The sequence below is a fragment of the Tamandua tetradactyla genome, chromosome 7 (assembly GCF_023851605.1).
Source record: "Tamandua tetradactyla isolate mTamTet1 chromosome 7, mTamTet1.pri, whole genome shotgun sequence".
NCBI classification, from domain to species: Eukaryota; Metazoa; Chordata; class Mammalia; order Pilosa; family Myrmecophagidae; genus Tamandua; species Tamandua tetradactyla.
This window is the reverse complement of record NC_135333.1, coordinates 25172944-25317122: the sequence shown is the minus strand read 5'-3', so window position 1 is coordinate 25317122 and position 144179 is coordinate 25172944. Positions and strand designations below refer to the sequence as shown.

Below are 144179 nucleotides of genomic sequence, written 5' to 3'. Positions count from 1 at the left end.
GAGAGAGTTAAAATTGTGTCGAGAGGCTACTCTGGAGGTCACTCTTACGCATGCTTCAGTTAAACATTGCTACTTATAACTTGCCAGACCCCAACCAAAACCATTCCAACCAACCCTAAAGAACATTTAAGGCAATATATAAAATTCTATAAAGGTTCCATGCACTCAGGTAACTTTCAAGAAACCTACAGCCTCCAGATAGGTCCCTGGACCAGATAAGTCCTGAAATGCAGAGGGGCCACCTCTCCCAGAACATCAACTCATTCCATCCCCCTATCCATATTATCAATAGCCTCTTCCAACCTGAGAAAGTCAGAATGGGCATAGCCCAAATATCCCTAAAGAGTGGGAGAAAGATCAGAGGTGATGGTGGAGTTATACAGAGAAGCTTGGGCTTAACAAATGAGTATGAGTGCTGAATCATTATACCAATATTTCTTTTATCCTCCAGTACCTTAGAGCAGCTGGAAATAAAAACCTAAAATTATGAAATTGTAACCCATACCAAGCTCTGAAATCTGTTTTACAACTAATTGTTGTGATGTACTTTGAAATTCATTGCTTTTATGTATTAGGTTATTTAAAGAGAAGATAGAATTTAACAAATGAGTGAGATTGCTGAATCATTATATTGATATTTCTGTTGGTCTCCAGTGTCTTGAAACAGCAAGAAGAAAAAATGAAAAATCATGGAACTGTAACCCATACCAAGCTTTAAAATCTGTTCTATATCTATGTGTTAAAAAAAATGTACTTGGAAATTTATTGCTTTTGTGTATATATGTTATATTTCACAATAAAAAAGTTAAAAAAAATTATAGCTTTTACAAACTGTCCAAATATAAGAATACAGCTCCATATGTTTTAGAAAAATATTTTGAAGAAAAGGACAATTAAAATAATTTATCAAAATTTGTGTAATGCAGCAGAAACTCTGTTTTAGGGAAATTTATAGCATTGAATGTGTGTATTAGAAAAATATAAAAATCTAAAATTGGTGATCAAAATTCCAGCTTAGGAGACTGGAAAGAGAAGAGCAAAGAAAATCCAAGTAGGATAAGAAAAGAAATGGTAAAAATTAAAGCAGAAAAAAATAAAATTGAAAACAGAAAAATTATAGAGAAAAATAATGAAACCTAAAGCTGGTCTATTTGAAAAGTTCAATAAAATGATAATATCTAGCCAGGCTAACCAAGAGAAAAAGATAGAAGATACAAATTACTAATATCAGAAATGAAAGCAGCACTATTACTACATATCCTATGATCATTAAAATGATAATAAAAGAATATAATGAATAACCCCATGCTCAAAAACTTGATAATTAGATGAAATGAAGAAATTCCTTGAAAAACACAATCTACCAAAACCTTCACAAGGATTGGGAGCAAAGTAAGGAAGTCATCTCTCACCAGCGTATTCAACATCAGAATGAGAGTCTTAGCTATCGCAATAAAAAAAAGGAAAAGGAAATAAAGGTATAAAGATTGGGAATAAATAAAACTGTTCACTGATGATATGACATGATTAACTATATAGAAAATTCCAAATAATTAACAATATCAACAACAAAAAATAACTCTCCTGGAACTCATAAGCGATTAAAACAAGTTTGTAGGATACAAGGTTAATATACAACAAAAGTTAACTTTTTTTCCTATATGCCAGCAGTGAACAATCGAAATTTGAAATTAAAGACATTTATACTAGCATCAAAAAAGATACTTCCCAAGATATAAATCTAACAAAATATATACAAGAGCTGTATATTATAAAACTGATAAAAGAAATCAAATAACATCCAAATAGGATATTCCATATACATAAGAAGACCTAATGTTATGAAGATGTCAGTTCTTCCAAAGTTGATCTATAGTTTTAATGCAGTTCCAACTCAAATCCCAGCAAGTTATTTTGTGAATCAATTAATAGGTTGATCCTATAGTTCATGTGGAAAAACAAAAGATCCAGAAAAGCCATCAAAATATTCAATGAGAATAAGGTTGGAGGACTGACAATACCCAACTAGAAAGCTACAGTGATCAAGACAGTATGTTACTGGCAAAATAATTGACAGTGAAGCAGAATAGAGAGTTCAGAATAAGACGTGCACAAATATAGTCAATTGATTTTGACATAGAAATAAAGGCATTTCAATGGATAAAGGGTCATCTTTTCAACAAGTGGTGCTGGCACGCTGAATTAAGAGCTAAAATCTTGTATCCCATTGCTCTAGTTTGCTAGCTGCTGGAATGTAATATACCAGAATGAGAATGACTTTTAAAAAGGAGAATTTAATAAGTTCTAGTTTACAGTTCTAAGGCTGAGAAAATGTCCCAATTAAAACAAGTCTATAGAAACGTCCAATCTAAGACATACAGGGAAAGATATCTTGGTTCAAAAAGGCTGATGAAGTTCAGGGTTTCTCTCTCAAGTGAAAAGGCACATGGTGAACACAGTTATAGTTTCTCTCTTGGCTGGAAGGGCACATGGCGAGCACGGCATCATCTGCTAGCTTTCTCTCCTGGCTTCCGGTTTCATGAAGCTCGCTGGGAAGCATTTTCCTTCTTCATCTCCAAAGGTCACTGGCTCGAGGACTCTCTGTTTTCATGATGCTGAGCATTCTCTGCTCTCTCTGAATCTCCTTCATTCTCCAAAATGTTTCCTCTTTTATAGGACTCCAGAAACTTATCAAGATCCACCCAAACAGGTGGAGACATGTCATCACCTAATCCAGCTTAACAGCCACTCTTGATTAAATCACATCTCCAGGGAGATGATCTGATTAGTTTCATATATACAGTATTGAATGGGGATTATTCTGCTTTAATGAAATGGGATTTAGATTAAAACTCGACTTTTCTAAGGGACATACATCCTTTCAAACCATCACACCCATGGAAGAAAATATAATGTAAAACATTCATATCATTTGATTTGGCAGTGATTTCTCAGTTATGAATCAAGAGTATGAGCTACAAAATAAAAAATAGATAAAATAAAAATTAAAAACCTTTTACTACAAAGGACATTATCAATAAAGTGAAAAGACAGCCTACTAAAAGGGAAAAAATATTTGCTATCCATATATCTGAAGAGGTTTTAATATCTAGAATATATAATGAAATCCTACACCTTGAAAACAAAAAGACAAACAACTCAATTAAAAAAGGGCAAAGCACTTTAAAAGAGATTTTTCCAAAGGAGATATACAAATGACCAATAAACATTAAAAGATGCTCAACATCATTGGTCATCATGGAAATGCAAACCAAAACTTCACATCTACTAGAATAGCTATTATTTAGAAAACAGAAAGTAATTTTTGGTGAGGAGAAATTAGAATGCTTATACATTGTTGGGAAGATTGTAAAATGGTGTAGCCAGTGCAGAAATCAGATTGGTGGTTCCTTGGAAAGTTGAACATAGAATTACCATATGACCTAGCAATCCCACATCTTGGCATATACCCAAAAGAATTGAAAGCAGGGACTTGGACAAATATTTGTACACCAATGTTCCTAGCAGCATTATTCATAATACCCTAAAGGGGAAAGCAACCCAAGTGCCCAGGAAATGAATGGATAAACAAAATGAGGTATATTCACACAATGGGATATTATTCAGCCATAAAATGGAATGAAGTTATGGAACATGTCACAAAATGTGTGAATTTTGAAGACATCATGTTGAGTTAAATAAGTCAGACATAACAAATATTGTATGATCTCCCAGAAATACCTAGATTATATGAAATACCTAGAATAAGCAAATTCATAGAGATAGAAAGTAGATTACAGGTTACCAGGAGTCAGGAGGTGAGAGGAATGGTGAGTGCTTAATGAGTACACTGTTCCTGTTTGAAGAGACAAAGTATATGAGTAATGGCTGTTGGCCATAGTAACATAATTCCATGAATGTAATTGATACCACTGAACTGTGTGCTTGAAAGGTTAAAGTGGAAAATCTTAAGTTGTATATATGCTACTGCAAAAAATAGTTTAAGAGGAGGGGAGGGAATATATGAACCAGTCGTTTTAAAGCGTTTACAGCAGACAGTGAAGGACAATGATCCCTGAGAGATGGTAACAATGAGCAAGTCCTAGGATTGCCCCAGGGTCTTGCCTAGAGAAAGGTTCCAGTCTGGAGCACAGGTAGAAGAAACCCAGACGGGGTTGAATGGACTCCTTAAGTGAGAAGAAGAAATGGAAGGGAACTTCCATAACATGATACAGAGTGTCCAGGAGAAACCTACAATTAACATCACACTGAATAATAAAAGATTGAATGCTTTCTCCCTATGATCAAGAACAAAACAAGGATGCGAGTTTGGCATCATTTCAGTTTACATGGTTAAGGCCAATATACAAAAATCAATTGTGTTATTACATACCAGATTTGAAAGTTAACACAAAACCAATTAAGATAGTACCAAACGATCATAGCTAAGAATAATTCTAACAAAATATTTGCAGAATTGGTAGACTGGTACTTCAAAACTTTGATGAAAGAAATTTTAAAATATCTAAATAAATGAAGAGGTGTACTATATTCATAAATTGATAGACTCAACATTGTTAAAATGTAAATTTCCATCAGTTTGTTCCATGGATTCAATGTGGTCTCAATCAAAAGCTCAGCAAAGGAGCCAGAATAACCAAAATAATTTAGAAAAAGGGCAAAATAGTAGAATCAAAATACCAGATTTCAGGACTTACTTTTTTTTATAACTTTTTTTATTGTATAGTATAATATATATACAAAGCAAAGAAATTGAAAAGTTATAGTTTTCAAAGCACTCTTCAACAAGTAGTTACAAGACAAACCCCAGAGTTTGTCATGGGCTACCATATGATGCTTTCAGATTTTTCCTTCTAGCTGCTCCAGAATACAGGAGGTTAGAAGAAATAAATATTTGTTTTATCACCATGATTGACTTTTTTCTTTCTTTTTTTTTTGGTGAAAAATAAAATATATACAAAAAACAATAACTTTCAAAGCACAGCACCACAATTAGTTGTAGAATATATTTCAGAGTTTGACATGGGTTACACTCTCACAATTTTAGGTTTTTATTTCTAGCTGCTCTAAGATACTGGAGACTAAAAGAGATATCAATTTGATGATTCAGCATTCATATTCATTTGTTAAATTGCATCTTCTCCATATAGCTCCACCATCACCTTTGATCTTTCCCTCCCTCTCTTTAAGGGTGTTTGGGCTATGACCATTCTAACTTTTTCATGTTGGAAGGGTCTGTCACTAATATGGGGTAGGGAGATGAAACTATCTGATGTTCTGGAGCGGCTGGGCCCTCTAGGTTTCAGGACTTATCTGGTCCAGGAACGCACCTGGAGGTTGTAGGTTTCTGGAAAGTTACTCTAGTGCATGAGATTTCAGGACTTACTTTTAAGCTAGAATAACCAAGGTAGCATCTAAAGGAGAGAAAAACATGATTAAAGGGAAAGAAAAGATGGTAAATATAGACCTACAGAAAGATAATCAATTAATTATTGGCAAATTTCCAAAGGCAATTCAATGGAGAAAGGGCAGACTTTCGAACAAATGGTGTTAGAAAAATTAGATGAGCATATGCAAAAACTAAAAATGAACCTAGACTCATCACTTACACATTGATTAGTGGTGGTTGATATATGACTGCCAAAAGCCATAGAATGATATACAACAAAGGATACATTTTACTGTATGATATACATATATTTTAAAAATTAACCAGGAAAGTTCTAGGGAGATTGGCAGAGTAAAGAGTTCCATGACTCAGTCCTTTCACCAAAATAGCTATTAAACAGATATAAACTGTCTGAAACAATTATTTTGAAGCTCCAGAGGGCAAAAGAAAACTGTGCAGCATCCAGGGAAGAACAGGAGGAAAAAGCAGATAACTGCGTTAAAGAACAGTAAATTGCTATCTCCAAGCAGCAGCTATTGGTGCATATACCAAATTCTTGCAGAAGGTGCTGGTGACAGAAAGGGACATAGTAATCCTCTTTCCCAAGAACAGGGGTGAGCATTGCCAATCACTGATCACAGATTTTGATAGGCAGATTCAGATTGCCTGGTCCCAGCTTTGAGGGCAGTTATTGCTTCAACCTGCTCTGGAAAAAGGCAACATGCAGCCATTGTTTCAACCTGGCCCTGGACAGAGGCTGAAACAATGGACATTTAAAGATGCAGCACTTCCTCAGAATTATAGGGGATGGCTAGTTGAAGTGCTGCATTTGCTGAACAGGCCAGGAAAGCATAACTTTGGAGAGCTGATGGAAAAGTTTTTGGCACACTTCTTGATCCCCTTCCCAGGGCACAGTGGAGCCAGTCTGTGCCCCCTTCTTTAGTTCCAGACTTGTTTTGGCTGGGAAAGACTGACTTGGGAAAATCCTCTCCAGGTAACACTCCTTCCAGAATTTGCCCTCCAGGTAAAAGCAGCATGAGACAATGAAAGGAGTTTTATAGTATGGGGAAAGGCCTGCTGCTTTCAAATACACAGGAGATGGAGGTCTGTCTCCTGAGAAACAGAGAGAACAATAAAACTCCTGTAAAGTGGGGAACCCCAAAACAGCTAAGAAGCAACAACTAAGAAAATACAGAGGCCCAGAAGGACAAGGAAACACTGCATACTGCATTTGGCTTGGGAAGACCTTCCTGATAGAAGGGCTGAAACACAAGAAAATATCTGTTTTATCACCTCTGGTTACAAAGTCAAAAAAGACATACATCCCAGTGCTAAATCCCAGACTTAACATTTAAAAATATTAAAAATGTACAGTGTGCAATACTGTACTTTTATTGTGCAATGAAAGAGTACAAGACAAAAAAAGAAACAAGAAAAAATGGCCCATGCAAAGGAAGAGGATAAAAATACAGAAAATAACCAACAAAGATGATGAGGATGTGGGCATACTGAACAAAGCCTTTAAAAAATTATTTTAAAAATGCTCAAGGAGATGAAGGAAAATACAGAGAAAGAACCAAAGGCTCTCAGAAAAACAATGAATAAATAATATGAGAGTCTAAGTGAAGAGAGAGAGAAAATTTAAAACAGAACGAAACAGAACTATTGGAGTTGGAGACCACAATGACTGAAATGAAAAATGCCTGGGAGGGTTTCAAGAGAAGACTGGAGTTGGAGGGAGCCAAAATCAGTAAACTTTGAAAGATAAGACACTTGAAATGAGTCAGGCTGAGGAGCAGAAAAAAAAAAAAGATATATGAAAAGTGGAAATAACCTTAGACAGCTATGGGACACCAACGAAGTCCACCAATATACATATTGTGGGAGTCCTAGAGAGGAATAAAGAGAGAAAGGGGCAGAGGGAATAGTAAAATAAATGACTGAAAACTTCCCGAACTTAGCAAAAGACATGACTATAAACAAACAAGAAGCTCACAGGACACTAAACAGGGTAAGCATGAAGAAAAAATATATAACCTACAATACACTGATTGCACTACAAAATTGCAAAGATCAAGGAGAGAGTTCTAAAGTCTGCAAGAGAAAAACAATGTATTATGTATGACACAGTCCCAATTAGATTGAGTGCTTATTTATCACAGAAACCAGGGAAACAAGAAGGCAGTGGGTAAAACACTTAAAGTGCTGAAGGAAAAAAGTTGTCAGCCAATTTTATATCTCGCTAGGTTCTATTTCGAAAACGAGGGAGACAGTGGTAGAATTCTCGCCTGCCATGCGGGAGACCCAGGTTTGATTCCCGTCCCATGCAGTCCTCCCAAACAAAACAAAACAAATAAACAAACACATAAACAAAAACAAACAAAAATTCAACATGTGGTATTGCAATAATGGGATACTCACATGGAAAAAAGAATGAAATGTGACCCCTCCATGCAGCATACAAAAAAAAAAAGAGGGAGAGATGAAGACATTCTTAGATAAACAAAAGTCAAGAAAGTTCACCACCACTAAATTTACCCTACAAGCAATGCAAAAGGAGTTCTTCAAACTGAAAGCAGAGGACACAAGACGATGATTTAAAGCAGCAAGAAGAGAACCGACCTGCAGAGAAGGCAACCATTTTGGTAATTATAAATTCCAGTACTATTGTAGTGTATTTTTTTTATGCACCTCCACTTCTTACTTCCTACAGGTGCTAAACTTCAAATGCATAAAAGTAATGATAGATTTATGTTTTGGGGCATACAATGTACAAAGATATAAATGGCAACAAGTACAAAAAATAGGGTGCAGGGCAGACAAAGAAAAGTATATGTGCATACTATAGAAGTTAAGTTGGTACCAAATCAAATATGATTGTTATATATTTGTGATGTTAAATTTTAACCCCATGATAATCACAAGGAAAATAAACAAACAAAAAAATCTAGATAGAAATGAGAAGCACTCAATATGGAACATTCCAAAAAAGGAAATAAATATAAAAGTAGGCTTTAATGGAAGTGAGGGACAAAAAGAACGTTTAATATTTACAAAGTCTAAATAGCAAAATGGCAGAAGAAATCCCTATATTAGCAATAATAACTGCAAATGTAAAGGGATAAAATCTCTAGACAAAAAGCAGAATTCGCAGAATGGGTAAAAAGCATGGTCCAACTATATGCGGTCCACAAGGGACTCGTATCAAAGTCAAATATACAAGTAGGTTGAGAGTGAAAGGATAGAAAAAAATATACCATGCAACCTGAAACCAAAAGAGTGCTGGGGTAGCTATACCAATATTGGATAAAAGAGACTGAGTAAAAAAAGTTATGAGGAACAAAGATGGTCATTATATACTGATAAAGAGGACAATTCAACAGGAAGATATAACAACACAAATATATGTGCACCTAACAGCTTAGACCCAAAATATATGAAGAAAATTTGAAGACAGAAATTGACCTTTCTACATTAATAGTAAGAGACTTTAACACACCAGTCTCAATAATGGGTAGACTATTTAGTCAGAAGATCAATAAGGAAACACAGAACTTGAATGATACACTAATCCAACTAGACATTTATAAAACATATATAGACATATAATAGACATATATAGAACATTGCACCCAATGAAAACAAAACACACATTCTTCTCGAGTGCACATGAATTATTCTCCAGGATAGACCATATATTGCATCACAAAACACATCTGAAATTTTCCAAAATCTTGAAATTATACAATGTATCTTCTTTGACCACAACAGAATGGAGCTAGAAGTCAATAAAGAGGGAGGAGTGGAAAATTCACAAATATGTGGAAATTAAATAACATACTCTTAAACAATCACTGGGTTAAAGAGTAAATCAGAAGCAAAATTAGAAAATATCTTGAGATGAATGAAAAATGAAAATATACCCAAATTTATGAGATGCAGTGAAGGCAGCACTGAGAGGGAAAATTATAGCTGTAAATGTTTACAATTAAAAAAGAAGAAAGAATTCAAATCAGAGACCTAATCTCAAAACTGGAAGAACTAGAAGAAGAAAAGCAAATTAAACCCAAAATGAGTAGAAGAAAGAAAATAACAAAGAATAAAGTAAAGATAAATGAAAGAGAGAACACAAAATTCAACAGAGAGAATGAATACAACCCAAAGTTGGCTTTTTAAAAAAATCACTAAAATCAGCAAACATTTTGCTAGCCTTTCAAAGATAAAAAGAGACAGGATACAAATAACAAAAATCAGAAATGAAAAGAGCAACATTACTACCAAATTCACTAAAATAAAAAGGACTATAAGAGGATACTCTGAGCAATTAGATGGCAATAAATTAGATAACCTGATAACCTAGTAAGTTAAAATAGATGTAATGGACATATACCTAGAAACACATAAATTAGTCATTGACTCAGGAAGAAATAGAAGATCTCAAAACCAATTACTAGTAAAGAGATAGAATCAGTAATCAAATTCCTTCCTACAAAGGTAAGTCCAGGATAGATGGCTTCACAGGGGAATTCTGCCAACACTCTGAGAAAAATTAACTCCAGTTCTGCTCAAACTCTACCAAAAAAATTGAAGAGGAGGGAAAACTACCTAATTCGTTCTATGAGGCTAGTATCACCCCCCATACCAAAGCCAAATAAAGATATCACAAGAAACAAACTACAGACCAATATTTCTTATGAATATAGTTGGAACCCCCCCAATGAAGCACTAACAAACCGAGTCCAAAAGCATATTAAAAGAATTATACATGATCAAGTGAATATGACTGTCAAAAGTGATAGAATGATATTCTAAATCTTTAAATAAAATTTTAAAATAAATTTTAAAAATTATCCAGGGAAGTTGGCAGAGTAGAGAGCTCCAGGACTCAGTCCTTGGCTCAAGACTCAGCAAGTCTTGTTCAACATAATATCGACATAATACATTACATTAAGGGAATGAAGGGAAAAAACACACCATCATTTCAATTGATGGAGAAAAGACTTTTGACAAAATGCAATACCCCCCTTGATAAAAACATTTAGAACACTAAGAATAGAAGGAAACTTTCTCAACATGAAAAGGGCATATGTGAAAAGTCCACAGCTAACATCTTACTTAATGGTGAAACACTGAAACCTTTCCCATTGAGAGCAGGAACAAGTCAAATATGCTCAGTGTCACCACTGTTACTCTACACTGTATTGGAAGTTCTTTTCAGAGAAATTAGGAAAGAAAAGGAAATAAAAGGCAATGAAATTGGAAAGGAAGAAGTAAAACTTTCCGTATGTGTAGATGCTATGATCCTGTATATGGAACATCCTGAGAAATACTCACCATAGCATTTAGTGCAAATAAATGAAGAATCAAATATATAGGGATAAATCTAATCAAGGATGGAAGGGACTTGAACACAGAAATCTACATATATTGCTAAAAGAAATTAAAGAAGACCTAAATACATGGAAGAACATTCTGTGTTTATGAATTGGAAGACTAAATATCATTAAGATGTCAATCTCAATAAAAATTCGAACAACTTTCTTTGCAGAAATGGAAAAGCCAATAATAAAATTTATGTGGAAGTCTAAAGGGTATAAATAACTAAACCCATCTTGAAAAAGAAGAATGAAGTTGGAGGACTCACACTTCCCAATCTTAAAACTTATTCAAAGCTGTAATAATCAAATCAGCATAGTCCTGCACAAGGATGGATATACAGACCAATAAAATAGAACTGAGAGCTCAGAAATCCACCCTCACATTTATAGCCAACTGATTTTTGACAAGGTGGTAAAGAACATTCAACTGGGAAAGAACAGTCTCTTCAACAAATGGTTCTGGGAAAACTGGATCTCTATTTGCAAAAAAGCAGGAGGACCCCTACCTCACAACACATGCAAAAATCAACTCAGAATGGATACAACACCCAAACATACGAGCTATAACCATCACACTATTGGAAGAGCAAAGGGGACATCTTCAGGACATTGTGTTAGGCAATGGTTTCTTAGATTCCACCCCCCCCCCAAACTCAAACCACTGAAGGAAAAATAGATAGATGAGACCGCATCAAAACTAAGAACTTTTGCACATCAAAGGACTCTATTATGAATGTGAAAAGACAACTTATATAATGGGAGAAAATATTTGGAAAGCACATATCCAGCAAAGGTTTAATATTAAGAATATGTAAAGAAATCATTCAACTCAGTAACAAAAGACAAACAACCCAATTAAAAAAGGGGCAAAAGACTTGAATAGGCTCCCTCCAAAGATAAACAAATGGCCAGAAAGCACATGAAAAGATGCTCACCATGCAAATCAAAACCACGACAAGATATAATCTCACATCCACTAGAGTGGCTGTTATTAAAAAAAAAGAAGAAGTATTGGAGAGGACACAGAGAAACAAGACCACTTATTCATTGCTGGCAGCTATGTAAGATGGTACGGCCACTGTGGATGACAGTTTGCAGCTCCTCAGAATGCTAAGAATAGAACTACCATGTGACCCAGCAATCCAACTACTAGTTATATGTCCCAAAGAATTGAAAGCATGGACTCAAACAGATAATTGCACAATGATATTTATAGTGGCATTATTCACAATTGCCCAAAGAGGGAGCCAACCCCAAGGGTCCATTAACTAATGAACGGATAAAGAACACAGGGTATATATATTTATACAATGGAATAAGATTCAACCACAAAAAGAATGATGTCTTGATACATGCAATAACATGGATGAATCTTGAAGGTATCATTATGAGTGGAATAAGCCAGACATAAGAGGACAAATATTGTATGACCTCACCGATTTGAAACAGTTAGAATAAGCAAACACATGGAGTCAGAATCTAGAATATAGGTTACCAGGGGATGAGGTAGGGATAGAGAATGGGAAGTTGAAGCTTGAAATATACAGGGTTCCTGTTTGGAATGATGGAAAAGTTTTGGTAATGGATATTGCTGATGGTAGCACAACAATGTGAATGCAATTAACAGCACTGAAATATGTATCTGAATATGATTGGAAGGGGGAAATGTTAGATAATAATAAGGTAAAAGAATAAAAATTAAAATAAAAAATCCAAGGGACTATACTACACAAATGGTGAACTCTAAGTTAAACCATGGACTTAAATAGTACAATTATAAAATGTGCTATCATCAATTGTAATAAATGTTCCACACCAATGCAAGGTGTTAGTAATGGGGTAGTATATGGCAATCCTGTATTTTATGCATGATTTTTCTGTAACCCCACCACTTCTCTAATAAAGAAAAAAAAACAAAAAAACAAATGCAAAATATTAATGTGTGTTGCGGGTTACCAGAATGAAATTCATACAGTGATCAATAAATATTCAATTGTATTGCAAATAATTAACAGCACTGAAAGGAGTGGGTATACAAAAAAAAAAGAACTGAAAAATAGTATTTGACAGTATACTGTAAGCATAATTACAAGAATAACTATACATAAACAGTGAACCCTATTTGGCAAACTTGTTACTCAAGGGCTATAGCTTAGCAATTTGGAAACTACAGGGTTGAACAAATACACAAATAGTTATCAATAACAGGAAACACATTTCTCATGAGTTGGTAGTTAAACCCTGTGATGCTGGACTAAGTCAGAGACATCAGTATGAATTCATGTTTATTTTAATATAGAGAGAATGGTTGATAGATACAGGAATATTTATAAATATGTGTGTATACACTGATTAGTATACAAACATACATTTCCTAGCTCTATTCACTTAAGGATCCTAAAGCAATGCTGCTCCAGTAGCTATTAGCACATCCAGTGTCCAGATTTTGGTTTCTAGAAACCAATCACTAGTTAAAGGGACAAAGAGTCCTTTAAGAAATGGGTGATTGTAAGTCTGACATAAGGAAAATATAAAATAAAAAAGAATGAACATTTTAGAAAACAGGTATTAGAGAAAACCTTCATGAACTAGGGATAGACAAAGTGTTCTTAGACACAACACCGTAAAGCATGACTTGTAAATGAGAACATTGATAAATTGGACTTCATTACAGTTTAAAACTCTGTTCTATATGACAGTGTTAAGAGAATGAAACAAGTAGCCACAGACTGTGAGAAAATATTTTAAATTTCATATTCAACCAACGACCTTTGTCAGGAATAGAGATAGAACCCTCAAAACTCAATAGTAAGAAACCCAAAAAATCCAATTAGAAAACGAACAAAGACTTGAACAGATACTACACTATAAAGGATATATAGATGGTAAATAAAATTTTCAACATCATTAGACATTAGGGAATGCAATTAAAGCCATGATGAGGCTTTATTAAAAGAGGTAAAATAAAATACATTGACAGTATCAAGTGTGGCTGTGGATGTAAAACAATTGGAGTTCTCATATATTGCTAGTGAGGAAGTAGAATGGTATCCTCACTCTGGAAAACAGTTTGACAGTTTCTAAGAACAGGCTTATGTTCACAAAAAACTGTGAATGGATGTTCATAGCAGCTTTATTTGTAATAGCCCCAAATCCAGAAATAACACAAATGTACTTCAACTGATGAACATATAAACACACTTTGGAACATTCAAACAAGGGGATATTACTCAGTAATAAAAGTCATAAGCTACCAGATAAATGTATCGGCTTAGAAGGAGATTAAGGACTTGGTGAAAAAAAGCCAATCTCAAGTGGTTACATACTGCATGATTCCATTTATATATTATTCTTTATATGAATGATAAAATTATAGTGATAGATAGCAGATCAATGGTTGATGGGTATTAGAGATGGGGAAGGTGTGAGTTCAAAAAATAATACAACGGAGTTTCTTTAGGAGGATGAAATATCTTCACCTTAATTGTGGATGTTATTATATGCATCTATACTTGTGAGGCATTTTCATAGAATTCTAAGACAACAAACAAAAATCAAAATTACAAGTGCATATAAAAGCATATGAAATCTGAATAAAGTCTGTAAATCATGTCAATGTCAATTTCCTAAGTTTGATGACTATAGTATGCTAAATGAAGATGTTATCATGGGAAGTTGAATAAAAGGTACTTGGAAATTCTATTTACTACTTTTACAACTTTGATGTTGTTCAAAAATTTCAAAATTAAAAGTATGAAAAAATTCCAAAGTTCATTAGCTAAGAGAATAAGTCATGGTCATCAGGGTAAATAGACAAAAACATTTTAGATTCAGTGTAAACTGACACAATTTTCCTACTGATTAAATACTAAGTATACCAGTAGCCCCAAGTCAGGTGAAATCAGAAAAGTTAATATTCAGCGGAAATGTCAATTTGACAATACCTTTGAAATCACCAAAAGAAACAGAAACAGGACAGGTAAGGAGTCAGCCATCAGAAAATACTTTTCATCCATAAGTTATGATACCTTGGGAAATTATGAAATTTGCAAGTAAGTGTACTGTTAAATGTCTAGGAGAATTAAACCCGTTTTTGTATTAGAAGAATGGCATTCCATCTTATCGCTGTTATTATAACCCAAACAAAGGAACAGTGTAGAACCTATTGAGCCCCTTTACTTTTGTCTATAGCCATCTCTGTCTCTGACTCTGATCATCTTTCCAGTGTGTGCCACTGTGACTCTTTGTTTGACTGCTTTTCCTTTAAAAGCACTTTTTCTGTATTCCTTTGTCTTTATCCCCTTATTCACTCTCATTGTCCTCTGTTAATTTTCTCCATAACCTCCTTAATTATTTTATGGTTTGTAATATTGGATTAAAAGTTTTTCTATTTTGTGCTTGATTTAATTTGGAAGGTCAAGTTTTATAACCTCTGTCTCACACAGCACTCAAATTAAAATTCATTCCAATGAGTCTGGTTCTCAGATACTTTCTAAAGTTTTTACTGGTCCTTCTATGATGTGTTTAAGTCTCCTATAGCAGCATATTCTTTACTCCTCATATCCCTCTAATTCTCACCACATCATGTCCAGATTGCCCTGGGAAATTCTTCAACCTCTATTATGTATGTGTCAGGTAATCCTTTTAAGATAATTTATTGTTCTCCCTTTTATAATATCTCTACTGTGTTCTGTTTTTTTTGTATTTTGGGGTGTTTAAGGCAATGTGGAAATCAGAAGCTGCTTCCAAGACACTTCCTCCTAAAAGAATGTATAGAGAATGTGCATTGGGTTAAAGATGTCCAGAAATTCTTTGACACAGCTACCAAAGAAAATTTGGGTCTTGAATCTGGACAGGCTCTATGACTGCTTTGACCAATAGAATATAGCAGAAATGACATACCCGTTTCCAGCCTCTGGCTTCATGAGGCCCTAGCTTCTATTTCCTGCTTCTTGTCACTTGGAACACTTATATTTGCAACTCAGAGCTGCAAATAATACCACTCCTTTGAGCTCACTATGTTGAGAAGAAACCTAAACTTACCGTGTGGAAAAGCTCGATGGAGAGAAGAAGGGAGGGAGTGAAGGAGAATGGAATTCAGAAATGAAGTATAATACTTTAAAAGTTGAGTTCACAGGATTTAATAAATTCTCCCTAGGGTGAACCCACATAGGGCACCAATGCTTAGGCTTAGTTTCTAGATTGTACAGGTGCTCGTCAATCAAGATCACTGCACCCCAAAAAGAAACAAATGTTCTACATGAGAATGACCAGGTGGGAGCCTAACAGAGGATGAGAAGGAATAGTTTCTTCATCCAAGGACCTGCAAACAGATATAGCAGGTAGAGAGTCCCTAATAAAGGATTGAAGACTCCAGGGCTTTCATCCCTGGGGATTTATGTTTCAGAGGGAAAGGAGAAACACTAGAGTGAATGGTACATAACCCTGGCCTCTCCCTTTCTGTGAGCTCCCATACTACTATTTGGTTAAGGGGAAAAAGGAAAAGCCAAGCGTGAGAGTTTAAGGAGGTGAGAAGGCAGGGACTCAGGATATCTACTCTTTCACTCATTCGAGAATAGTACAATATTACAGCACTCCACTAAAGCTGTTCTAGGAAAGCATTTTCCTGCTTTGCTACATTCAAAGGTCCAGGTCTTGACCACTTTCCCCTGACAGCCCAATCAATTAATGAAAGTCGTGCCTTCTATCCTACTGTTTCTTTTTCTTATCTATATCGCATTTCTTCCATATTTCCTAACTCTTGGCCACAGACAAAATGCATTCAAATCATATCTCTGCCTCTTACTTTCCATAAGTCAGATCACCACTCTGCATATGAAATTTCTCATCTGTAAAAGACTGCTGAGACCTTCTTCCTTGGATGGCTATGAGTATTTCATGAACCAATATGTTCATCATAGTACCAAACTCACTTGAAACTTCAAAATGTTATTTTCCTATGATTATAAATAATTTAATCATTCAATAAACATGCATAAATTACCACATTTTGAAAGATAAATGAATACAAGTATTCACAGCACAGAATGGAGAAACTCTTTTTAAAAAGTATATGCTACACTATGATGAGTGGAATGACAAATAAAATCAAAGAAAGTACGGAAGTTCAAAAAATTAACTTGCTAAATAAATCAGCAAACTGCCACTTAAAATTTGATGTGGGTATTTTTAAAGTCAATGAATGATCTTTTTCCAGGACAATTCTACTGACAACACAGTTTCTACTCCCAAATAACTCCTTTTTATTTTTACATTCCAGTTCTCTGGATATTGGCCATATCTGTATTTACTATGGTAATTGAGCAAGTAGAATGTGTTGGGCCTCCACGACCTATGGAGCCCCCAGGAGAGATGGGACCTTCTGGTAGACCAGGTAAAAAAATCAGTTTCTTCTGGCTTGAATTGTTCTTTTTCTTTTTTTTCTTTGGTTGGGCATACCACTATCATCATGGTCTCAGAATCTGGAGAAAATGCTCATCTGAAAAGTAATCATTAGCCTAAATCATTAATCCAGTTGAGAAGATAAAAGTCAATTTCTTTCTGGGCTCACAATTTTATATATGAAGAGTCTGGTTTATAGACAGAAGAGATGTTAAGAAGGGCTCTGAAGCAGAGTTAATACTTAGAACAGCAGAATTCTGGATCTGGGTTACCTTTGCATGGTAGAAAGCCCCAACAGAGAAACAGAATTTGCCACATCAACTGGCCAATACCAGGTTATCTGTGGGCTCACTCTCAGTGAGCACATGGGTATAGCAGAAAAATTCATCCTATACCCCTATCTCACTGGTGGTGAAGACCTAAAGGTATCCTACTCCCCTTTTAAGGTTGACTCAGAAGTGAATTTACCTGCCTGCATTTGAGTGAGGCTGGGCCAGACAAGCTTCTCAGAGAAGCTTATATGTTTGTGAGGGTTCTCTTGTTTCTAAAGTTATAGTTACTGGATATCAAAGAGGTGTTCTGCCTATGGTTCAAGAGGCTAAATTTTTGGCAAACTGTTTTCTCACTTATCTCCAGATAAAAGACTGAGACTCAAAAAAAAAAAAATAGCTAGATTAAAAATCTTTCGAAAGTCCCATAACAGGAAATGCGTTCATCCAAGTCAGGGGACAATGAACAAAATTATATGCCTTTGCTGTTACATTTTTCTGAATTTTCAGAGGGAGCAGAAAGCCTAATCTCAGTTAGAAACCAACAGAAATAAAGCAAAAGTTTATATTCATTTAGGATTGGTGTTGTTCAGATACTGTGGTAAGTAAAATTACCTGGATTATTTCCTCACTACCTCACTGAGGTCTCGTAATAATTTTATGAGAAGGTATGGTTTTTTCACTTTTGAGTTTTATGAAACAGAGACTTAGAAAGTTTAAGTAACTGGACAAGATCACACAGCTAGAATATGATATGTGACTCACACCCACTTTTTTTTTTAATATACAAGACTCTTTATTGCAAACTTCTTAGGACCCTTGAATCTCCCAGAATGCTTTCATTGATTTTTTTAACTTAATTCTTCTATCTCTAGACAATGTAAGTTTGCAACTGACAAGTGTAATTCCTACCTGAATGTCAGTTGATTTTTGTTTTGCATTAATGAGTAAAACAAAAGTGAAAAAATGAAGAAACTTCATTCATTTGTCAATGACATGAGAAACTTCTTTGTTAAATTGGATAATTGCTCTCAGATACTGTGTATTGGTTTGCTAAAGCCACTGGAATGTGATACACCAGAAATGGAATGGTTTTCAAAAAGGGAATTTATTAAGTTGCAAGTTTACAATTCTAAGGCCATAATAGTATCCAAGCTGAGGCATTCAAAGAAAGATACCTTAACTCAAGAAAGGCTGATGATGTTCAGGGTTTCTCTGTCAGCTGGGAAGGCACATGGCAACATCAGCTAGCTTTCTCTCCTGGCTTATCGTTCCAAAATAGCTCCCCCAGGAGCATCTCCAAAGGTCTCTTGTCTGTGTCAAGTCTAAAGCATTTTCCAAAATGCTCCCTCTTAAAGGACTTCAGTAAGTGACCCCACCTTGAATGGGTGGAGACACATCTCCACAGAAACCATCTAACAATAGGTCCCACCCACAATTAGGTGAGTCACATCTCCATGGAAACAACTTAATCAAAAAGATCCCACTAACAATATTGAATGAAAGTTAAATAGCATAGCTCTTCTGGGGTACACAACAGTTTTAAACCAGCACATACTAGAACTATTCCTCATTTTTGTGCTATTTACAATGTGATGGCTACAAATACAAAACATTTTTTTTTTTAGATGCAATCGATTTTTAAGTTTAGTCTTTATTGAACATGTTTTCCATTATTTTTTTAAGTCTAGACAATCAACAAAACAATAAATTACATCCCAACTGGGCAGCATTTGTCAATTTCGGTAGTACAAATACCCTGCCACAGCCTATTTCAAGCTACTGACATGACATCATTGAGCACAGATTTGGGAGGTGATGTGCAGTAACAAATATACATATATGTGTTGTATAAGTTCCAGGTAACAGGAAAAGGTAATAAATAATCAGCAAGTTTTAAGTACCATTATTTTTAATCATTATTTGATAGTAGGTTTATATAATTTAATTTTTTATACTTTTTTATTAATTTTTAAATTAAAAAATATGACAATAAAGAAACACAAACAATCCTAACATGATCATTCCATTCTACAAATATAATCAGTAATTCACAATAACATCACATAGTTGCATATTCATCATCATGGTCATTTCTTGGAACATTTGCATCAATTCAGAAAAAGAAATAAAAAGACAACAGAAAAAGATTTATACATACCAAACCCCTTACCCTTCCCTTTCATTGATCACTAGCATTTCAATCTAAGTGTTTGAAATGCTAGTGTTTGAAAACTCCATATGTTTGTTCCCCCTATTATTTATTTTTATTCCATATGTTTTACTCATCTGTTGATAAGGTAAAAAGGAGAATCAGACACAAGGTTTTCACCATCACACAGTCACATTGTGAAAGCTATATCATTATACAATTATCTTCAAGAAACATGGCTACTGGAACACAGCTCTACATTCTCAGGCAGTTCCCTCCATCCTCTCCATTACATCTTGACTAACAAGGTGGTATCTATTTAATGCATAAGAATAACCTCCAGGATAACCTCTCGACTCTGTTTGGAATCTCTCAGCCATTGACACTTTGTCTCATTTCACTCTTCCCCCTTTTGGTCGAGAAGGTTTTCTCAACTCACACTCACTTTTAAAACTCATGTTTTAAAAATGATGCTATAGTAACAAAACAATGTTTCTTACAATTAATTTACAACAGGGAGATAGTGTTGAACTGATACCCTGGTCACTGCTTGCTATATTTATTGGGCAACAAAAAGAACTGGCAGGAGTAGTGGATTTAGTGAGAAATCAGAGAAACTTGGGGAAAACCTCCAAAGCCTTAAAGCTCAGAGAAGGAGCCAATAATTATAACCATATAGGTACAGAAATGGTCATGGTCAAGCCAAGCATATGTGATATACTTGGAATATGTGATCTTTGGAAAGGTAAATATATGGACCAAGATGTAGTAGTAAAAAGATGCAGTAGTAAAAAGGTATATTGTTCTCTGAGGTCTCCATTAGAAGCAGAGGGAACTGAAGCTGATATAACTCCAGATAGCAAGATCCATAAAGAATAAAATGGAAAATCAGTATGTCTCAAAACTATCTTGTATGATTTCAAAGCCCTGAAATCAAATGAATTCTGAGTGGCTAAAAGGATTCACTGAGATGCTAGCTTCTCATTAATTGTTCTCCATTCTTCCTAGGGTCACCTGGGGCCACGATGTACAAGGGATTTATGGGACTGCTAGTCAGACCAACACAATGCCCTGCTCCCAGAGAGAAAGGTCAGCCTTCACTGGGAAGCCGGGCAGGCTGTTGTCTTCACAGGGGTTCTGTCCAATGCCCAGAGGGACTTGAAGGAAGCCATGAGAGTCTTTACCTGCAGGATGTCTGGATGTTACTATTTCAGCTTCGATGTTGAGCTTCATCCCTGCAAAGCGAAGGTTTGGCTGATAAAAAATCAAACCCAAATCTCAGAGAAGCATCAGGTTTCCCAAAAGGAACATAAATCAATCTTATCTGCCCATATCCTGCCACTGAACATGGGGGAGAAGTTATGGCTAGAAGCAAAAGTTGAAACTGAGGAGCCAACCCAAGTAGAAATTACCATTTATTTCTTGGGTTTTTTTTTTTTTTTGACAGACTCGCTGAAATTCTGAGCCTTTGTAGAAGAGGGACCAGCCACAGTGGTTGTGCAGCCTGGAAAGGAATAAAGACATATTACATTTCTTAATGTACTAGTCTTGATTCTTTCAGACTTCTGAGGTGAAAATTCCTCTAAACAATATATTTATGTTCATGCTGGAACTAGACCTTAGAAAACTGCATCAGATGTCAGAAAATTGACATCTGTGAATAGGCCTATAGTCCCAGAAACCAAGACCATTCTTTCTTCAAAGAAGAGTAACTTTCTTCAACACTGAAGGAAAGTTACAGTCCATTGATCACAGAGAAACATATTCTGAACTCCCCTTTTCACCAGCCCTCTCTCCATCTCTACTTTCTTGTGATTCCCCCTATGCCTCGAAACCATTCCTAACACATTCCTCCAAACCAGGAGCTATCAATAAAGGTTTGATGGATATCTGTTCTATCTATGATAAGGATCTGAATTCCTTGAACCTCTCCAATCAAAAGACAGAAATTGGAAGAAGACAAAAAAATATGAACTAAGCACATGCTATTTAGAAGACTCACCTTAAATTTGAAGACATAAGTAGATTAAAAGTGAAAGAAGTAGTTATACATAATATCAGAAACAATAGACTTTAAGTAAAAAACTGTTATAAGGGACAAGGAAAGTTAAGATATACTGATAAAGGGGTAAATTCATCAAGAATACCAAACAGTTATAAATATATGTACATCTAACAGCAGAGTCCCTTAATATATGAAGCAAATATTGATGAAGGGAGAACTAGATGTTCTATATTGATAGTGGGAGATTTCAATATGCCACTTTCAATAACGAATAGAACATCCAGACAGAAAACCAATAAACAAATAGAAGCCCTGAATGATACTCTAAACCAGTTAGACCAGCTATATATAAGAAATATAGAACATTTCTTAGAATAGCAACAGAATAAGCATTCTTCTCTAGTGCATACGGAACATTCTCCAGTGATAGACCATATGTTTGGTCACAAAACAAGACTCAATAAATTCCAAAATTTTGGCACCACACAATGTATTTTTTTCTGTCCACAATGGACTAACGATAGCGTTTGATAACAAAGGGAGACCTGGAAAACTCACAAATATGTGGAAAATAAACAAGATGCTCTTAAACAACCTATAGGCCAAAGAAGAAATCACTTGGGAAGTCAGGAACTATCTTGAGGCAATGGAAATACTAACAAACTGAATCCAACAGCACATCAAAAGACTTACATTTTGATCAAGTGAGATTCATCCCAGGTGTGCACAGGTGGCTCAGCAAAAGAAAATCTATTAATGTCATATACCACATTAACAGAATGAAGAAAAATAACCAATATAACCATTTCAATTGTTGCAGAAAAGGCATTTAACAAAATCCAGTACCTTCTTTATTAGAAACACTTAGAAAACTAGGAATAATAGGAACCTTTCTCAAACATAACAAAAGTCACATATGAAAAATCCACCACTGACATGACATTATACTCAATGGTGAAGGACTGAAAGGTCGGCCTCTAAGATCAGGAATAAGATAAGGGTGCATTCACTGTTATTTAACATCGTTCTGGAACTTCTAGGCAGAGCAAGTAAGCAATAGAAAGAAATAAAAGGATCCAAATGGGAAAGGAAGAAATAAAACTTTTCCTGTTTGAAGACGATATGATCCTATATACAGAAACTGAAAAATTATCAACAAAGCCACTGAAACTAACAGAAGAATTTAGCAAACTGGTGGATACAAGATCAGCATGCAACAATCAGTAGAGTTTCTATATATTAGTAATGAACAATCTGAAGAAGAAATCAAGAAAAAATGTGCAATAACAACTAAAAGAATCAAATATTTAGGAATAAATCAAACCAGGTTGTAATGGACTCATGTTCAGAAATCTATTAAAACCTGCTAGGAGATATCGAAGAAGACCTAAATAAGTGGATGGGATGCCATGTTCATGAATTGGAAGACTAATATGTCAATTGACATATGATTTTAATTCCACCCAAAGCAATTTAGATTCAATGAATCAAAATCGAAAATCCATCAACCTTTTTTCACAGAAATGGAAAATCCAATCATCAAATTTATACAGAAGCATAAGGGACCAAGAATAGCTAAATCCATCTTCAAAAAAAGAATGAAGCTGGAGGACTCACACTTTCCAATGATCTTGAAACTTATCAGATCAGTATAGGACTAGCATAAAGATAGAGATACAGACCAATGAAATAGAATGGAGAGCTCAGAAATCTACCATCACATTTATAGCCAACTGATTTTTGACAAGGTGGCAAAGACCACTCCACTGGGAAAGAAATAGTCTCTTCAAAAAATGGTCCCGGGAAAACCGGATCTCCATTTGCAAAAAAAAGCAGGAGGACCCCTACATCCCACTTTATACAAAAATAAACTCAAAATGGATCCAAGACCTAAATATAAGAGGTGTAACTATCAAACTACTGGAAAAAAGCATAGGGAAGCATAATCAGGACTTTGTGTTAGGTGATGGTTTCTTAGACTTTATACACAAATCACAAGCAACAAAAGAAATAAAAAGGGACCTTATTAAAATGAAAAACATTTGCACATCAAAGGACTTCATCATGAAAACGAAAAGGTAATCTACACAACAGAAGAAAATATTTGGAAGCCACATATCCAATAAAAGTTTAATATCCAGAATGTATAAAGAAATTCTACAACTCAACAGCAAAAAGATAAACAATCCAATTCAAAAATGGGCAAAAAAAAGAGAGACTTTAATAGACATTTCCCCAATAAAGATATACAAATGGCTAAAAAGCAGATGAAAATATGCTCAACGTCACTAGCTAATAGAAAATGCAAATCAAAGCCACCATGAGATACTAATTCACACCCGCTAGAATGGCTACTAATAAAAAATAAATAAACCTGGAAATTACAAGTGTTAGGATGTGGAGGAAAAGAAACACTCCTTACAAACAATGAACAGCAGTTGCTGTGGAAGAGAGTCTGGTAAATTCCTCAGGAACAAAAGTATAGAATTACTTAATGACCCAGCAATCCCAATTCAAGGCATATCTGCAAAGAATTGAAAGCAGGAACTGGAACTGATATTTGCACACTGATATTCATAAGACACACTGATATTCATAGTGGTATCATTCACAATTGCCAAAAGGTGGACAGTATTTGGATAAATATATATATATTATATTACGTATAATATACACAATGGAATATTATTCAGCTGTAAAAATGAATGAAATTCTAATACATGCAAAACATGGATGAACATTGAAAACATCATGTGTAGTGAAATAAGCCAAATAAAAAGGACCAATATTGTATTATTTCACTCAATTCAAATGAATGGAATAAGCAAGCTCATAGACTCTAAAACTAGAATATATGTTACCACCAGATGCACAACTATAAAAATGTCTTTTCATGAATTGCATAACAAGAGTGCCACACTAATGGCAAGGGTGGTATATAGAACTCTGTATTTTGTGCATGGTTTTCCTATAAAACTACAACTTCTCTAGTTAAAAAAAACTGAAGGGGAAAATGCAAAATAAAAATAACACTGACAATTTAAACCAAATTATATCAGCAAATGAAATGTAAATTGATTCAACTATAACTGATTCAAATAATAATGATTAAAATAATAACATTTTATACCCAGGGAAAGAAAAATCAATGCTAGTCTGCTTCTAAAGACAATCTTTATATATAAAGGCATAGATGATTGAAATTGAGGGATGGAAAAATGTATAAAATGTAAAAGTAGGCATAATAATGCTGGTATGTCTACAGTAATATCAGAAAAAAAGTATCAAAATAGATGCAAGGAGACAATTCATATTTCAGGACTTCAGTGTCACATATCATATACTAGCCCTCTTGAAGTGATCCTACAGCTCAGTGAAGCTCTATTTTTTTTTAATTCTTATTTTTGTCTCTGTTTAAAGTTCATCAATCTTTTTTTCTGCAATATTTAAGTGCTATTAATTCCTTACAATGCAGTTTTCACTTCTGAAAGTTCAGTTTAGGTCTTTTTAAAGTGTCTTGTATGTCTCTTAACTTTTTCAGCATATAGAATTTAGTTATGTAACTGTTTAAATATCTTTATCTCTTAACTCTATCATTTATGTGTATTCTGGATTACTCTTGGTTGGTTGATTTTTCTCGTCAGTACATGCCATATTTTCCTGCATCATAATTTTCGATTGGCTGGTAGCCATGAAGTTTGCTTGTTAGGTGTTCAATATTTTTATATTCTTATAAATATTTTTGAGGTTGTTCTAGGATACAGTCAAGTTTGATGTAGAAACAGTTTGATCCTTTCAGGTCTCATATTTATATATTTTTATCAGTGTGAAAGCGTGTTTACTCTGGGGTTAATTATATCCCACTCCAGAGACAAGATCCTTCTGAATACTGTACCTTAAGCCCTTTGAAATATAAAGGTTTTCAGTCTGACTGGTGGGAACAAGCACCATCCCAGCTTTTACACGTACCTGGCACTGGTCTATCTAATTCTGCCGGGTGGTTCTTTTCCTGACCTTGGGAAGCCGCATCAGATGCACGTGTGGATTAACACTCCTATGTTGCTTCCTATGAAATGGAGATCGAAGGATATTAAGGAATGACAAAAAAGAAAGAAAGATACAGACGGGTTCAGGGGGTCTGAAGCTTAACTTTAACAAATAACAGACATCAGACAATTTTATTCCTAACCAGATCCTGCTTATATACTGCAGGATGACAAAAGGCATGCGTGCATTTCCTGAGGGAACAAAGTTCTTATCTTTCAGTGCTGTTCCTTCAACTTAAAATAACCATTTGGAGTAAACAAACATTCTCTTCCTCACAGATTGTTCTACATAAGTCAGATAACATAAACCAATTTACTGCCACCACCACCCTAATGCCATCTACTCCCAACTAGTTCCTCAGGTCTTATGTTAATTCTATCTCCTACATTCCTAAACACTCAAGGTTTACCTTCTGTGTCCAGAGCTTTATTTCTGCCTCTCTGTCCTCTCTGATACCGTCCTGCAAACTGTAATCACTTTTCCTACAAACTTTTCGAACTCTCGAATTCTCTTTCCCAAGCAATTACAATGGCTGACCATCTTTCTAAACATTTCTATATGTTTTGTTTGACATCTAGCCTTAGAATTCTCTAAAATATCTAATCCCCACATATCTTCATGGTTTTACTAAGACTGCTCGAAATTAACTTCCAGTACTGATATTTTTCTAGAGCCTCAAAGAAACACAAATGACACAAGAGAGAAGAAAGCAAAATGAAACTAAAATAATAAGCTATGATCCTAATATTTTCTCAAAAATGTATGCAAAACCATAAAATGATTCATTTAACTCCACCCAGGATATTTATCTTCAGTAATACTATCAATTACATCCAGACAATAGTTATAGCAGCTATCATAAGCACTTTTGTGTTTCATCAATATGTAACTCATGAGAATAAACTTTTTGTTTAATCAGCTATTCCTCTTAGGCTTTTTTTTCAAGACATGCTCATCCAGCCTATCCAATCATTGAAAATAAATCTCTCAATTACTCATTATGTTATTTAGAGGCCAAACATGGGAACTTTCCAGTCATGAGTTCAAACTGCTGCCTTTTTAAAAACCCACAAAATGCTGATTTAGTTCAAAAGTAATGCAAATGTTTCAAAACTGGATTTCTGGTATTTGTAAATAGTTTTCTTTTTTTATTTTTAATTTTTGTAAATAGTTTTCTTAATTAGATAAGAACGTATGACCACTGAAGTAATTAGTATTTCTTTAAAAAAAGAAAAGGTAGATAGAACAATATCCAGTAAATTTTGCTGTGTTGGAAAAACCTATAAAATTATCTGGAATTGGTGGGAAGCTGCAGCTGGAAAAGTACTTCAGAAAATATACAATCAAGACATCTCATGGTGTATTAAAAGAAAACTCTTAAAAGCAGTGTTGGCTTTTATTTGGATTCTTTTCATCTCAGTTTTTCTTTTCGGCGGAGGAGGGCATTCATGGTCCAGGAATTGAATCAGTTTTTCTTTTGAATCTCCTTCTTTGGCACTGTTATTTGATTATAAAGAAGGAGCTGATGCATAGTTCAATTTTTCAAATGTATTTTGCCTAAATATAAGCAACACTATTTAAAGAAATTATGTTTTCTCCCCGAACCAACCGATACCGAGTAAGAAGTTGGATTTGTAAATTTCTCCCAGCATATTCTCTTGTCATATACTTAGCACAATTTGGTGATGATTTTTAAGCTTTTACAACATGCACTCGTAAACTGTCCCTTATGAAAATAAATGAAAACATAATTTCTCCCCATCCCCCCAAAAGGAGGCAATTTACCATGACACTATATTTTGCCAATATACTCAAACATTTCTAGACCGATTAAGATGTTTTGATCTTATGATTTCTAAGTTGTCTCTGAACATGGCTTTAATAACAAATGAAACACCTCAAGTTTTTGAGGACCAACAAATTAGCATAAGCTTGTTGGCTATGAGAGTCCTAGATATTAAAATTATCCTCAATTATTTATTTTCCAGCTATCTTGAAGTCTATTCAATATTTAATAAACTTGTTTCTTTTTCACATTTATACTTGCTTCATGCAAAACCAAGGTGATATTCTCTGTATGATTTTGGGACTGGAAGAAGTTAAAAGTTTTAGTTCTGGCTCTTCTTTATCATGGTATAGCCATGGAGGACTCAGTCCTTGGAGGGTTTTTCATAAGACTCACATCTTGAATAGATCCTGGGTCTTGACTTCTGTCCCCATTACTGCATGAAGTAGCCAAACAATTACCCATATATGAGCATTTTGGAAAATGCTCTCTGGGGGTAAAAAGAAACTTCTGTGTCTCAATTTCCTTTTAACCTCTCTGGGTTCAGGATTATCTCTCTAAATTTGGTGTGGTGTTTTTCTTACTATATATTATATACTGTTAGCTTTGGATTGCCATAATTGCTACAATGTGATATATATATAGATATATATCAAAGTCTGGCTAGCTTTACACTGAAACTGGTTCTTATTCATCTTGATCTTTTATGTAAACTCCCTTCATCTTGTTTTTAGGAAGGTCCATAGTGTGTAGGCACTGGTAAATGAGCTACTTACAATACATGTCCATCGATTTTTCCCATGTTTCTCTCTATATTCTTTTCTCCTCTTCTACTTTGAACAAGTCAACCTTGGGAGCAATGTTGAATAAGACTTCCATTCATAAGTAAGAAAGATCTGGGTTCTTGTTTGGGTCCAGACTGCGTTTATGCAGAGCATGGGCTGGTTGGTGCTGCTGCAAGATGGAAAAACACACCAGACAGAGAAGTACTCATAGATTTATTGGGATTTACAAACAGGAGAGGCTCTGGTGGTGGCTGATATAGGGGTTAAGTGCTCCATGAGGAACAGGAGTTCAGTGGCAGGGGGAGGGGAGTGGATAATATGTGTTTTTAGAACAAAGACATCCTATATAGCATGATAACATTGGTTCTCTAGTATAATCCTTAAAGGCACCATTGGAAAAGGCTATTGTTTTGTAGCTTAATGGTAAAATTACACATGTCTGAGGGTAACCTCTCTATATCTTTGCTCCCATTAAGACATTCCAAGAAGAAAAGGACAATATGGTCTAAAGTTACTGCTTCCACTGCCAGCCACCCTAATATAGGCTGGAGCTTAACTACTTGTTCCCTCACAAGGGCAATGATATAAACCTGACTCTTATTATAAGACGAAAATTGGATTTCAGTTTTAGAAGAGAAAATCTCACTCCAGATTTCCAAATATGCTGAATTCTGCCACATCAACAGGGAATTACACACAGTTCAGTCAGCAAGAGCTGTGGTCCAGGAAAAGCCCATTAGCACCCAAAGATGGCAAATCTATGCAAACCCAACATTGGGTTCAATTGTGGGCATGAGTTATGACTGAATCTCACTGTAGAAAAGTGTTTGCTAGAGTGCTAAGGGCAAAGAGAAAGATTTTTATGGGGAACAATAAGGTGTAAATCTTGTTGATTTACTAATATACATGCAATAGTTTCATTGGTAGTTAGCAAGGTATCAGGCAGAGGAACATTGTGCTGAGGTTTTAAATACCAGATATTGTCCCCCTGTAAATCTTCACAGCCCTCCGTCATGACATTGATCATTAGTCTAGATATAAGAAGTGTCCACATAGATATTCATAAGGTTCCCATGGGAATAGGAGGTCCCAGATTGCTGATAAAAATTTTAACAGTCGTTTTTTGGTATAAATTGTGGGCATATTACAATATTTTAGGAGACTCCTATACTCCATGGTCTTAAGATTCCCAGCCAGCATGGCTGCATGGGTCAGCACCAAGGCCAAAGGACCTCATTTTCCTTGTTTGCGTGGTCTGAGGCATAGGCAGCAATAAACTATTATTTCCCCTTTTAGACTGTAAAGAGCCCTTTAATTTGTATCCTTAGTGCTTACCTCCAACCTGTCATTAGCATTTCAATAGGAGCTGGGGTTGCAGCTCCTGGTGTAGAATTTAAGCAGGTTAGGGCTTGATAAAGCCTTCTAATCCATTGTTGTAGGGTTTTTTTTTTAAATCATATTTCAACTATTCCTTTAAGAAGCCATTCATTCTTTCTATAAGATCTGCACTTGTGTGTTACAGGGTAGATGAAAATTCTATACTACATCATAGTGCAAAGCTTATGTTTGGGTCATTTGTCCAGTGAAAGGGGTTCCCTGAACACTGTCTATATGTATAGGTATTCTGTAAAAGGTACCTACTCTTTCTAGAGAGCATATGGTGGCTTGATGATTAGCATTCCCCACTGGAAAAGCTAACAGAAGTCCTGTGGTAGTATCTACTGTGGTGAACACATATCTTGCTCCTTCCAAGAGTGATAGGGGACTGATCCTGTAATTGGCTGATGTTCTAGATTGCTAGCTGCCTGAATGCAATATACCAGAAATGGAATGGCTTTGAAAAAGGAGAATTTAATAAGTTGTTAGTTTACAGTTCTAAGGCTGAGTTAATGTCCCAATTACAAGTGTATAGAAATGTCCAATCAAAGGTATCCAGGAAAAGATACCTTGGTTCAAGAAGGCCGATGAAGTTCAGGGTCTCTCTCTCTCTCATCCAAGAAGGCACATGGTGAACACAGTCATGGTTTCTCTCTCAGCTGGAAAGGCACATGGCAACAAGGCACCATCTGCTAGGTTTCTTTCCTGGCTTCCTCTTTCATGAAGCTTTCTGGGCGGTGTTTTCCTTCTTCATCTCCAAAGGTCTCTGGCTTGTGGGATCTCGTGGCTATGTCATTCTTCTCTGGCTCTCTCTGAATCTCTGTCATTCTCCAAAATGTTTCCTTTTCTATAGGGCTCCAGAAACTTATTAAGACCCACCCAAATGGGTGGAGACATGTCGTCACCTAATCCAGCATAACAACCACTCTTGATTAAATCACATCTCCAGGGAAATGATCTGATTACAGTTTCAAATATACAAGATTGAATGGGGATTATTCTGCTTTAATGAAATGGGATTTAGATTAAAACATGACTTTTCTAGGGGACATGCATCCTTTCAAACCAGCACACCCATGGAAGAAAATATAATGTAAATCATTCATATCATTTGATTTGGCAGTGATTTCTCAGTTATGAATCAAGAGTATGAGCTACAAAATAAAAAATAGATAAAATAAAAATTAAAAACCTTTTACTACAAAGGACATTATCAATAAAGTGAAAAGACACCCTACTAAAAGGGAAAAAATATTTGCTATCCATATATCCTTCAGCTCCTGTGTCCCATAATCATAAAAACCAACCTTGCAATTCCTCCTTGGCTTTCTCCTGACCCAGATTTAATGGACACAGAGGTTCCTTGCTTTATCACATATTTTTCTCAGAATATTGAAGGAAATCATTTCAAGATTTTAGAAACTGGGATCTGTTTATCCCTTTTCAGAATCACATGAGGTTCAAAGTTCTATGTATCCAGTCAGAAAACCAATTACTCCAAGGTCACCTAATTCAGCAGTAGTTTAATCTCTCATGGTAATATGGAGTTTCTGCTCAGGGGGTTGTAAATTTTGAGGGTCCATCCAAGCAGGTCACTTCTGTGCTATTTTTATTTTTTGCTGTAGCACCTACTTGATCCTTTTCCTCTGCTTACCATACCTTCTTCATTTTCCTCCTTTTCATCATGAGATGAAGAATCTATTGGATCCCAAGCTTTTGGATCCCACCACAGATTAGTTAGTATTCTCTGGACTTGGACTCAAGATAATTTTTGACCACAGGCTCAATCATTTCTGCAGACTAAAATTTCTAATTGATCATCCACATGACACAAGCACTTGGTTAAGGCATCCTTCATGTCCTCTTGAGTGGGCCATGTATACCTTTCTGATTTTAATTCCTCCTCTAGATGGTGGGTTGTTGCTTTTGCTGCCTGTTCTGCCTCTGTGGCCACATGTAAGCCTCCTAAAATGGGCCAGGCTATGGCTGCTAAAACTTGGTGTTTTCTTTCCCTTTTGCTAAGATTTAATTGTCCTGCCATCTATTGCAAAATAGTTAGCAACCAGGCAGGTCATTGTGGCTCAGCAGGCAGAGTTCTCTCCTGTCATGCCAGAGACCCAGGTTCGATTCCCAGTGCCTGCCCGTGCAAAAAAAAAATAGCAACCCCACCAGAGTTTTTAGGGCATCCCCATACTCTCACGGTGATCCCCATTTGTCCAGGAGGGCAGCCACCTATCCTCACATGGATGATACAGGCTGACCTCAGATCTCCCCTGCTAAGTCTCCCTTCCCAGACTCAGGCCTACTGCTGCCAGTGGTGCCTCCGTCTCTTAGCTGGCCTGCCAACTGTTCAGACCCAGACTGAGTTTGTGCAGAGCATGGGTTGGTGCTTCTAAGAGTTCAGAAAACATGCCAGGCACAGAAATGGACAGATTTATTGGAACTCATGAATAGGAGAAGTTCTTCATGGTGACTAAACTTGAGGTTTAATGGTCCATGAGGAATAGTAGTGCAGAGAGAGTAATATATGATTTTAGAACAAAGATATTCCATATAGTATGAGGACATCAGGTCTCTAGTATAATCATTAAAGGGGTCTAAAACCTGATGTTTTACTAGGATTAGTGTTTAAGACTGCAACACCATCAATACCATTTTTGCATCTGTGGTTTTATACTTTCCCCTCTGGGAAGACTGTTTATTTTCTTGATCTTTGTCCTTGGCTAAAGTAGGCTTATAGAGAGCTGTTTAGGAAGAGACCTGCCATAGTTCTCTTATCACTTAGAGAAGATTCACCTTTTAATCAGAAATACCCATTGTGGACTTTGTATGAGACAAAGTCTAGCGTTATGCTACTGGGATCCAGCAGAAAACCCTGAGATCTGTTATAGCAGCTATTGTTATCTTTTCTAATATTTTAAAATTTCTCATGTTTTTAAAAGAGGCATGGTCAAAATCAGCTTGAAAAGAAAGGATTACAGTTTTGCACCAACCTCCTTTAGCAGTCCAACTATGCTTGGCAGAGTCAACAGGGTGAATAACAGAAAATATTATTTTCAAGATCCAGATTTAATGGGCACAGAGGTTCCTTGCTTTATCACATATTTTTCACAGACTATTGAAGGAAATCATTTCAAGATTTTAGAAACTGTGATCTGTTTATCCCTTTTCAGAATCACATGAGGTTCAAAGTTCTGTGTATCCAGTCAGAAAGCTAGTGAAATAGATTATGACTTCTGCTTGTTTAGTTTTGACTTCTGCTTCTAGCTACACCTTCTCCCCCTTTTTCAGTGACATGAACACAGCACCTGAAATATGATCATACTCTTTTCTGGAGACTTGGTGCTTTTCTAAGACTTGTATTTGGTTCCTCAACAGTGAAACCTTCACTTTGAAGTCCTGGAGCTCTACATCAAAGTGGAAATGGGAATTGCCAGGGAACCTGCAGGTGAAATCCCAGTGTCTTCCTTTAAATCCCTCTGGTCATTGTACAGGATATTTGTAGAGATCGCAGTCTTGAAAGGTAGAGGAAGCCTTCCACTTAGCTTCATAGTGAAAGCTGTTTTATCCCTGCAGGGACATTTTATATTTTCACCTGGTTGTCCTGAGATCCCTGGGAGACCTGTAAATCCAGGAGGTCCAAAGAGGAACACAGAACAGCCCATGTGAAACTGATGCCTTAGAGGGAATACACATCGTCTCAGAACACATCTGTGGTATTGTGATTTTACACGTTGAATTTGAGATACACCGCTCTCCAGACCACAGTATATCAGCATTCTAATCCCTCTTCCTATTTACCCTCTGCTCTCAGAGTCCACATAATGTACCATGGACGACTAGAGTTCCTTCATTTTTACTTGTATTCCTGGATCTATTTAATAATTCTTCCTTAGAGCAGAAGTCCAAAGGACTGCTACCTTCTTTTTTTATTAATTTCTAATTTTTTTAATAAAAATGACAACAAATGCAAACATTCTTAACTTATGGTCATTATGTTCTACATATATAATCAGTAATTCACAATATCATCACATAGTTGCACATTCATCATCATGATAATTTCTTAGAACATTTGCATTTACTCAGAAAAAGAAATAAAAAGACAACAGAAAAAAAATTCATGCATACCATACCCCTTACCACTCCCTTTCATTGATCACTAGCATTTCAATCTAAATTTATTTTAACATTTGTTCCCCCTTTTATTTCTTTTTGTTCCATATGTTTTACTCATCTGTTGATAAGGTAGATAAAAGGAGCATCAGACACAAGGTTTTCACAATCACACAGTCACATTGTGAAAGCTATATCATTATACAATCATCATCAAGAAACATGGCTACTGGAGCACAGCTCCACATTTTCAGGCAGTTCCCTTCAACCTCTCCACTACATCTTGGATAACAAGGTGATATCTGCTTTATGTGTAAGAATAACGTCCAGGATAATCTCTTAACTCTGTTTGGAATCTCTTAGCCATTGACACTTTATTTTGTCTCATTTTGCTCTTCCCCCTTTTGGTTGAGAAGTTTTCTCAATCCCATTCTAGGATTTCTGTCCCATGTTGCCAGGAAGGTCCACATCCCTGGGAGTCATGTCCCACATAGACAATGGAAGGGCAGTGAGTTCGCTTGTTGTGCTGGCTGGAGAGAGAGGCTATATCTGAGCAACAAAAGAGGTTCTCTTGAGGGTGACTCTCAGGCCTAATTTTAAGTAGGATTGACATATCCTTGTGGGTTAAGTTTCATATGAACAAACCCCAAGATTGGGGGCTCAGCCTATTGCTTTGGTTGTCCCCACTGCTTGTGAGAATATCAAGAATTCAACTTGGGAAAGTTGAGTTTTCCCCTGTTCTCATCATTCCCCACAGAGGACTTTGCAAATACTTTTTTATTCACTGTTCAAATCACTCTGGGATTTATTGGAGCATCACTCTGGGCAGACCAATAAAATCTCATGCCCTACTCAAGGTTCCATGTACTTATGGTGTTCAGTTAAGCTGTCTACATAAGTTATATTAGGAAATACACTAGTCAAAATATAAATTTTGTACCAAATAAACATTTTTTTTGCTTTAGTCTCACACATAAGTTAAAATTTTAAAATATTAATTACTATCAGTTTTCAACACCCTGTAGTAATGAAATTCCTTAGTTCTTCCTCGTGCAAAAATGTTTTTTAAATTTGTAAATTTAGTCACTATCATTAGACACTCTAGGCAGTTCTAGATTATACCATCTCAGTCTTTATCATCTATCTTTCTTTCTGATTTCATTTGTGCCCGCAGCCCTCCTCCCTCTATCGTTCTCACATTCAGCTTCATTTTGTGTTTTAACATAATTGTATTACAGTTAGGTAATATTGTGCTGTCCATTTCTGAGTTTTTACAATCAGTCCTGCTGCACAATCTGTATCCCTTCAGCTCCAATTACCCAATATCTTACCCTATTTCTATCTCCTGATGGTCTTTGTTACCAATGAAATTCTTCAAGTTTATTCACTAATGTCAGTTCATATCAGTGAGACCATACAGTATTTGTCCTTTTGTTTTTGGCTAATCTCACTCAGCATAATGTCCTTAAGGTCCATTCATGTTGTTACATACTTTATAACTTTATTCTGTCTTGCAGCTGCCTAATATTCCATCATATGCATATACCACAGTTTGTTTAGCCACTCGTCTGTTGATGGATATTTTGGATGTTTCCATATCTTTGCAATTGTAAATAATGTTGCTATAAACATTGGTGCACAAATGTCTGCTTGTATCCTTGCCCTCATGTCCTCTGAGTAGATACCTAGCAATGGTATTGCTGGGTCATATGGCAATTCTATATTTAGCTTCCTGAGGAACCACCAAACTGCCTTCCACAGTGGTTGTACCATTTGATATTCCCACCAACAGTGGGTAAGTGTGCCTCTTTCTCCACATCCTCTCCAGCATTTGTCATTTTCTGTTTTATTGATAATGGCCATTCTGGTGGGTGTGAGATAATATTTCACTGTGGTTTTCATTTGCATTTCCCTAATAGTCAGGGAAGTTGAGCATCTTTTCATGTGCCTTTTGGCCATTTGTATTTCCTCTTCTGGGAAGTGTCTGTTCAAGACTTTAGCCCATTTTGTAATTGGGTTGTCTGTCTTTTTGTTGTTGAGTTGAACAATCTCTTTATGTATTCTGGATACTCGACCTGTGTCTGATATATTTTTTCCAAATATTGTCTCCCATTGTGTAGGCTGTCTTTTTACTTTCTTGATGAAGTTCTCTGATGCACAAAACTGCTTAGTTTTGAGGAATTCCCATTTATTTATTTATTTCTTCAATGCTCCTGCTTTGGGTGTAAGATCTAGGAAACTGCCTCCTATTATAAGATTAATAAGATATTTCCCTACATTTTGTTCTAACAGTTGTATGGTCTTAGATTTAATGTTTAAGTCTTTCATCCATTTTTAGTCAATTTTTGTATAGAGTGTGAGATATAGATCCTCTTTCATTCCTTTGCATTTGTGTATCCAGTTCTCTAGGCACCATTTATTGAAGAAACTGTTCTATCTCAGGTGAGTTGGCTTGACTGTCTTATCAAAGATCAATTGCCCATAGATGAGAGGGTCTATATCTGAACACTCTATTCTATTCCATTGGTCAGTATATCTATCTTTATGCCAGTACCATGTTGTTTTGACCACTGCAGCTTCATAATACCTCTTAAAGTCAGGTAGCATGAGACTTCTGACTTCATTTTTTTCTCAGGATACTTTTAGCTATTCGGGGCACCCTGCCCTTCCAGATAAATTTGGTTATTGATTTTTCTATTTCTGACAGTAAGTTTTTCAGATTTTAATTGGGATTGCATTGAATCTGAAAATCAATTTAGGTAGAATTGACATCTTAACTATATTTAGTCTTCCAATCCATGAGCATGGTATGCCTTTCCATTTATCTAGGTCTTCTATGATTTCTTTAAACAATTTCTTGTAGTTTTCTTTGTATAGGTCTTTTGCGTCTTTAGTTAAATTTATTCCTAAATATTTTATTCTTTTGGTTGCAATTGTAAATGGAATGTTTTCTTGATTTCCTGCTCAGATTGTTCATTACTAGTGTATAGAAACACAAGACTTTTTTGAATGTTGGTCTTGTAACTGCCACTTTGCTGTACTCATTTATTAGCTCTAGTAGTTTTGCTGTAAATTTTTTTTGGGTTTTCAACATATAGTATCAAATAAACCGCAAACAGTGAAAGTTTTACTTCTTTTCCAACTTTGATGTCTTGTATTTCTTTTTTTGTCCAATTGCTCTGGCTAGAACTTCCAACACAATGTTGAATAACAGTGGTGATAGTGGACATCCTTGTCTTGTTCCTGATCTTAGGGGGAAAGTTTTCAGATTTTCCCCATTGAGGATGATGTTAGCTGTGGGTTTTTCATATATTCCCTTTATCATTTTGAGGAAGTTCCCTTCTATTCCTATCCTTTGAAGTGTTTTCAACAGGAAAGGATGTTGAATTTTGTCAAATGCCTTTTCTTCATCAATCGAGATGATCATGTGGCTTTTCTGCTTTGATTTCTTGATATGGTGTATTACATTAATTGATTTTCTTGTGTTGAACCATCCTTGCATACATGGGATGAATTTTACATGGTCATACTGCATAATTATTTTAATGTGCTGCTGGATTCTATTTGCAAGAATTTTATTTACGATTTCTGCATCTGTATTCATTAGAGAGATTGGTCTGTAGTTTCTCTTTTTTTGTAATATCTTTGGCTTTGGTATGAGGGTGATGTTGGCTTCATAGAATGAGTTAGGTAGCTTTCCATCCTCTTCAATTTTTTTTGAAGAGTTTGAGCAGGACTGGTATTAATTCTTTCTGAAATGTTTAGGTAGAATTCACATGTGAAGCCATCTGTTCCTGGACTTTTCTTTTTTGGGAGCTTTTTAATGACTGATTCATTTTCTTTGCTTGTGATTGGTCTGCTGAGGTCATATATTTCTTCATGAGTCAATGCTGGTTGTTCATGCCTTTCTAGAAAGCTATCCATTTCATCTACATTGTCGAGTTTATTAGCATAAAGTTGTTCATAGTATCCTGTCATAACCTCCTTTATTTCTGTGGGGTCGGTGATTATGTTTCCTCTTCCATTTCTGATCTTATTTATTTGCATCCTCTCTCATCTTTTTTTTGTCAACTTCACTAAGGATCCATCAACCTTACTGAATTTCTCATAGAATCAACTCCTGGTTTTGTTGATTTTCTCAATTGATTTCATGTTCTCAATTTCATTTATTTCTACTCTAATCTTCATTATTTCTTTCCTTTTGCTTGCTGTGGGGTTAGTTTCTGTTCTTTCTCTGGTTCTTCCAAGTGGACAGTTAATTCCTCAATTTTTGCCCTTTCTTCTTTTTTTGATATTGGCATTTAAGGCAATAAATTTCCCTCTTAGCACTGCCTTTACTGCATCCCAAAAATTTTGATATGTTGTGTGCTCATTTTAATTTCCCTTGAGATATTAACTGATTTCCCTTGCAATTTCTTCCTTGACCCACTGGTTGTTTAAGAGTGTGTTGTTGAGCCTCCACATATTTGTGAATTTTCTAGCACTCTGCTATTATTGATTTCCAACTTCATTCCTTTATGATCTGAGAAAGTGTTTTGCATGATTTCAATTTTTTAAATTTATTGAGACTTGCTTTGTGGCCCATCATATGGTCTATCCTTGAGAATGATCCATGAGCACTTGCGTAAAAGTTGTATCCTGCTGTTGTGGGGTATAATGTTCTATAAATGTCTGTTAAATCTAGCTCATTTATTGTATTATTCAAATTATTTGTTTTTTTCTTGATCCTCTGTCTAGATGTTCTGTCCATTGATAAGAGTGGGGAATTGATGTCTCCAACTATTATGATAGATGTGCCTATTTCTCTTTTCAGTGTTGCTGCATGTATTTTGGAGCATTCTGGCTTGGTGCATAAATATTTATGATTGTTATGTCTCCTTGCTGAATTGTTCCTTTTATTAATACATGGTATCCTTCTTTGTCTCTTTTAACTATTTTACATTTGAAGTCTAATTTGTTGAATATTAGTATAGCTACTCCTGCTCTTTTCTGATTGTTATTCACATGGAATATCTTTTCCCAACCTTGCACTTTCAACCTATGTTTATCCTTGGGTCTAAGATGTGTTTCCTGTAGACAGCATATAGATGGGTTCTGTTTTTTAATCCATTCTGCCAGTCTATGTCTTTTGATTGGGGAGTTTAATCCATTAACATTTAGTGTTATTACTTAATGGGTAGTACTTTCTTCTATCATTTTGCCTTTTGGATTTTATACATTATATCTAATTTTCTTTTTTACCTTTACTCATAGTCTTCATTTCTACACTCTACTCCACACCTCTCTCTTCTGTCTTTTCATATCTGTCTCTAGTGCTTCCTTTAGTATTTCTTGCAGAGCTGGTCTCTTGGTCACAAATGCACTCAGTGATTTTTTGTTTGAAAATGTTTTAATTTCTCTCTCATTTTTGGAGGACAATTTTGCTAAGTATAGAATTCTTGGCTGGCAGTTTTTCTCTTTTAATAATTTAAATATATCATCCCACTGTCCTCTTGCCTCCATGGTTTCTGCTGAGAAATATACACATAGTCTTATTGGGCTTCCCTTGTATGTGATGGATTGCTTTTCTTTTGCTGCTTTCAAGATTCTCTCTTTCTATTTGTTCTCTGACATTCTGATTAGTAAGTGCCTTGGAGTATGTCTATTTGGATCTATTCTCTTTGGGGTATGCTGCACTTCTTGGATCTGTAATTTTAAGGCTTTCATAAGAATTGGGAAATTTTCAGTGATAATTTCCTCCATTAGTTTTTTCCCTCCTTTTCCCTTCTCTTCTCCTTCTGGGACACCCACAACACGTATAATCGTGTGCTTCATGTTGTCATTCAGTTCCCTGAGTCCTTGCTCATATTTTTCCACTCTTTTCCCTATGTTTTCTTTTGCTTGTTGGATTTCAGATGTTCCATCCTCCAGTTCACTAATCCTGTCTCTGCCTCTTGAAATCTGACATTGTAAGTTTTCATTGTTTTTTCATCTCTTCTACTGTGCCTTTCATTCCCATAAGTTCTGTGATTTGTTTTTTAAGACTTTCAATTTCTTCTTTTTGTTCATTCCTTGCCTTCTTTATATCCTCCATCAATTCACTGATTTGAATTTTGATGAGGTTTTCCAATTTTGTTTGAACATTCTGAATTAATTGTTTCAACTTCTGTATGTCATTTGAATTGTTGGTTTGGTCCTTTGACTGAGCCTTATCTTCAATTTTCCTAGTATGATTCATTATTTTTTGCTGGTACCTAGGCATTTAGTTACCTTAATTAGTTTATTCTGGGATTGTTTGAGCTTTTTTTCCCTAGGATTTTCTTGCTGGATGACTTTGTTGTCTATCTGTTCTTTGACATTCAGTTCAGCTTATTCTGGACCACTGGCTTAGGTTTTGTTTAACAGAGCAGAATTTTTTCAGTTCTTGTTTCTTGCCCTGACTGTATGGTGCCTTTCCCCCACCTCCACCCTTAGGAGGGTCTACTTAGGTATTATAGACCCCAGACAGATTTTCCCAAACCAGACTTGCCTCCTGTCAGATGGAAAGAGTCACCTGCATCAGTTTTCCCTGAGGGTGAGACACAGCAGGTTGAAAGACTTTCCTGTGAAGTCTCTGGACTCTATGCTTTTTTATCCTGCCCAGTATGTGGTGTGCTTGTCTGCCTGTGGGTCCCACCAGCATAAGGTGATGCAGTTCCTTTACCTTTGGCAGACTACCTGCAGGGGGCATGGTGGAGACAGAAGAGAAGTTGTAGGCTGGCTTTAGTCACTTCAAATTTCCAAACCCTGGGGTCTGAATTCCTTGAGGGAGGGATTCCACCTGAATTGGGCTTCACCCCTCCCCTGGGAAAGGCACAGGCTCCAGACAAGCCATCAAACACGCTTGTTTCTGCCTATGCCTGGGGCAGTTGCAATCTGAGAATACCTGCCATTGTATCCAAAGGCAGTTCAGCCTTTGTAGAAACACAACCACAAAATAGAAAGAGAAAAATCCTTCTCAGAGCAGCACCCCCATTCCTCAGGTTTACCAATCAAGAACATAAGTTGGTATGTTGCTATGTGTATCTTCAGATCCTATGTGCCCCCTCCTTTCCTTCTGGGCCAAGACCCTTTCAAGTATTATATGCTATCCTATCCAACATACTTCTGTTTCTTTTTTCTTTTTCCATCAGCCCTGGCCCCTTGGCACCAGGGCAAAAATCAACAGCCTCAGCTTTGACCAGGTTCAGCTGAGCTGTGGGCCTATTTTTAGTAGTCAGAATTTGTACATTAATTCCACAATTGAAACTTAGTTGCACTCAGCTCCTGCTGCTGGTAAAGTCCCTTTCCTTTCCCCTCTGGGAAGCAGCCTGTGGGGGAGGGGCGCCAGCTGCTGCAGCTTGGGGAACTCATGATTCTGATGGGCTCACAACCAGTCCAGCTGGTCCAGACTGGTGTACATGGTGTGTCTGGTCACTGAAGTGGCCCCAGTAGTTGTTCTGTACTGTTCCTGGCTATTTAGTAGCTCTTCTGGAGGATGAACTAAATCCCCCACCTTGCTAAGCTGCCATCTTGGCACTCTCTCTCTGTAGAATCAGTACTGCTATCTTATACTACTGTATCCAGGACTAGCTCCCCCTGGACTGTTTGGGTTTTGCACTTTGGGACTGTTCAGAACTACGAAGCTCTGGCTTGTTACCCAATAGCCACCCTTTCCTTGTCCACCAGGAGTTTGTTTCACTTTGATCTTAACAAGCTTTGCATCACTTAGGATGTCACATTTACTCTAGCCTCCTATAGAATAAAGATACTGCTTTGGAAAGCACATGAGATTTTGACTTATATAGGAAATATACACCGGTAATATCCTCAAAAGCAAGACCTTAATAGTATGCTCTCATTTACCTGTTCTCAGCTATGTTTACCATTAACATTATGTTTGCTGTTATGATTATTACTACTGGCTTCTAAGTGTGAAACTATGATTTATGCTTCTTGGAGAATTTTAGAAAAATGTAATGCTAAAGTCAGAGTGAAAAATCTGTAAACCCATCATATTACTAAACTTTGTTTTTTACCCTCTTACCTGTGAGTCTATAATTTAGTTAATGACATTAGTCTTGAATCCAAGAACCTGTGTCTCTCATTTTGACCTACATGAACTATTGATTCACTAAACCTTTGACCATTTGGTCCTAGAGTAAGAATACACAGGTATTCAGTGATGACACTATATTTGATGATAACATATGAATAATTCCAAAATATGTGAGATTCTCTGAGTGAGTTCTTTTGATGCTGTCTCACTCAGCTGCAAGTAGTAGTGCATAAAGTCTACCCAGTCTGGCACAATGATTCTTAAACTTTAGTGGACATCAGAATCATATAGATAGTTTAAGACACAAATTGCTCTTCCCCAGAGTTTCTCATAGAGTAGATCTGGAGTGGAGACTGAGAATTTTATTTTCTAATAATATCTGAGGTGATGCCAATGCTGCTTATCTGCGGACAGCACTTGAAGAAACTTGACTTTAGCCCACCCACTTCTGAGTCTCCCTGATAAAGGCAGACATTAAATCAGGAACCCTGTATTACCAGTGAGAAAGATTCAGGATGTATCAGCACAAACACAACCATATGCTTACTAAGCACCAACTTTTTCCCCCACAATTTCTGAAGTTGGTCCAATCTTTATGATCAATGCACTTCTTGGTTTCACTGCCCCCTTTATCCCCTCTGAACTAGAAAGATCATCCTGATTCATGATTCTATCTCTGCAACTATAAGTCTTCTTGCATCTTCCCTATATTGACTTACTCCTATGGAGCAGCATTCCCTTAGATAACACTCCGGAGCTAAAACTAATCCAGATTTCTGGACTGTCACTTGGGCTGGTGAGTGCTCCTCTAAAAGTAGTCCTACATGCAGCTTATGTGTTTGCCCAGATTATTTCCATTCTTACTTGATAATAATCCCATGAAGATTAAAATTCCAAGTCCATAGGGTAAGGGGGAAAGGAAATGAAGAGATGGAAGAAAGGGCTTTCTCACCTTTAGGACTTTGCTCTCCCTCTGGACCTGGGGCACCAGGTGATCCTGGATGTCCAACACATACTACTTGCTCAATGACAGTATTTGCCAGTAAAACAGACATGGCTAATATCCACACACCTTCAGAACAAGAAAGCACAAAGGAGTATTTTCTTATGCAATCTGGGTGGGTAGAAATACAGCATGGCCTGTCAAAAACACATAGTCTCTGTTAGTAAACACACTTGGATTGAAATGACAGTAGTTCTGTGTATCAGCTAACTGATAACCTTAACCTCTCTGCACTTATACTAGCTCCTTAAATTCCTCTGTCATGAACTAGCATACTGGAGTCATTATTCTTTTATGAATGATACCTGCTTGAGACTGCTAGTCTTTATTCTTATGTATCTCTTTATTAACTGCACATAATGAGAATTTAATCAATAATGTTGAACTACAAAATGAATTATTATTAATAGAAGCTACTAGTTATCACCTGTTATGCACAAAGCATGCTACTAAAAACATGAAATCCCAATTAACAGTTTGCAAAGGGGAAATTCTGAGCCCACAATTATAGATAAGGAAATTGAGATCCAGAATAGTGATTAACCCAAGACCAAACAGCTAAAAAGAGAAACAGGTAGGGTGTGAATGCTTATCTGAGCCCCCAGACAATAATTTCAATAAGTTAATAAATGAATGAATGCCTATACATGTTCTTGTCCCTTCATACCCTTGGTACTCAGTGTCAGGGATATTTTTAAAAATTGTGTTCATGACTAAATGACAAAATCAATTCAGAAGTTAGAGCAAAAGGTCCAGCTGTTGGAAGTGCCTTTCCTTGCAGACTGGTACTTCTTTCCAAGAATGACAAAACTGCTCTCTCAGTCTCAGCTGTTGTATCACCATAATTTCCAAGCCAGCTAGATCAGTGATTCACCACAGTGTTCTCAGTCTTAGGGGATTTCTTATTTGCTTTGTTTTGTTTTGCTTTGCATTTTTTCCAAACAAGTCCTTAAATAATCTGTTATTTAAACAGATAACAAAATTAAGCTTGGGCTATTTGTAATTTATCCACATTTTTTTTCTTATCTCCTAGAGCAAGATCTCTTAGAAATAACATGTATAAAATTCTATTATCATGGCTATGGGTTTTTCAGGCCCCTATTTAAACTGGTTATTCCTAATCTACCATCTCCCAAAGCATCAGGCACATTGGACCATACCCTCCCACAGTGAGAGCATCAGGTTCCTACCAGTCATTGTCAAATAGAAAGATTTGGTCCTTCTTGAAGTGACTTCTACAAGTGTGAAGGATTTCTGTGTTGCTCAGCTCTTGAACCTGAGGTTTGGGTCCTTTTCAGTCCTTTCATGCAGAAAGAACCTCTTAAATGGTGTGAAATCACTTCTCCAATATTCAAATATTTCATATGGTCCAACCTGGGTCTGCAAGATCAATGTTCAACCACAAGCAGTATTTGAGGTCACCTACCCAGACTGGTCCTAGACTTTGTGCTGGAAAAATTGTAGCATGCTGCTCAGCTCCAGACATTCCATCAGGAACATCTGTTATGACAGTAGCTGCTGCTACAAGGAAAATCACACCTCAGAAGTGAGGTTTGTATCTTGTTCTCTTATTACTTACTGAATGCTTATTTGCTGAAGCTTAGCTCAGATCAGGAGGTAATAAAAGCATTTAAATGGATGGGAAATCTGTAAATCAAAGAACTTTTGTCTGCAGACTGTGAGAACCTTGTCATTGAGAAGACAAAAACAATAACCAATATCTGAGGTACAATATGTGGCACACAGAAATTAGTATTGTTAATATATGAACATCACATAGAATAAATGCCTGCCTAGCTATTTGATAACTCTTTCAACATCTCTTTAAATCTTCATTACAATATTTATGAGGAAAATATTACTATGACTATTTTTAACTGGTTTTGTTTGATTGCATATCACTGTGCAATTCAAAATGTTCCTCTGTTCTCTGTGTATTTCTTGCACAATAGCAGATGAATCCACAAACTTCATCAGACTTAGGTTCAATCCTTTAGACAGGACTATAGATGGTATTACATTCTCTCTTCTTGTGAAGTTAGTAGATACTACTGCTAGATGCCTACCTCCATTAATTCATCGGAGTGTCAAAATAGTACCCTTTTAATTTTTCCATTCCTTTTTCATTTATTGGTTGGAATACTTTGATAAAGACTCTACCCCTCATCTACTATTTGATTTCAAAGAAAAACAGTTGATACATGAAAGACAGAATAAATATTTGAGTTTTTTTCTTTTATTTACCAGTTTCAAGATATTGAATTACTTTCCCATCATCTCCGGAGGGTGGCAAATTCACGTTCTTTCTTTAAAATTTTACACCATTATTAACTAAAGCCCATATCTATTCAAATTTTCTTGTTTATTCCCCCCCCTCCCGAAGTCCTTTCTCTATTACACGATTCCATTCAATATACCACATTACATATAGTTCTCTGTCTCCTTAGGCTCCCCTTGGCTGTGACAGTATCTCAGACTTTTTGATGACCTTGACAATGTTGAGGCACACTGATCCAGTATTTTGAAAAAAATCTCTCACTACATGAGTTAATCTGATGTTTTCTACATGATTAGACAGGTGTATGAATTTTGGGGAGGAAGACCACAGAGGTAAAGTACTATTTTCATCATATCATATCAAGGTTACATGCTTTCAACATGACATCATTTGTAATACAGAGTTTGCTACATTTTTGGATGTTTACTGAGAGTTTTTAAGCCTCATCCCTTCATCATTCCCTTCTACCCCACATCTGCGCAAGCTTTTGAGAAAGCCTAGATGCTCCCTTTTTGGTACTGGTAAGAGGTTTGAACCACAGGAACCCTCACCCTAATCCCACCCTCTAATCACAATAAAAACCCTAAGCCAGTCTCCTTTCCCTGCCTGGGAACCACCATTTTTGTCTCCCCCATGAACTTTCATGATATGAACAACAAAGCTTCTAATACCCTCTTGCTGTGTGTGTGGCATCATCATCTTTGACGCGGAACTAAATTTGGGGTGGGGGTCCATCCTGACTCCACAAGATGTCTATAGAGCACTGTTACTGATATTGACCTTGATCACCTGACTTTTTGTCAGCTTTTTCCACTGCAATTTTACTCTTATTTTTCCCTTTCCTACTGTACCCCTTGGAAGAAAGTCACTGAGTAAAACCACACTTATGGAGTTTCAAGCTACCTTCTTATGGGGAGAGTATCTTCATAAATATTGGGAATTCTTCTGCATGAAGATTGTCTCTTCTCTGCTTATCTATTTAATCATTTATTTATTTTATACTTTGGGGTTATAATTCAGTACCACTTTATTATGTTGCTCAAATTGTTCTATCTTTAACCTTTCGGAGCTCTATCAGTTGACACGCCCCTTGTATTAGTTTGTTAAATCCTGCCAGAATGCAATATACCAGAAATGGAATGGCCTTTAAAAAGGGAATTTACTAAATTACAAGTTTACAGTTCTAAGGCATCCAAAGAAAGATACCTTGTCTCAAGAAAGGCCTTTGAGTCCAGAACACCTCTGTCAGCTGGGAAGGCACATGACTGGCATCTGCAGGTCCTTGTTCACAGTTCCCTTGCTTCCAGCTTCAGATGTCAGTGGTTTCCTTTTTAAGCATCTGTGGGCCTTCAATTAGCTGTTCTGGGACACAGCTCTGGGTGCTTGCTTGCTTAGCATCTCATGGGAAGGCACATGGCAGCATCTGCTGGGCTCTGCATCTCCAAACATCCGTGTCTAGGCATCTGCTCTCTCTATTGACACCTCAAGCATATCCAAATGTCTGTATATCTGTTGGCTCTCTAAGCAACTGAGCTTCCTTCAAAATGTTTCCACTTTTAAGGGACTCCAGTAAACTAATCAAGACCCACCTTGAATGGGTGGAATCACATCTTCAATCAAAAGGTCCCACCCACAACTAGGTGGTCACATCTCCATGGAAACAATTCAGTCATACTTTCTACCCTAAACAGTATGTTGGACCCACAAGATTAGATTAGGAAAGAAAACATGGTTTTTCTGGGGTACATAACAATTTCAAACCAGCACACTGATCAAAGTTTTTTTTTATCACCTCTTTATTTTTTAGCACTAAACAATGCTCTGGCTCATTTTCTATATTTTCTGCCCCAGTTCTAGAAGTGACCATTACTCAGGTACACCTTATACCTTTTATTGGGGAATGGTATGGTGTTCATTGCTACTAGGGTGTCAATGTGTTAAGCCTTCTCAGCTAACAGAGCAAGGAAATACATGCATATATAACCTATGTATATATACAGAGCTATAAATATTTCCATATGTAACCATCTGTGTGTATATTAGCTAAACACAAGTTTATACTATTGTCTCCAACTCTAATCTATTACCACTTGGATCATTCTAGCCTCCTCTCCTTGCGTTTCTGTAAATTCTCAGTCTAACAGTGATAGACCTGGCACCTGATGACTACCATCCATCTACTTAATTGTTCAATTCCAGTATGTATATATAGGAGTTAAAGAATTTTAAGCTGTATCCCTGCAGGGAACAATTTTATGAAGTGTTTATGTACAGTATCTTTTGCCTTTAGTCTTTCAGACTTCTCAAAGTTACTTGGGTCAGCACTTTTCTTTGTCCCAACCCATTTAGTGGCATTGTTTCAAACTTATGTTATCCAGTTGAGTCATTCTGAGACATTCTGCATGATATCCTGACTTCCTAATTGGTTATTTTAAATTTGCATGCATTAAAATCACTTCTTATGCTGTAAAGTACTATGGGTTTTGACAAAGGCATAGTGTAATGTATCCGCTATTATATTATACAGAATAGTTTCACTGCCCTAAAATAAATCCCAAATTCAACTATTAACTCTCTCATCTTCCTTCCAAACTGCTGGAAATCACTGATCTTTTTACTATTGCTATGCTTTTGTCTTTTCCAGAAACAACCTAAGATTTTCCAATTTAATCACTTTCAAATACACATTTTAGTGGTGTTAGTTGCATTCATAATGGTGTATTACCATCACCATCCATTTATGAAATATTTCCATTAACTCAAGCAGAAATTCTGTACCAATTAAGCATTAATTACCCATTCCCCACCCCACCCTGAACCCTGATAATCTGGACTCTAGTATCTATGAATTTCCATGTTCTAATTATTCCGTGTAAGTGAGATCATATTTTTGGGGGACTGGCTTATTTCACAAAGCATGATGTCTTCTGCCATGTCACATATATCAGGACTTCATTCCTTTTTACAGCTGTATAATATTCCACTGTATACTGCAATTTATTTATCCATTCACCTATTGATGGACACTTGGGTTGCTTCCATCTTTTAGCAAACAAGAATAATGCCACAATTGAAAATCAGTGTGTAAATATCTTTTCACATACCTTTCTTTTCATTTCTTTTGGATATATACTGTTAGTTAGGCTCATGTGTCATCTTGGCCAGGTGATAGTATCCAGTTTTCTGGTTAAGCAAGCACTGGCCTGATTGTTACTGTGAGGACATTTCATGGATTTAAATCATCAGTCAACTGATTGCATCTATGGCAGATTATTTACAATCAACTCAGGAGACTGCTTTCAACGATAAGAGAGATCTCATCCAATCAGTTGAAGTCTTTAAAAGAAGAAGTGATTAAGGATTTTGGTAATTATTTCAGCAGTCACAAGAGATAATTTCCCTCTATTCTTGAGCCAGCCATCCTCCTGGAGAATTCACCAAGGACCTCCACTACAGTTCCCAACTTGCTGCCTGCCCTATGGGATTTGAACTTGTGCCATCTCCAGAGTTGCATATAACAATTTTTATAAAACTCTAATTATATGTAGAGATATCTCCCATTGGTTCTGTTTCCCTCAAGAACTCTGATTAATACATGTACCTAGAGCTGGAATTCATTGATCATATGGTAATTATATCTTTAACATTCTGAAGAACCACAAAAACTATTTTCCATGAAGACTGCACTGGTTTATATTCCCACCAACAATGAAGGAGTGTTTCAATTTCTTCCCATCTCTCCAACAATGAAGTTGTTGGAGTTATTTTATTATTTTATTATTATGAAGTTATTTTATTATTTTTATAATAACAACCATTCTGGTGGGTGTGAAATATTATCTTGTGCTTTTTATTGGATTCCCTAATGGTTAATGATATTGATAATCTTTTCATGTGCTATTTTGAAAATTGTTTATCTTCTTTGGAGAAATGTATACTCAAGTCTTTCTCTTTTTTTGTATGGACGGGCACCAGAATCAAACCTGGGTCTTGGCATGGCAGGTGAGAACTCTGGCTGCTGAGCCACCATGGCCTGCCCTTTTGCCTATTTTTAAGTGGGATTGTTTCAATTTTTGCTGTTGTACTATAGGATGTCTTTATGTTTGCTAGATATTAAACATTTACCATATATGTGGTCTCCAAATATTTTCTTCCTTCTGCCGGTTATCTTTTTACTTTTATGTTAAAGTCCTTTGATGCACAAGCATTTTTTATTTTGATAAGTCCCCATTTACCTATTTTTTCTTATGTTGCTCATTATTTTGATGTAAAGTCTAAAAAACATTGTCTAACAGAAGGTCCTGAAGATGCTTTCCTGTTTTCTTCTAGGACTCTTATAGTTTTGGTTCTTATATTTAGGTCTTTGATCAATTTTGAGTTCATTTTGGTATGTGGTATGATTTAGGGGTCCACATTCATTCTTTGCATGTGAATACCTATTTTCCTTGCACTGTTTGTTGAGAAGACTTCTTTCCCCATTTAATGGACTTGGCACCCTTGTAGAAAAGGAATCGATCTTAAATGTGAGGGTTTATTTCTGAACTCTCAAATCAATTCCTTTTGGTCTTTGTGTCTGTCCTTGTGCTAGGGCCATTTTAATTTGATTACTATAGCCTTGTAATAAGTTTTAAAATTGCCAAGTATGAGTTCCCAATATTTGCTCTTCTTTTTCAAGATGGTTTGCTATATATGACTCATATCCTTCCATATAAATTAAATGATTGACTTTTCCATTTCTGCTGGAATTTTCATCAGAATTACACTGAACCTGTGAATAATTTTGGAACAATATCTATCTTAACAGCATTTGGTCTTCCAGTTTGTGAACAGGGATGTCCTTCCATTTTTTAGTTCTTTGATTTTCAAGCAATATTTAGCAGATTTCTATGTACAATCCCTTTACATGTTTGGTTAAATTTATTCATGCATATTTGATTCTTTAGTTGCTATTTGTCAATGGAATTTTTTCTTGGTATATATGATGGTTAGATTCATATGTCAACTTGGCCAGGTGGTGTTGCCCAGTTTTCCGGTCAGGAAAGTATTGGCCTAACCATTAGTTCAAGGACATTTCATGGACTTAAATCATCAGTCAGTCAATGGCATCTATGGCTGACTATATCTATGATCAACTAAAGGAAGCATCTTCCACAATGAGAGAATCAAATATATAGGTTTAATGCAATTAATTAGATTCAATACAATCCCTTGGATTTGATCCAATCAGTTGGATGTAATTCAGTCAGCTGAAGACTTCAAGGGACAGATGACAATTTCAGCAGTCAGAAGAGAGAACTTTCTGCTCTACTTCAGCCAGCCAGACTCTCCTGGGGAATTCATAAAAAACCTTTATCATTGTTGCCACCTCATTGCCTGCTCTCTGGAATTTGGACTCGTGCTTCCTCTGAGTTGTGCGAGACATTTGTATAAAATCTCATAGTTACAGATATCTCCTGTTAGTTCTGTTTCCCTAGAGAACCCTGATTAATACAATATTCTGTTCAGATTGTCCATTATTAGTGTATAAGAACACTATCTATTTTTGTGTATTGCTCTTCCAGGCTGCAATTTTGTAGCCAATTTGGTGAATTCATAGCTCTATTAGCTTTGTTGCAGATTTTAGGATTTTCTTACATATACAATAATGTCATTGGCAATATGGGAAAGTTTCATATCTTCCTTTCCAATTTGGATGCCTTCAATTCTTTTTTCACCTAATTGCACAAGATAGAATTTCTGGTACAATGTTGAATAATTTTGGTAACTATGGACATCCTTGTCTTATTCCAGATAGTAGGGAAACAGTCATCAGTCTTTCACCATTGAGTATGATGTTAGCTGTGTTTTTTTTCATACATGTCCTTTATCATGCTGGGAAAGTTTACTTCTATTCCTAGTTTTCTGAGTTCTTTTGTCAATAAGAGGTGCTGGATTCTGTTGAATACTTTTCTCCATCAATTGAAATGATCATGTAATTTCTTTCCTTCATTCTATTAATGTAGTATATTATATTAATATTTTTATTTTATTGAATAGCCCTTGCATTCCTGTGAAAAATTACTCAGGCTGTATAATTCTTTTAATGTGCTATTGGATATAGTTTGCTAGTGTTTTGATGAGAATTTTCACATCTATATTCATAATTGATATTGCTCGGTAATTTTCTTTTCACATGGTATCATTTTTTTTCCAAATACATATTTTTTCCTTATTAGAAAGGTTGTGGATTTACAGAACACAATCATACATAAAATACAGAATTCCCAAATAATACCTTATTACTAACACCTTGCATTAGTATGGAACATTTGTTGCAATTGATGATAACACATTTCTATAATTCTACTAATAACTGCAATCCATGGTTTAAATAAGGGTTCTCTGTGTACTGTAGGTACATAGATTTTTTTTAAATTTTGCTTTATTACCATATTTAACAATCTAATATTTCCCCTTTTAATCACACTCATATATATATATATATATATTTTACTACTGTTAATTATGTTCACAATATTGTGCTACCATCACCACCATCCATTACCAAAACTTTTCCATCATTCCAAATAATTGTATATATTTAATTTCCATTCCATATCCCCTCATAATCTACATTCTCCATTCTGACTATTACTTTGCTTATTCTAATTATTTCAATTTAGTGAGATCCCATAATATTCTCCTTTAGTGTCTGTCTTATTTCACTCAACATGATGTCTTTAAGGTTCATCCATGTTTTTGCATGTATCAGGACTTCATTCATTTTTATAGCTAAACAATATCTCATTGTATGTATAGACCAATTTCACTTAAACATTAATTAGTTGGTAGATACTTGAATTGCATCCAACTTTTGGTAATTGTGAAGAATGCTACTATAAACATCATTATTTGCATCATGTGCAAATATCTGTTCAAGTACCTCCTTTCAATTCTTTTGGACATATACTTAGTAGTGGGATTGCCAGATTATATGGTGGTACTATACTTTAGCTTTCTGAGGAACTGTCAAAACTGTCTTCCACAATGGCTGCAAAATTTTACATTGCCACCAGAAATTAGTGCATGTTTATTTCTCCGCATCCTTTCTAACACTTATTTTCTATTTTTTTCCATTATTGACATATTCTTATGAGTGTGAAATTGTATCTCATTGTGGTTTTGATTTGCATTTCCTTATTAGGTAATGATGTTGGGCATTTTTTCATGTGCTTTCTGACCATTTGTAGATCTTCTTTGGAGAGATGTCTATTCTGTCTTTTGAACATTTTTAAATTGGATTGTTTTTCTTTTTTTATTAAGTTGAAGGATTTCTTTTTATATTCTGGATATTAAACTTTATTGGATATGTGGTTTCCAAATATTTTTCTCCTATTGTTTAGAATGCCATTTTAATTTCATGATAAAGTCTTTTGAAGCATAAAAGTTTTGTCATTTTGATGAGATCTATTTATTTTTACTTTGGTTGCTTGTACTTTCATGTAAAGTCTAAGAAACCATTGCCTAACACAATATCCCGAAGGAGCTTCCCTACATTTTATTCTAGAAGTTTGATAGTTCAAAGCTTTTATATTTATATCTTCATTCCATATTGAGTTTTTTCTTACATATAGTGTGAGGTAGGGATTACCTTCATTATTTTGTACAAAGACATCCAGTTTTTCCAGCCCCATTTGTTGAAGAAACTGTTATTTCTCAATTGGGTAGTCCTTACCCTCTTCCCAAAATTCAATTGGGTAAATTTTGTGATGGTTGATTTCTGAGCTCTCAGTTCTATTCCATTGGTCTATATGTCTGTGTGCTGGGTTTTTTTTATCCTTTATCCCCCAATTATTTATTTATTTTTTCCTTATTTTTTTTTTTTTTACTCATCTGTCCATACCCTGGATAAAAGAAGCATCAGACACAAGGTTTTCAAAATCACATGGTCACATTTTATAAGTTATATAGTTATACAGTCATCTTCAAGAATCAAGGCTACTGGAACACAGTTCAACCATGTCAGGTACTACCCTCTAGCCCCTCTAATACACTGTAAAGTAAAACTTAATATCTATACAATGCAATAATTTCAGGATAACCCTTCTACTCTGTTTAAAATCTCTCAGCCCCTGAATCTTTATTTTGTCTCATTTCTCTCTTTCCCCTTTTGGTCAAGAAGGATTTCTCAGTTCCATGAGGCCGAGTCCCAGCTCATCTCCAAGAGACAGGTCTCATGTTGCCAGGGAAATTTATACCCGTGGGGGTCATGTCCCATGTAGGGAGAAGGGAAGTGAGTTCACCTGCTGAGCTGACTTAGAAAGAGAGGCCACATCTGGAACAAAAGAGGTTCTCTGGGGGTAACTCTTAAGCATAATTATAAGTAGGCTTAGCTTATCTTTTTCAAGAATAAATTTCATAGGGGTGGAACCCAAGATTGAGGGTGGAGCCCCTTGAATTGGTTGTTCCCACTGCTTGTGAAAATATCAGGAATTCCCCAGATGCGGAACTTGAAATGTTTCCTCCTTTCTTCCCAATCACCCAAGTGGACTTTGCAAATACTTCTTTATTCTCTGCCCAAATTACTCTGGTATGTATTGTGGCATCACATTAACCTGTAAAACCAACAAGAACTCACACCTTATTCAAGATTCCATATAAATAAGTACCATGCTATTTCGATCACTATAGCTTTGTAACAAGTTTTATTATTAGTAAGTGAGTCCTCCAACTTCATTCTTCATTTTCAAGATGGCTTTAGCTATTCTGGGGTCTTACTACTTCATATAAATTTAATAACTTGGCTTCCCCATTTCTGCAAAAAGGTTGTTGGACTTTTGATTAAGATAGCAATGAATGTATAAATTTCTTTGGGTATGATTGACATCTTAATAAATTAAGTCTTCCTATTCATGGACATGGAATACCTTTCCATTTCTTTAGGTATTCTTTATTTCTTTTAGCAATGTTTTACAGTTTTCTGTATACCAGTCATTTACACCCTTGATTAGATTTACCTAGATATTTGATTGTTTTTGTTGCTATTGTGAATGGAATTTTTCTTTATTCCTTCATCTGATTGTTCATTGCTTGTGTATAGAAACACCACTGATTTTTTTTTACCCTGTACACAGTCACTTTGCTGAATTCATTTATTAGCCCTAGGAGCTTTGGTGTGTATTCTTCAGGATTTCCTATATATTGGGTACATATCATCTACAAATAGGGAAAGTTTAGCTTATTTCTTATGGTGTGAATGCTTTATTCTTTTTCTTACCTAATTGCTTGAACTAGAACTTCAAGTACAGTGTTGAATATGAGTGACTACAGTGGACATCCTTATCTTGTTTGAGTCTTTCACCATTGAATATAATGTTAACTGTGGGTTTTTCATATATGCCCTCTATCATGTTGAAGATGTTTCCTTATATCCCTTTCTTTTGAAATGCTTTCATCAAGAAAGGATGCTGGGTTTTATCAAATGCCTTTCCTGTACCAATGCAAAGGATCCTTTGCTCCCCACCCTGCATTTATTTCCCCATTTATTTTCAATGTGGTGTATTATATTAGTTGATTTTCTTGTGTTAGGCCACACTTGCATACCTGGGATAAAACTCCCTTGTTCATGGTGTATAATCCCTTAATGATCTGTTGGATTTGATTTGAAAGTATTTTGCTGAGTATTTTTGTATTTATATTTATTAGATAAATTGGCATGTGTGCCGGTTTGGAAGGGTTGATGTACCCTTGAAAAGCCATGCTTTAGTCCTAATCAATCTTGTGGGACCAAAGTTTTTTTTCTAATCCCTATTCAGTACCATAGGCTTGAAACTTGATTAAGTTATCTCCATGGAGATGTGACTCAATCAGTTGTTGGTATAAAACTTGATTTCATGGAGATGAGACTCCACCCATTTTGGTGGGTCTTGATTAGTTTACTGGAATCCTACAAAAGAGGAAACATTTTGGAGAAAGCTGGAGATTCTGAGAGAGCAGAGAACACCAAAGAACCATGAAGCAAAGAGTCCACCAGCCAGCAACCCTTTGAGAATGAAGAGAGAGCTGCAGAACCATGACAGAAGAATGAGAGAACCACAGAGTCCATGAGCCAGTGTCCTTTGGAGATGAAGAAGGAAACACCATCCAGGGAGCTTCATGAAACAAAAGGCCTGGAGAGAAAGCTAGCAGATGCTGCCATGTTCCCCATGTTCCCTTTCAGCTGAGTGAGAAATGCTGAACATCATTGGCCTTCTTGAACCAAGATATTTTTCCTTGGATGCCTTAGATTGGACATTTCTATAAACTTGTTTTAATTTGGACAATTTCACAATTACTTGTAACTTTTTTCTCATAGTATCTTTATCTGGCTTTAGTATTAGGGTTATTTTGGCTTCATAGTATGCATTAGTAGTGTTTCCTCCTCTACAAATATTTTGTAAGTATTTCAGCAGGATTGGAATTCTGGGAATGATTGGTGAAATTCACCTGTGAAGCCATCTGTTCTTCAGCTTTACTTTGTTGATAGGTTTTTGATGACTGATTCAATCTCTTTACTTGTAATAGTTCTGTTGAGGTTTCCTATTGCTTATAGAGTCAGTGTACATCATCAAGAATTTCTCCATTGCAGTTAAGTAGTCTAATTTGTTGGCATATAGCTTTTCATATTATGTTTTTATCACCCTTTTTATTTCTGTGATGTCAATAGTACTGTCCCCCTTCTCATTTCTAATTTTATGTATTTGTGTCCTCTCTCTTTTTTTCTGTGACAGTCTAAGAGTTTGTCAATTTTATTGCTCTTCTTGAAGAACTAAGTTTTGGTTTTGTCACTTCTCTCTGTTTTTCTTTTTTTTAATTCTCAATTCCATTATTTTCTGCTCTTTCTTTGTTATTTCCTAACTTGATGTGGGATTAATTTGAAATTCCTTTTAGAGTTCCTCCAGGAGTGCAGTTAATGCTTTGATTTTAGCTCTTTCTTCTATTTTAACATAAACCTTTAAGGCTATAAATTTCTCTGTTAGTCCTGCCTTTACTGCATCCCACAAGTTTTCATATGTTATGCTTTCATTTTCATTCATCTTTGATATTTACTGATTTCCTTTCCAATTTGTTCTTTGACCCACTGATTGCTTAAGAGTGCTTTGCTTAACTTTCATATATTTTTAAATTTTACAGTTCTTCACCTGTTATTGACTTCAAGTTTCATTCCATTATGGTCAGGAAACTGCTTTGTATAATTTCAATCTTTTTAAATTTTTTTTGTTATGTGACCTAACACATAGTCCGTCTTGGACAATGCTCCAGATGCACTTGAGAAAAATTTATATCCTGCTGTTTTCAGTTGCCTTGTTCTGTACATAACTATTAGGTCTAGTTCATTTATCATAATATTCAAGTACTCTGTTTCCTTATTGAAAGCATCCTCTGTTTAAATTGTCTATGAATTGATGAGTGTGGTATAATGAAGTTTCCAACCATTATTTTAGAGACATCTATTTCTCCCTTCAATTTTGCCAGTATTTGTGTCATGTATTTTGGAGTCCCATGGTTAGGTGCATAAATATTTATGATTGTTATTTCTTCTTGATGTATTGCCCTTTTTATTATTGCATAGGTATGATGGTTAAGTGCATGTGTCAACTTGACCAGGTGATGGTGCCCAGTTATCTGGTCAAGCAAGCACTGGCCTAACCATTACTGCAAGGTATTTCATGGCTGGTTAATAAGCAAAAGGGCTGGTTTGTTAAATCATCAGTCACTTGATTGCATCTGTGGTTGATTACAACTATGATCAACTAAGGGAGCATCTTCCACAATGAGAGAATCCAATCAGCTGGATTTAATCCAATCAATTGAAAACTTTTAAGGGAGAAGAGAGAATTTTCACTTTTTTCTTCAGGTAGCCAGCCTATCCTGGAGAGTTCAATCATGACCTTTATTGGAATTGCCAGCTACCGGCTTGTCCTATAGAATTTGAATTCATACATCCCCACAGTTGCCAGAAACACTTCCATAAATCTCAGATTTACAAATATCTCCTTCTGGTCATGTTTCTCTAGAGAACCTTGACTAATACACATAGTGTCCCAGAGGACATGAGGTAAACACTGGGAAGACTTATGGGAGAAATAGATGTCTATAAAATAATGTTTGAAAATTTATTACACCATGCTCATCAATACATAGAACATGCAGACAGAGGATGTTTTCAATAAGGAAAGAGTGTTTCCTGTCTCTTTGTTTTGAACTTAAAGTCTATTTTGCTTGATATTAGTATGGAAACTCAGCACTGTTTTGGTCACTGTTTGTATGGAATCATTTCCCAACCTTTCACTTTCAATCTATTTGTGTCTTTGACTCTAAGTTAAGTCTCTTGTAAACAGCATATTTTTGGATTACTTTTTTTTTTATCCATTTACTGAATCTATGCCTTTTGATTGGTAAGTTGAATCAATTAACATTCCAAGTTAATAATGTAAAGGCATACTACAACCATTTTATCCTTTGATTTTTTTATGCATTATATTCTTTTTGTCTCTCTTATTACCCTTTTACTTACTCTTACTGATGATCTACATTTCTAAACTCTTCTCAATTCTCTCTCCTACCATTTCCTATCAGCCTGCATACCTCCCTTTAGTATTTCTTCTAGAGCAGGTCTCTTGTTGGCAAACTCTCTTCTTCTGTTTTTCTGTGAATATTTTAAATTCTAACTCATTTTGAAGGATAATTTTGTCAGATAAAGAATTATTGGCTGGCAGTTTTTCTCTTTCAGTACCTGAAGTAAATCACACTACTGCCTTTACACCTCCATGCTTTCTGTTAAGAAATAAGGGCCTATTCTTGTTGTGGAGCTGTTGTATGTGATGAGTTGCTTTTCTCTTGGTGCTTTTAGAATTCTCTATGTTTGGCATTTGACATTCTGATTAGTATGTGTCTTGGAGTATATCTCTGAGGATTTAATCTATTTGGAGTACATTGCCCTTCTTGGACATGTATATTTATGTTTTTTGTAAGAATTTAGAAATTTTCAGCCATTAATTCCTAAAATATTCTTTCAACACTTTTACCTTCTCTTCTCCTTCTAGGACACCCATGAAACATATATTTATGTGCTTTGTGCTGTAATAAAATTCCATGAGATCCTGCTCAATTTTTTTCCATTCTTTCTTCTATTATAGTCTTCTGTCTGTAAGATTTTGGTTGTCCTGCTTTCTAGTTTTCTGATTCTTTCTTCTGCCTCTTAATAAATCTGCCTTTGTATGCTTCTAGTGCATTTTTATTTCTCTTATTCTGCCTTTCAATCCCCAAATTTCTGTTATTTTTTATGTTTTCAAATTCTTCTTTATTCTCACATAGAGCCTTCTCAATATTTTTTCTCTTTTTAGCCATATTTTCCTTCATCTCTTTGAATTGATTTAAGAGATTTTCTTGAACTTCTTTGATTAGTTTTTCCAAATTCTAACTCATTTGGAGTTTTGCTTCTTTTGAGTGGGCCATGTCTTCCTGTTTTTTAGTATGGCTTGTAATTTTTTTGTGGATATCTAGCAATCTAATTATTTTGATAAGTCTATTCTGAAGATCAGTTTCTTTCTCTGCCTAGAGTTTTATCATTAACTGATTTTATTTTAAAGCTCTTATTGATGCTTGGTTCACTTCATCCTAGACATTAAGAATAACCCATGTTCAACTGACCAATTTTTTCAGCTTTTCTTCATATTCTTCTTTTCATGAATATGTGTACAATTTTTATGACTGTACATTTTGTGACATTGTTTCATTTTCTTTTGTTCTTTCTTCAGGAATGTTTATCTGTTCTGTCTGTTTTTACTTAGCTATTGTAGCTTTTTACAGTTCTTTCTTTGTCTTTATTTTGTTTTACTTGGAGGGCAAATTCTGGGAGGAATAGCGTGCTGGAGAGGACTTTCACAAGTCAGTCTTTTCTAGCCAAATCAGGGCCAGGGACGCATCAAGCAACTGCACAGACCAGTCCTAAAATGCCCTGGGGAAGGAATCAGGAAGGTCATCAAAAGCCTCTAACATGACTCCCCAAAACTTATCTTTCTTGACCGGCCCAGCAACTGCAGTATTTCAACTAACCGTCCTTGCAGCCTTGAGGAAGTATAGCATCTTTAAGTTTCTTCCTCCATGGCCTTTGTCTGGGGCAGAGTGAAACCATGGCTGCCTTGAGAGCCAGGCCTTCAGTTATCAGAAGTTACTTATCAAAATCCATGAGCACTGATTTGCTCTGCTCACTCCTGGTCTCAGGGAAGAGGACTTTTATGTCCCTTCCTATCAGCAGCATGATAGCTAGGAACCAAACCCATGGTGGTCTTTTGTGATAGCAGTTGAAGTGCACCAGTACCCGTTGCATGGAGGGAGAAATTTGCTGTTCAGGGCCATAATTTATCAGCCTCTTCTTCAAGTCTTCTGTGGATGCTCTACAGTGTGTTTTGGCTTCCAAATTTTCAGTGTAGCTGTTCTGGAGAGTTCCTGCCTGTTTAATAGTTATTCTGGTGAAGGGCTGAGTTCTGGAGCTCCCTACTCTGCCATCTTCCCACCATCCTCCCTTCCTACTGTCTTCTTGACTCCGCTTTCAGAATAGAAATCAGCATTTAGTCTTATTATGGTTCTCTTGCTTCATAATAGATTGCTTTTCTCTTGTGGCTTTCAGAACTCTATATTCTTAACACCTGACAGTTTGACTGCTATGTGTCAATGCATAATTTTCTTTGACTTCATATTTGAAATTTGTTGGGCTTCTTAATAGGCATAGTCATGTCTTTTGTTAAATTTGTGAATTTTTGTGCCATTATTTATTTGAATATTCCTTCTGTCCCTTTCCAATAGGCCCCAGTCTGATAACCCATGCTCTCATCTTCAATTCACCAAGTTCGTATATTATAGCTAGCCCATATGAGTGAAGCATGATAATATGATAATACTGGGTTCTTTTCTGTGGTTTTCTCTGTCTGTTTGAGTAAAGATCAATTTATTTTTTTCAAAAAGTCCCATTTTTTTCCCGTGGGACTTCCATAATGTGTACATTGATATGTTTGACAGTGTCCTACAAAGTGTCCTATATTCACTTTTTCAGAATTTTTTTCATTCTGCTTCTGAGACTGAATTTCAATTGTCCTGTCTTCAAGTTCACTGGTTCTTTCTTCTTCCAGTTCTAATGTGCTGTCAAACCCTATAGAATTTTTAATTTCAGTCATTATAGTCTACTACTCTTTTACAATTTTATGTTTGTTGAGGTATAATAAATATTTCAATATTGTTTATCTTACAATTTTATGTTTATTGAGATTCACATATAGCTTGCTTAATAATTTTCCTGATGAAAATTCCTTATAATCTAGGACCCTTTCCAATAGGCCCCAATCTGATAATCCATGCTCTCAACTTCAATTCACCCAGTTCATATATTATAGCTAGTCCATATGAGTGAGGCATGATAATATGATAATACTGGGTTCTTTTCTGTGGTTTTCTCTGTCTATTTGAGTAATTTGAAGATCAATTTTTTTTCAAACATTTTTTATTGAAAAATCTTCACACACATACAGTCCATACATCGTGTACAATCAATGGCTTTCAATATCATCACATAGTTATGTATCCATCACCATGATCAGTTTCTAGAACCTATGAATCACCCTAGAAAAAGAAATAAAAATAAGAAAAAAACTCATACATCCATACCCCTTACCCCTCCCTCTCATTGATGACTAATATTTCAATCTACTCAATTTATTTTACCCCTTAACCTTTCTATTATTTATTTATTTTTTGTCCTTTTTTTTTTTTTTACTCATCTGCCCATACCCTGCATAAAAAGGGCATCAGACATAAGGTCTTCACAGTCATACAGTCACACTGTACAAGCTACATAGTTATAAGTGTCAAGGCTACTGAAACATAGCTGAACAGTTTCAGATGCTTCCCTCTAGCCACTTCAATACACCATAAACCAAAAAGGAATATCTATATAGTGCATAAGAATAACCTCCAGGATAACCTCTTGACTCTGTTTGAAATTTCTCAGCCACTGAGACTTTATTTTACCTCATTTTGCTCTTCCCCCTTTTGGTCAAATGTTTTTCTCAATCCCATGATGTTGTGTCCTGGCCAATCCTGGGAGTCATGTCCCACATTACCAGGGAAATTTACACCTCTGGGAGTTATGTCTTGCATAGGGAGATAGGCAATGGGTTCACCTGCTGAATTTGTTAGAGAGAGAGGCCACATCTGTACAACAAAAGAGGTTCTCTGGGGATGACTCTTAAGTGTAATTATCAGTAGGCTTAGCCTCTCTCTTACAGGATTAAATCTCATAGGAGTGAACCCCAAGATTGAGGGCTCAGCCTATTGATTTGGTTGTTCCTACTGCTTGTGAGAATATCAGGAATTTCCCAAATTAGAAAGTTTGATTTTTCCTCCTTTCTCCCCAGTTTCCAAAGGGAACTTTTCAAGTACTTTTTTATTCACTGCCCAAATTACTCTCGGATATATCAGGACATCACACTAACCTCGACAAACCAACAGCACTCATGCCCCAGTCAAGATTCTCTGTACTTATGATGTTCAACTAAACTGACACATAAGTTAAATTAGGTAATGAGCTACCTAAAATATAAATTTTGCACCAAACATCTCTTCTTTTGGTCTCTCATAGAAGTTGAAGTTTTAAAATATGGACCATATCATCATTTTCCCTGTATTCTAATTTACTTTAGTCCTGTTCAGATCAGCTTAACTCATATCTTTAATTGAAATCTGGTCACTTGTTCAATTTTTTAAACAGTTCCAGTGTGGTAATGCTGACTTTCACAGCCTCAGAGCTCTACTGTGAATCTCAGGTATCAAATAAATACCCAAAGTTTCTGGGACTCACCGGGTTATATACAAAGAGCTTAGTATCTCAGAATTTAGAAATAGCAGCTACAATTCCTTAATACATAAGAGCTTACAATCTAGAACCATTTACAATAGACCCCAATCTGATAACCCATGCTCTCAACTTCAATTCACCAAATTTGTTTATTATAGTTAGTCCATGTAAATGAGCATGATAATTTTTGCAATTTTGTTTCTGATATTTCTTTCAACATACAGTCTCTAAGATTTATTCACTTAGTTGCAGGCCTCACATCATTTCTTCTTGCAGTCACTCAGTAGTCCATCGTATGACTACAGCACAGTTCTCCCTTTCTTCCCTCAGTCACTGTCCCCTTAGCCCACCTTCATCCATTGTGAATCAAGAACACTGCCATCATAAACACCACTGTGTAAGTCTATTCAAGTCCCCACACATAATATCTCTAGGTATATACTGAGCAACGAGGTTGCAGGATGACATGGCAACCCCATACCTAGCCTCCAGTGGAACCAACACACTGTCCTCCAGTGGGGCTGCATCTCTGTTTCCCTACCAACAGTCAATAGGTACATCTCTTTCTCTGCATTTTCTCTAGCACTTGTTTCTCTCTGTTCATTTTTAAACAGTTTTATTCAAACATTATACAATCCAACCTAAGTAAATAGACAGGTCTTCATCACCATAATCTATATAAAGACATTTCCTTTTTGAAGAGCTATTTCTTAAAGTCCCTGTCTCACATGTTCTAAGTCTTGTAGTTCTAAGTCTTAATAGATTTTGAAGTTTTACCTTGTTCGTTGGTCCATCATTTCCCATTTCTTTGTTTGTTTGTAATCTTTTGTCTCTCACTGTATATTTTAATATTTTAAGGCGTTATCTCTGGGATTTAGCCCCTGAACTGTCTATTCCTGAAGTCTGTATAGAGCCTATGATATGAGAGGTATTTTCTTGAGTGCCAGGAACTAAGAAAAAAACAAATAAATGCAAAAACTACCTTTTAAATTCTTTTCAAATTTCTTTGTTTAGCCTGGAACTCTTATTCAGAGTTTATAGCTTCTATCAAGAAGGTCATCCCAAGTCAAAAGTGAAGTGTGGAGTCCTCTCTTCTTTTCTAAGCTTGTATATTGTTCTGGGTTTTTGCTCAGGGCCTTAGGAATTCTCATGTTTGTAGGAATCCAAATACCTCCTCTATTCCTTGTGAAGTAGACTTCCCTCCTCCTTCATGCTTTATTGTATGTCTTTAATCCAGCAAACTTTTGCCCCAGGACATTTTGATTTGTTTCTTACACTGGTTTACCCACAACCTGCTTCTTCTTATAGGGAAAATTCTGGGAGGGCTAGCCTAAAACGAGTGTCCTGATTCGGCCTCTTAGGCTGCCACCCGATAGATTTGCACCAACATACAAGTGCCCAATGTAGGCAGAAGAGTCAAACTGCTCCCTCCATAACAAGACCAGGGACCCACAATGGAAGCACAGGCCAGCTCCACACCCGTCTGAGGGGTGAGGGAGGGGTCAGCAATGGCACTATGAGCAATTTCCTACCATTTTTGAGTTGTGTTTTTTGATTTGGTACTGTCTAGTTAATGCAACCATTTAAACATTTTCCAGAGTATTGAAGATGTTTCTGCTAGTTTTTGCTAGCTGTCCAATGATTGCGAGGAAGTACAAAGCTCTGGAGAACCTTGGTTGGCAAGAAGTCCCACTCTTCACTTGCTGGGACTTTGATTAGGACTGTATTGAATCCATGAATCAAATCTTGAGGAACTGACATCTTAACTGATGGGAATTGAGTCTTCCTATCTATGAAGATGGAGTATCTCTCCATGATTTAGACATTCTTTGATTACTTTCTTCAGAGTTTTGTTTGTTTCTTTATATAGATCTTGTACATATTTTGTTGCGCTTATATACCCATCTCATTATTTTGACTAGTATGAATGATATTATGTTTTAATTTCAAATTCCAATTGTTCATTGCTGATAAAGAGGGAGGCAATTGACTTTTGTATATTAACCTTGTATCTAGCAACTTGCTGTGATTGCATATTGGTTCCAGGAGGGTTTTTCTCAATTTTTTGGAATTTCTACATAGACAATCATGTCACCTGAGTACAGAGAGGGTTTTATTTCTTTCTTCCAAGTCTATACCTTTTGTTTTTTTTTTTTTAATTGTAATTGCTAGCTTTCATTTTGATGTTGAATAGGTGTGGTGCTTTGTTCCTGATAATAGGGAATCATGATTTCTTGCCATTATTTATGTTAGCTGTGTAGTTTTTGTAAATGTTGTTTACCAAATTTTGGAAGGTCCCTTCTGTCCTTAGTTTGATAAGCATTTTTATCACGAATGGGTGTTAGATTTCATCAGTTTCTTTTTCTATAATTTTTCTTCTTTATCCTTTTCATGTGATTGATTATATTAATTGAGTTTTGAATGTTAAGTCAGCCTTAAATGCTTGGAATAAATCCAACTTCTGCTACAGAATTATTTTTATACCTTGTTAGATTCTTTTTGCTTATATTTTGTTGTGGATTTTGCATTTTTATTCAGTATAGATATTAGTCTGGAAGGTTCCTTTCTTAAAATGTTTTTCTCTGGTTTTTGGTATTAGGGTAGTGTTAGGCTCACAAAACGAGTACTCTCTCTGCTGCTATTTTTTCTGGAAGCTATTGTAGACTATTGATATCATTTCTATTTTGAATTTATTAGAATTCACCAGCATATAGTTGTTCATTATTTCCTTTATTATCATTTTAATATCCATGGGCTCAGCAGTGATAACCTCTCCTTCACTTCTGATATTGCTAATTTGTGTCTTCTCTCTTTTCTTCTTGGTTAGACTAGTTAAGAATTTATCTTTCTTCTTTCCTAATAAATACATTCAATGCTATAAGTTTTCCTCTACACACTACAGTCACTGCTTCTTACAAATTGTGATAAGTTGTATTTTCATTTTCATTTATTTTGAGGATATTTCTCTTGAGACTTCTTTGAACCATGTATTACTTTTTAACATTTTTATTGATATATAATATGTATTCACATACCATGTAATTATCCCAAGTGTACAGTGGTTCACAATATCATCACATAGCTGTGCACTTATCATCAAATTGATTTTTTTATCTTTCTATTGAAATATAACATATATACAAAAAAGCAATAATATAAAAGCACACCACAACGATTAGTTGTAAACAGATTTCAGAGTTTGGTATGACCCAGGTGTTATTTAAAGATACATTGTTAAATCATCGGCAGATTTTTCCAGCTGTCCTTCTGTTATTTATTTCTAGTTTAGTTATATTTTAGTCTGATATAATTTGTATGATTTCTATTCTTTTAAACTAGTTAAGTTGTGTTATTTGGTTTAAGACTGTGTTGCAGGATTAATACATGGCTTTTCTGGGCATATATAACAGATTCAAACTGGCCCAGTAAGAGATCCCCTTTCTCCCGCTTTCACCCCTCTCCCATTCTGGCTTTTTTCAAGATTTTCCTTTTGTCTTTGTTTTTCTGCAGTTTGGGTATTATATACACAGATGTGGATTTTTAGGAATTATCCTTCTTGGTGTTCTCTGAACTTCCTGGATCTGTGGTTTAGTTTCTGTCATTAATGTTGGAAAATTCTCATCTATTATAACTTCAAATATTTCTTCTGCTCTGTTCTCTCTTTTCTTCCATTCTGGTATTTGAATTATGCATGTTACACCTTTTGAAATGACCCCATAGGTCTTGGATATTATGTTCTTTTTTCTTATTCTCTTTTCATCATTTTATATTTCAGTATGGAGGGCTTCTATTAACATATCTTCAATCTTCAAGCCCAGTGACTCTCCTTGTCCATAGTAGTCTATTGCTGAGCCCATCAAAGGAATACCTCATTTATTTAAGAGTTTCTGTTTCTAATATTTAATTTTTTTAAATGTCCTTATTTCAATTAATATTCTTGCATGTTGCCAAATTTTTATATTGAAGTCCTTAACATATTAATCATAGTTATTTTAAATTCCATGTCTGATGTCTCCACATTTTATGTCATGTATGAGTCTTCTTCTAATGCTTGTTTTACATCTCCACGGTTTGTTTTCCCTTACCTTTTAACATGCCTCACAATTTTTTGTTGAAAGCCAACCGTAAAGTATTGGATAATAGACTTAGTTTGAGGCTTTTTGTTAATATGGCTATGAGTTAGATTGTGTAATGTTTCCTGTGGTTATAGGTTCCAGAGTCTTCAAGTTCCTCTAGCATTCTTGTTTTTCTGTCCTCTGTTGACTTCGAGCTTTCCTAAACCTCTTTCTCAGATAGAATCTGCATCTTGCAGTGATTTCTGCTTTCTTCCACTGATATCATACTGGTGTTATGTTGGTGGTGGTCAGGTGTGGAGGAGAAGAAGAATTCTATGATCGGTTTAAATTAAATTAAAATGATTAAATCTGTTTTTATTGAGCCTGTATGTTTGGACTGAGAACTTCATAAGTGTGTGTTCTAGTTTGCTGACTGCCAGAATGCAATATACCAGAAACAGAATGGCTTTCAGAAAGGGGAATTTAATGAGTTGCTGGTTTACAGTTCTAAGGCCAGGAAAATGTCCTAATTAAAACAAGTCTATAGAAATGTCCAATCAAAGGCATCAGGGAAAGATACTTTGGTTCAAGAAGGCCAGTGTAGTTCAGGGTTTCTCTCCCAAGTGAGAAGGCACACGGTAAACACAGTCACAATTTCTCTCTTGGCTGGGAGGGCACAGGGTGAGCATGGTGTCATCTGCTAGCTTTCTCTCCTGCCTTCCTATTTCATGAAGCTCCCCAGGAAGCGTTTTCCTTCTTCATCTCCAAAGCGCTGGCTAGTGAACTCTTTGCTTCATCGTACTGCAGCATTCTCTGCTCTCTCTGAATCTCTTTCATTCTCCAAAATATTTCTTCTTTTATAGGGCTTCAGAAACTAATCAAGATTTACCCGAATGGGTGGGGATATGCCTCTACCTAATCCAGCTTAACAACCACTCTTGATTAAATCACATCTCCCCAGGGAGATGATCTAATTACACTTTCAAACATACAATACTGAATAGGGATTAGAAGAAACAGCTGCCTTTACAAAATGGGATTAAGATTAAAACATGGCTTTTCTAGAGTACATACATCTTTTAAAACTGGCACAGTGTGTCTTTATTTTTGCCTTAGGTAAGATAAGAATGAGATAGGGCCCTGGAGTTGGGTAAATGCCTTTCTTCCTGTTAAAAATAAGGCTCTAGTAAAGTATTTTTCACTGGTGAGTAGACCTTTATATGGAGGATACTCTGGCTATATTTCAAAATGGTTACTTTTCTCCTCCCCTTGACAGAGACTTGAGATGCTTTTTTTTCTTGGCTTTTCATGGTGATAACCTGATAGAATTCATGGAGCTAAAACCCATGAAAGTGTACAGATCTCCCTAAGAAGCCTCCAGGAGCCCCTCACTCTCATACTAGGCCTCACTCAGCCTCCAGAAATTTTTTAAAATTGCTATTTAAGTGTTCCTACTAAAGTAAACTTTGTGATCCAAGATTGCAGTAATAACACATCCCAGTGACATATTTGCATCACTCCACTTTACAAACTCATGTCCAAAGATGATAGGTAAACCAGTTTATTAATTTGATAGATAATATTGGCCTTCTTGAGAAACAGAGAATGCCTGAATGTTACAGGAGATTATGAAAGGAAACATATTTTCAGAGCAACCAATAAATGAGGACTATTTGGAGCAAAAGGGTCAGGTATATAGAAAAGTTCCCGAGCTGAGTCAGTCAAGAAGCCTCCAATCTTTTAAACTCACTTATTCAAAAATGTCATTTCCCCTCTCTGGGGTTTTCTCACTCTACCTGCAATATTATGGAGTTGAAATGGATGGACACTGAAGAGTTGGGAGCTGAGTCCACTAGATGAGTTGGGAAAGTGAGTGTATAATGGAAACATAAGTAACAAAGTCCATTTGTTCAAAATCTGGGACCTGAGTCCAGGTAAAGTCAGTCAGATGAATGCGGACGGTATTGCTTTTATGTGAATGCCAAAAATGTGGCAACCTCTTTCCAGTTAAAATCTAACTGGGACACTGGTCTTGGGAGAGACCAAAATTCTAAATATTTAGAGAAATCAATTCAACAATTCATCCAACCTCAAGCTTGAAAATCAAACCAGTGAGAAAAGAATAAGATGTCTGAGGAGTCCGTTTTGATTAAGTTTCTTTCCATAATATCAGGATGCATGGGAAAAGAGGAAGAGCTCTCTCCATGAGGATTGTTGGTAAGTACACTCATTTTTTTTTTTTTTTTAACATGGGTAGGCACCGGGAATCGAACCCGGGTCCTCGGGCATGGCAGGCAAGCACTCTTACCTGCTGAGCCACTGTGGCCTGCCCCACTCATTTTTAATGACAGTAATGAATTAAATCTCTGGTATTACTCTCTATAGCACTTTTTCTTGCCTTCACATGTAAAATAGTCTATCATAATGTCAACTCTGGGAGACCAGATCCTCATATCTTAGTCAAAAGCACAGATTTCATTTCTGCCTTGCCACTGGCAAAAGCAGGTAGGGATGGAAGTTAAATTGAGACAACAAATCATGTCATCATTATTTAATGAAATCTCAGTTATGCAAAATAGGAAAGAGGAATGATGACAGAAAGATGGACGATGAAACATCCCATATATGTGGCTTTAGAATATGTATTCAACTTTAATACTCTGATACCCATAGTGAACTAAGCCAGCACACAGCATCTATAAATACCTGACAAGAATCTTTGCCTGCCTCTTATTCTGTTGCTTATTTTCAATCTTTGCCTAGCTGAGTGTCACTCTACCCTCATGGATTTGTTGTGTGTTTATTTTTACCTTCAATTCAATTTTCTGTCTCACTTCCATTTATCTCTCATGCATATTTTTCTCATTATCACCTGCCCATTCTTTCCCTTACCTCACTCACTGTTTTTCTGATATTAAATTGATTTATTGTTGATTTTATTTCTTATAGCCAGCTTAAAAACTAAAGCCAATGTATAGTTTTCATTTCACTACCTACAGCCCCCTCTCCCTCTCTCTCATATTAGACCACAAAATATTTGAGGTATCTTACATGAATTAAAAATTAAACATATAAGCAGATTTTCTGGAAGGACTTTCAATTTGAGAGGAACGAAATGGTTCCCATGGATCTTATATAGGAGCATTGACTAAGATAAATGAACTAATTCTTCAATAACTCCTTATAATAAATTTAGCGATGTTTTCATTTTCTACTCAATTGTAGTATCCTTACAATATATGCTGAGAATGATGCTATTATATCTAAGACATGTCAATTGCAATTGTCCTTTGTTGTTACTAGGCAACCTGTATTCAATTATTTTTGTATGTGAGACCTTAGTGTTTGGGTGGCAAATGGATTTGTCTTGCACATGTGTGTATATGTGTGTGGTTGATTAGGGGTATGGATGTGAGGCATATTTTAAACTCTGAACATATAAGATGAGATATCCAACTCCCTAATTAAATGAGCACACAAATCACCTAAGAATAAGAGAATATTCCAGAACAAGTTCCTTTTTAGAATAATCTCAAAGAAGTCCAACTACATTCCTATTCCAGACCTCAATTTTTCCTTCTCTCCAATGAGGAATGTAATATTAAATCCTATACAATGACACAGAGAGGTTTAGAAAATTACAAAAATGAGATGAGAAATATGTAAGTGCCTGAATATTTAGGATTTTCTCACAATCATATTGAAATTTTTTTGAGGTGCGCCAAGACTTCCATGTCAGAAACCAGCAATAGCTTTTTGTCAATAAGAACCTTGTACTCAAATCTGTATAGTGTTCTCATTAGGAGTTAGGGAATAGGAGAAAAGGGTCCAGAATACTGTAATGATTGTCATTGCAGGCACTTTTATTACAGCATACTCTGACTTGTAAGCAGTTCTGTAATTTAATTTGGAGTTTATAGCACCACTGTGCAGTTGAGACTGAGAGAGAGGTTAGGTGACTTTTTCACCGTTAGGAATTGTGAAAGATGGGATGTATGAGACCATATTTATCTGGGGTTGGCTCAAATTCTCAGATTATTCAATATTTCCTTTCTACTCTTCCTTTTACCATTTTTCAAGACATCGATGGGATCAGAAAATAAAGCCAATTTTGTTGGCAAGAATATGATGGGTGGCTTGCTTGCCTTTTCAGAAAAAAATTAAGATGATACAGAAATAAAGTTTTTAAGCTGGCATTTAGGACTGGGCTGCTTCAAAAGTTAATTCATCAGGACAAATATAGCTTTCAGTCTTCGGGGTGAATTTCTTTTAGAATTTATAGTTGTTGGTAGCCTTTTTTTTTTAATTTTAAATTCATGGTCATGCTTGGATCACATGCTTTATTAATGTGAATGAAAGGATACTGATCAATGAGAATTCCTACAGTCTAGATATATTCACGATATGAGCAGTGGTTGGAGCAATGTAATAGTGGAAGTAAGACTTGTGCTTTCACTATGTTAGATGTTTGTGTTGAATTATCCCTAAATCCCATGCTAGTCTCCTACATAGACATAATTATCCTCCATTTTATAGGTAGGAAAATAAGAGAAAGGAAACCAACAGTTTACCTACAGACATAACTTTCTTACTCAGTTCTACCCAAGGGTTACATTTGATTTAATAAGATTTTGTCATTTGGAAATAGAATATTTTCTTAATATATGTGAAAACACCAACATGTAACATTGAAGTGTGGCAGGATTTTTCAATGATAGGAAAACATTTCATTTCCAATGACTATCTTAGTTTTTGAATACTTGAGGACAAAATGAAGGCCAATGAATCCAAATAAAAATCCCTAGGATTTAGTTCATTAATTTAAGCAAATTCAGTACATTCCATTTTCCAAACACTTATACTTACTGTAATAGGACATAACATTGGAAAATACATGGATATGGTAGTAGTTTAATAAGTGTTTCAGGCATTCCACATTCTGTTAGTCCTCAAGAAGCTTGTAGCAGTTACTTATTTCTGCATAAAAAATTTTTGATGGCATACAGTCAGAGATTCAAATTCACATATCTGAAGGTAGTGTGGGACCATACCATGTCAGGCTGCATCTTCTGGTTGGTTTAGGAAGCTGTGCTTCAAGTTTAATAATGGCAAGGCTCAGACTGAAGAGACAGCAGCTATCTAGGAGTAGCTAGATATTTCTCATGATGTATCATCTTCTCATGATGATTAAAAAGGCACATGCCAGGTGGGCCACAGTGGCTCAGTGGTAGAGTTCTTGCCTGCCATGCCAGAGACCAAGGTTTGGTTCCTGGTGATTGCCCATATGAAAAAACAACAACAACAACAAAAAATGCACATGACATTTGTCATACAGTAACTCACATAGCCGAAGCAATTCACATGCCTAAACCTAAGTTTAAGGGGCAGAGAAGTACTCTGCCTGCGATGAAGTCATGGCAAGGGTGTAAATGTAGGGAGGTATAAAGAATTGGGACTAATAATTCAATTCAAACAGTATGACCTAAATAGGACACACATATGCCCAAATACACCCTCAAATGTTTCAATGCAACAATAGAACAATGCTGAGTTAATTCAGAAGTGGTGCACACAAAATTATTTTAAGGACATCAGGAAAACTTTCCTAGAATGAACGGTACCTAAAATGAGGTTTGAAGCATAATAAAAATTATAAGGCATATGTTTTAGTTTGCGAATGCTGCTGGAAAGCAATACAGCAGAAATGGACTGGGTTTTATAAATGGAATGTATTTAGTTACAAATTTACAATTCTTTGGAGGAAAGGCAGCTGTTTTTCCCTGGATGTTTCCTTTCTGCATCTCCAAACATCTGGTCTGAGCAGTTGTTTGCACCTTGAAAGTTCTCTAAGAAAGGGCCTCCTTCTGCATCCCTCTGTTTATGGTAATATAATAGATTTCATTTGAAATTGTTATTTTGTAGCTCAAAATTGATCAGGTATCAGCAATTGCAAATATTTACAGGAAGATCTGGAGAGGTACAGAAGTGTCTCCTGGCTGGTGATTGAGGTTGTTAGATTGGAGCTTAACAACTTTGCAGCTTTCAACTAGAGACTTGGTGTTATCACGTTAGTTAACGCCTCATCTAGGATTGGCAAAACAAAGCAATTTCAAAATTGAGATAAATTTGATATTTGTGATATCAAAGATCATTCAATTATACTCAAACACATTCACACACACATGCAAGCACAACATGAAAATTAACTTACTTGTAAAACACTCGATGAAAATTCTATCTTGCTAGATTACAGGGAATGGATGAACCTGGTGACCTTTGGGATGACACCATGCATAACATGCATGTATCACTTTGACCTTTAAATTTAAAGTTCTGTCATGTATTTTGGGGAATAAGTTAACTTTACACTCTAAAGAAGACTATTGATTGCGCTCCATACTTAAGTTTGTAAAGCAGGATATGTTAGTTGGTTTGTACTTAAATAGATGTACGCTCACAAACATCATTGTTATTTCTGCGCTCACTGTGATGTCACATATTTTACATGGAAGCAGTGGTAATTCCTGCAAAATCAGGGCAGGGCAGTGGCATGGAAAGATATCAAGAGGTTGGGAATCAGGAGATTAATATTAGGCTAAAAATATCTGCTCTGCCACTTGTATACCCTTAAAAACTGCTCAATAAATTGATTCCTCAGGCTCTGATTTCCATCAAATTTATCTGTGTACATCATTAATAGGAAGGTTCCTATTAATGTTTTAATTCACTTCCAGGAATTCAGATTCTGAAGAAACAGGATAGTCAGAGCATCAATAATTTTTTGAGCTCCAGAGGTGACTGTAATGCGTAAATGAGTTTCAGAACCACTGCTCTGGGGTCTTTACTGGAATTTTGAGTCAATTCCTTCAGAAGGTGGTCCTTAGTTATAAGGTTTATAGTACGGAAAACATATGGTTCTGCCTGTGAAATGTTAGAAAAAAATTGATGCGCTTAGGTATTCAGAAAATATAATTTAAATACTAACTACTAGTTGAACACCTTAATAAGACACAGGTATCCAGAATAGTCAAGGGAAAAGTACTTACAGATGATGAGATTACAGTGGTAAGTGCCATGATCAAAGTAAGCAAAGGATGTTACTTTTCCCAAAACATATAGGAGGAAACTTTTCCAAGTCTAGTATAGGCAGGAAAAAATTTCTGGAAACTGTTTAATTTTAACCTTGAAGGTTGAACAGAACAAAACTAAAATGAGTGAATGGAAAGTGGAAACAGAGAAATACATTGATCATAAAATGGTTGATTTCAGAATCATTTCCTTCTTCTGTCTGTGTATCTTGGAATGTAGGAACTATGGGTTTTCCAGGAGTACAGGGACCAAGAGGGGTGCCTGGAGTGATTGTGAAGTGCCCGACCCCACCAAAGTCTGCCCTTGCTGTGATTTTGAGTGAACCCCTCCCAAAACCCTTCCAGCCCATTGCCTTCAAGGAAGCTCTGTACAACCATCAAGACCACTTTAATCTGACCACTGGAATGTTTGGCTGCACCAACCCTGGTGTGTACAGCTTTGGCTTTGGTATTGGGCTGTTTCAGTGATCGGTGAAGATAGCACCCATGAGGGATGGCATCCAGATCAGAGAGAAGCAAACCCAGGTCAAAGACAACTACAAACATGTGTCAGGGATGGGCATTATGCAGCTGGAAAATGGCGACCAAGTCTGGCTGGAATCCAAGTTGAATGAAGCAGAATCTGAAAAAGGAACCATTCAAATTATGTTCTTTGGTAGTTGGTCTGCGGCAATTAAGATGGCATGGGGCTAATACCATTCTTCCCTTTCTCCTGTAAGTCTGAACTAATAAGCAAACTTTCCCCTCTCACACATTCCCTACAGCATCGTGGAAAGATGGAAATTCTATGAAACTGAGAGTGCCCAACTGACAAAAAGTCCCTTTAATACTGATCAAAGAAATATGGAAACAATAAAGTCAATTTTCAATGAGCCAAATCCCACTTCTCTAGCAAACCTTTGTGGGAAGGAATTGTGTCAAGAAATGAGAAGAGGATAAAGTGGCCTGGAAAATTTGTTATTGGCTAGAAAATTTGTTACGAGGGCATCAAGCAAGCCTCCATTCAATGTATCTTTATTTATGAAATCTTTTCTCCAAGATTTACTAAGGACATGTCTAGTGAGATGTATTTTCTCAATAGATATAGAAAAGTCCCTTAAAAACGAACTGAGAAGGGCAGGCCATGGTGGCTCAGCAGGCAGAGTTATCACGTGCCATGCTGGAGACCTGGGTTTGATTCCTGGTGCCTGCCCACACACAAAAAAAACTAACTGAGAAGACCTACCATCATATTTTCTCTCAGGAAGGTATTTTTATGGTTATATCAGAAGATGACTAGCAGTATGATAAAGAGGGATAGTCTTCAAAACCTACTATTTATCTAATATCAATTAAGCCTTTATTTCTTATTTTTAATACAGTTTTACTGAGATATATTCACATACCATATAATCATCCGAAGTGCACAAACAATGGCTTTAGTATCACCATAAAGTTGTGCATTCATCACCACAATCAATTTTTGAACATTTTCATTACATATATATATATATAAGAATAAGAATAAAAATAAAAATGAAAACCCAAAACATCTCATACCCCTTCCCCCCATTATTCATTTTTTGTCTTTATTTTTTACTCATCTGTCCATACACTGATAAAAGGAGTGTCAACCACAAGGGTTTCACAGTCACACTGCAAAAGCTATGTAGTTGTAGTTGTCTTCAAGAATCAGGGCTATTGGAATATAGTTCAACAGTTTCAGGCATTTTCCTCTAGCTATTCTAATACACCAAAGCCAAAAAAAAAGAATATCTATACAATGAATAAAAATAGCCTCCCGAATGATCTCTTGGCCCTATTTAAAATCTCTCAGCCACAGAAACTTTATTTTTGTTTCATTTCTATTCCCCATTTTGGTAAGAAGTCTTTCTCAATCCCACAGTGCCTATCCTGGGAGTCATGAATCACACCGCCTGGTAGATTTACACCCCTGGGAATCATGTCCCATATGGTGGGGCAGGCAGTATGTTTACCTGCAGAGTTGGCTTAGAGACAAAGGCCATATCTGAGCAACAAAAGAATTTATGTGGGGTGCCTCATAGGCATAATTATAAGTAGGCTTAGCTTTTCCTTTGCAGGGGTAAGTTTCGGATTGAGGGCTCAGTCTATTAAATTGGTAGTCCCCAATGCTTGTGAGATTATCAGGAGTTTCCCAAGTGGGAAAGTTTAATATTTCCACCTTTTCCCCCAGTTCCTCAAGAGGGCTTTGCAAATACTTTTTTATTCTCTTCCCAAATTATCTTGAGTTATATCAGGGCATCACACCAACTGGTACAAACCAACAAGACCTTACTCCCTAGTCAAGTTTCCATGTAATTATGTTTTTCAAAAAGCTGCCCATATAAGCTAAATTTGGTAGTGTAATACCAAAAGTATAAATTTTGCACCAAATAAACTTCTTTCTTATTTTTTTTAAAATATTTTTTTCTTTTTTAAAAAAAGAATTCTAATTTGTTTGTGGTGGCAAAGAGTCCAACCTCTTTAAATGTCAGGGGCAGTCATGTAGCATTATCCTGGCCAATGATAAGTTAGTGCATAGTCTGGGAAGTCTGTTCCAATGTAGAAAAATTTAACCAGAGTTTCTCTTTGACCCTTGGTGTTTGTACTTTTGTCTTTCCCATTTCTTCTTCCTTGGTATACATGTAACAGCAGGAGCTGCAGCAGCTATGTTTTGTTTGTGAGAACTAGAACCCAAAGCTAAAAATTTGTCTTTTAAAAAATGTGAAACATATCATAAATGAAAATTGCACATAAAATGTTAGTATAAGATAAATAATAATAAAGTGAATATCCATGTACCCACCACTCAAGGCAATTAGTAGAATTTTCATATACTAGAAATACTTTATATCCTCCACCTATTTGGTGGATGAAGCACGAATATAAAGCTAATTTGAGTCCTTAATGACTTTCCTAAGCAGCAGAACCTACCTTGGAAAATAACTCCTTCTTTTTTTTCAGTTATCACTGTGGAGTTTCTGCCATTTGAGGTTAAATGTAGTTCTAACCATCTGTGGGTTTGCTTTCACGTGGGTGGTTATTTTCTCCCTCCTTCTCTTCTTTCCTTTCCTTCTGTTTCTCTTCATGAGCCAAGGAATGTTTATGGCTCTGGGCATATAGAAATGGACACAATTCAGTTTCTGCCACTGAAGGACTTAAACTAAAGGATAGACAAATTGTAATAATTACTGATATCTAATGAGAGCTCTAGTCTGTAAGAAAATAAATATCCTAGAATGGAAATTTCAAACTCAACAAGGAGTTCCTGTGGGTGGGAGCTCAATGCATGTCATTCCACCTCTACCATCTTATTTTTTTCCATTGCTTCATTTTACAGTGATTGCCATGACTCCCCACCCAGACATATCAAAGCTTTTTTTTGCCCTCACCTCCTTTTTTTGAATCCAAATCTATCAATTACACATTCTAAGGTTCATATTGAATCAATTTTCATTTTTCCATGTTTACAGATAATATCATCTTCTAATAGAGCCTCCTATCTCACGGACAGCTGTCACCCAGGACTTCTGCCAATGAAGTCTCAACCTGGCAGTAAGAGCAATCTTTTTAAATCTTAAAACTTGCTTTAAGATTTTTGCTTTTCAGGTTTAGGGTGATGTTAGATGACTCCTTTTCTCTGAGCTTCAGCTCTAGAAGTGCATGTGTGTGCCTCATAAAGGTCCCTTTCCATTTCCAAGCCTCTGGTTCTAGAGCTTGAAGCCCAGTGCTAGTGGTCCTTTGGCTTCAGTTCACACTGAGTTGGGTGTCACCCTTCCAGCGCCACCCCAGTTGACCAGGTCCATGCTGGAATTATCTGCCGAGCACATATAATAGGGTGGCACATTTTTATCCAAAATTTCTTAGTTACACATCAGTGTTTAAAGAGAAAAGAGTGACTTTTCTTTTTTTTTTTTCTTGAAACTTCAAGAGGAAAAAGAATACATACTGTGATTTTTTTCCAAGATGCAAACTAAATGCATGACTGCAGAGCAGAAGAGTTGTATATTTTTTGTAATGTGGGGAGAAGTAGTTGCACTACTTTCTGGGAATGGGTTGGTCTGCGCTTTATTTTCTGTAGAATGTGCCCAAGGTGAGAAACAGAAACAATGCTGTCTCCTACCCCAGGCTCTGTTGGGAACTGGAAGCTCCTTAGATCATGCCCACTTCTACGTTCTATTGAAACACTTTGATTTGGTGAGGAAAAGAAATAGAACTTTTTGATTGTGTGATAAAAACATTGATTTGAAGTATTTTAGTAAACAGAGTAAAATGATTTTGATAGTGTATACTTTGCACTAGATAAATAAAAGCCTGTTTGGAAACCTCTGTAAAAAAAAAGTAAAAGACCCACAATGAAATACCATTTCATACCCACAAAGATGGGCACTTTCAAAAAAATGGAAATGACAAGTGTTGGTGGAGATATGGAAGTAATGGAACCCTCGTGAGTTGCTGGTGGGAATGTAAAATGTTGCATTGCAAAAATAGTTTGGTGGCCCCTCAGAAAATTAAGTATAGAAGTACTATATGACCCAGCAATTCCATGCCTAAGTATATACTTGAATATATGGAAAGAAGGTACTGAAATGTATACTTGTATACAGTGTCCATAGCAGTATTGTTTCCAATAGTCAAAAGGTGGAAACAACTCAAATGTCCATCAAGAGATAAATGGATAAACAAAATGTGGTATATAACATACAATCAAATATTATTCTCTTATGGAAAGCATTGCAATTGTGATACATGATCTGACATGGATGACATTGAAGACATTGTGCTAAATGAAATTAGCCAGACACAGGAGGAAAAATATTGTTTGATTCTACTTATATGAGGTATTTAGGTAGACAAATTCATAAAGATGGAAAGTAGAAAAGGCATAGGGAATGGGAAGTTACTGTTTAATAGGTACAGAGTTTCTGGCTGGGATGATGAAAATATTCTGGAAATAGATAGTTCTGATAGTTATACAACTTTCTGAGTGTACTTAATTCCCCTGATGTGTACACTTGAAAATGGTTAAAACAGTAACTTTTAGGTTTCTTATTTTACCACAAAAAATTAAAAATTTTAAATAAAAGCTAATATCATACTCAGGAGCCATTGAAGGCAATATTTAGAGAGAAAAATGAATACAGCAGGCAAAACAGAGAGCATATATTCTGTGCTCATTGTTTCAAGATTTGTTTTAAGCGCTAACAACTCTGTTAACTATATGTAACTTTTGCAAAGAACTTTTAAAGTTTGCAAAACACACTGTAAATTTTCCTTCCGAATGAGTGTTTGAAGAGCCATTATTATTATTTTTTATTAATTAACGGAAAAAAGAAATTAACCCAACATTTAGAAATCATACCGTTCTACATATGCAATCAGTAATTCTTAACATCATCACATAGATGCATGATCATCGTTTCTTAGTACATTTGCATCGGTTTAGAAGAACTAACAACACAACCGAAAAAGATATAGAATGTTAATATAGAGAAAAAAAATAAAAGTAATAATAGTAAGAACAAAACAAACAAAACAAAAACCTATAGCTCGGATGCAGCTTCATTCAGTGTTTTAACATGATTACTTTACAATTAGGTATTATTGTGCTGCCCATTTTTGAGTTTTTGTATCTAGTCCTGTTGCACAGTCTGTATCCCATCAGCTCCAATTACCCATTATCTTACCCTGTTTCTAACTCCTGCTGAACTCTGTTACCAGTGACATATTCGAAGTTTATTCTCGAATGTCGATTCACATCATTGGGACCATACAGTATTTGTCTTTTAGTTTTTGGCTAGACTCACTCAGCATAATGTTCTCTAGGTCCATCCATGTTATTACATGCTTCATAATTTTATCCTGTCTTAAAGCTGCATAATATTCCATCGTATGTATATACCACAGTTTGTTTAGCCACTCGTCTGTTGATGGACATTTTGGCTGTTTCCATCTCTTTGCAATTGTAAATAACGCTGCTATAAACATTGGTGTGCAAATGTCCGTTTGAGTTTTTGCCCTTAATTCCTTTGAGTAGATTCCCAGCAATGGTATTGCTGGGTCGTATGGCAATTCTATATTCAGCTTTTTGAGGAACCACCAAACTGCCTTCCACAGTGGTTGCACCATTTGACATTCCCACCAACAGTGGATAAGTGTGCCTCTTTCACCGCATCCTCTCCAGCACTTGTCATTTTCTGTTTTGTTGATAATGGCCATTCTGGTGGGTGTGAGATGATATCTCATTGTGGTTTTGATTTGCATTTCTCTAATGGCCAGGGACATTGAGCATCTCTTCATGTGCCTTTTGGCCATTTGTATTTCCTCCTCTGAGAGGTGTCTATACAAGTCTTTTTCCCATTTTGTAATTGGGTTGGCTGTCTTTTTGTTGTTGAGATGAACAATCTCTATAAATTCTGGATACTAGACCTTTATCTGATATGTCATTTCCAAATATTGTTTCCCTTTGTGTAGGCTGTCTTTCTACTTTCTTGATGAAGTTCTTTGATGCACAAAAGTTTTTAATTTTGAGGAGTTCCCATTTATTTATTTCCTTCTTCAGTGCTCTTGCTTTAGGTTTAAGGTCCATAAAACTGCCTCCAATTGTAAGATTTATAAGATATCTCCCTACATTTTCCTCTAACTGTTTTATAGTCTTAGACCTAATGTTTAGATCTTTGATCCATTTTGAGTTAACTTTTGTGTAGGGTGTGAGATATGGGTCGTCTTTCATTCTTTTGCATATGGATATCCAGTTCTCTAGGCACCATTTATTGAAGAGACTGTTCTCTCCCAGGTGAGTTGGCTAGACTGCCTTATCAAAGATCAAATGTCCATAGATGAGAGGGTCTATATCTGAGCACTCTATTCGATTCCATTGGTCAATATATCTATCTTTATGCCAATACCATGCTGTTTTGACCACTGTGGCTTCATAATATGCCTTAAAGTCAGGCAGCGCAAGTCTTCCAGTTTCGTTTTTTTTCCTCAAGATGTTTTTAGCAATTCGGGGCACCCTGCCCTTCCAGATAAATTTGCTTATTGGTTTTTCTATTTCTGAAAAATAAGTTGTTGGGATTTTGATTGGTATTGCATTGAATCTGTAAATCAATTTAGGTAGGATTGACATCTTAACTATATTTAGTCTTCCAATCCATGAACACGGTATGCCCTTCCATCTATTTAGGTCTTCTGTGATTTCTTTTAGCAGTTTTTTGTAGTTTTCTTTATATAGGTTTTTTGTCTCTTTAGTTAAATTTATTCCTAGGTATTTTATTCTTTTAGTTGCAATTGTAAATGGGATTCATTTCTTGATTTCCCCCTCAGCTTGTTCATTACTAGTGTATAGAAATGCTACAGATTTTTGAATGTTGATCTTGTAACCTGCTACTTTGCTGTACTCATTTATTAGCTCTAGTAGTTTTGTTGTGGATTCTTCCGGGTTTTCGACGTATAGTATCATATCGTCTGCAAACAGTGATAGTTTTACTTCTTCCTTTCCAATTTTGATGCCTTGTATTTCTTTTTCTTGTCTAATCGCTCTGGCTAGAACCTCCAACACAATGTTGAATAATACTGGTAATAGTGGACATCCTTGTCTTGTTCCTGATCTTAGGGGGAAAGTTTTCAATTTTTCCCCATTGAGGATGATATTAGCTGTGGGTTTTTCATATATTCCCTCTATCATTTTAAGGAAGTTCCCTTGTATTCCTCTCCTTTGAAGTGTTTTCAACAGGAAAGGATGTTGAATCTTGTCAAATGCCTTCTCTGCATCAATTGAGATGATCATGTGATTTTTCTGCTTTGATTTGTTGATATGGTGTATTACATTAATTGATTTTCTTATGTTGAACCATCCTTGCAGACCTGGGATGAATCCTACTTGGTCATGATGTATAATTCTTTTAATGTGTTGTTGGATACGATTTGCTAGAATTTTATTGAGGATTTTTGCATCTATATTCATTAGAGAGATTGGCCTCCTGTAGTTTTCTTTTTTTGTAATATCTTTGCCTGGTTTTGGTATGAGGGTGATGTTGGCTTCATAGAATGAATTAGGTAGTTTTCCCTCCACTTTGATTTTTTTGAAGAGTTTGAGGAGACTTGGTACTAATTCTTTCTGGAATGTTTGATAGAATTCACATGTGAAGCCATCTGGTCATGAACTTTTCTTTTTAGGAAGCTTTTGAATGACTAATTCAATTTCTTTACTTGTGATTGGTTTGTTGAGGTCATCTATGTCTTCTTGAGTCAAAGTTGGTTGTTCATGTCTTTCCAGGAACCCGTCCATTTCCTCTAAATTGTTGTATTTATTAGCGTAAAGTTGTTCATAGTATCCTGTTATTACCTCCTTTATTTCTGTGAGGTCAGTAGTTATGTCTCCTCTTCCATTTCTGATCTTATTTATTTGCATCCTCTCTCTTCTTCTTTTTGTCAATCTTGCGAAGGGCCCATCAATCTTATTGATTTTCTCATAGAACCAACTTCTGGCCTTATTGATTTTCTCTATTGTTTTCATGTTTTCAATTTCATTTATTTCTGCTCTAATCTTTGTTATTTCTTTCCTTTTGCTTGCTTTGGGATTAGTTTGCTGTTCTTTCTCCAGTTCTTCCAAGTGGACAGTTAATTCCTGAATTTTTGCCTTTTCTTCTTTTCTGATATAGGCATTTAGAGCAATAAATTTCCCTCTTAGCACTGCCTTTGCTGCATCCCATAAGTTTTGATATGTTGTGTTTTCATTTTCATTCGCCTCGAGGTATTTGCTAATTTCTCTAGCAATTTCTTCTTTGACCCACTCGTTGTTTAGGAGTGTGTTGTTGAGCCTCCACGTATTTGTGAATTTTCTGGCACTCCACCTATTATTGATTTTCAACTTCATTCCTTTATGATCCGAGAAAGTGTTGTGTATGATTTCAATCTTTTTAAATTTGTTGGGACTTGCTTTGTGACCCAGAATATGGTCTATCTTTGAGAATGCTCCATGAGCATTTGAGAAAAAGGTGTATCCTGCTGTTGTGGGATGTAATGTCCTATAAATGTCTGTTAAGTCTAGCTCATTTATAGTAATATTCAGATTCTCTGTTTCTTTATTGATCCTCTGTCTAGATGTTCTGTCCATTGATGAGAGTGGTGAATTGAAGTCCCCAACTATTATGTTATATGAGTCTATTTCCCTTTTCAGTGTTTGCAGTGTATTTCTCACGTATTTTGGGGCATTCTGGTTCGGTGCGTAAATATTTATGATTGTTATGTCTTCTTGTTTAGTTGTTCCTTTTATTAGTAGATAGTGTCCTTTGTCTCTTTTAACTGTTTTACATTTGAAGTCTAATTTGTTGGGTATTAGTATAGCCACTCCTGCTCTTTTCTGGTTGTTATTTGCATGAAATATCTTTTCCCAACCTTTCACTTTCAACCTATGTTTATCTTTGGGTCTAAGATGTGTTTCCTGTAGACAACATATAGAAGGATCCTGTTTTTTAATCCATTCTGCCAATCTATGTCTTTTGATTGGGGAATTCAGTCCATTAACATTTAGTGTTATTACTGTTTGGATAATATTTTCCTCTAACATTTTGCCTTTTGTATTATATATATCATATCTGATTTTCCTTCTTTCTACACTCTTCTCCATACCTCTCTATTCTGTCTTTTCGTATCTGACTCTAGTGCTCCCTTTAGTATTTCTTGCAGAGCTGGTCTCTTGGTCACAAATTCTCTCAGTGACTTTTTGTCTGAGAATGTTTTAATTTCTTCCTCATTTTTGAAGAATAATTTTGCTGGATATAGGAGTCTTGGTTGGCAGTTTTTCTCTTTTAGTAATTTAAATATATCATCCCACTATCTTCTAGCCCCCATGGTTTCTGCTGAGAAATCTACACATAGTCTTATTGGGTTTCCCTTGTATGTGATGGATTGTTTTTCTCTTGCTGCTTTCAAGATCCTCTCTTTCTCTTTGACCTCTGACATTCTAACTAGTAAGTGTCTTGGAGAACGCCCATTTGGGTCTAATCTCTTTGGGGTGCGCTGCACTTCTTGGATCTGTAATTTTAGGTCTTTCATAAGAGTTGGGAAATTTTCAGTGATAATTTCTTCCATTAGTTTTTCTCCTCCTTTTCCCTTCTCTTCTCCTTCTGGGACACCCACAACACATATATTTGTGCGGTTCATATTGTCCTTGAGTTCCCTGATACCCTGTTCAAATTTTTCCATTCTTTTCCCGATAGTTTCTGTTTCTTTTTGGAATTCACATGTTCCATCCTCCAAATCACTAATTCTATCTTCTGTCTCTTTAAATCTATCATTGTAGGTATCCATTGTTTTTTCCATGTTTTCTACTTTATCCTTCACTTCCATAAGTTCTGTGATTTGTTTTTTCAGTTTTTCTATTTCTTGTTTATGTTCAGCCCATGTCTTCTTCATGTCCTCCCTCAACTTATCAATTTCATTTTTGAAGAGGTTTTCCAATTCTGTTCGTATATTCAGCATTAGTTGTCTCAGCTCTTGTATCTCATTTGAACTATTGGTTTGTTCCTTTGACTGGGCCATATTCTCAATCTTCTGAGCGTGGACCGTTATCTTCTGCTGCTGGCGTCTGGGCATTTAGTCAGATTTCCCTGGGTGTCGGACCCAACAAGGTTGAAAGATTTTTCTGTGAAATCTCTGGGTTCTGTTTTTCTTATCCTGCCCAGTAGGTGGCGCTCGTGGCACACGTTTGTCTCACGTGTTTGGAAGGGATCCCCCCAGTCACCAATCTCCACAGCCTGTGGATTTCCGATCCAATTCTCTCCGTTGGTTTGGGGGGCCGCGCGTGGTGGGGGCGTCAGCCACCGTGGCTTGAGGGGACCCTGTGGCTGGTCGCCGGCCACAACGGGCCCGGGGAATTCGCCACCGGATTCAGGAAGTCGCCCGTGGGGGAGGGGCGTTGGTCACCGACTGCCGTGGCCTGTGGAATTCCCCACTGGACCAGGAAGCCGCCAACGGGGGAGGGTCACCGCGGCTTGGGTAGCCCTCTGATCTGAGACTCGTAGCAGGACCAGGAAGCCGCCCGCAAAAGAGGGGCGCCAGCCACCTCAGCTTGTGAAACTTGCCTCTCCGAGACTCTCAGCCGGCCCGGGAAGGAGGAAGGGAGGAGCTCCGGCCACCACAGCTGCCACTGCTCGGGAAATCGCGCACCACTCGGGAATCTCACCGCAGCCGAGTCTCGCAGTCAGACTAGCCAGTCCAGACTGGGGTACGCTGTGTGTCCATTCCCTGTAGTGGCCCCGGGAGCTGTTCTGCACTGTTTCAGTTCACCTAGTAGTTGCTTCAGAGGAGGAACTAAGACGCATGTACCTTACTAAGCCACCATCTTGGCCCCGCCTGCAAGAGCCATTATTTTAATATTAGGGTTAAAAGTTGCTATATGAATGCCAAAATGCCTAATGTGTGTTTGTGTACATGTGGTACTGAGAATGACACCACTCCTTTCATAGTGTAAATAATTCTCTCTGTACTTTGTTCTGCTAGTTGACCTCTATGGGGAGAGGTGACTTCTAGATCCATGTCATGAAGAGATCAGAGAGCCCACTCCTCAGCAAAACAATCCTAGTTGGTGAAAATTATTTAAAATAACTAAAGTCCTTGGAAATTGTCTTAAGAGAATATAGCAAATCAACTTTGCTCAAGAAAATTTACTGCATTTTGTTAGGAAGAGCAACAGACTGTGGTAGTTGAGCCATGCTTTGTCACCTTTTCCCAACCACCTTTTCTCAATGTGATGGAAGCTCCACTCTGGATGGGTGTGGCCAAGAAGTCTCTCTTTTCCCCTATTTACCAATGAAGGGCTACACTATCTCCCCAGGAGGGTTAGACATTCAGAATTTCTCGTTCTGCTCTTCTCCCCATCTCCATGTTCAAGTACAGGCAAGTACAGTCAAAAGGTTGGACCATCCAGTCCCACTTGTATATTGGAGGGTCTACTCCAGTCATAGCAGGGTGAGAATATAGAGGCTGTGACTCCCTCAGCCCTGCATTCACAGGAGAGAGGCCCCATGCGGGAAAAGCAAGATGAGAAGACCATAGACTACCACTGCTGTCCAACGCCCTGCTCAAAGAACAGGAGTGTAACCCCAAGAGAAGGATGCCACTGCCTCTCATTGAAGGTCTGAAACAGTGGCTCAGAGATTTTTTCTCAGTGTAGAGACAGGCCTTAAGAGCAGAGAACTTGAAAGTTTTTCCCAAAGGAACTGGTTCAGTTTGGAACAGTTTTCAGAGAAGTTCAAACCTATAGGTGCTCTCAAAAAAAATGTATATTTTGTGGTAAGCAATGAAAAGGGGCTGGTAGCTACATGAGAGCCACAAACTCAACCTGTCAGCTTACCAGAGAACTAGAGAAAGAGACAATGAAGAAGAGCCTCCTGGTGTCAGAACAAACGGCAATGTCCTCAAAACCTACTCTCATAAATGGGCCCGAATTCAACTGGATCCGAATGTGAAGGATTTGCCCAGGACATTGAGGAAAAGTAAAGTACAATTGAGTGTCAATTAGTAGAGCCTAACAGCTGGATGGGATACCAACAGAGACAGACAGTTTAACAGAAAGATCAAGGAAAAATACTCTCAAAGAGAGCCATGTTATGGCCACTGTCTTTCTATCATGACTGTGCCTATGCCCAAGGCTGAAATTTGTGAGTGGAGACGATGGGGGTTTCTCACTGCAGGGGTGTGGGATATTCTTCCCTAAAAGAATTCAGCCAAGTCACTAAACAAATAAACAAGCTGGCAACATTTTCAGAGAGTGGGGAATAAATAGCCAGAATGAATATATCTAAAATGCATGCTTTTCAACAAAAAATTACAAAACATGCAAATGAACAGAAAAAATCTTTGGAGACAAAGACTTCAAAGTATTCATCATAAAAATGTACCAGAACTAACAAGAAACTAAAAGAAAGCTGCCTAAAGAATTAAAAGAAGGAACGATGATAATGTCCCAATAAACAGAAGACTATTGTATCAGTTAGGAATCAAAATGAACAGAAAAAGAAAATGAAAATTATGGAAGTGAAAAGTACAATTGCTGAAATGTAAAAAATCACTAGAGAAGTATGACAATAGATTTGAACTCTGACAGCAGAAAGAATCAGAAAATTTGAAAATAAATAATTAAAAAGAATGCCAAAGTGCAGGGAGGAAAAAAATGAATGAAGAATAACAAGCAGAACTATAGAAAAATGTGGAATGCCATTAAGCAAAACAGCATATGTGTAATGAGACTCAGAAGGAAAGAATGAGAAAAGAAGACAACAATATTCAAGTAATAACTGAATACTCAACTTTAATGAAAACATTATCACATTTCCAAGAAGTCTAAACTCCAAGGAGAATAAACATAAAGAAATCCATTCAAAGACAGATACCATAAAATTGAAATGAAATATTGATACAATGCTACAAGAAGGATAAACCATGAAAAAAAAATGCTAAGTGAAAGAAGCCAATCTCAAGAGACCACATATTATATTAATTTATTTATATGAAATGTTCAAAATAGACAAATCTATAGAGACAGCAGGTAGGTTAGTGTTGCCTAGGCCTGAGGGAGTTAGGAGGCATTTGAGAGTGATTGCTAATGGCTATGGGCTTTCATTTTGTGGTGAATGAAAATGCTGTAAAATTGATTGTGTGGTGGTTGCATAACTAAAAGCTACTGAATTATACACTTTACATGGGTGAATTGTATAGTATATGAATTATATCTTAATAATGCTGTTATATGAAAAAAAGAAGGAAAGAAAGGGAAAGAAATGGAGAAAGAAAGGGAATATCGGGTATTGTATCGTGTCCTCCAAAAAATTCATGTTTGGGTCCCAACACTTGGTCCTGTGGGTGTGAATCCATTTGTAAATAGCCACCTTTGAAGATATTCTTAGTTAATTAGTGTGCCAGAACTGAATGAGGGTAGGCCTTAATCTGATGTGGCTTAAGTCATCACAAGCAAAAGAAAAAGGAGATGGAAAAGGACGCTATAGAGGACAGCCAAAAGTTGAAAGTCAATGGCAACTAAACAAGCAAGGAGAAGGTATCACCATGTGCATTGCCATGCAACAGAAAAGCCAAGGAACCCCAAAGATTGCTGACCAGCCAGAAGATACCCACCCTGAGAGAAGCAAGCCTTGTAGCCTTGCAACCCTAGCCAATAAATTACTCCTGTTAAGCCAACCCATTGTATGGTATTTGTGTTAAATCAGGGAAAAAAGGAGGAAGAAAGAAAGAAAGAAGAAAGAAAGGAAAGAAGAAAATAAGAAGGGAGGGAAGAAGGAAGGAGGGAAGGAGAAAGGGAAAGAAAAGAAAGGGAGGAAGACAGAAAAAAGAGCTCATTTCATGGGGCAGTGAAAAATGTAAAGACTGAAACAATCAAAATCACTGCCAGTTATTTTGTCCTCATGCCCTGACTGGAATACTTGTTGGCCAAAGACCATAACTCAGAATGTTTTTAAACATTCCAAATGTATTGAATATATTAGTTTTATATTGCTGAGTGACAAATTATGACAGACTTAGAAGCTTGAAGCCACACAAATTTATTATCTCACAGTTTCTTTAGGTCAGAAGCCTAACATCACAGAGCTGGATTTCCTGCTCATGGTATCACACATCCAAAATCAAGGTGTCAGCAGGGATGAGTTCTTCTCTGGAAATTCTGGGGAAAATCTGCTTCCAATATTATGCTTCCTGTTGGAGAATGTCAGTTCCTTGTGGTTATAAAGGCTGACATCCCCATTTCCTTGATGGCTGGCAGTTGGGCCTACCCTTAGCACTTACAGGCCACACACATTTCAAGCCAGCAACAGTGTGACAAATCCTTCTCTGCTTTGAATCTCTGATTTCCTCCATTTTTGACCTCTTAACCCAGATCTAAGTGGTCTTTCTCCACATCAGTGGCCCAGTGACCACTAGCGGATGAAGGAGAGAGTTAAAAAAATACCAGGCTGCCTCCTTATGCTAAGCCCCTGGAGCCATAAATCTCTCCTGTCATAGGTGATCAGGGAGAGTTTTGGATCAAATATGAGACTGAAATTGTGACGGACTAGAGAAGATCCTGTTCTAATAACTGAAATTGACTGGAATATTTTGGGTACTACAGACGTAATTTGATAGAATTTATCACCAGACTGTGACTAGTTAAAATAAAATCACATCAGGAGAGTTTAGTGGTTAATTGCATGGAACATGAGGTTTAAATTCCAGCTTCACAATTTACTAGCAGATTATTTAATCGCTTTCTACCTCAATTCCTTCATAGAAAACTGAGGAAAATAACAGTAACTACCTCATTGGATTTTAATGTGGATAAAGAGAAATAATTGTGAATCATGCCTAATGAGTCCTGCCTGATAGGGAGTAAACACTCAATACAAATTAGCTGTTATTAAATGTTTCCATCTCTGTTCCTCAGTGAGTTGGGATTTTTTCAAACTATTATATATAAAAAATATTCTGCATACATATTTTTGTTATTCATTTCCTCCTACTGCCTGAAAATTTCTCACAGAAATGACCAGCTAAAATGAAGTATGATTGCTTTCTCTATTTTTATGGAAACAAGGACTCATAGTTTATGGGAATAAAATTACATAAATAGAGTGAAATCCCATTGGAAATTATAGAGCTGGGTTCCAAGATAAGAATTTCTTGTCTATAAATAGGTCCTTTACCTATAATTCCATAGGAAAAAGATCTTCCTACTCCACTTACACTAATAGTGGAAAGAAGTTCACACAAAAAACGGATCACTTCAGGTTCTTCTTGGAAGATGGTAGAATAGGATGGGTCGAGTTCACCCCTGATCCAAGTACAGCTAGAGAATGGGTGGGAGGGTGACTGGGACTACAATTACAGGGTGTAAGTGACCTTGAAGGGCCTTCTGCACCACATAGGGAAACTCTGGTTGCAAAAGCTGAGGAATTGAGAAGCAGAGAACCAGAGACCATCTGGCTGGTGTAAACAGCCTAACACAGAAGCTTGGAGCCCTTAGGAGTGGATGAATGAAGAGATGGGGACTAGGAAGTAAGCCAGGCTGTGTTCCTTGACAGAACTACCTTCACCAGTACAGCCTCATGACCCGTGACTCACCCCACACCCCATGCACCTGAACCCCGTCAGCCACAACCCCTACCTGTGCTCCAAGCACCCCTGCCCTACCAACCCCTCACACACACATACCCACCCTACTCCCCTACACCAAGCACACACACCTGCCCCAGTCCAACCCACCTGTCCTGCAAAAGTGCACTCTTGCCCTGCCCCTCCAGAGCCCTACCTTACCCTCCCTGCCCCCTGCAGGTGGTCATCAATGTATAAAGGCTGCAGGCTTACCTCCATACCCAAGCTCCAACCCATAGTCCTGCAACCCCACCACACCCTCTTGAGCTCTGCAAGCATGTATATCAGTTTAGGCCCCTCCCAGAGCTGCACATGTGCATGGACCCCAATTATGACCTCCATCTGAGCAAGCACTGACCTGCACAGCTGAGCCATATCTCCCCCAGAAAGGGCAGGTGCAATGCTGACCCCTACCCTGTGCTATGAACATGTGCACAAAGGGACCTGTAATCAGCAACAGATGAACTTCACACACCATTGGCTCCTGTCCACAGCAATAGAACTAGGTATCTTCACCTGGCCAAGTTGACACCTGAACCTAACTACCACAGTCACCTTTCATTTCTTTTAGCAATTTTTTTTTTTGTAATTTTCTGTGTATAAGTCCTTGACATCCCTTGTTAAGCTCAATCCTAGATACCTATTTCTGGTTGCTATTCTGAATGGAATTTTTTCCTTAGTTGTCACCTCAGACAGGTCATTGCTTGTGTATAGAAAGATTATTGATTTTTGTACATTAATCTTGTATCCTGCCACCTTGCTGAATTTATTAGCTCAAGTAGTTTTACTGTAGATTTTTCAGGGTTTTCTAAGTATAAGATCATGTCATCTGCAAATAATGAGTTTTCCTTCTTCCCTTCCTATTTGGGCGCCTTTTATTTCTTCCTCTTATCTAATTGCTCCAGCTAGTACTTCTAATACAATGTTGAGTAATTAGTGGTGGCAATGGCCATCCTTGTCTCGTCCCTGATTTCAAGAGGAATACTTTCAACTTCTCCCTATTAAGTGTGATGCTGGCTATGGGTTTTTCATATATGCCCTTAATGATACTGAGAAATTTTCCTTCAATGCCTAACTTTTTGAAGTGTTTTTATCAGGAAAGATGCTGGATTCTGTCAAATGCTTTTTCAGCACTAGTCACTATATCATGTGATTTTTCCCTTTTGATTTCTTAATGTGCTGTATTACATTGATTGATTTTCTTATGTTGAACCACCCTTACATTCCTAGTATGAATCCCACTTGATCATGATGTATAATTCTTTTAATGTAGCACTGGATATGATTTACTAGTATTTTGTTAAGAATTTTAGCATCTATGTTCATTAGGGAGATTGGTCTGTAGGCTTCTTTTCTTGTATCATCTTTACCTGATTTTGGTATTAGAGTGATGTGAGCTTCATAAAATGAGTTAGGTAGAATTCCTTTTTCTTCAATTTTTTGAAAGACTTTGAGCAGGATTATTTTCAGTTCTTTTTGAAAAGTTTGATAAAATTCTCCTGTGAAGCTGTCAGGTCCTGGGCTTTTTTATGTGGGAAGATTTTTGGTGACTGACTGGATCTCTATACTTGTAATTAGTTGGTTGAGATAGTCTGTTTCTTCTTGGGTCAGTGTAGATTGTTCACGTTTCCAGGGATTTGTTCATTCATCTAAGTTATTTAGTTTGTTGGGATATAGTTGTTCATAATATTCTCTTATGATTTTTAAAATTTCTTCATGATATGTGGTAACAAATCCCTGTGCTTGTTGAAAGGATGTATGCCCCCTAGAAAAGCCATATTTTAATCAAAATCCCATTTCATAAAGATAGAATAATCCCTATTCAATACTGTATGTTTGAAACTGTAATGAGATCATCTCCCCGGATGCTGTGATTTAATCAAGAGTGGTTGTTAAACTGGATTAAGTGATGACATGTCTCTACCCATTTGGGTGGGTCTTGATAAGTTTCTGGAGTCCTATAAAAGAGGAAACATTTTGGAGAATGGAGGAGAGTCAGAGAGAGCAGAGCAGAAAGACATAGCCACAAGAAGCAGAGTTCACCAGCCAGTGTCCTTTGTAGATGAAGAAGGAAAATGCCTCCCAGAGAGCTCCATGAAACTGGAAGCCAAGAGAGAAAGCTAGCAGATGACACAGCATTTGCCATGTGCCCTTCCAGCTGAGAGAGAAGCCCTGACTCTGTTCACCATGTACCTTCTCACTTGAGAGAGAAACCCTGAACTTCATCGGCCTTCTTGAACCAAGGTATCTTTCTCTGGATGGATGCCTTTGATTGGACATTTCTATAGACTTGCTTTAATTGGGGCATTTTCTTGGCCTTAGGACTGTAAACTAGCAATTTATTAAATTCCCCTTTTTAAAAGCCATTCTGTTACTGGTATATTGCATTCCAGCAGTAGCAAACTAGAACACCCCGTCTCATTTCTGATTTTAATTATTTGTGTCTTCTCTCTCTTCTTTTTTGTTAGTATAGCTAGAGGACCATCACTTTTATTAATTTTCACAAAGAACCAACTTTTAGTTTTGTTGATTCTTTCTATTGTTTTATAGTTCTCCAGTTTTTTAAATTTCTGCTTTAGTCTTTATTACTTCTCTTCTTTTATTTGGTTTGGGGTTAGTTTGCTGTTTTTTCTCTATATTCTCCAAGTGAGCAGTTAAATCCTCAAGTTTTGCTTATTCTTGTTTTTATGTCTATAGCTCCTTTCAGTTTTTCCAATATGTGCCTCATGTACTTTGGAGCTCCTTGATTGGGAGCATACACATTCATGATTGTTATTTCTTCCTGGTGAATTTTCCCTTTTGTTAATATAAAGTGACCTTCTTTGCCCCTTATGATATCTTCTCATCTAAGTCTCTTCTGCCTGTATTAGTATAGCTACTTCTGCTTTCTTTTGGTTACAGCTTGCATAAAAGAACCTTTTCCTTCCTTCACTTTCAATCTCACTGTGTACTTAAGTGTAAGATGCATCTTTTGTAAACAGCTTATAGATAGAGCATGTTTTTTCATCCATTCTGTCAGTCTGTATCTTTTAATTGGTGAGTTTATTCCATTAGCATTCAAAATAATTACAGTAAGAGCAGTTCTTGATTCTACCATCTTGTCCTTTAGGTTTTATCTGTGAGGTCTATATATTAGTTTCCTTCTCTCTCTCCTTTCATTTAAATTATCTTTTCTCATATTCTTCAATTCTGCACCCTCCTGCAGACCCCCTTCTCCTGTCTTTTTTTATCAGCTGACAGAGCTCCCTTTAGCATTTTTTGTAGAGATGGTCTCTTGTTGACTAATTCTCTCAACCTTTCTTTATCTTTGAAGATTTTAATTTCTGCCCACGTTTTGAAGGATAACTTGGCTGGATAAAGAATTATTGATTAAAAGCCTTCCTCATTTGGGATCTTAAAAATATTGTACCACTGCCTTCTTGCTTCCATGGTCACTGTTGAGTAGTCTGAAGTCAGTCTGATGTGTTTTCCCTTGTATGTAGTAGATTGCTTTCCTCATGCTGCTTTAAGGACTTTCTGATTCTCTTCAACCCCTGACAGTTTGATTAGTATGTGCCTTGGACTGGACTTGTTCGGATTTATTCTATTTGCAGTTTTCTGGGCCTTTTTGATGTGCATATTCATGTCTTTTAAAAGGGTTAGGAAATTTTCTCTAATTATATCTTCAACTAATTTTCCCAACCCTTTACTATTCTCTTATCCTTCTGGAACACCAATAATTCTTATATTTTTTGCACTTCTTGTTGTCCATCATTTCCCTAAGATCCTGTTGCATTTTTCCATCTTTCTTGTCATCGTGTGTATGTGTGCTCTAGTTGTATTGTTCTATCATCTAACTCACTTATTCTTCTGCTTCTTCAAATCTACTATTGTATATCTCCAGTATATTTTTTATTTGGCCTACTGTATCTTTCATTTCTGTGAGATCTGCCATTTTTTCTATTTAACCTACCAAATTCTTCTTTATGCTCTTCTAGTATCTTCCTGATATCCTTTATTTCTTTGTCCATATCCTTGAGTAGTTGTCCCATATTCTGTGTCCCCTCTGAAATTTTGATTTGGTCATTTGGCTCGGACATCTCTGCTCAGATCTTCGTGGGTTTTGTGATTTTCTGTTGTGTTCTACGTATTTGAGTATCTTCATATGGTTGTTATGCAAGTTGGTTTCCTTGACTTTTCTAAAGTTTTGTATTTTCTTAGTTTTTGCTGAATGTTTCCTTTTGCACTTTGTTTGTCAGTTATTCTCTGTCAAATCAAGGTCCAGATCTCATGTAAGGGATACAATTCAACTTAAGGGTCTATTATAAAGTAGGCCAGGGTCACAGGTACTCCAGCAGTAGAGTGGCTGACTACCACACAGGAGACCCAAGCTGAACTCCTAGCCTGGTCTGGCCAACAGATGGCATGCTTGGGTCTCCTCCTCCCTCAGCCCTGGCCAGAGCAACTCAAGGTCCATGTGCTCAGTAGGGAGGCTGCTCCACCAGGGACTGCCAGCTGACAGGTCTCTCCTAGGGTACTTGAGAACTGACCAGCACATGGAGGATCAGCTGATCAGCTGATCTGCAGTACTAGTGGGTCTGCCAGACACTGCAACTGTAAGCCAGCTATTCCCACACCCAAATGGGTGATCACTGCCCCCTCCTCAGTGCCTGCTCTGTGGTGGATGACTGCTGGCCTCTGGTCTCCTTGCAGGCGCTGTCCAGTGCAACCCAATCTCTCCCTCCCTTTTGAAGGACAATTTGGCTGGGTACAGAATCCTTGGCTGGAAGTCTTTCTCTTTCAGGATTTTAAATATATCATACCATTACCTTCTCACCTCCTTAAAGCCAGTTGAGTAGTCTTATCTCAGTCTTATGTGGTTTCCCTTGTATGTAGTAGATTGTTTTTCTCTTGCGGCTTTCAGTATTTTTTATTTCTCTTCAACATTTGATAGACTGATTAGTATGTGTCTTGAAGTAAGCCTATTTAGATTTATTCTATTTGGAGTTCACTGGGCTTCTTTGATTTGCATATTAGTGTCTTTGCTAGGGATTGAAAGTTTCCCCCATTATATTCTCAATTAATCTTCCTAGCCCTTTACTCTTCTCTTCTCCCTCTGGGACACCAATGATTCTTATATTTGTGTACTTCGTGTTGTCCATCATTTCCCTGAGATCCAATTCAAATTTTTCCATCTTTTTTGCCATTTTCTCTTTCATGTGTTTGAAATCTGTTGTCCTCCCCTCTAGTCTGCTTATTCTTTCTTCTGCCTTTTCAAATATGCTGTTGTGTGTCTCTAGTATATATTTTATTTGATCTACAGCATCTTTAATCTCTGTGATAGCTGCTATTTTTCTATTTATTCTTTCAAATTCCTCTTTATGCTCTTCTAGTGTCTTCTTTAAATCTTTACTGTCATTACCCAACCCATTGATTTTATTTAATAGAGTTGTATAAATGTCTTTGATTAGTTGTTCCAAAGTCTTGTCTCTTCTGATATTTTCATCTGTTCATTAGGCTGGGCTATATCTGTCTGCATCTTCATGTGCTTAGTGATCTTCTGTTGCCTTTGAGGGATGTAATATCTTGACAGGGCTACTTTGGAAAATGATTTCCTTCGGTAGTCTAAAGTTTTGTATTTGTGGGATGAGTGTGGAGCAAGATGCAGGGCATGGGGTGGGGTACAACAGTGTGGTGATGGGTTGTGGCACAGGTATAGGTATGGGTCAGGGATGCTATGCAGGTGCCTATGACCATAGGGTGTGGGCTGCAGAGTTGTGATGGTACAATGCAGAGGCCATAGGAGAGACATGTAGCTCAAGCAGGTCTTGGCATGCAGGAGCAGTGTGCAGCATGGGGGATGCAGAGATAGGGTGCAACAGGAGGTGGAAGGGGTGGCTGTGCAGATGCATGGAGGCTGCGGCACAGACAGGATGTGGGTAGGTGCATGGAGGTTGGGGGTCATGGGTATTAGGATGAGGGGTGTGGGGCACAGAGGTCAGAGCACAGTAGGGCAGGATGTGGGTGTGTCCTTGCATGGGTGGGGAGAGGTTCAGGGTGGCCTGGAGGTGGATGCATGAGTATGCAGGGGCTGGGTACTTGTCACAGGAGTTGCAGGATGTGAGTCAAAGGTGGGTGATATTGGGTGGGTGGGGTTCTGACATGGGTGTGCTAATGCAGGAGGGTGAGGCAGGGATGCACGTGTGTGCAGAGTGGGGGCTATGAAGTACAGATGTGCACATGAGCATGTGCCAGGTGTGGGAGCAGGGCACTTGTGCTATGGGGTAGAGCAATAGAGTGCACATGGGCTGGGCAGTGAGGATGGGGCACAGGGGTCAAGAAGTCAATGCATGGATGCATGGGTCCCAGGCTGGGAGGATGTGTCTGTGCACATGTGCGAGTCTGCAGTGCAGGGTCCTGGTGTGCATGGGTCTGGGGCCTTGGTGTGTGACTGCCATAACTCAGGGGTAGGAGGGCATAGTTGCACCTGCATGGGTTGGGGTCAGGTGTGCCCCGGTTGCACAGGTCAATGCTTGCCCAGAGCTGGCAGGGGTAGCATGAGCAGGTCTGGGGTAGCTGGATGCTCTTTTACATGAGCACAGATCTCAGGGGGCAGGGTGAATTTGTACAATTGTATGGACTGAAAGTGGGTGTGGCCCAGGTATGAAGGTGAGTGTCTGCAGCCAGGATGCACAGGTGACTGCTTGCTGGGGCCAGGGAGTGGGAGGTGGGGGTCAAGTGCCTGGGCGCTGGAGTGAAGTTCTCAGAAGGAGCAGGAAGAAACTTTGGGCCTGTGCCAGAGAGGTGGTTCAGGCTTGGACAGGCGTGTGTGCATGCATGGGGTAGGGATGTGGAGCGGGGATGTGAAGGGTTTGGTTGGGGTGAGGGTTCTCAGAGCATGATGGGGGACATGGGTTATTGGGTTCAGATAAGTGAGGTATGGGGGGAGTCACAGGTCACAGGGTGGGGGGAACTGGCATGGGAATACGGCTTGGCTTCCTTCCTAGTCTCAGTCTCTCTGTCTGTGCACTCCTGAGGACCCCAGGTTTCCATTTGTAAATGGGAACATCAGATTGTTTGCACTCAGTGGGTGGTCTCCAGTTCTCTATGTCTCAGTTCTTCAGCTTTTGCAACCAGGGCCTTCCTATGTGTTGTACAAGACCTTCCCAGGTCATTTACACCCTGGAATAGCTGTCCCAGTCATTTTTTCTGTCACTTCTCTAACTGTTCCTTGGAGCAGGGATGAACTCAACCTATCCTATCCCACCACATTCCTGGAACTTGCAATATGTTTTAAAATACGAATATGTGATTCCTACTAATTAATTCTTTTTTAAGATTGTTTTGACTATTCATGGTCCCTTACTCTTCTATATAAATTTTATGATTGGCTTTTCCATTTCTGCAAAGAAGACTGTTGAAATTTTGACTGGGATTACTTTGAATCTATAAATTGCTTTGGGTTAAGTTGACACTGAAAAATACTTGACCATAGAACTTCATTCAATATATTTAGTCTTTGGTTATTTTTAGCAAAGTTTTGCACTTTTTTCATAAATAAACTCAATTTATTCCTAGATATTAGATTCTTTATGTGTAATTTCAAGTGAATTGTTTTCTTAATTTCCCCATCTGATTGTTCATTCATGGTGTGTAGAAACACTACCACAATTTTTGTGTATTTCTCTTGCAAGTAGCCACTTTACTGAACTTATTAACTCTAGTTGCTTTCTTGTGGGTATTTCAGGATTTTCTGGATGGAGAATCATGTATCTGCAAATGAGAAAACTTTTACTTCCTCTTTTCTAATTGAGATACTTTTTATTTCTTTTCTTGCCTAATTGCTTTCACTAGAACTTCTAGTGCAACATAGAATATAGTGAATATAGATCTTCTTCATGATCTTAGAGGGAAAGATTTCATATTCTCACAATAGAGTGCGCTGTTAGTTTTGGGTTTTTCATATATGTCTTTTATCATGTAAGTTTTCTTCTAGTCCTGGGTTTCTTAGTGTTTTTATCATGAAGTGGGTGCCAGATATTTTAAAATGCCTTTTCTGCATCAATTAAGATAGTCCTAAATTTTTCCATTCTTCCTATTATTGTTATATATTACATTAATTTATTTTCTTTTTCCAGACTACCCTTGCATTCCTATGACAAATCCCACGTGATCATTATGAGTAATTCTTTAAATATGCTGTTGGATTCAGTTTGCTACTATTTTGTTTAGGATTTTTGCACCTATATACAGAAGAGGCATTGATTGCTTTGTAATTATGTTTCTTATGTCATCTTTTTCTGATGTTTGAGTTAGGGTAATAATAGCCTCATTCTGTAACTTAGAAAGTTTTCCCTTCTCTTCAATTTATTTAAGAGTTTACTCATAATTGGTGTTAAATGTTCTTGGAATGATATATAAAATTCACCAGTGAAGCTATCTGGGCCTTGGATTCTCTTTTTGGGGGAGGTGTCTCACTAACAATTCAGTCACCATTTATTGGTCTGTTGATCTTCTATTTCTTCTTAAGTCACTGTAGATTTGTCCATTAAATCTAATTTATCTATTTTGTTGATGTACAGACTTTTTTTGCATGGGTAGGCAATCGAAACCCAGGTCTCTCTCATGGCAGGTGAGAATTTTGCCACTGAGCCACCATCGCACTGCCCAGTGTACAGATTTTTATAATATCCTCTCATAATTCTCCATTTAAGAGTGAGCTGATTAATTCCACATATTTGTGTATTTCTAGTTTTCTCTCAGTTATATTGATTTATGGTTCATTACACCTGTTCAGAGGAAATAATCGTACTATTTCAGTAAATCAAATTTACTTATATGTGTCTTGGGACCTAACATAAAATTTTACCTGGAGGATGGTCTATATCCACTGGACAAGTATGTATATTCTAATATTGTTTGGAGAAGTGTTCTACATATATGTATGTAAGTTTGCTGGGCACATACTATCATTCAATTGCTCTATTTCTTTAATGATTTATGTCTGGATGTTCTCTCCATTATTGAATGTTGCATATTGAAGTGCCCAACCATTAATTTAGAAATATCTATTTCTTCCTTCAAATCTGTCAATATTTGTTTCATGTATTTTATGGCTCTGTAATTCGGTATATATATATTTACAATTGTGTCTTCTTGTTGAATTGTCCCCATTATCACTATATAGTGATTTTCTTCATCTCCCTAAGAGATTTCAACTTAAAGTCTCTTTTATTTGATATTACTATAAGTACCCCAGCTGCCATTTGGTTACTATCTGCATTGTGTATACTTTCCTCATCCTTTTACATTTAGCATACTTGTGTCTTTGAACTTAAAGTGAGTCTCTGAAAACAATCTATTGTTGGGCAATGCTTTTTAATCTGTTCTGCCAAACTATCCTTTTTTGTTTTGAAGATTTTTTTCCTTTGCTCTTTATTGTACACTTTACCTTTTGGCATTTCAAACAAAATATAATCACTGCAAATCCCATGTTTGTACAGTAAGTTACATAAACCAATTTAAAATTAAGGTGAACAAGGAAAAAAATCTACAGATTCAGGTATCAGCATTTCTTAAATTCTAAATATTAAACACTAACATAAGTACCATTTAACTAGCTTTCAACTATATACATTTTCATAATACCAAGTAGAAAGTTATTAGAAGCATCTGCTTTGCAATAACAATGATCTATATCATTGAACATTTTCAAGTTTTGATTTCAAGAAAATATAAAGATACAAATGTTTTTACAAATAACATATGAAAATTTTATCTCTTATGACATTTAAAATCTATTTTCTCTAACATTATTATAGTTACTTATGCTTTCCTTTGGTTAAAGCTTACATAGAACATTTATTTCCATCTTTTTACTTTCAATCTGTTTGTGTCTTTGGGTCTAAGATAAGTCTCTTGTGAGCAGCATTTAGAAAGATCATATTATTTAATCTGTTCTGTCCACCTTTTTCTTTTAATTAGTCAGTTTATTCCATTAAAATTCAAAGTTATTATTGTAAAAGAAAATCTTTCATTTAGTATTTGTCTTGCATCTATGAATATAGATACCAGATCTTCTAAAATTCTAAATATTAAATGTTAACTTAAATATCATTTGATTAGCTTTCAAAGCTGTAATGTTCTCAAAATACCAAGTAAAAAATTAATATAAATAACAACCTTACTATATTAATGACCTAGGTTACTGAACAGTTTCAAGTTTTGCATTTCAGGAAAATATAAAGATGCAAATGTTTCTACAATTTATACATGAAAATCTTAACCACCAATTATCCATACTTGGTTAGCTCATTCATAGGTACATTGAATAAAATATAATCATTGTGAAACCTATGTTTGCACAGTAGGTTTCATAAAACAATTTAAAGATGAACAAGGAAAAAATTTAGAGATCCAGACATCAGAGTTTCTTGAATTCTAATATTAAACCTTAACATGTGTACCATTTTATTAGCTATCAAAACTGTGTACACCCACTGATTAACACTACAATTATAAATAAAAAAATGAGTAAGTTCTTGTATGAACTACTGCAAAGGTATGAATCTTGTACAAAGAGTGTATAAGCTCAGGGTATAGGGAGAAAACTGCTACTCCATGCTATGGACTATGTTTAACGGGAAAACATCAGCAGTACCACAGCAACACCAGGGGTAAATAATGGTAGGAGGGACAAGAGTTAAGGGGAAGTTTAGATATTCTATTTGATGAGAGTGTGTTTATTGGTTACCTTTCTCTTGGGAACAATAAAACTTATCTAAAATTGAGAGTGTTGATGGACTGCTGACTTTGGACATTACACATGATGCCCAATGAATGAAGGTGGTTGAAGTATGCACTGACTGAGAAGTAGATTGGCTATTGGTGGTGTGTATATATGATCAAATATTGTGCTGCTACAAAAAGGAACAAAGCTGTGAGGCATGCAACATTGTGAATGAACCTATGGGACATTTGGTGAGGAAAAATAAGCCAGAAAACAAAAGAGCAATTACTGTATGGTCTCATTTAGAAAATACTTATAAAAAACGAGGGGCCAAGATTGTAAGCTCTTACAGCAGTTACATTTAGTCTGTAGCAGTAATGGTTATTTCTGGATTTTGAGAGGCTGTTTTATACATGTATAACCTGGTGCTTAGAGATAAGATAGAAGCATATTGGGTCAGGATTAAGGTAATTCAGAATAGAGAAGTAAAGAAGATATTGTCTATACTTTAGAACTTCATCTATTCTTTCAGACCAAAGGAAGAAAGGTCTGTTTTGTCCAGAACCTAAATTTCTGTAATACATAACCTAATTCAACCTGTCTGCATAGACCATTTAGACAATCCAAATACAAGGAGGCCAGAATAAGAATGAGGGTCTTTAATCCTATATAGCTTCATGTAATGCCTGGATATATCTCAGAGTATATTAAGCAGATAATCAAAAAGTATTGGCAAAGTCCCTTGAGGGATGGGAGAAAAAATATGGAGCTATTAAACTTTACCATCAGAGAATCCCCTGATACTGTGTCATACATTAGGAATACCAGAAAAACTAGGCTAAGCCCTTGATCTGGAGGCTTGCTCTTGTGAAGTTTATGTATGCAGTGAGGAAACTTAGCCTACTTATAGGTATGCCTAAGAGTTACTTCTGGAGGACCTCTTTTGTTGCTCAGATGTGGCCTCTCTATCTCTCTAAGCTCAATTCTGGAAGTGGAAATTATTGTTGTCCCCCCAACATGGGACATGACATCCAGGGATGAAAGTCTCCCTGGTGGTGTGGGAGATGACTCCCAGGGATGAGTCTGGCCCTGGCACTGTGGGATCAACAATGCCATCCTGACCAAAATGGGGAAAAGAGGTGTAACAAATGAGGTATCAGTGGCTGAGGGAGTTCAAGTAGATTCGAGAGGCTACTCTGGGGAGGTGACTCTTATGCAAGCTTCAGTTAGATGTTACTACCTACCATAATTTGCCAAATCACAACCAAAACCATCCCTGCTAATCCTAAAGAGCACCTAGAGTATTATGTAAGATTCTACAATCTTACATAAGGTTCCAGGCACTAGGTAACTTTCCAGAAACCTACAGACTCCAGATGTGTCCTTGGACCTGATAAGTCCTGAAATACATATCCCATATTATCAATAGGCCTTTCTAACATGACAAAGTTAAAATGGGCATAGCCCTAACACCCTTAAAGAGTAGAAGAAAGATCAAAGATGAATGTGAAGTTATACAGAGAAGGCAGGATTTAACAAACAAGTATGATTGCTGAATCATTATATTGATATTTCTTTTAGCCTTCTGTATCTTAGAATAGCTGGAAGTAAAAACTTAAAATTGTAGAATTGTACCCCATATCAACTCTGAAATTTGTTTTACAACTAATTGTTGTGCTGTACTTTAACATTTATTGCTTATTTGTATATATTTTATTTTCCACTAAAAAGAAAAAGAAAAAGAACTAAATTATGTATGAAACTTCTCAACTTAAAAAAAAGAGAGAAAATAAAAAGAAAAGAGAGAACCAGAGGTAGAAATTTGGTGGACAGCATGAATGCAGAGTAGACAATGAAGGGCATGAACTTCACAGATGGGGCATTTGAGTGTCAATCTAGTTTAGATCTAAAATACACAATAGATTAAGCACCTACCAAAACAAAGTCAGAAAAAGAGGCCCTTCGGGAAAGAAAGGAAATCCCCATTTCAGAGAAATAATCAAATAATGTGATCAAACAAATAAAGAAGGGTGATTATATATATTTGTTCCTACCGGTTAAAGTAATAGAACTTTCTGAAATTTGATGTTTAAATTGTCTTTCTAATGTAAAGACCATGAATAAAATAAAAAATCAAACAAAAGGAGGCTAAGAGCAGTGTTTGCTTCCTAGAGTTTGGTGAAAGATGAAATCAGACCAAGTTTATGAAGTACTTAACATAGTGTCTGGTAAATAAATAAATAAATGGTAGCTGTTGTTTTAAAAATAGACATTAATATATGTACAATTATAGTCATCAGACTTCTTTGGAACATGAATGTTTATAAATGGGTTTTAAGGCTTCAGATTTTGGCTTGGATATTTAATGACAACCTGAAACTGCTGATTAAATATTTGATAAAGATTCACAATTTATTAAAAAGTTGATTAAGCCATATATATTTATGATTCTTAAATTTTCTTTAAAACATATCACCAAATGAGGGTGCACAGGCATTTCAGTGGGCGAGTGCTCGCCTTCCATGTGGGAGATCCAAGTCCGATTCTCAGACCATGCACACTGCCTCCACCTCAAAAAAAAAAAGGGAAAAGGTATCACCAAAGGTATAAAATGAATGAGTTTGTTATAGAATGGTCAGTGTAAACTAAAAAGATGTAAAGAGTGCAGAATAATGGACTATTGGAGGTGAAAGAGACTTTTGTGTCATCTTGCCACAACTCCTTAGCATATTTTCAAATACAAAGATAATGATGGTTCAGTATTTTAAATAAATAAAGGAAATAATAAACTTAAAAAAAACTGTACACATGTTCTCAAAATATCAAATAGAAAGTTAAAAACATCAACTTTTTATACTACTAACCTACATTACTGAAGGTTTGTAAAGCATGGCTACTAATGACAAATAACCTCAGTTTTTGTTAATGTCTTACTCTCTTCCTCAGTTTTGAAAAAAAAGCCTTGGTAGATAAAAAATTCTTAGTTTCCAATTATTTTCTTTCAGCACTTTAAATAAGTTGTTCCACTGCCTTCTTGCTTTTATGGTTTCTAATGAGAAATTGAAACTTATCGGAGCTTTCTTGCACATAACATGTTGCTGCTCTCTTGCAGCCTTCAGAACTCTCTCATCTTTGGCACTGGATTGTGTTACTACTATGTGCCTGGCATGTTCCTCTGCTAGTTTAAACTATTTGGGAGTTCACTGGGATTCTTAAAGGTATATAATATTTTCTTTAGCTATATTTGGGTAACTTTTGGCCATTATTTTCTTTTCTCCTTTTCTTCTCCATGTTGGTTTGCAAGCTGCCAGAATGCAATATACCAGAAATGGAATGACTTTTAAAAAGGGAATTTAATAAGTTACACATTTACAGTTCTAAATCTATAAAAATGTCAGATTAAGCCACCAACAAGAGGTTGCCTTCACTCAAGGAATGGTGATGGGTCTGGAACGGCTCTGTCAGCTGAGAAGTCACATGGCTGGCATTTGCTGGTCCCTTGCTTCAGGATTCTGTTGCTTTCAGCCTCCATTGACATGGGGGTTCCTTACTTTGCTTCTCCAGGGCTGACTTTCATCTCTTGGCTTTCCTTGGCCCTCTTCAGTTTCTGGCTTACTTAACATCTCATGACAACAACTGCTGCACTCCAAACATTTCCAACATCTGTGTCTCTGTTCTCAAATAACTGTTCTCAAAGCATCAATATCTGCTCCCTCTGTCAGCTCTGTCATTTCTGACTCTCCAAAATGTTTCCTCTTATAAAGGATTCCAGTAAACTAATGAAGACCTACCTGGATTGGGTTGAGTTACATCTCCGTGTAATCAAAAGGCCACACCCAAAACTGGAAGGTCACATCTCCCTGGAGATAATATAATCAAAGTTTCCAACCTACAATATTAAATCAGGAATAAAAGAGATGGTTGCTCCCACAGGATTGGATATGCATTAACACATGGCTTTTCTAGGGTACATAGTACTTTCAAACTGGCACATTTCACCCTTTGTACCTTAAAAAAGACATGTTTATCCATATGCAATATAAATTCACTCCATCACAATATCATAAAAGCCTTAAGTCATTTCAGTAACAATACGAACACAATGCGAAGTTAAAAAACACTACAAAATCCCATCACGAGTTAGCTTCAGGCATGGTCTGCTCTAAGGAAAAAATTTTCTTCTGGCTCTGGACCTATAAAACTCAGAACAAGTTTTCTGCTGCAGATATACAAAGGAGGGACAGTCATAGGATACATGTTTCCATTGCTATAGGGAGAAATTGAAAGGTAAATAGGGGTCATGGGACCCACAGAATTTCCAAAAACTTGTAAAGTAAGTTCTGAAATCCATTAGATTTCTAAGTCTGAGAGTCATTTATCCTTGGGACTTTAGAAAGCTGCAGTCCCACCCTTTCCCAGGGCCTAGGCAGTGTCCTTGCTCTCTCTTCAAATGCTGGAGTGTGTTACAACACTGGAGTTCATTGGGGAGGCCACCTTTTTCTTGGCTCTGCCCTCTCCATACATTGGGACCATACCCAGGCTCTCTGCCATCTCCAAGGTACACACTCAGCCCCTCCAGAAAAATGCGGTTCTGGCTAGACTCCCCCAAACCCCCCATTTATGTGCTCCACTCTCTCTGAGGTCTGAGGTGGCACAACTCCTCCTGAATAATAAAGTGGAAGGCCCGCCCTCTGTCTTCCGGGCCAACTCACCACTCTCCTGGCTGAGATTTCCTAACTCCATGTTTCTGCCACTGAAGATATTTTCCCTTCAATTTGTCCCTTTTCTGTCCTTTTTAGTCTCAACTGGCAGTGGTTTGGTTTATACAGATCCCACAACACTCTTGTTGGTCTTCTATACAATATGCTGGGATTATGCCCATCAGACAAAAGGACTTTCCACAAATCCTCTTTGGATAACTCAGTCTCCAATCCTAGGTTGTTCTGTAATGGCTGACTACTTCTATGCTTGGATAAATCTCCATGTAGGGCCCTATTAACTGGGGTCTCTCTTTCTGGAAGCCCCACATTTTCCAGAACACCAGTTTCTGTTTTCTTCATACCCAAGTGTTCAGTTCTCAACTTATCTCTTTCCTCTTGCATTTTATTATAAGCTTCAAGGAGAAGCCAAAATACATTTTCCACATTTAGTTTGGAAATTTCTGCTGCTAAATATTCAAGTTTACCATTCTCAAATTCTGCCTTCCATCTACAAATAATACCTTCCTTCTAGTTTGGAATGACACATTCACCATTTCAGTCTAAAGCCTCACGAGAGTTATCTTTAGAGTCCAAATTTCTACAAACAGTCTCTTCAAAGCGTTCTAGGCTTTCTCTATCAAGCTCCCCACAATTCTTCCAGAATCTTCCCCTTATATATTTAAAAAACTATTCCAACATATTTGGTATTTGCAAACCATCACAGCACCACACTCTTCCGGTACCAAAATCTGTATTAGCTTGCTAGCTGATGGAATGTGATATACCAGAACTGGAATGGCTTTTACAAAAGAGGAATTCCATGAGTTGCAAATTTACAGTTTTAAGGCCATGAAAATATCCAAATTTAGGCATCCAGGGAATGGTACCTTGGTTCAAGAAGGCCAATGATGTTTGGGCATTCTCTCTCAGCTGGAAAAGCATCTGGCATTGTCTGCTAGCTTTCACTCCAGCCTTTATCAACAGCTCCCCTGGGGCTCTGTCTTTTCTGTTAGTTCAGCCAGTCTGGTGGGCTTTTTCAGGTTCTGGCTTGCTTAACATCTCATGGCAACATCTGCTGGGCTCCAAGCATCTCCAGCATCTGTGTCTCTGGTCTCTGAAACAACTGTTCTCCAAGCATCAATGTCTGCCCCCTCTATCAGCTCTGAGACTAGAGTCACTTCTGACTCTCTCCAAAATATTTCCTCTTTTAAAGGATTCCAGTAAACTAATCAAGACTCACCTGGAACAGGAGATGGGTCTTGGTTAGTTTACTGGAATCCATGTAATCAAAAGGTCACACCCACAACTGGGCATGCCACATGCCACAGATTATCCCTGGAGATAATCTAATCAAATTTTCCAACCTATAGTATTAAATCAGGATTAAAAGAAATGGTTGCTCCTGCAAGATTGGATATGAATTAAAACATAACTTTTCCAGGGTACATAATAGTTTCAAACCAGCATATCTCTTTTTTGGGAGTCCCATAATGTGCCTATTGGTGCACTTATATTGTCCCTTATGTCTCTTTGACTGTTCACTTTCTTTCATCCTTTTTCCTTTCTGTTGCTTTGCCTATTTATTTCAATCATCCTTTTTTTAAATCACTGATTTTTTTCTTCTGCCAGCTTTAGTCTACTGTTGAAACTCTTTATGGATATTTTCACTTAAGTTATTGTTGCCTTCAATCCAATATTTCTGTTCAGTTCCTTTTTAAAATTTCTGTTTTTATTGTTAATCTCATGTGTTTCATTCATTTTTTTAAAAGCTTTTATCAGCTATATCCAAAGTCTGGCATTCTCCATGGATAGATTAGGGATTTTTATCCTGTTACTATATATTGATCATCACTTCCTGTTTTTGTTTGCCTCATGATGTTTTGTTGCACACTGTATATTTTAATAATTTTATGTGCTAATTTTGGGAGTTTGTCCCTGAGCTGTCTGTTCCTTAAGTTTGTATCCAGCTAGTGATATGACAGATATTACCTTGAGGGCAAGGAACTAGCAAAAACAAATTATACAAAGAAAAAAATCACATTTCACAGGCTTTACAAATTGGATCAAAATTGGCAGGTGGTCTCCTTAAGTACTTAGCTCCCCTATCAAGAAAAACAACCCAAGGTGAATGAAAAGTACAAGGTCCTTACCATCTTTGATGAGTCTCATCTTTTATGGGCAAGTGCTTTCTTATGCCTTAGGAATTGCTCCATTTAAAGGAATTTGAATGTTCCCTCTAATCCCATAAAATAGAATCTCTTCACGTTCCAGGTGCTCTATTGTATAACTTAAAGTACGTAATCTTTTGCCCCACGTCTCTTTAAATGTTTCTTAAACTGATTAAGTATTCACCAGCAGCTTTTATCTATAAGGCAAGTTCTGAGAACTAAAGCCCCAGATGAGTTTCCTAGTCAGCTTTTCAGGCAGCCACCCAACTGACTGGCTTCAATAAACAGGCATGTAAACTTACCTGCATATTCCTCAGCACAGTGAGAGTACTAGATTAGTGTTTACTGTTAATTATTTTACTTGAAAAAATTGTGTGTAAAGTACTAAAATGTGGATTGGTAAACTAGCTTGGCCAAAAGATATCTGAATATATAGACAAAAAAATTTGAAGTTCAATAAACCCCAGTTTCCTTATTTGTGAAAGGGAACTTATTCTGGCATAAAGAATATCTAGTAATATATGTGCATGTGCTAGGACAGTAGTGCTATAATTTGGCTGCGAATCAGAATTATCTGGGATATTTAAAATGATACAGCTATCCCTGTCTTACACTTGATGATATTGATTGAATATGTTGAGTGTGGCCCAGAGATACTTGTTTTTAAGAAAGCTTTTGAGGTTTGTCAGAAAGAATCCAGGGTTAACCACCAGTCAATAATGGGTTTAGACTGATCTGCAAGTCACAAAGTCTGTGGCCATTATAAACCAGAATTCATTTTCTTAGTGATTAGTGACCATTCTGGATACCTAGGAGATTTCATGGCTCAATAAACTTTTCAGCTTTAGAGAAAGTAGACAAATTAAGCAGAAGGAAAAAGGAAATTGTTTCTCATATTCTCAGCTAGAGGCACCTTGGATACCTTGATATCCAGCAGGTCCACGGATTCTTGGAGGTCCATGGGGTCCTGGAGGTCCTGGAGGTCCCTGAGTTTCATAAGTCACAGAATCTGCTGAAACTTCAACCACTGCCCTTGTCATTAGTAGAGACATGGCCAGCATCCAGAGACCTACAGCACAGGACCAAAGGACAGCCTTTCACAAACACCAACTTAAAGATATTTAATGGCTGATTTCTCCTCTCTGCGGCAGAAGGAAATCCCATGCACTTCACGAAGTATATGGTGTCTTGGTCTATATATTCATAAGATCAAAACTTTCAATGTCAAGAGTCAGCCATATGCTGTCAAAGGATTTTAGATGGTATACTGGTTTGAATCTGTTATTTACCCCCATAAAAACTATATTCTTTTAATCCCAATCTAATCTTGCAGGGGAAAATGTATTGGAGGTGAGATCTCTTGATTAGTTTGCTTCCATGGAGATGTAACTCACTCAGTTTTGAGTGTGACTTTCTGATGAGGTTGTTTCCATGGAGATGTGACACACCTAGTAGTGGGTGTGAACTTTTGATTAGATGGAGATGTGACTCTGCCACATTCATGGTGGGTCTTAATTACTTTATTAGAGTCCTTTAAAAGGGGAAACATTTTGGAGAAAGCTTAGACATAGATATTTAGAAATACAGAAACCCCAGGAGATAACCAGGAACTGAGAGAGCTGATAGAGCTAGGCCAGAACAAAAACCCAACAGATGTTGTCATGTGTTTTTCATGAGATGCTAAGCTAAGAGATGAAATACAGAGTTCTGGATTAGAGCAGCTAGTTCAGATGCCTAATGAGAAACCCTCTGGAATCAAAAGTTAAAGGCAATGGAAGCAAGAACAAAGACCAAGAGACATGATCCCTGTGCTTTCCCATGTGACAGACATTGGCCTTTCTTTATACAACCTTTCTTTCTTTGGATGCCTTAGTTTGGACATTTTAAAGGCCTTAGAACTGCTAACTTGTAACTTGATATTCCCTTTATAAAAGCTTATCCATTTCTGGTATATTGCATGCTAGCAGCTTTAACAAATGAAAAGAGGTGGCCTTTCCAATATACTATTAATTAGGCATTCACAACTTAAAATTTCCCTTTAAGTACTGCTTCAACTATATCCCATAAGTTTTGGTAGGTTGTATCTTCATTTTTGCTCATGTTTGTATATTTTCTTTTTTATATTTTAATTTCTTCTTGACCCATTCATTATTTAAGGGTGTCTTGTTTAAATTCCACACAACTGTAAATTTTGATTGAAATTCGTGATTGAATTATGTAACCAATCAAAAGCACATTCTGATCTTAGTCCATATTCCTTCATGTGTGAATTTTTTTTTTATGAATGGCAACCTTTAGACATGTTAAGTTAAGGTGTGGGCTCATTTGTGAATAGGACCTTCTAAGAATCTATTAAGCATGGCCATAATGAGTGAGGGTCTTAATCCATATGACTAGAGTTCTTTTTATGTGATGATATTCCTAGATAGCCAGAGGGTCCAGAAGTCAGAAGTCAGCAGAAACTGGAAGGGCAGATAAAAGGAGACAGAAAGAAATCACAATGAGATGGTCAGCAGACATACAAGCCAAGGAATACCAAAGGTGGCAGCAAGCCAGCACCAGATGCTCAAGATTTGGGGAGGAAGCATGGCCTTGCAATGCTCTGATTTTGGGTTTGTTGTCCTCAAAACCAAAGGAAAATAAACACTTCTTGTTTAAGTCAATTCATTATGAAGTGTTTGTCATAACTTAGATTGCCGTACCTGGCAATCTAAGACACATCTTTTATTACTGTCTTTTCATTAGGTGAAAAATCCTTATGTAACATTTTAATTTTTTAATGATGTTTTTGTCACTGAAACTGTTTATTGTGCCTTTTCAAAAATACTCAGGAATCCTTTCTGCAACATTTGTGCCCATAATTTTAAATTACTTGAGTTTAGGGAACTTAAGTGTTAATTTCTGTTCATGTCTCTACCCTGCTGTCAATCCTTGCCTTCTCATACCTCTCTCTTTTTAATTTTGATCTTCTTTGCATTTTGAATAATGGTCTTGTGCTATTTTCCTCTCTAACATTCCCATACTTCATGCCTGATCCTGTTGATGACTCCTCCTGGTGTCATCTGGACCATAAAGATTTTAAAAAGCTTGAACAATAGCATGACCAAAGGAAGTCACCACTGTAATCCATGTAGTCCTGGAGAATATCCAACATTTTGATCATCTGGGAGAAAAGTAGGACTTGATGGCCCCTGAAATATAGAAATGCCAACAACTTATCCAGCAGGTGAAGTTTGCTATTAGCCTCAATTAGATGGTCTCCAATTTCAAAAGCCTCTGGTTCCACACCTAGGTCTTTCAGAAAAATGGCCTTGTAGTATTTTTTCCGCAGTGCTGACATGCCTTGATATATAACTCCTTTCTTCTTGGCAAGCTCTGTGGCTACTTCAGCCTCCATTCACCTAAGCAGAAATGGCTGCAAAAGTTTTTGTAGTCCACTGACTCATACTCCTTCTCAATATCCTGGTAAAATTCAACAAAATCGTCAGCATGCTTCTTAGAAAAGAGTTCAGGCCTCATAAAATTGGGGAGGGAGAGGGGCTCTTGAAGGTTATTTTGGGTGGGAGTTCTGGTCAACAGGAGATGGAAGATTCCTTCACTCAAGAAAGGCCAATGGGTTCAGCGTCTCTCTCTCAACTGGGAAGGCAAATGGTGAACATGGCAACAGTCTGCTAGCTTCCTCTCCTGGCTTCTTGTTTCATGAAGCTCCCCTGGGGGTGTTCTCCTTCATCTCTGAAGGTCTCTGGCTGGTGGACTCTGTGGTTCCCTCAGTCTTGGGGCTCTGCTTGGCTCTGCTGTGGCTTTCTTGTGACTCTAAAAAGGCCTTAATGATTTTTATAGCTATATTTTTGTGGCTATTTATTTAGTGGTTGCTTTATAGGTTACAATATACATTATCTTATTAGAATCGAATCCAGATTTAATTAATCTGGGTTAATTCCAGTGAAGTAGAAGAGTCTTATTCCTGCATGACTATTCTCTTTCTACCCTTTGGTGTCAATATTGTTATACATATCATACATATAAACATTACAAACCAAACTATATATTGTTATAATTATTGCATAATTTTGTGTCTTTTAAAGCTGCTGAGCAAAGAAAGAAGGACAAGTATATAATTGTAACTTTAGTTATATTAACTTTTTTACTTATTTCTCACTGTCTTCATTTGTTTCTGTGCATTCAAGCTATCATCTAGAGTTATTCCCATAGCTTGATACTGCTTTGCTCTCACCCAATTTCTTTTCAGTGTTGTTTAAAAACATACCAAATAAGTCATAGTCCCCCAAATATATTATAGATTCAGTTGCTTATACAACTGCTTTTTATATACGTTAAGAAAAGAAAGCAGAAGAAATATTCATTTACATTATCTTTTGTAATATATGTATTCGCTGATGATCTATTTTCTTTTTTCATGTGGATTTGAATTTCTATCTGAGGTCCCTTGCTTTTAGACTTGAAAGCTTTGTTTAGTATTTCATGTAAGGCAGGATTGCTACCAGAAAATTCTGCCAGCTTTTGTTTATCAAGAATGTTTCTATGTCACCTACACTTTTTCAGATAGCTTTGCAAGATATAAGATTCTTGGCTAACAGATTTGTTTGTTTGTTTTCCTTTAACACAGTGAAATGTTATCTGCATTGGAAGAGAAATCAGGTTATTTAGGGAGAAATACGGAGTTCTCTAATCTACTTCCTGCTCTTTTTGTGAGCAAAATTTGTGATCCACAGCACAGAGCAGGAGGTGGCTTCCTCAATCCAAGTTGTGAAGCCTTGTATCATCTCTTTGGAATAACCAAGCATAAAATTTAATGGATGATTATCTTTACTGCTAACAAGAATTCCCTTTAAATATTATAACAATAAAATAAGATGAAGCAAATGAAATATCCTTGGTAAGAATGGAGTTGAGTATTAAAGTAAATCCCCTCTAATAAGGACCCTTACCTGAAATTCCCATGGAGAAACACCTTCTTTCTTCCTCAGCCATCCTGACATGCGGATTGAAGCTTGTATTCATCAACCTTCTCAGCTGTCCTCTGTCTCTATTATAAGGTTCATGTTCAAAATTTTGTGGCAGGATGGTTTCATTAACCAATCTCTAACTTCTGCAAATATTTGTTTCCCTCTCTCCTCAATGTTCTGGTTAATTATTAACAAGAGAGGAAACTGAGAGTTAGTATTCCTCTGCAGTCTTCTTCCCTTCCATTTCTGGTTGACTGCCAAGCACTGACCTGCTGATGCAGGAGGTCTTTTCCTAGATGTTCTCACAATTGTTTTCTTTAGTATATCTAGACCCCTTTTTGGGCCCAGCAACCAACATCCTGAAATCCAGCCCTTTCCCCAACCCTCCCTAGCTTGGCATGACTGTCTGCATGATAGTCTTCCATGATACCATTGTGGATCCTAATTCTACAATGAACAGACCACAACTTATTCACAAATAGAGTGTATGTATTACTGTTCCAACCCAACTGATCGCTACCTGAAGGACTGACTCTAGGTACACCTCTCTATCTCCCCTATTCCAAAAAACACTCGGGAACAGAATCAGCATACCTGGCTGCAAATAGCTTTGTAAGAGTTATTTTTACCACCTGGTAAACGATTATGGTGAGATATATAATAGTATCCTGGAAGTCAAGAGGAAAGAGTTTTCTTGGGAGAGTGGATCATTTGAGAGCCCATATATGAGGAGAAATTTAGTGAAAAGTGTGAATACCTAGGGCAAGACACATGCTCAGATAAGATTTAAGACCCTGACCTTTCACCTCAAGATGATATCCAAGTGCAACTTAAGACTGAATAAGAGGACCTCAATGGTTCATGTTAGTTGCATGTTTTTCCATATACCACTGGTGCTGGTTTGAAGGATTTATGTTCCCTAGAGAAGCAACATTTTAATCCTAATCAATTTTGTGGAAGTAACCATTTCTCTTAATCTTTATTTGATAATGTAGGTTGGAATTATGATTAGGTTATCTCCATGGAGATGTGAGTCACCCAATCGTGGGTATGAACTTTTGAATAGAGGGTGATGTGACTCTGCCCATTCCAGATGGGCTTGATTACTTTATTGGAATCCTTTATAGGAGAAATAATTTTGGAAGAAGCTTGAGATTCTGAATCAGGACTTCATTCCTTCTGCACCTGAATGATATATTCCCTATACGTATATAACATATCTTAATTATCCATTCATCAATTGATGCACTTAGGCTGCTTCCATCATTTGGAAATTACGAATAATGCTATTATAAACATTGGTGTGCAAATATTTGTTAAAATCACTGCTCTTAGATATTCTGGGTATATATCTAGTAATATAGATTGCCAAATCATATGGTAATTCTATACTTAGCTTCTTAAGTGTCTATCTGTTGATGTATGGATAATTAAGATGTATTATATACGTATAGGGGATTCTGGAAGAGCAGAGCCATGACAGGATGACAAGAACTGTGAAGCAGAAAACCCACGCCACCAGAGACCTTTGGAGATGAAGAAGGTAAATGCCCCCAGGGGAGCTTCATGAAATAAGCCTGCAGAGAAAGCAGATATCACCATGTTTGCCATGTGCCTTTCCAGTGGAGAGGGAAACCCTGAACATCATCAGCCTTCTGGAACCAAGATATCTTTCCCTGGATGCTTTAGATTGGACATTTCTATATCCTTGCTTTAATTTGGACATTTTTTTTCAGCCTTAGAACTGTAAACTACCAACTTATTAAGTTATTAAATTCTCTCTCTTTTTTTTTTGCATGGGTAGGCACCAGGAATGGCAGGCAAGAACTCTGCCACTGAGCCACCATTGCCCACCCTACATTACTATTTTTAAGAATCATTCTGTTTCTGGTATATTGCATTCCAGCAGCTAGCAAACTAGTACACCACCTTATTATTAACTCCTTGTAATAGTGTCATACATTTGTTATAATTCATGAAAGAACAAACTTATATTTGTTATTAACCACAGTCCATCATCCACAACAGGGCTCACTGTATTATATACTCTCATGTTTATCTTCAAACTTTGCTTTTAATAACATACAAAATCTAAAACTCCCTTTTTTCAACCACATTCATAAACATAGTTCACTACTGTTAATTATACTCATGATAATGTGTTACTGTCACAACTATCCATTACCAAACATTTACAATCAGCATAAATAGAAATTCTGCATAAATTAAGCATCCACTCCCAATTCTATACCCCTGTTCTGTCCCCTGGCAACCTATTCAAGATTCTAACTCTATAAGTTTGCTTATTAGAATTAGTTCATATCAGTGAGATAATTTTGTCCTTTGTCATTTTGTGTCTGGCTTATTTCACTCAACATAATGTCCTCGAGGTTCATCCATACTGTTGCATGAATCAGAACTTCGTTCCTTCTGCACCTGAAAATATCCCCCGTATGTATATAATACATCTTAATTATCCATACATCAACTGATGGACACTTAGGAAGCTAAGTACAGAATTACCATATGATTTGGCAATCTCACTACCAGATATATACCCAGAATATCTAAGAGCAGTGATTTTAACAAATATTTGCACACCAATGTTTATAATAGCATTATTCATAATTTCCAAATGATGGAAGCAGCCTAAGTACCTATAAATTGATGAATGGATAATTAAGATGTGTTATATACGTATAGGGGATATTATTCAGGTGCAGAAGGAATGAAGTCCTGATTCATGCAACAATGTGGGTGACCAAGGTCCCTCTCCCTTCATGGGGAAGACAAATTCTACGCCCCTAACTATATGCAACAGCAAGCTACTGACCAGACTCCAAGGGAGAAGAATAGGTACCATCAACCACTATGGAGAGAGCTACTCACAGCTCTTTATCACTCGTTCTCAATCTTTTCCTCCTGTTTCTTCTTGGATACTGTGCAGTGTTCCCTTGGCCTTATGAGCCCCAGAGTAGTTGTTTAAAAGTTCTGCTCTGTTAACCAACTGATTTAGAGAAGTGATCCCTGGAGCTCCGAATTCTGCCATCTTCTCTGGAAGTTCTTAAAGTATATATCATCTGATATTTGTATAGTTACTCCAGCTATCCTTTCATTAATGTTTACATGGAATATAATTTTTCATTCTTTCACTTTCACCTGATTTGTCTCTTTGAATGTTATGTGATTTCTCTTGTAGATAGTAAATTTTAGGACCATGTTTCTTTTTTTTAAAATTCATTCTGCAAATGTCTCTCATTTAGATGGAGATTTTATTACACTTACATTTAATGTGATTATTAAAAAGAACAAATTACTTCTGCCATTTTACTATTTTTCTGTATATATTATATCTTTTGCTCTTGAATCACTCCATGCATTATGTTAACTGAGAGAAACAGAACTGATAAGATATATGTATGGGACTTATTGTAGGAATTGGCTTTCACAGACAAGGTGATTGGCAAGCCCAATTTGTGGTCTAGCAGACCACAAGCTAGACACTTGATAAAAGATGATTTTTATACCCAGTTCATCCAAACTCTGTAGGGCAGATCAGAAGCTGGAAACTCTGATAGCTGAAGTTCTATTCCCTAAGAGAAGCTGGCTGGCTGAAGAAGAGGCAAAAATTACTTTTCTATCTTCTGAAATCCTCACTCCTTGCTTAAGACCTCCAATATATTGGATGAAGAGACTCCTTTCATTGCTGAAGACAATCTCCTTTGCTGATTTTAGGTGCAGCCAGATGTAGATGTAATCAGCTGGCTAATCATGTAAACCCAACCCCAAATTGCTCTCATAGTAATGATCAGACAAGTGTTTGCTTGACCAAACAACTAGACACTGTAACCTAGCCAAGTTGACATGGGACATTAACCATCATACTTCATTACTGCCTTCCTTCATGTTAAATTTAAATTTTATAATGTACCATTTTCATTCTCTTCTCCTTTCTTTTGCTTTATTGAGTTATATTTTTAATGTTTGTCTTTGGGATTATAATTACATCTTAATCAATAATACTTTAGTTAGGATTAAAATAAACATAATTTTAATAAGATATTTTCCACTTAATTTACTCAATATATTTGACAATTTTGTTATCATTATAAAAAGTATTTTTAATTTATTTCCAATAGTTTGTGATAGCATATAAAATATAATTGATATTATGTTACCCTTGTAAACAATAACCTTGCTAAATTCCATAGTGGTTCTGGTATTTGGTCTAGAGATTACTAACAATTTTACTGTCTCTTATTAAAGTGAATAAATAAACTCATTTCTACCTTTCAATTCTTTGAAGCAATTTTTTCATTTATTTATATATTGCCTTATTGAAAAAACTATAATAACGTTCAACAGAAGTGTGATAGAGGACATACTTATCTTGTCCCTGTCAAAGAAAAACATTCAATATTGTACCATTAAGTGTGAAATTAGGTAAATATTTTGTTAAAATAATACTCATCAGAGTGGGACATTTTCAAAACTATTCTTAGTTTGATGGAAATTTTTATTATAAATAGATGCTGGATTTTATGAAATATCTTTTCTGCACCCAGTGAGATAATCATGTGTTTTTCCACTTATTCTGTGGATATAATATGATAAATTGATTGCTTTTCACAAATTAGTCCAAAAATGCCATCCTCAAAAAAAAACCCTCTTATTGATGATATGTGGTCCTCTTTATATGACCCTGAATCAATCTGATAATATGTTAGAGATTTTGCAGACAGGCTGAATAAGGATTCTTTACCTCCATTGTGTAGTTGTAGTCCTATTTCCTCCTCATAGTCAGGGCAAATCACCCCAGTCAATAATGTAATCCCCTTCTTGGCTTGTTGATCCAGGGGCATGAGTAGCCCAAAGTGACCAGGTGGCAGTCTCAGATTCCAGTTCAATGGAATCATTGTTGTTTCTCCTGGTGGAAGCACTCTCCCTTTTGGAACTAAAACCTGTAGACCAGTGGAGCTCAGGGTTGCAGAGACAGGAAGCAAAAATTTTCCTAGTGGATCACTAGGGGTAATAGTGAGTGGTGCCACTCCCATTTTCACCCATGGTTCCTGGACCCATGGATCCTGGCTATGGGAGAAACAGCACCATACAGCGGATGCTGATTCAGAGCATACACAGCTTCCTGGAGAACATTACCCAAGACCTTCAAGGTATTGACACCTCGTTGGCACTGTAATTGAGTTTTCAAAAGGCCATTCCACCATTCTATCAATCCAGCTGCTTCTGGATGACGGGCAACATGGTAAGACCAGAGAATTCCATGAGCCTGTGCCCATTCCTGCACTTCATTTGCTGTGTATTCTCTGGTCAGAAGCAATGGTGTGTGGAATAACATGGCAATGGATAACGTATTCTGTAAACCCACAGATGGTAGTTTTGGCAGAAGCATCGTGTGCAGGGAAAGCAAACCTGTATCCAGAGTTTGTGTTTATTCCAGTTGGAACAAATCGCTGTCCCTTCCATGAAAGGGGTGATCCAATGTAATCAACCTCCCACCATGTAGCTGGCTGGCCACCTCAGGGTATGGTGTCATATAGGGGGCTGAGGGTGGATCTCTGCTTTGGGAAGACTGGGCACTCAGCAGTGGCTGTAGCCAGGTCAGCCTTGGTGATTGGAAGTCCATGTTGCTGAGCCCATGCATAACCTCCATCCCTACCACCATGACCACATTGTTCATGAGCCCATTGGGCAATGACAAGAGTTGCTAGGGAAAAAGACTGAATGGTAATCCACAGAATGGGTCATCTTATCCACTTGATTATTAAATCTTCTGCTGAAGTCACCCTCAGGTGTGCATTCACATGGGACACAAATATGTTCATGTTTTTAGTCCACTCAGAAAGGTCTATCCACACACCTCTACCCCAGACCTCTTTGTCAACAATTTTCCAATTATGGTCTTTCCAAGTCCTTGACCATGCAGCCAAACCATTAGCAGCAGCCCATGAGTCAGTCTACAAATGCACCTCTGGCCAGTTCTCCTCCAAGCAAAATGAACAACCAGGTGCACTGCTCAAAGTTCTGCCCAATGGAAGGATTTCCCCTCACCACTGTCCTTCAAGGACACCCCAGAAAGTGGATGTAGTGCCACAGCTGTCCACTTTTGGGTGATGCCTGCATATCGTGCTGAACCAGGCCTGAGTTTTCTCTTCCTCAGTCAATTCACTATAAAGAACTCCTCAAGAGGCCATAGCTCTAGTCTGGGAAAAAGAAGGTGATGTGGCAGGAGTGGAGATCAAGGGCATTTAGTCCACTTCCTCATGTAACTTACTTGTGCCTTCAGGAGCTGCTCTGGCCTATCTTGTATATACCATTTCCATTTTACAATAGAGTGCTGCTGCACACATCCAACTTTATGGCTTGGTGGGTCAGACAACACCCAGCTCATGAGAGGCAACTCAGGTCTCATGGTAACTTGGTGGCCCAAGATTAAGCATTCAGTCTCTACTAAGGCTCAGTAGCAGGCCACAAACTGTTTCTCAAAAAGAGAACATCTCTATTTGCCACTGACACTTCCAGCACCATTGGATCTGCTGGATCATATGCTCCAAGCAGTAAAGCAGCTTATTCAGCAGACTGAACCTGTTGCAGAGCCTTCTCTTGTTCAGGTCCCCACTGAAAATTAGCAGCTCTTTTGGTCACTCAATAAATAGGCTGGAGTAGCACACCCAAATGAGGAATATGTTGTTGCCAAAATTCAAAGAGACCAACTAGGTGTTTTGCCTCTTTGTCTGGTCATAGAAAGGGCCAGATAGAGCAACTTATCCTTCACCTTAAAAGGAATATCTCAGCATGCCCCACACCACTGGACACCTAGAAATTTCACTGAGGTGGAAGGCCCCTGTATTTTTGTTGGATTTATTTCCCATCCTCTGACATGCAAATGCCTTATCAGTAAGTCTACAGTAGTTGCTACTTCTTGCTCACCAGGTCCAATCAACATGATACCAGCAATATAATGAACCAGTGTGATGTCTTGTGGGAGGGAGAAACAGTCAAGTTTCCTGTGGACAAGATTATGACACAGGGCTGGAGAGTTGATATACCCCTGAGATAGGACAGTGAAAGTATATTGCTGATCTTGCCAGCTGAAAGCAAACTGTTTCTGGTGGTCTTTACAAATAGCTATTGAGAAAAAAGCATTTGCCAGATCAATAGCTGCATACCAGGTACCAGGGGGATGTATTGATTTGATCAAGCAATGATATCACATCTAGAACAGCAACTGCAATTGGAATTACCACCTGGTTTAGCTTTTGATAATCCACTTTCATCCACCAAGACCCATCTGTTTTCTGCACAGGCCAAATAAGAGAGTTGAATGGGGATGTGGTGGGAATCACCACCCCTGCATCTTTCAAGTCCTTAAGAGTGGCAGTAATCTCTGCAACCCCTCCAGGAATCCGGTATTGCTTCTGATTTACTATTTTGCTAGGTAGGGGCAGTTCATGTGGCTTCCACTCAGACTTTCCCACCATAATAGCCTTCATGAATGAGTTAGAGAGCCAATGTGGGGATTCTGCCCATTTCTCAGTACGTCTATTCCAATTATGCATTCTGGAACTGGGGAAATAACAACAGAATGGGTCTGGGGGACCACTGGACTCACTATGAGATGGAACTGAGCTAAAACTCCATTGATCACCTGACCTCCATAAGCCCCCACTCTGACTGGTGGACCAGAGTAATATGTTTTGCATCCCCTGGAATTAATGTCACTTCTGAACAAGTGACAAACAATCCCTGAAATATCTGATCATTTCCTTTTCCCCAGTGCACAGTTACCCTGGTAAAAAGCCATTGGTCTCCTTGTGAGAAGGTTTGGAGGAAGATTAACAATATAAATTTGTGGCAATGTAACAGGGTTCTCCCCCAAAGGGAACTGATCTCCCCTTCCTTCAAAAGGCTCTGGGTCTGTAAACTGTCTCAAGTCTGGAAGTTGACTAAAGGACCATGACTCTGTGTTTTTGTAATTCAGGCTAGACTTCTGTTCACTTGACCTAGAACATTTTTGTTTACACAGCTCAGACAAGGATTTAGTAGACTGCCCTTATACTGTATTTCTAGGTACCCCATGATTTACTAGCCAATGCCACAAATTTCTGTGACTCAGATTATTTAGACTCCTGCTTTGAGTTTGCTGTCTATTATAATAGCCAGGTCCACCCTGTCTTTGGTGATTAAGTGCTGCCACCTGACTTCTGCCAACTCAGGATCCAGTCAACCCCATTGTGTTTAAGGACATCCAACTCAGTGACAGCAGTTCCCACACTAATAGCTGACCTACAGAGAAGTGCATCTACAGAGCTCTTCAGGGATGATGGCACTAGTCTCACAAATTTATTTCTCACAGTTCTGGTAAAAGGTGCATCTTCCAGACATTTCTAGGGTGTGAGAGCAGGCTTTGCATGATAAATCCACTATAACATTCCAATCTCTCTAAGCGTCTGAATCCCCTTATCTACATTATACCAGGGCAGTTCTGACATTTCAACCTTAGGTAATGTTGGCCACCTTTTGATCCATGTTTCAGTCAACCATCCAAACAAACTGTTATTGCCTTTTTGAACCCCTCAAGCTATGGCATTGAATGCAGAATCTCTGCTTAGGGGGCCCATATCAATGAATTCAGCTTAATCCAGCTTTATATTCCTCCCACCATTATCCCACACCCTTTAAATCCATTGCCACACATATTCCCCTGATTTCTCTCTATATAAATTGGAAAACTCACACAGTTCTTTTGGAGTATAATGTACCTCCTCATGTGTGATACTTTGTACCTTATCTTTAGGGGCCTGTTGGGACTTGAGTCTAGTTATAGGTCTGGAAGAAATGAGGGGTGGAGGGCATGGGTCATGAAAAGAATTAGAAGTATATTCTAAGTCATTTCCTTAAGGACATTCATTTGCAGTTTCATCTAGTGAAACAGGATTAATCACTCTAGGGTTAATCCCTTCAGGTGGAGGTTGGGTGGTCAACTCCTCAAGGCAGGCTGGAGGTGGTGCAGCTATGTCCTCAGGATAGACTAGTACAGGTTATCTTGAGAAGACTCAGCATGAACTAGGGTTTCAATCCTGCCCCTGACATCATTATCAATCCACATAGTGCCATTCCATTTTTCAGGGTCCCCATTCCTTTCCAATCAATGCCCTCATTTTAACAGCAGACACCACGCAAGATTGAGATTTCAGTTTACATTATAAATTTGCTGCTCTAACAATCAGATTCTGAGTCTGATTTTCAGAAATCTCAAGTCTACGCTGCAGGAAATAAGATTTTCCTTCAGGATACTCAGAAATTTCTACATCTGTCAGACGGTACTTAAACTTCTTGTTTGAAGCCTTAAGCCCATCCCTTTCACTCATTAATGTATCCAGTGTATGTAACAACAATCAGCCATATCCATATACCTAATATTTCCAAAAACACTCCATAAAGGTATCCAAAACATTATCCCACCGAGCTTGGCTTTGTACACACGAAGCATTAGAATAATTGAATGGTGGTATTTTCACTATCTCTTTTGCCACCTCACTGCATAGATTGGCAGTGTCATTCTGATTATGGGAATCAGACTCTTTAGTGCCTTTGAGTCCAGTCAGAGTAGAAAACCATTCATGAAAACCATCCTTAAGATTCTGTTTCTTAAGAACCACTCCTGGTACTTACAACTTGGTATCTAGTTCTATTAGTTAGGGTTCTCTAGAGAAAGAGAATCAGCAGGAAATATTTGTAAATATAAAATTTATTAAAGTGTCTCATGTAACCATGGAATGTAGAGTCCAAAATCTGTAGGTCAAGCTGTGACACTGACAATTCTGATGGAGGGTCTGGATGAAGTCCACAGGAGAGGCTTGCCGGTTGAAGCAGGAAGAAAGCAAGTCTTCTAAATCCTCCTTAAAAGACTTCCAATGATTAGATTAAGCATCACTCATTGTAGAAGACACTCCCCTTGGCTGGTTACAAATGGAATTAGCTGTGGATGCAGCTGACATGATCATGTTTTAATTCTCTGAAATGTCCTCACAGCAACAGACAGGCCAGCACTTGCCCAACAAGACAAATAGATACCATCACTTGGCCAAGTTGACATATGAACCTGACTATGACATCTCATAAAATCCTTTGGGAAACATATCCTTTTATATATTTCATGAAAAAAATTATGAGTGCTATTCTTTACTCCTTAAATGTTTGGAAAAACTCACCAATGGGACCAGAATTTTCATGTACAGAAGAATTTTTATTGCAGTTCATATCCCTTAAGAATTATAAGCTTTTCAGAGGTACAGATTTTTTCTTGTACAGTTTCCAGAAGTGTTTTACTGGAATTTGTACTCATCTATGCTACCAGATTTTCTGAAATGCAGTTGATCACCAAGTATACTAAAAAATGTCTTAGGAATTGTCCCTGGTACTTTCCCATTCTTAATATTATTGTATTTTCTCCTATTTCACAATCAAATTTACTAGACTCATAAATTTGATTCATCTATAAAAATTGCATATCTTTACACCTTTGTCCTCAATAAATATATTGTATGTCTGTTTGTATTTCAATCGTTTCTTATTTTCATTATTTCCTTTTTTCAATCATCTTGAATTTAGTCTTCAATTTTTCTCTAGATTATTTTACTGAGAACTTTAAAAATCTTAAATACATGTATTTGAAGCTGTAAAATTCAGTGTAATGACCATTTTAGTTGGTGTGCCAGCTTGTATCTGTTCTGCACCCCAGAAAAGCCATGTCCTTTAATCCTTATTCAGTATTGCTGGCTGGGAGATTTTTTATTGTTTACATGTAGATGTGACCCATCCAATTGTGTATGCTAGCTTTTCATTAGGTGGTTACCATAGAGATGTGTCTCCACACATTCAAGGTGGGGTTGTGAGTGGAGCCCCTTAAGAGAGAACCATTTTTGAAAAAGCTTTGGAGCCCATGCAGCCAGAGACCTTTAGAGATGAAGAAGGAAAATGTCCCGAGGGGTGCTTCATAAAACAAGAAACATGGAGAGAAAGCTAGCAGACTTTGCCATGTTTGCCAAGTGCCCTTTGAGGTGAAAGAGAAACCCTGATCATAATTGGCCTTCTTGAACCAAGCTACCTTTCCTTGGATGCCTTAGAGTGGACATTTCTATAGGCTTGTTTTAATTTGGACATTTTCATAGCCTTGGGATTGTAAATTTGTACCTTAATAAATTCCCCTTTTAAAAACTGTTCAATTTCTGGTATATCACATTCCATAAGCTTGCAAACTAGAATAGCTGGGTTCCATAAAGTTTAATATTTTATAGTCTCACAATTGTTCTTTGAAAAACAAGCTCCTGGTTGTCATTATAACTTTAAGGATTATTTAAAAACTATTTTGGAATTTTCTAATTGTCTTTTTGTTCTTGATGTCTGGAGATACATAACTTAGTCCAAAACACATATTATATATGATTTCAATAATTGAAGTTGAGTAAATTTTTTTATACCTTAAAGATAAGGTTTATTATCTACTCTCAATTTGTTGAGTGTTGTGTTTTATAAATGTCAATTGGGTCAATTTGGCTAAGATTGTTTTTCAATTTTTCTAATTCCCTATTGTGTTTCTAAACGTTTAGTTTAACATTTACTGAGAATGAATTGTTAAAAGGTTTTCTTTCTTTCTTTTGACAAGAACATATGCTTCTGTGTTCTCACATCTCAGAGCATGGTCCTACATGCCATGTTTCATCTGGGAATGTGTTAGAAATGAAGAATTTCAGGCACCAACTGAGACCTATCAAGTTAGTATCTGCTTTTTTTCTTAGCTTATCCTTTGTGAGGTTGGGTTTCATATGAACAAACCCCAAGATTGGGTGCTCAGCCTATTGCTTTGGTTGTTGCCACTGCTTGTGAGAATGTCAAGAATTCTCCACTTGGGGAAGTTGAATTTTCCCCTTTTCTCACCATTCCCCCAAGGGGACTTTGCAAATACTTTTTTATTCACTGTTCAAATCATCCTGGGATTTGTCGGGGCATCATTCTGGGCAAACCTACAAAACTTCATGTCCTATTCAAGGTTCTATGCACTATGGTGTTCAACTATACTGTCCACATAAGTTATGTTAGGAAATGCACTAGTCAAAATACTAATTTATCATGCATAAAATACAAGATTCCTATACCCCTCCCACTACCACCATCAACTTGCATTGGTGTAGAACAACTGTTACAACTGATGAAAGCATATTTTTATAATTGTATTATTATGAAACTCTAGTACATGGTTTAATTTAGGATCCACTGTTCATTTAGTGTACTTCCATGGATTTTCACATTAAATTTTGAGAAGTACACTTTTGAGCCACCAATTATAGTCTAAGGATTGCAAATTCACTGCAATTTTTAAAAACATTTTTAGTTGTGTAATATAATATATATACAAGGCAAAGAAAGAAAAAAACAATGGTTTTAAAAGTATTATTCACAGATAGTTATAGGAAAGATCCCAGAGTTTGCCATGGGCTACCATATCATCCTCTCAGAATTTTCCTGCTAGCTTCTCCAGAATATAGAAGGCCAGAAGGAATAAGTATTTTTTTATCATCACAATCAAATTTTCTTTCCTTTTTGTGAAAAATAACGTATATACAAAAATGCAATAAATATCAAAAACAGATTGCAACAGTTAGTTGTATAACAAATTTCAGAGCTTGGCATCAGTTACAATTCCAAAATTTTAGATTTTTACTTCTAGCTACTCTAAAATACTAGAGACTAAAAGAAACATCAATTTAATGAATCAGCAATCATATTCATTTGTTAAATCCTACCTTCTCTGTATAACTTCACCATAACTTTTGATCTTTCTATCCCACTCTTTAGGAGTACTTGGGCTATGGCCATTCTAACTTTTTCATGTTGGAAGGGGCTGTCCATCATAAGGGGTGGAGAGATGGAATTAGCTGATGTTCTAGAGAGCTGGGCCCTCTAGGTTTCAGAACTTATTTGGTCCAGGGACCCATCTGGAGGTTGTAGGTTTCTGGAAAGTTACCCTAGTTCAAAGAACCTTCATAGAATCTCATATATTGCCCTAGATGTTCTTTAGGACTGGCTGGAATGGTTTTGGCTGGGGTTTGGCAAGTTATGAGAGGTAGCAATGTCTAACTGAAGCTTGCATAAAAGTGACTTCCAGAGTAGCCTCTTGACTTTATTTAAACCATCTAAGCCTCTGAAACTTTATTTGTTGCACTTACTTTCCTCCTTTTGGTCAGGGTGCAATTGTTGATCCCATGGTGCCAGGGCCAGATTCATCTCTGGGAGTCATCTCCCATGCCACCAGGGAGACTTTCACTCCTGGATGTCATGTCCCACATAGGGGGTAGAGCAATGAGTTCACTTGCAGAGTTGGGCTTAGAGAGAATGAGGCCACATCTGAGCAACAGAAGAGGTCCTCCAGAAGCAACTCAGGCATTCCAATAGACAGGCTAAGCTTCTCCATTGCCTATGTAAGCTCCACAAGAGTAGATCTCAAGTTCAAGGGCTTGGCCTGTTGATTTGGGTATCCCTAATGTTTGAAACCATATCTGGGGTTACCTCATGGTAAAGTTTAATAGTTCCATATTTTTTTCTCCCATCCCTCAAGAGACTTTGCCAGTACTTTTTTATTATCTCCTTAATATATTCTAGGATGTATCCAGGCATTACCTTATGCTATACAGGATTAAAGGCCTTCATTTTTATTCTGGGCTCCCTGTATTTCAGTTGGTCAAATGAGCTTTCCAGACAGGTTGATTTAGATTAGGTGCTACAGAAAATTTAGGTTCTGGAAAAAATAAACGTTTTTTTTTCCTTTGATCTCAATGTTCTAAAATATAGACAATGTCTTCCTTACTCCTGTGTTATGAATTACATTAATCCATACCTGAGGATAAGGTTTCATTCTTATTTCTAAATAGTAGGTTATAGTTATATAAAGCAATCTCTCTAAATCCGGAAATAGTAATTACCACTCTGGACTAAATGTGTCTTCTATAAGAGCTTACAATCTAGGCCCCTGTTTTCTTATAAGTGTTTTCTAAAGGAGACCAAACAATAACTGTTCTTTCATTTCTGGCTTATTTTGCCTCACCAAATGTCCCACAGGCTCATGCACATCGTTGCATGCCTCATGACTTCATTCCTTGTAGCAATACAATATTTTATCATATGTATACACCATCATTCACCAATATATTGCTCAGTCAGTGCATCCTTCAGCCACCTGTATTCATTAGGGTGAATTCATTATACATTCATCATGTATAATGCCCAAAGTCCATAGTTCATTAACACTCTCAAGTTTAGATAATTACATTTTTCCCAAGAGAAGGATAACCAATAAACACACCCTCACCAAATAGGAAATCTAAACCACCTCTTAACTCTTGTACCTCCCCCCATTATTTACCCCTGCTTTTGTTGTGGTACTGCTGATATGTTAAACATGGCCCATAGCGTGCAGTAGCAGTTTTCCCCCTGTAACCTGGTTTAAACATTCTTTGTACATGAAGTAGTTCTTGCAAGAACTTATATTTCTGTTGTCAATCAGTAGAACACATATGTCTATGCAACCCCTTTCAATCTTGTTCACCTTCAAAAAGATAATATTATTTATAGACCCACTAGAGAACTGACTTCACTTCTATGTTCCCTTACATTGGAGTTCAACCTCATTAGTTAATCATTCACCCATCTCTAGCTTCTATGTATCTCTAAGTGCCTTGTATTCTGTATTATAAGCCTTTGATTTTACCTTTACCATGATCATAACAGTGGAACTATACAGTGTCTATCCTTTTGTTCTGGCTTATTTCACTCAGCACTATGTCCTTCAGGCTCATCCATCTTGTCATGTGCTTCAGAATGTCATTTTGTTTTACTGCTGCATAATATTCCATCATATGTATATGCCACATTTTGTAATTCACTTGTTGGTTGATGGACATTTGGATTATTTCCATCTTTTGGCAATTATTACAGTGCTGTTATGAACATCAGTGTTCAAATGTGTGTTTGTGTCACTGCTTTCAGCTATTCTGGGTGTATATCAACCATGTTACTGCTGGGTTATAGGACAATTTGATATTTAGTTTCCTAAGGAACTGCCAACTGTCTTCCATAGCAGCTGTATCATTATACATTCCCATTAACAGTGCGTGAGTGTCCCAGTTTCTCCACATCCTCTCCAACATTTGTTGTTTCCTGTTTGTTTAATAGCAGCCATTCTTATAGGTGTGAGTTGATATCTCATTGTAGTCTTGATCTGTATTTCCCTTATAGCCAATGAAAATGAACATTACTTCATATGCTTTTGAGCCATCTGTATTTGCTCTTCTGAAAAATGCCTATTCATATCTCTAACGCATTTTATATTTGGGTTGTTTGTTCTTTTGTTGTGGAGTCATTCTTTATATACACAGGATATCAAACCTTTGTCCTATGTGAGATTTCCAAATATTTTCTCCCATTGAGTTGCCTCTTCACCTTTTTGACAAAATCTTTTGAGGTGCAGAAGCGTTTGATTTTGATGAGTTCTCATTTATCAATTTTGTTTGTTTGTTTGTTTTTTGTGTTTTGGGTGTAAAGTTTAGGAAATTACCTCCTATAACTAGATTCTGGAGATGTTTCCCTATATTTTCTTCTAGAAGCTTTATGGTACTAGTTCTTATATTTAGGTGTTTGATCCACTTTGAGTTATTTTTTGTATAGAGTGTAGGGTAAGGGTACTCTTTCATTCTTTTGGCTATTGATATCCAGTTCTCCCATGCCCATTGTATTGAAAAGATTTTTTTCATCACAGTTATGTGGATTTGGGGGTCTTGTAAAAAATCAGTTGACCATACATTTGATGGTCGATTTCTGAACTCTCAGTTTGATTCCATTAGTCAATACTTCTATCATTGTGCCAGTACTATTTTGTTTTGGCCACTATGGCTTTATAATAAATTTTAAAGTCAGAAAGTATTAATCCTGCCACTTCATTCTTCTTTTTTAAGGATTCTTTTAGCTATTCAGGGTCTCTTTCCCTTCCAGATGAATTTGGTAACTAGCTTTTCCAAGTCTTCAAGGCAGGTTGCTGGCATTTTTATTGTTACTGCATTGAATCTGTAGATCAATTTGGGCAGCACTGACATCTTAACTATATTTAACCTTCCTATCCATGAACAGGAAATGTCTTTCAACCTATTTAGATCTTCTTTGCTTTCTTTTAGCAATCCAATGTAGTTTTCTGTGTACAAGTCCTTTAAATCCCTAGTTAAGTTCATTCCTAAGTACTTGATTCTTTTAGTTGCTATTTTGAATGGAATTTTTTCCTTAACTGACTCCTCAGTTAAGCCATTCCTTATGTATAGAAACGTTATTGATTTTTGCACATTAATTTTATATCCTGCCACCTTCCTGAATTTGTTTATTAGCTACAGTAACTTTGTTGTAGATTTCTCAGGATTTTCCAAGTGTAGTATAATGTCATCTGCAAATAATGAAAGTTTTGCTTCTTCCTTTCCAATTTGGATACCTTTTATTTCTTGTCCTGCCTGATTGTTCTAGCTAGAACTTCTAATACAATGCTGAATGACATTGAGGACAGTGGACATCCTTGTCTCATTTCTGTTCTCAAGGGGAAAGCTGTTAGTCTCTTTCCATTAAGTAGGATCTTGGCCATGGGTTTTTCATATATGCCCTTTATCATATAGAGTAAATTACTTTTGATTCCTATCTTTTGAAATATTTTTTATCAGAAAACTATGTTGAATTTTGTCAAATGCTTTTTCAACATCAGTTGAGATGATCATGTGATTTTTCCCTTTTGATTTAACGTGCCGTATTACATTAATTGATTTTCTTGTGTTGAACCATCCTTGCATTCCTGGCGTGAACCCCAGTAGGTCTTGGTGTATAATTCTTTTACTGTGTTTTTGGAATAGATTTACTAATATTTTGTTGAGAATTTTGAATCTATGCTCATTAGGGAGATTGGCCTGTAGTTTTTCTTTCTTATAGCATCTTTACCCGGTTTTTCTGTTAAAGTGATCTTAATGTCATAAAATGAGTTAGGTAGCATTCCTTTTTCCTCAATTTTTTGGAAAAGCTTGAGAAGGATTGGTGATAGTTCTTTTTGGAATGTTTGATAAAATTTCCCTTTGAAGTCATCTGGCCCTGAGCTTTTCTTTGTAGGAAGATTTTTGATGACTGATTGAATCTCTTTACTTGTGATTGGTTTGTTGCGACCTTCTGTTTCTCTCTGAGTCAGTATAGTTTGGTTGTGTGTTTCCAGGAATTTGTCCATTTCATCTAAGTTGTCTATTTTGTTGGCATAAAGTTGTCCATACTATCATCTTCTGTTTTCTTTTATTTCTTCAGCCCTTTTCATTTTCATTTTTACACTCCTTTTCGTTTCTGATTTCATTTATTTGCATCCTCTCTCTTTTTTTCTTTGTCAGTCTTCCTAGAGGCCCATTAATTTTATTGATTTTCTCAAAGAACCAACTTTTCATTTTATTGATTCTTTCTATTGTTCTTTTGTTCTTCCATTCATTTAACTCTGCTTTAATATTTGTTATTTTTCTTCTTCAATTCATTTTGGGGTTTGTTTGCTGTTCTTTCTCAAGTTCCTCCAGGTAAGCTGTTAAGTCCTTGATTTTTGCTTTCCTGTTTTTAATGTAGGCATTTAGGGCAATAAATTTCCCTCTCAGCACAGCCTTTGCCACATCCCATAAGTTCTGTATGTTGTATTCTCATTTTCATTCATCTCCAGATAGCTATTGATTTCTCTAGTAATTTCTTCTTTGATCGATTGGTTGTTTAAGAGTTTGGCATTTAATCTCCATATATTTGGGGATGTTCTCATTCTTTAGTAGCTATTGAGATCCAACTTCATTCCATTGTGACCAGAGAAAGTGCTTTGAATAATTTCAATGTTTTTAAATTTATGAAGACCTGTTTTCTGCCTCAGCATATGATCTATCCTGGAGAATGTTCCATGAGCACTAGAGAAGAATGTGCATCCAGGTGTATTGGGGTGTAAAGACATATATATATATAACATATATATGACTGTTAGGTCATTTCTCAAGTTGTTTAACTTCCCTATTTCCTTATTGATCTTCTGTTTGGTTTTGTATCTACAGAGGAGAGTGGTGTATTGAAGTCTCCTGCTATTATTGGTGAAACATCTATCACTCCCTTCAGTTTTGCCAATGTCTGTCTCATGTACTTTGGAGCTCCTTGATTGGGAGCATAGACATTTATGATTGTTAATTCTTCTTAGTGAATTGTCCCTTTTATTAATATGTAGTGTCCTTCTTTGTCTCTTATGATGTCTTTATTTTTAAAGTCTATTTTATTCAATATTAGTGTAGCTACTCTTGATTTCTTTTGGTTACAATTTGCGTGGAACATTTTTTTCCATACTTTCACTTTCAATCTATTTGTATTCTTGCGTCTAAGATGAGTCTCTTGTAAACATCATATAACTAGGTTATATTTCTTAAATCCATTCTGCCAATCTGTTTCTTTTATCTTTAGTCTGTTAACATTCTGTTAGCATGTTTAGTCTGTTAACATTCAAAGTTATTATTGAAAAAGTGTTTCTTGAATCCCCCATCTAATCTTTGTATTTTATTTGTTAGATCTATATACTCTTTTCCCTCCCCCTCTTTTTATCCTTTAAGTTACCCTTACTGGTACTTTTCAATTTCATGACCTCCTCCATATCTCCCTCTACTGTCTGTTTTTTTTTTTCCACTGGCAAGGCTCCCTTCAGTATTTGTTGTAGGGCCAGTCTCTTGTTTATAAAGTATTTCAGGATTTGTTTGTCTGTGAAAATTTTAATCTCTCTCTCACTTTTGAAGGACAGGTTGGCTGGGTACAGATTTCTTGGCTGGAAGTCTTTCTCTTTCAGGACCTTAAGTACATCATACCACTGCCTCTTAACCACCCTAGTCTCAGTTGAGTTGTCTGACTCAGTCTTATGTGGTTTCCCTTGTATATAGTAGATTATTTTTCTCTTGCTGCTTTCAGGATTTTCTGCTTCTCTTCAATATTTGACAGACAGCTTAGTATGTGTCTTGGAGAAGGCCCTTTTGGATTTATTTTGTTTGGAGTTTGTTGAGCTCTTTTGATTTGTTTATTTATGACCTTTACAAGAGTTGGGAAGTTTATCCCCTCAACTAATCTTCCTAATCCTTTACTCTTTTCTTCTCTTCTCCCTCTGGGACACCAGTGATTCTTATTTTGGTGCACTTTGTTTTGTCCATCATTTCCCTGAGATCCAGTTAAAATTTTTCCATCTTTTTTCTGTTTGCTGTTTTGAGGGTTAGAAATCATTTGTCCTGTCCCTTAGTTCGCTTATTCTTTCTTCTGCCTCTTCAAATCTGCTATTAATGTGTCTCCAGAATGTTTTTTATTTGGTCTACAGAATCTTTAATCTCTGTTGTACTTGTTATTTTTCTATTTCTTCTTACAAATTCCTCTTTATGCTTGTAGTGTCTTACTGATCTCCATTTATTTTATTTTGTAGAGTTATATGAACATCTTTGATTAGTTGTTCCAAGTGTCTGTGTCTCCTCTGGTGTTTTAATTAGGTCATTAGACTGGGTTATATCTGTCTGCATCATGATATGTGTTGGATTTCGGACTAAGAGCAAAACAAAAATCTTTTGATTCAGAGCTCCCTCAGTCTCCTACTCAGCATCCTTGGCAGGTCCAAGGACCCAGATATGATCCGATTGCCATTCTAGCTAGTATTGAATCCTCCAGACAGCACTGCTAATAACACCCTCCCTTGCCAGCATCACACCCTGCCTGATACATGCGCCTGCACATCAAAAGAGAATACCTCAGCAATCTACCCCAAGTCAACAAGCCCCATCCAATCAAGGGACAGCACACCACTTAGTGGGCACCCTCTCCTCCTGGCATCACTGCCCCTTTAAAACACAGCTCCCAGAACAAAGACCCAGAGCCATTTTCTTTTTCTTCCTGCTGATTCCCCAGGCAGGAGCCAGATCCAGGCTCTTACCTGTTTTCTTATTTTCGCTCTCTCACCTGCTTCTTCCATACTTTATTCCTTCAATAAATCTGTTAATCTTTAACTCGCTGTCTCATGTGGAATCCTTAACAACCTTGTGCCTAACAGTATATTTCATGATCTTCTGTTGTCTTCATAGTGTGCAAATATCTTCACTGGTTTATTTTGGGAGTTGATTTCCTTCAGTAGTATAAAGCCTTGTATTTGCTGGGTAGATGTGGAGTAGGAGGCAGGGCATGGGGCAGAGCACAACAGTGCAGTGATGCATTGCAGCATAGGTATAGGTGCAGGTTGGGGATGCTAAGCTGGTGCTTCTGAGTGTGGGTGCCCAGCACCAGGGAGGATGTGGCTGTGCAGGTGTGCAGGTCTGGGGGATGGGACCTGGTGTGCACTGGTTTGGGCGTAGGGCCCTTTATGCACATGCACAGAGCTCAGGGCGGTGGGCCAGCATTATGCCTGCTTAGGCTGGAGGCTGATGTGGCCCAAATGCACAGGTCAGTGGTTTTCCAGAGCTGGGGGATGTGACTGGGGGCAGTGCACATGCACGGATCAGGGAGTGTTGTAAACTGATGTACCTGGACACAGAGCTCAGGGATGGGGCTGTGTGACTGTATGTAGCCTGGGTATGGAGATAAGGGCCCGCAGCCTTTATGCACTGGCAACTGCTTGCAGGGGACAGGGACTGGAAAATAAGGTTCAAGAAGTGTGGAGTGAGACTGCATGAGCTTGGGGTGGGTTTGTAAAGCAGGTACATATGCAAGGGGTTGATGGGCAGGGGCACTTGGAGCGTGGAGAGTGGGGTCAGGTGATAGGGTTCAGGTGCATGGGGTATTGGGTGAGTCATGGTCACAGGGCTGCGCTGGTGAGGATATTGCATTCAAGGAATGAGGTTGGCTTATTTCTTTGTCCTTGTCTCCTTGTCCATACACTGCTGAAGGCTCTGGGCTTCCACTTTAGGTTGTTTGCATAAGCAGGATGGTCTCCAGTTCTCTGCTTGTCAGTTCCTCAGCTTTTGCAACTAGGTCCACCCTATGTGATGCGGAAGACTCTCCCAGGTCATTTACACCCTGGAATCACCATCTCAATTGCCCTCCCATCCTTTTTCTAGCTGTTCCTTGGAGCAGGGTTGAACTCAATCTATCCTACTCTGCGAGCTCCCTGGAACTTTAAAAAGCTTTTTTATGTCAATTTTTGTATTATTTCAAGATAATCTAAATGCATATGCAATTAGGATTTACTATGTCTTATTCTTTAATGAATCCTTGAGTCGGTATAAATGGTTTCTCTTAATAGTTCAAAATTTCTTGCCCTGAAATCTAAGTTATCTCACATTAATATATCCATGTTAGTTTTCTTTGTGATTTGCATTGCATGGATATAGCTTTTTATATCTTTTATCTTTTAATCTGTCTAGTTCCTTACATATAAATATGGCTTAGGGTTATATTTTATCCTGTCTTTTGTACTATATCTTTTAATTGGAATGTTTAATCTTTCGCACTTAATGTAAGTACTGAAATTGTTTGGATTAAGTCTATAACTTTGCTATTTATTTTATATTTGTCCCACCTGTATTTTTCATTTGTTTTTATACCTGTTTCTTTCCCTTTTTCTGTATTATACCTTCTAATATATTTGTTCTTCCTTCACTTTGAGTATTTCCTATTGATCTGCCTTCGACTCAGTGCTGTGCTGGAGAAGGACATGCCAGCTTGAAGGTGCTGATTTTCTGTCTCTGTTTCCAACTTCACATTGACTGATGCAATATTGGTAACTTGAAATCAACCAGGTTAGGAATTTTTTAAAAAACGGAGATTTGCAAATGTTAGAAATAAGGTCCTATATGTTTTCTCAGTGAGGTGGTTTCCCAGACATCAGTGCTTCAAGTCAAAAATCCTAGATTATGCCATGCTTTGCCTGCTGTTAAGCCCAGCTAACACTCTTGTTTTAATACATGGCATTAGATTTCTCTTATAGAACATTAATTTGATGCTTTTTTTGTAGATTTCAACTAAATTCTGATGTTCTCCATATGTTCTTTTATTTTTGTTTTTCTTTTCTTTTATATTTTTAAAGGCTTTTAATAATTATTTTAAAGTTGCTTGGTATTATTTCAATGTGTAAATAAACTGTGTGCCTGCTTCTCAGTGTTGTTGACACTACTGATTTCTGGAAAAAGTAAAGCTATTTTTTATATGTTGCCTTACATTTTTTTGGATTCCAGATATTGCATTTAAAAGCAATATTGCAGAGTCTCTGCATATATTACTTTAGTCCAAATAAGAAAAAAATTTTAAAAGTGAGACAGCAGAGTACCAATGAATAACCTTGTTCTTGTGAAATGTTTACTTTAGGTTTTATGAAGACTAACATGTTTAAGTCTTGGTTTTATTCTCAAGGAATGGCCTTTCTATTATTTTAACAGAAAATTTGAAGTAGTAATCAAATTACATTATTGGTCATAAGTGAATTCAAGTTGCTTTTACAAGGCCAATATAACATGATACCTAATCAGAAAAAGATATTATAAGAAAAGAAATTTACAAGATCATGCAGTCAGGGACACAGATGCAAAAACCCTAAACAAAATATTAATAAAATGAATTCAAGAGAATAAAAATGATTAAACAATAATTATTCAAATGAGCTTCATTTTTTGGAAAAATCAATGAATGTGATTCATCACATTAACAAAGTAAAGAATGAAAATATATGATTATTTAATAAATTTATATAAAAGTATTTGATATCTTTCAACACAAGGACATAATAAAAACTCTTAGAGAATAGCAAGACTACATAATGATGACTAATGATAAATATCTAAAGTGAACAACATTCTTAGTGAGAAATATGACAATGAGAATGGTGAACTTTTTTGTCCTGGCTGAAAACATTTGACTACCCAAAGTTAAGAAAATAGTCTCCTCCATTTTCCTCTGAAAACTTAATAGTTTTAGATTTCCATTTGGACCCACAGTTAAGAAAACAGTCTCCTCCATTTTCCTCTGGAAATGTAATAGTTTTAGATTTCCATTTGGGCCATCCACCCATCTTAAAGTAACTTCTGTGTATGGTATAAGATAAGGTTCAATTCTTTTTTAATTCTACACAGATATCCAGCACATTTTTTTTATTAAATAAAATCTTGCTTGATTAAACTACCATGGCACATTTGCCAAAAATCATTTGACCACATATTATTTCTCTTATCCAAAATTTGTAGAAATTTGAGCCAGAACATGTAGTCAAAGAAAAGAACTTAGAAGAAAATAATTGTAAATTCAAATCATTACTCTGGCATTATGTGCAGGTAATATGACCATGACATAACAAAATTCAAAAGAATCTATGGATGAATAAAAAGAAAAAATAAGAGAGTATAGTAAGATGACTATGAGAAGATTAATGGGTGAAAGCAAAGCCATTTACATTCACCAATAATAACTAGAATCATTTACTACCTGGCTCACTGCTTCAACTCTCAGCTGCCCAAAGAATGGGAATTACCTGGAATCTCCAATGGTGAGTTCAAGGAACCTGTGTTGTGTTTCTGTTTGAACCAAGTTTTAAAAGACACAAAATGTAATTACTACTCTGTCTTCTGTTATGTTGACCATTGAAACATTGAACTAGAGTCAGCTTGTGAATGCCTAAAAATTAGAATGATCCTGTGATTCAATTTTCAGAAATATTAAAATACAAGTTTGAGTAGAAAATTTTTGAGGGGCAAAGCAGAGTCTGAAGGATTGGTAGAAATTGCAGTGACAGTATTGATACAGCAATGGCAATGATAATGAATATATAATATTAATAGCATCTAAATTTTACTGAGTGATTATCATGTGCCAGGAAATATTATATGTCTTACAGGACAATCTTGCAAAATTGACATAAGATGTTTAAAGGTAGATAATGTTTTTCACAATTTTTTTAAAAAAAGGAATTCTTTAGTCCTGGAGATGAAATGTCAGAATTAAACAATTAGGATTATAGATACCTTTAAGGCCTTGTGTATCATTCTACGTGAGCAGTTATCTTCCTTTCCCTTCCATAAAGTTGGCTGTGATTTCTTGCAACTCCCCTGCCATCTCACCTATGATCATATATATAAACCATATATGAGCTTAGACAAAGTCTAGTCACTTTAGATGTTGTCAAAAAAATATTACCAAATGATTGATAAATTGATCCCATATATTGGTTTCAATGATGAGTGTTAAATATACATTAATCAGCTGTATTTTTTAAATATATGAATTATACTTCTCTAAAGGGCATTAATCAGAAGAACATTAATGAATGAGAATATTCTGATTTAAAGAAAGACCAAATTGAAGAAGTAGAGAGAGCTGGTGCCCCACAGACATATTAATTTAATGGGCCAAAAACCCAAAGAACAGAGTGTGAATAATTCCTTTTTCAGATTCTTCTTGGCTCAGGTTGGACTCCATCCAGACCCTATCTCCTTTCTCAAGATGCACATCAACAGTTGCTGATACATCCCCATAGCCATCCTTGACCTCAGGTCCCTTCTTGATAACTTGAGTGCCATTCCTCATGAGACTCACATTCACAGCTTTCTGGAAGAGCTCGATATCAAAGCCAAAATATTAGATGCCAGGAAAGGCACAAGTGAACACCTCAGTGGCTAGGTCAAAGTGATCCTGATGATTGTGCACAGCTTCCTTGAAGATAATGGGCTGGAAGCCAGGACCAAGGGATTCATCCAGCTTCATTGTAAAATTAGATATTAGTGCACATGGACAATCCTCAGTATTTCCAGGGAAGCCTCCAGGGAATACAGGGAGACCTGTTAACCCTAGAAATTCAAATAAACAGAGGGTATAGTATTATGATTCTGAGTCAGTGACTTTCACATCTAATAATTTCTTCCCCAACATTCACTGCCACTCTCTCAAATAACCCTAGTTACCCTTCAAGCATTGGCCTCACAATCACCTCCTCCTTGAGTACTCTTGACCGGGAAACTTCTCTTCCTAATATTAGTCTCATTAATAACACTGAACTGTGATTACTCCTACTGCAGCATTCATCACACTGAACTGTAAATATGCTTTAGATCATGCATATATGTATTCATGAACACTTTAAAGTTAGGAACAAAGTGTAAGCATTTCAAATCTAGAGGAACATTTTAGCAGAATTAGCACTCTAAACATTCGTGTGAAGTTAAATAATTAATTGATTAACTAATTTCTCTTCCAGACATTTCATATGCATGAATATTTTTCCATAATACAATTGTATGATATTAAGACAACCATTGGAATAAGGTGATATTCAGTGGCCAAATCAGAGTCTCTGGGGATAGGCATAGGAATTTGGAAATTTCTGAATATATTGTTTTTATTAGACAATTATATGTTTATAGAAACTCATGGTGGAAGTACAGAGTTCCTATACACTCTGCCCCATTGATAACCCTTTGGATTAGTGTGTTAACCTTGTTTCAGTTGATGAAATGACTGTATTATAATTTTATTAACTATAGTCCACTGTTTGTGTAATAGTTTGCTCCTTATTTTTTGTAGTCATACTTTTTTAAAATAATATTTTTAGTGTAGTAACATATACACCACCTAAAATGTCCTTCTAAAGCACATTCAAATGTATATTTCAGTGGTATTTTTTCCATTCACAATAGTAGTTGTGCTACCATTAACACCATCTATTAACAATACTTTTCCATTACCCAAACAGAAATTCTGTGCCAATTAAAAATTACTCCTTATTCCCTACCCACACTCCTGTATTCTAATTTCTGACTACATGAATTTGCTTATGCAAATTAATTCATATCAATGAGCTTGTACAATATATGTCTTTTTGTGTCTGGCCTATTTCACTCAAAATTATGTCTTTAAGGTTCACACATGTTTTCACATGTATCAGAACTTCAGTTTTTTCAACAACAAAATAATATTCCATTGATGGATATATAACACATTGTGGTTAAAATCCATCTGCTGTTGGACACTCAGCTTGCTTTCCTCTTTTGGCTACTATGAATAATGCCACTACAAACACAGGTGTGCAAAGTTCTGACTGACTTCCTGCTTTCAATCCCCTTGGATATATATTTAGAAGTAGAATTGCCATGTTATATAGCACCGAAATTTCTGAGGAACTACCAAACTGTTTTCCACAATGGCTGAACCATTTTACATTCCCAGCAACAATGAACAAGTGTCCCTGTTTCTACATAGCTAGCCAACAATTGTTATTTTTTATTTTTTCAGCATTAACCAATCTAATGGGTGTGAAATGGTATCACATTGTGGTTTGAAATATTTTGTTGATAACTAATGATGTTGAGTGAACTTTCATAAACTTTTTGACCTTTGGCATAAAGCTTTTGGAGAAATGTCTATACAAATCTTTTGCCCATTGAAAATAGGTTGAAAGTGAAAGGTTGGTGCCATGGTCAGGTTCATGTGTCAACTTGGCCAGGTGGTGGTGCCCTTTGTCTGGTTGGGCAACCTGCTGGCCTGTCTGTTGCAATGAGGACATTTCATAGAATTAAATCATGATCATGTCGGCTACATCCACACCTGCTTGTATTTGTAATCAGCCAAGAGGAGTGTCTTCTGCAATGAGTAACACTTAATCTAATCATTGGAAGGCTTTTAAGGAGGATTCAGAAGAAACAGTCTCTTTTCCTGCTTTGGCAAGCAAGCCTCTACTGTGGCATTTGTTCCGATACTTCATCAGTGTCATCAGCTTCACAGTCTGCCCTACGAATTTTGGACTTTACATTTCCACAGTTATGTGAGACACTTTTATTAATTTTATATCTACAGATATTTCCTGCTGATTCTATTTCTCTAGAGAACCCTAGCTTGGTACCAGGAGTGGGGTGGTTCTTAAGAAACAATCTTTAAAATGGTTTTTTTTATGATTGGTTTTCTACTCTGGACCAAAGGGCCTGAGGACTCTGGCTCCTGTAATCAGAAATCTATTGCCAATCCATGGGGTGAGTTGACAAAAGAGATAGACAAAATATCACCATTGGATTCTTCTAGTGCTTCACTTATATGAAGTTAGGTTCTGAAGGATAATGTTTTTGACACCTTCATGAAGTTTTGAGGAAAAAAGAAGTATAGAGATGTTGGCTGGCTGTTGTTAGATACACTGCATACAGTAATGAGTGAAGGGGATGGGCTTAAGGCTTCAAATGAGAAGCTTACATGCTGTCTGACAGATATAAATGTTTCTGTGAGTGTCCTGAAGGAAAAATTTTATTTCTTGTGGCTGTAGACTTGAGCGCTCCAAAAATCAGACTCAGAATCTTATTGTTAGAGTAGCAATTTTACAATGTAAACTGAAATCTCAATCTTGCATAGTGTCTGCCATTAAAGTGAGGGCACTGATTGGAAAGGACTAGGGTCCTGAAAAACGGGATGGTGATATATGGATTGATAATGATGTCAGTGGAGAGGTTGAAACCCTAGGTCATCCTGAGTCTTCTCTAGATAACCATGTAATAGTCTGCCCTGAGGACATAGCCACCTCACCTCCAGCCTGCCCTGAGGAGTTGGCCACACAATCTCCACCTCAAGGGATTAGCCCTAGCCTAGAGTGATTAATCATGTTTCACCAGATGAAACTGCAAATGAATGCCCTGAAACAAATGGGTTGGAAGATACTTCTAATTCTCTTCATGACCCACCCTTACCACCCCTCATTTCTTCCTGACCTATGACTAGACTAAGTCACAACAGGCCCCAAACGGTGAGGTACAAAATATCACCCATGAGGAGGTACATTGTTCTCTAAAAGAACTGTGTGAGTTTTTCTACTTATATAGACTGAAGTAAGGGGAATATGTGTGGCAATGGATTTTAAGGGTGTGGGATAATGGTGAGAGGAATATAAAGCTGGATTAAGCTGAATTTATTGATATGGGCCCACTAAGCAGAGATTCTGCACTCAATGTCATAGCTCAAGGGGTCTGAACAGGCATTAACAATTTGTTTGGATGATTGGTTGAAACATAGATCAAAAGGTGGCCAAAGCTACCTGAGGTTGAAATGTCAGAACTGCCCTGATATAATGTAAATGAGGGGATCCAGAGGCTTAGAGAGTTTGAAATGTTAGAGGGGATTTATCATGCAAAGCCTGCTCTTACACCCCAATAATGCCCAGAGGATACACCTTTTACCAGAACTGTGAGAAATAAACTTGTGAGACCAGCTCCATCATCCCTGAAGAGCTCTGTAGTTGCACTTCTCCATAGGTCAGATATTACTATGGAAACTACTGTCACTGAGCTGGAATCCTTAAGCATAAAGGGGATGACCAGATCCCGAGTTGGCAAAAGCCAGGTGGCAGCACTTAATTGCCAAAGACAAAGTGGACATGGCTATCATAACAGACAGCAGACTCAAAGTAGGTAGTCAAAATAAAATGACTCACAGAGACTTGTGGTATTGACTGGTAAATCATGGGGTACCTAGAGATACAAGGGATGGGCAGTCTACTAAATTCTTGTTTGAGCTGTATAAACAAAAGAGTTTTAGGTCAAGGGAGCAGAAGTCTAACTGGAATTACAAAAACACGGAGTCACAGCCCCTTAATCAATTTCCAGACTTGAAACAGTTTACAGACCCAGACCACCTTGAATGAGAGGGGGGCAAGGTCCCTTTGGGGAGGACCCTGTTACACTGCCACAAATTTATACTGTTAATCTTCTTCCAAGGCTTCCCCAAGAAGATTTATGATCTGTGAATTGGGGAAAAGGAAATGATCAGATATTTGGGGAATTATTAGACACTGGTTCAGAAGTGACATTAATTCCAAGGGATGCAAAATGTCACTGTGGTCCACCAGCCAGAATGGAGGCTTATGGAGGTCAGGTGATAGATGAAGTTTTAGCTCAGGTCCATCTCACAGTGAGCCCAGTGACCCCCAGACTCATTCTGTAATTATTTCCCCAGTTCCAGAATGTATAATTGGAACAGACACACTGGGCAACTGGCAGAATCCCCACATTGGCTCTCTAACTCATGGAGTGAGGGCTATTATGTGGGAAAGGCCAAGTGGGAGGCACAGAACTGCCCCTACCTAGGAAAATAGTAATTCAGATGCAGTACCAGATTCCTGGAGGCAACCTGCCACTCTTAAGGAGTTGAAGGATGCAGGGTTGGTGATTCTTACCACATTCCCATTCAACTCTCCTATTTAGCCTGTGCAGAAAACAGGTGGGTCTTGGTGGATGAAAGTGGATTATCATAAGCTCAACCAGGTGTTAACTTCAATTGCAGCTGCTGTTCCAGATGTGGTATCATTGCTTGATCAAATCAATACATCCCCCCGGTACCTGGTATGCAGCTACTGATCTGGCAAATGCTTTTTTTCTCAATAGCAATTAGTAAAGACCACCAGAAACAGTTTGATTTCAGCTGGCAAGATCAGTAATATAATTGCACTGTCCTATCTCAGGGGTATATCAACTTTCCAGCCCTATGTCATAATTTTGTCTGCAGGAAACTTGATCATTTATTCCTCCCAGAAGACATCACACTTGGTCCCTTATATTGATGATATCATGTTGATGAGACCTAGTGAGCAAGAAGTAGCAACTACTGTAGACTTACTGATAAGGCATTTGAATGTCAGAGAATGGGAGATAAATCCCACAAAAATACAGGGGCCTTCTACCTCAGTGAAATTTCTAGGTGTTCAGTGATGTGGGGCATGTCGAGATATCCCTTCTAAAGTCCAGGATAAGGTACTGTATCTGGCCCCTCCTATGACAGAAAAAGAGGCACAATGCCTTTCTGGTCTCTTTGGATTTTGGCAACAACATATTCCTCATTTGGATATGCTACTCCAGCCCATTTATCGAGTGACCAGAAAAGCTGTTAATTTTGAGTAGGGACTTGAACAAGAGGAGGCTCAGCGACAGATCCAGGCTGCTGTACAAGCTGCTCTGCCACTTGGGCTGTATGATCCAGCAGATCCAATGGTGCTGGAAATGTCAGTGGCAAATAGAGATGCTGTTTGGAGCTTTTGGCAGGCCCCTAAAATGAATCACAATGCAGACCCTTAGGATTTTGGAGCAAAGCCTTACCATCTGCTGCAGATGACTACTCTCCTTTTGAGAAACAGCTTTTGGACTGCTACTGAGCCTTAGTAGAGACTGAATGCTTAAGCATGGACCACCAAGTTACCATGAGACCTGAGTTTCCTGGGTGTTGTCTGACCCAGCAAGCCATAAAGTTGGGTGTGCACAGCAGCACTCTACTGTAAAATGGAAATGGCATATATGAGATAGGGTCAGAGTAGGTCCTGAAGGCACAAATAAGTTGCATGAAGAAGTGGCCCAAATGCCCATGGTCTCCACTCCTGCCACATTATCTTCTCTTTCCCAGACCAGAGCTATGGCCTCTTGGGGAGTTTCTTACAGTGAATTGACTGAGGAAGAGAAAACTCGGGTTTGGTTTAGAGATAGTTCTGCACGATATGCAGGTACCACCCGAAAGTGGACAGCTGTGGCACTACAACCCCTTTCTGGGGTGTCCTTGAAGGACAGTGGTGAGGGGAAATCCTTCCATTGGGCAGAACTTTGAGCAGTGCACCTGGTTGTTCATTTTGCTTGGAGGAGAACTGGCCAGAGGTGCATTTGTAGACTGACTCATGGGCTGCTGCTAATGGTTTGGCTGCATGGTCAGGGACTTGGAAAGACCATAATTGGAAAATTGTTGACAAAGAGATCTGGGGAAGGGGTATGTGAATAGACCTTTCTGAGTGGGCTAAAAACATGAACATATTTGTGTCCCATGTGAATGCACACCTGAGGGTGACTTCAGCAGGTGATTTAATAATCAAGTGGATAAGATGACCCGTTCTGTGGATTACCATTCAGCCTTTTTCCCCAGCAACTCTTGTCATTGCCCAATGGGCTCATGAACAATGTGGCCGTGGTGGTAAGGATGAAGGTTATGCGTGGGCTCAGCAACATGGACTTCCACTCACCAAGGCTGACTTGGCTACAGCCACTGCTGAGTGCCCAATCTGCCAGCAGCAGAGATCCACCCTCAGCCCCTAATATGGCACCATTCCTTGAGGTGGCCAGCCAGCTACATGGTGGGAGGTTGATTACATTGGACCACTCCCTTCATGGAAGGGGCAGTGATTTTTTTTTTAAATGGAATAGACACATACTCTAGATATGGGTTTGCTTTCCCTGAACACAATGCTTCTGCCAAAACTACCATCTGTGCTTACAGAAAGCCTTATCCATCATCATGGTATCCCACACACCATTGCTTCTGATCAAGGAACACACTTCATAGGAAATGAAGTGTGGGTTTGGGCACATGCTCATGGAATTGTCTGATCTTCCCATGTTCCCTACCATCCAGAAGCAGCTGGATTGATAGAATGGTGGAATGGTCTTTTGAAAACTCAATTACAGTGCCAACGAGGTGGCAATACCTTGAAGGGCTGAGGTAATGTTCTCCAGGAAGCTGTATATGCTCTGAATCAACATCTGCTGCGTGGTGCTGTTTCGCCCATAGCCAGGATCTATGGGTCCAGGAACCATGGGTGGAAATGTAAATGGCACCACTCACTATTACTCCTAGTGCTCCACTAGGAAAATTTTTGCTTCCTGTCCCTGCAACCCTGAGCTCTGTTGGTCTACAGGTTTTACTTCCAAAAGGGGGAGTGCTTCAACCAGGAGAAACCAACAATGATTCCATTGAACTGTAATCTAAGACTGCCACCTGGTCACTTTGGGCCACTCATGCCCCTGGATCAGCAAGCCAAGAAGGGGATTATATTATTGTCTGGGCTGATTGGCCTTGACTCTCAGGGGGAAAATAGGACTGCAACTACACAATGGAGGTAAAGAAGAGTTTTCTTGGAATATAGGAGATCCCTTAGGGTGTCTTTTAGTACCACCATGTCCTGTGATTAAAATCAATGGAAAACTGCAACGACCCAATCCAGGTAGGACTACCAATGGCTCTGACACTTCAGGAATGAAGGTTTGTGTCACCCCATCAGGCAAAGAACCAAGGCCAGCTGAAGTGCTTGCTGAGAGTAAAGAGAATATGGAATGGGTAGTGGAAGAAGGTAGTGATAAATATGAACCACGACCATGTGATCAGTTACAGAAACAAGGACTGTAATGCTGTTTTGTTCCTGTTATACTATTTAAATTGTAAGATATCAAGTTTAAGAATTAATATTACCCAAGGACTTGCACCCTATTCTGGAGAGATTTAATGTGTTTCCAGTTATATACAGGACAGTTGAGTATTGTTAGGTGAAAGAAAAAAATGTGTGTTTTATTGTTTTTTATTTATTAATTAGGTATGGTTT

The 144179-nt window shown here is 37.0% G+C and overlaps 1 protein-coding gene and 1 pseudogene across 1 annotated transcript; one reads left to right on the top strand and one right to left on the bottom strand.

Annotated features, from left to right (window-relative positions):
- The first annotated feature begins 8565 nt into the window (after window positions 1-8565).
- On the top strand, window positions 8566-21075 carry LOC143690389 (uncharacterized; annotated as a pseudogene).
- Window positions 21076-32878: 11803 nt separating this feature from the next.
- Window positions 32879-111847, bottom strand: LOC143690388 (protein HP-25 homolog 1-like). The gene is made up of 5 exons (XM_077168177.1): window positions 111746-111847; window positions 107719-107865; window positions 102405-102498; window positions 33207-33289; window positions 32879-33090 (listed from the first exon to the last, which is right to left on the bottom strand). Exons 1-5 carry the CDS (start codon window positions 111816-111818, stop codon window positions 32879-32881), a joined length of 609 nt encoding a protein of 202 aa, XP_077024292.1. The 5' UTR covers window positions 111819-111847.
- Window positions 111848-144179: the final 32332 nt, after the last annotated feature.

Excerpts from the sequence above, each read along its gene's own strand:
- LOC143690388 (XM_077168177.1), bottom strand. The coding sequence starts at position 111,818 with ATGAATACAAGCTTCAATCCGCATGTCAGGATGGCTGAGGAAGAAAGA. Across the intron at positions 107,866-111,745 it reads TTTCTCCATGGGAATTTCAG|GTCTCTGGATGCTGGCCATG; the intron begins GTAAGGGTCCTT and ends CCTGTGCTGTAG. Across the intron at positions 33,290-102,404 it reads TGCCTGTGCACCCTCATTTG|GCATCAGTTTCACATGGGCT; the intron begins GTGATATGTTTT and ends ATTCCCTCTAAG.